This window comes from Aythya fuligula, chromosome 6, assembly GCF_009819795.1.
Source record: "Aythya fuligula isolate bAytFul2 chromosome 6, bAytFul2.pri, whole genome shotgun sequence".
NCBI lineage: Eukaryota > Metazoa > Chordata > Aves > Anseriformes > Anatidae > Aythya > Aythya fuligula.
Window position 1 is genome coordinate 17,422,044 of NC_045564.1, and position 143,126 is coordinate 17,565,169.

The 143,126-nt window shown below is 40.0% G+C and overlaps 5 protein-coding genes across 8 annotated transcripts in view; 3 read left to right on the forward strand and 2 right to left on the reverse strand.

Moving 5' to 3' along the window:
- Window positions 1–13,783: 13,783 nt before the first annotated feature.
- Window positions 13,784–44,160, forward strand: GPR155 (G protein-coupled receptor 155). 4 transcript variants are annotated; one of them, XM_032189817.1, is made up of 16 exons: window positions 13,784–13,882; window positions 20,878–21,384; window positions 25,367–25,766; window positions 27,037–27,202; window positions 28,371–28,526; window positions 29,574–29,657; window positions 30,938–31,058; window positions 32,260–32,344; window positions 32,426–32,516; window positions 33,642–33,891; window positions 34,531–34,632; window positions 36,422–36,555; window positions 37,789–37,884; window positions 38,880–38,944; window positions 39,842–39,979; window positions 42,123–44,160. In XM_032189817.1, the coding sequence occupies exons 2-16, from the start codon at window positions 20,925–20,927 to the stop codon at window positions 42,343–42,345; spliced, it is 2,571 nt and encodes an 856-aa protein (XP_032045708.1). In that variant the 5' UTR covers window positions 13,784–13,882; window positions 20,878–20,924; the 3' UTR covers window positions 42,346–44,160. The 4 variants fall into 4 exon arrangements, with proteins under 4 accessions (XP_032045708.1, XP_032045704.1, XP_032045707.1 ...); XM_032189813.1 differs by having other exon boundaries at window positions 13,823–13,886; XM_032189816.1 differs by having other exon boundaries at window positions 13,823–13,886; window positions 42,070–42,191.
- Window positions 44,161–45,697: 1,537 nt separating this feature from the next.
- SCRN3 (secernin 3) lies at window positions 45,698–54,492 on the reverse strand. The gene is made up of 7 exons (XM_032190338.1): window positions 54,325–54,492; window positions 54,039–54,220; window positions 53,149–53,348; window positions 52,265–52,477; window positions 49,566–49,728; window positions 48,991–49,171; window positions 45,698–47,556 (listed from the first exon to the last, which is right to left on the reverse strand). The coding sequence occupies exons 1-7, from the start codon at window positions 54,490–54,492 to the stop codon at window positions 47,398–47,400; spliced, it is 1,266 nt and encodes a 421-aa protein (XP_032046229.1). The 3' UTR covers window positions 45,698–47,397.
- Window positions 54,493–54,585: 93 nt separating this feature from the next.
- Window positions 54,586–76,319, forward strand: CIR1 (CBF1 (RBPJ) interacting corepressor 1). The gene is made up of 10 exons (XM_032190475.1): window positions 54,586–54,713; window positions 55,672–55,766; window positions 56,306–56,379; window positions 57,941–57,954; window positions 58,048–58,103; window positions 58,465–58,513; window positions 58,724–58,841; window positions 72,055–72,161; window positions 73,567–73,652; window positions 75,308–76,319. The coding sequence occupies exons 1-10, from the start codon at window positions 54,642–54,644 to the stop codon at window positions 76,035–76,037; spliced, it is 1,401 nt and encodes a 466-aa protein (XP_032046366.1). The 5' UTR covers window positions 54,586–54,641; the 3' UTR covers window positions 76,038–76,319.
- Window positions 76,320–82,286: 5,967 nt separating this feature from the next.
- On the reverse strand, window positions 82,287–84,134 carry SP9 (Sp9 transcription factor). The gene is made up of 2 exons (XM_032190015.1): window positions 84,114–84,134; window positions 82,287–83,633 (listed from the first exon to the last, which is right to left on the reverse strand). Exons 1-2 carry the CDS (start codon window positions 84,132–84,134, stop codon window positions 82,287–82,289), a joined length of 1,368 nt encoding a protein of 455 aa, XP_032045906.1.
- A 25,486-nt stretch (window positions 84,135–109,620) lies between these two features.
- The window catches only part of OLA1 (Obg like ATPase 1), a 94,937-nt gene continuing 61,431 nt past the window's right edge, over window positions 109,621–143,126 (forward strand). Inside the window, exons 1-4 of the mRNA XM_032189900.1 lie at window positions 109,621–109,704; window positions 109,907–110,007; window positions 111,584–111,727; window positions 118,721–118,848. Of these exons, the coding sequence (XP_032045791.1) occupies window positions 109,907–110,007; window positions 111,584–111,727; window positions 118,721–118,848 (373 nt within the window). The 5' untranslated portion in view covers window positions 109,621–109,704. The remainder of the gene's footprint in view (window positions 109,705–109,906; window positions 110,008–111,583; window positions 111,728–118,720; window positions 118,849–143,126) is intronic.

Below are 143,126 nucleotides of genomic sequence, written 5' to 3' on the forward strand. Positions count from 1 at the left end.
AGGGTGCAAGGTTCTTGTTTAGAAGCTAGCATTTCCCAACACTAAAAGGATTGTAAGAATTAATTTTTTCTGCAAGACTGAACTACTAGAGAAGTTCCTTAAATTGTCGCTGAAGGAGCTGGACAGCAGTGTGTCCTTGCAGCAGCGACTGTTTACATGGCACTTGTAAAAGCAGGTCTCTGTTGGAGCGGGGGGGGAAGGAATTAAACTGCTATTACATTTCACATACGTTGCAAGACAACATTTTTCTGTGCAGAAGTTTGCAAATAGGAAGGGTATTCCAAAGAGTGGAGTTGGATGATCAAACCAGGATTGTTTCAAACGTCAAATGTCAAGAGACTTAGAGAGGGGAGAGGGCCCCACACCTGCTCTGGGAAGGAGAGTGTTCAGAGAATAAAAAACAACTGGCTGAAGGTGGGGGTCCATATGGAAGCACAAATCAGGATACAAACTGTATGTAATAGCACACGGCACTATTGCCAATGCTGCTGTCTTGCAGTCGGGTGCAAACAACCTGTTGTGGCGGTACATTGACTGCATTTAGTATATATTGTATCAATTTTCATCTCTCAAGTCGTGTTCACCAGAAAATGAGGAGAATCTCTTGCCTAAGATACTCAGTAACACATTAAGTATAGCTAATTCATGGGAAGTTTCTTCGTGTCCACTAGAGAAAGTGGGGATTGTTTAGCTGGTGAGGTGAAACAGCCTGGGCTGTTTGGTTAAAATGTAAGCCTGAGGCGCTGACAGCCCGGTGAGCGTCCAAGGTACCCAGCAGAAGCAGGACACCCATGTATGTCCTTAGTGAGCGTGCAGCAGGTAGGTAGGCTAAAAGAAAAAAAAAGGAAACTGCATGTCTTGAACAAGGGAGTAGCAAAATAGCATGTTGCCGTTCTGAAGTACGGTCTGTGATAAATGCTCTTTAGCATCAGTCATACATGAAGAGGAAGGCACTCTAAATTTGGACCTCCAAAGCCACAAAAGACTATGAAAGAGAAACATAATTTCAAACACAGGCTGAGCAGAAAGTACTGTTTTTTATCAGATGCTTAAAGTTTGAGCTTTTTATAAAATATTAATCAAATTCTGTGAATATTTTTCTGCTTAACATTTATTTTGTATGTGATTTTTTTTTTCTCCATATTTTTCTGTCCTATGCCAAATAAATTTTACTTTTATTTAATTGCTGGTGCAGACTGTTACATTGAGAACAACCACGGCTGCTTCCTTGGCAGAAACGCACCTGGGCTCCATCAGGAGTGCGACAGCGATCCTGGAGGAGCTTGGGCCAGGTTCGCCTTCCTGCCTGCCCACTGGTGCTTAGCCCCACAGCAGAAGCCTGCAGAGAACTTTGGGCTACCATACAGTGAAGATTAGACACCTGCAGATAAGTCACAAGTGTAGTTCGGTGTAAAGAATAGTAGAAAAAAATATGGTCAGGGACACTGTGCTTGTAGGCAGCTATTGCTTCTGTTGTCATCTGGTGAGTGGAACCCATAGGGCTGGGGCTGGGCAAGGCGAGGCAGACACTTGCCATGGGGAGGTGGCATGGAAAATGCAGCACTCAGTTAACCACAGAGTTTTGTTCCTTTTATCTCCATTCACTAGGCAAGAGGATTACAGAAAATGTTATTTTCAAGTAATTCAAACCTTTATTTTGATTTTAGAGACCTGTTCTTGATGTTAAAACTTTTCAGGTGATTTGGACCAGATTCAACACAGGAAGACCCTTTGATAAAAGTCCAAAGAAGGCTCAAGTTCAGGGTGCACTTCCAGTGTCTCCTCCAAAACTAGGAAGGTCATTTAAAACCCTGATATAAAAAGCTCTGCATGGTAACTCACCTACCTTGCAAAAACTTCAGCAGCAGGTTTATTCTTACAGAAATAGAGGGTCCTTTGAGGACCACGGGGACTGCTTGTTGGCACTTCCATTTTACAGACTGCCTGGGACAGAGGGCCCCAAAAGGCCCCAGAAACCCCTAGCTCACACATAGTGTGGTGATTGGCACCTGGTCCTGATGCCTGGGCTATGTGAGTAGAAGAACCATGGAGGGTGGAGTCAGAGCACGGGAGCTGCAGGGGAGCTGGCTCAGCAGGCTCAGAGACCTTTGCTGCAGATCTTAGTGGCAGTAGCCTTGAACTCGGAGTAGCATTGAATTCAGAGCTATGAGTCTAATGATCAGATAATAGGAATACTTCTTTTAGACTTAATCAAAGGAAACATGCTTCTTCCTGGTTTTTGAAGCAGGTAAATGATTTGCTTGACTTTGGGAGGGAGGAACTGATCTGAGCATACTGTGACCTAGCCATAACCACAACATAATCTTTCCTCCATTTAACCCCAAAAGCATACTGTTGCAGAGAGAGAAAGAGAGAGAGAGAAAGAAAGAGAGAGAGAGAGAGAGAGAAAGAAAGGAAGGAAGAAAGGAAGAAAAGAAGAATGAATGAACACCGTAAAACTTATAACTGCTCTCTGGAGTTGCAGGAAGGGCCACGTGTTGCACGCAGCACACACAGAAATATCAAACTCCTTTGATCATGGTTCAACAGTTTCCAGTGACCTTCCTGCCATGTGTGCACAGGCTGCTCCCTTCTGCCCTCTTACCTAGTCTGACTCCAATTTACATTGAAAATAGTAAATTGGTCCTGGCCAACTATCAATTTAGGGGCTAAATATTGGTCCATATGTGCCCATACAACAATTAATGTATTGCTTAGAAAAGTAATAAGATGTGCAACAAGATGTGAGATCAATTCCAAGAAGTTTCATTTTCAGTTGGGCTCTAGAGTTCCTGTAAATGTTATTTTATATGTAATGAAGTTCTGTTTTACACTTTTAAAAGAGCTTATCCTTTTAACTTGCCAAAGGGGACTCTCTGTAATCCTCCTGAAAAGTTTCTACTTATTCTTCCAAGCTCTGAGGGGCTGGTGCATACACAGTCTTGCCAACTGTAAAAGCAAATAAGTTCTTTTAGAAACAAAATGTTTCTCCCTGTAGGCATTAAAGGCTATCTACAAACAGAGCTGTGCCTGTGCTTAACTCCCCCTTTTGAAGATGTTACAAGAAAAAACATACAAAGCAAATTTGGGCCTCAGCAATGTTTTCTGTGACTTGTTGCTCATTATGCCTTTGTGGTATCTGTGCTGCCTGTTCTGTGTTTCCACAAATACAGACTGCTAATCACAAACTTTGGTGAAGCATAAAAGTAAACAGAATGGCACTTTGTCTCCAGACTGTAGATTTTGCAGCAGTGTTGGGAGTAAAAAGCGATTCAAATAGTTTCTGTCACTAATGTGGGAGAGTAAGAGCATGTGAGCACAGAGATTGCTGCACTTACTAACCTACAGTTCTTAAAGACACCTTGGAGCAGAATGATTGTTTCACACCATAGGAGGATGGAGCTGTTTGTTGGTACTTAACTTCATTGCTTGTAACTTGGCTTTTCTGTAACCCCTGAAAGTATCCTCTTAAGAGTTCACTAATGCTGCCATAAGTCTCAGAAGATGCTTGTTTGATGTCTCCCTCCCATTGCCTGTCCAATGCCCAGGAAACCTTCTAACACAGCCTTCATTAGCCCAGTCATTTGCATCCCAGCAATGTAAGTGCACTCTTCCTCTGTATCAGACCCATGCTAGGCAGCCCTTTTATAACATCTCCAAATGAGCCAAAACCGCTTGTTGTCTGTATTACAGCTCCCCAAAGGCTGCAAGGTGGCAGCTTAATGGAAAACAAAATGCCTCTGTTGTGGTTATCCTTCAGTCCTTCAGTTCTGATGATCAAAACTCTCTGGGTAAGAACATGTAATGGATTCCTTCTGTAATGGATAATCCGTCTGAATTTAAAAAAAAAATAAAAATGCTTTAAGTTCATTCTGTTATTTCATAGATGACAAAAACAGGTATTTAAAAGTTTTTTTTTTTTTATGTCTAAGGCTATTCATGGCACCAGAGTTAGAGCACAATCATTTGAAATAGTTATGATACTGTCCTTCTTTTTTTTTTTCCTGCATTCACAGTCAGGCTTTTAACATATCTAAAAATTTCAACATTGACCCAGGTACAGAAATAATCTTAAGGAAAAGATGACTGTCATAAAAGTACTTTGATTAAAACATGGAGAATATATTGTGTAGCTGCTGCCAGTGCTGTCTGTGTCCAGTAGCACCAAAATGTCAGTGTAGATAGATAATAGTACTTCACAGAACGTAGGAGATAATTGCTACTTCAATCTTAAAACATACATATGGTTTAAGATACAGCTTCTGCAGAAGCTACATTAAAAATGTAAAACAAATCTATCATGAATGATGTTCAGTAGTCAAGCCTTCTACTCCATTACAAATTGTCACTTTTTAATTTTTATATGTTTTCCTCTCTGATTTTACCATTCTTTTTTTCTTTCTCAAATAAAAAATTTATTTTTTCCAGCTTGCTGGGTTTTAACCTACTTAAATCCCTTTCTCATTTGGAAAATTGAACTGTTTTTGTTTTTTTCTTTTTTTCTTTTTCTTTCTCTCTCTCTATTTATTTTTTTTTTTTTTTTTCAAGAGTACAGCAGATTAGAAAAGAAATCTCTGCCTACAAACCTCAAAGATAAGGGAAAGATAAGGGCAGACACAGGGCTGAGGAAGAAGGGGTGTTTGTTCCTATTCATCTTCGTCTCGCCAAAACAGGAACTGCAGATGCCTCCCTGCAGTCAGGGCAATGCTTTATCACTGAGGAGCACCTTGTTCAAAACCATCCCTTTGCAAAGGGGACTGCTTTGGCTACGTTTAGCATTTGCTTGTGTGTAAGAGTACTGTTTGCAAGAACATTGTCCAAGTGGCAACGTCCTGTGTTCACATGGATGGATGTTTAAGCAATAGTTTATCTCACATCCTGCCCCACTCAAAATAAGCACCTATCTATCCATACAGGCCTGTGAAAATGGGTTACTCCTCATTCCAGCAGAAAGCTTTATTAAAAGTAGAGACACCACCAACAGGCTGTGCAAACACTGCCACAGAGCCTGCAGAGAGAGCAAGGAGAAGGCTCAGGGGAAGGTCTGGGCTCAACCCACTGCAGCTGAGGTGGATATGTGGGTGCTGTCTCACCTGTCCTTTGTCAAGCCACGTTTTGTCAGAGGCTGCAGAGCCCCGTGTTTTCTGTGCTGCCTAATAGCCCTCCCTTGCTGTTGACTGCTGAAACCCTTGTGTTGACTTTCTTTCTTTCTCCCTATTAAAAATAGCAGCTTTCATTTCTCCTATTTTGCAAGTAGTTGGGGTTCCTTCTGAAAACTGGGAACCTTTGTTTGAAAACACACAGAGGTCCTGCTGGTGTCCTCTGAATATATAGCTTATTCTCCTCAGCTGGGCCTGCAGGGCTGCTGCTGAGCCATCATCCACGTACTTATCAAAGGTTGTTTTGTTGTGTTTATTCCAGATTGCTGTTGATTTTAAAAATAAAAATTGAGCTGTGTGCCTTAAGAGAATCCCCACACAGCCTCTTTGCCAGGACCTTCATTCCTCCTCCTTGTACACCTGCTGGGCCTTTGTGCAGCGGGGGTGAAAACCACAAACCTTTATTTCAAGCTGCAAACTTTTTTAATATAAGTCCAAGTACAAACATGCAATAAAGTGAGAAATCCTGTATGTTTGTTTTTAACTAAGCAGGTGGGAAAAGGTCTGATGTGTCTTGGCCTGTGTCTGTGTGCTGAGAATCCTCTGCCTCAGGCGCAGGAGCAGTGCTGCACCCTGGCACCTAGCTCAGCTCCACACCGTAAGCAACCACGGGCTCAATATGTTATGGAAGAGCATTCTATATGGTAAATTATTAGCAAGGATATGCTCTCCTATCATCACCAGGGAATCTTATTTTAAATGTTTATTTCTAGAGCTTTTGTGGTTTATAAATATATATTTTTAATGAGATTTTATTTTCCCTCTGTCTTTGCACAGAAAACTATTTATTTTATGAGAGCCCCTAGTTCCCAAAGCAAGAGATAACCAGGGGCCCAAGAGGCCCAGTCTGCCAAGCCCCATCCAAGCAAGCAGGTGAAATCACAGCACCATAGAAAGCCGTGACATTGCTCAAAGACCTCAGGCACATAAGGCCCCAGCCCCAACACGGGGCTGTGCACGCTGGCTCAGGTGCAGAAGCTCACTTCCAGAACACCCTTGTTATCTGTACTGACTGCTCAGCACCTTAAAGGTAAGGTCCGTGAGCTAGCCGATTTACCAACCGATCGCCTTTTCTTCCTCTTCCCTCTCGTTGTTGGCTTTAAATCTGCGCCTGCCTTGGAATTTGCTCGAGTTCATTTTTGCAGTCCCTGCTTCCAGCCCAGGACGGCAGCTGGCGTTTGCTGAGGAGGGCGCTAGGTGGCACTTTTGACTTCTTTGCTGAATTTTGCACGTTGCAGCCCGGGGAGCAGCTTTAATGGCAATGTCAAAACTCAAGAACTATGTCAGTGATTTTATTATTATTATTATTATTTTTTAACCTCTGTTCCACCGCTGGTATGAGAAGCAGCTCCCAATTCACAAGCTGTGGTCCTGTTATTTAACTGTCAGGAACCTTGATCGTGTGTGTTTGGTTATGGTCCCCCGCTTCAGGAGCACTACGCGCTTGTTTCTGTTGGGACAGCAGCTTGTTTACTCTAGACGTCTACGGCCTGATTCCCCCGTGCAGTTACACAATTCTTAAGCAAGGAAAATGCCAGTATTGGCATAAAAATGATGCAAGAGAATAACACGTATGACTCTACCCTGTTTCACTTCAACCCGAAAGCAGCATGCTATTAGAACTAAATACATCTTTAACTGCAGCTGGAGAAGGAGGTAAGAGTTACAACAAAATACCTTTTCTATTGAAAAAAATCAAATGGAAGTAGCAGCTAGTTGTAAGAAAGCCACTCTGACAATATTGCAGATTTAATACAAGAATTTACTCACACTATTGCAGTCTTAATGTAAAAGTTTACTCAAATATTTAAGAGGAGAAATAAATTCCTTTCTATGAAGAGCCAAAGAAATAGAAAATAATCAAATTGAGATCCCTGGATGTCTGTGAGATTGAAATATTGGCCATGAAGTTAAATGAAACGCCAAACTGCTGAACGCAATCAGGTAAAGGTATGAAGAAGAAACAATGTCAGAGAAGAATCTGTAAATTGCAGAGGGAGAAGTACCAAAAAATAAATATAAAAAAAAAAAAGTAGAATTCACTGAGGAGAGGGTATGCCAATTGTGGCCTGTAACAGAGGAACATGAAGGGTAGAATGCTATAGCAGAGATGAAATAAAGGAGAAATAAAAGAACAAACAATTGAATTTCTGCCAAAGAAGATAATACACTGCAATCAATATATATTTTTGGATAATGTTTAAACTGTGTTTGTACAGGTGATAAAGAGTGACTTGAAAAATGGTGGGGTATGGTGTGATCACAAATGGAAACTCAGTAAGTGGAAAAAGTTTTACAGGTATTTGAGTCATATGCTGAAAATATTTCCAAAGCTCCTACTTTGTGCTACCACTTTTGCCTTTTTTCTCCACTAATCAATTACTTACAGAATAGCAGGTGCAGCAGATCAGAAACAGTTTATTTACTCAGAGCAGCCTGCTTTAACATCATTTTCCTGAGCAAAGCAGCATTTGTTCCTGCTCTGGCAGGGGGTATTGGACTAGATGATCTTTTAAGGTCCCTTCTAATCCCTAATATTGGAATATTAGTAATAGTATTCTGTGATTTGCTTGTGTACAATACTCAAAAATACTTCAAGTTTTTGTGTTGTGTGTGTTTTTTTTTTTCTTCTTCTTTTTTTTCTTTCTTTTTTTCCTTTGGAGAAATTAGGCCAAATTTGCAAAGTCTTACAGTGACTGATCAGTAAGAATACTGAGAATGTGTAAGTAACAGATTGCATAGGTCAATTTGAATGAATGGGTATTCTCGGGTCAAAAAGAGACATAACTTTTATGTCTTGTTTTTAATAATGTTATCACCTACTGTTAGTCTTGTGGGTATGTGAAAATATTGTGGGTTTTGTTTTTTAATAAAAAAGTGTTTATGTACAGTAGATACACTTCTAACCACAATATGAGGCAGATGGATGAGATTTGAAAACTATTTTCTAGATAAAGCAATTAAAAACACTATCTTGAAATAGTGGATTTTTTTTCTTTGTATGTGATACTATTTTTTTTTCCAGTCTGCCTGGTTAGTTTGTTAACGAATCTGTGACTATTGTATTTGACTTCAGTAAACTCATCCTTTTAGTGAGTCAAGCCACAAGGTGATATGCTCCTATGAGCAATCAAATGTGTACGTGTAGGATGTCTCTGCAGCTTTGTTTTGTCCACTGAAAGCAATTTCAGAAAAGAATCTCTTCCTATTGAAATCATTAAGGACTATTCCAAGTTCCACTGAATTCAGGGCAACCTGACGAACTTTTTCTTTTCCTCATTTTATGCTAGCTAGGTAAATTTCACCATGCATGACATTTACTTTGCTAGGTCACAAGGTTAGTCCAGTTCTCCACACCTGAGCATACATAAAAATTGCTGAGGTTTTAGTTTGACATTCTGCAAGCTAACTGCTCCCTTCATATGTTGTCTTCTGACAGATACAATATTATGAAGGTGAAGATGCACCTGCAGGTATTTGAGTAATTTGGCAGTAACAGGTGCCAATGTCTCAGCTGCAGAGCCAAGGGGATGTGGGCATGGTGTAGTGAAGGTGAGCTTTGCAAGACCAACTCTTGTTGTTGTACAAAGGGTACTGTAGCAAAAATACCACAAATTCTCATAACCGGATAATACTGTAGATAAGCAGATGATATCTTTTTTCTTGAGTAGGCTATTTTTACAAAAGCGTTCTAAGCTAACCAAAGTGATCATAAATATCCAGCATACTGTCCTCACTTGTGTGATGACTACCTTCAGGCCTATGGGTAACAGCACTCAGCTTTCTCCTGGTCTCAGGGTGAGATGGCTCTCAGGGCTGCAGACTGGGTTTGCCAAAGTGTTGAAGCCTCAGAAGTCTGGAAAGTTCTTTTGCAGAGGGTTGTTAAGTACCTTCCCTCTGAAACCACCTTCAGTAAAGAAGAAATCCAGGGGTCTATTGTCTGTCTACAAATTTGTTTACTTATTTTTTTTTCACTCAGGTTTCCGTTGTTGCTTAACTACCTCTCCAAACACGTGTCCCGTGTAAGCTATAGTTTATTTTGCAGTAACCATGTGAGTCAGTGTAAGTGATCAGACACATCTAGATACAGATAAGCGCTCTGGGTTGTTTCTGAACATCCTACACACAACTGCAGGAGGACAGACACTAGAAAATAACAAACGCAGAGTCCTAAACTTGCACGTTGGCTGTAGGCATACTGCCAATTCTCACATAAAATTTGGCTTGCTCTCAATAACCAAGGAGCATTGAGTAAGTATTTTTCCTGTAATTGAATATAACGAGATTACTTAAGTGCTAGCCTCTCCACCCATTGTTATAATTGCCGGGTTAGTAAGATATTTAGATATTTCCTTGCTATTGAAAACTAGGTGCACTGTTTTTTGGAAATGACACTGAGGTTATACTTGTAGATTGCACCCCAATTCAACTGGTATTTGATTTGCCAGCATTCTTGCTGTCTGCTGATCATCTCTATTTGCATCTATTCTTGGAAAAGTCATTTTTCTGAGAGGTTGTTTAGAGAGATGCTTGTTCTACATTTTCAGTTGATACTGTTGCTTTGAAGCTTACCTGATGCTTCCTAGTGTAAGGTGGTGTTCTTACTTATCACCATCCCCTAGCAATTTGGTTTCAACTTCCATGCTAGACCTCTGACTCTTTCTAGAAGAAGAAGAAGGGGGGGGAGGGAAACTGTTAATTTTAGTGTTTTTGGAAATGAATTTGCAAAAGCTACTTGCTTACAGTAAATTCTTGTGGGCCTTTCTTCAAAATACCCCAGTGTTTCCTGCTTTGAAACAAGCACTTGGAATTTGCATAAAATACAAAGATGCATTTGTAGTCCCCTGAAAACCTGTCCAAATTGGCTCAGCTGTTTATCTTTGAAAATATGTTTGCTTGTGGTCACTGCTAGATCTTAAGAGCTAACTTATCTTAAGCCTGCTCTCATTGAGGGGGGTTAAGCCTCTTGCAGGTCCAGTGTGGGGCCAGAGGTGTTATTGTTTTAGGCGAATGCCTCTGATGAAGGTCAGAAGAAGGACTTGCATACTGGTTGCTCCCAGCTGCTTTTTGCTGTTTGGGCTGTTGCCCAAATGCTTCCATACATGTTGAATTACTTTAGCGGCACATAAATGGAAAACTGAACTTCTTAAGGGCATCTAAGTGTACACAAACATCCAACTTCTGTGAATACAGGACAAAAACAAAGGAGGAAAGCAGTTAATGATTATGTAATAGGTGGTATGGGAATGTTCAAGGGGATCAACTTAAGACTGAGAGTTGTCCCTCAAATCTTAAGTTGATTTAGTACATATTGGAAAGCCTGGCTTTGCAATGCCAGTAATGGGATTGTGCCCTGCAGTAGAACTGCTTGGAAATTCAGTTGCCAGTGGTGGAGGATAGCTGTGATGGACTACGTGAATCTATCATCTCTGTAGTTTGCAAATGAAACAATTGCCTTTTGATCATTTGCCAAACAATTGCCAAATGATCATTGCATTTTGAACAATTGCCAAATGATCATTGCTAGTCCCATTTTTTTAATTTGTTGTTGTTTTATTAAGGCAGGGGGACTTTCTGGTATTTCTATTGTTTGGGTTAAACTTTGGGGAAATGGTGTCCAGGACTGTCATCCTTAGTTTACAAATACCTTAATTGGAAAAGAAAAGACGTGCCATTATGAGCCCCAGGTGCTGGAACAGGAAGGGGCTCCACCCAAAACAAGGGCTTGAGGCTGGAGGAGGACATGTGGCTCAGAGAAAAGTCTAGAATTTTTTGGCTAGGTAGTCCACCGGTCCTGCAGTCCCATGTTTTAGTTATTAATGCTGCTGTTCTGGTGGTACAGTCTGCTTAATAACAATTTCCTGTTTCTTAACAACTGCATAGTCTGTTGCTAGGCTGTATGTAATCTGTTTCAAAAAAATAATAAAAAACTTCAGGAGGAAATGGGCTTATTAAGTCCTAATTATTTATTTCCTTGCATATCCTTTTCTCTTATTATTTCTCAGGCAGCAGTTATCATTCACACAACTTTCTTTAAATAATTAATCTGAATTCCAAATAGATTTTTTTTTTTCTTTTTTATTATCTTATCGTGTGCCCTGGGTACTACAGTACTTTCATGTATGTCCTTTCCTCAGTGTTCCCCAGAAGAAGATGCCAGACCCAGGTCAAGTGCTCTTTCCTGATCTGGAGTGCGTATGTGACCTCTGAGATAGACATATAGCCCTGCTTCCCCTAATTGCTCGTGCCCTGGAGAAGAATCAATTGCTGAGCCGTCAGTCTATTCAGCCAAACTCATGCTTTTGTAAAAATAATGTAGTGAAGGATGATAGCATTTAAATTTTTATTCAAACGCTGAATTGTTAGTGATCTTTTTAAGAGGAAGAAAGCAGTTCAATGGAACAGGAGGCATTATTTCTTCTCAAGACTCCTCAGTACAGTCTGGTATACGTGCCTTCCTGCTTCCCAGAGCTTGTCCCTCAAGGCATGCTGCTTCTATAGGGAAGAGTGCTAGGCAGAGAGCCAAAAAATCTGAAAGATCCCATTATGCTTTGTACTCCACAAAACTAATCCAAATCAATTTCAGAGTGATCTTTGTATTGTGTCAAGGAGAGAAAACTTAACATCAAATAAATTATGAAAGTGCCTACTTCATTTGTGTTTGCACCAGAAACTATCACCCTAAGGTTATGGAGCCGAAAATTACCCAAATGGTTTTACCACCTTGCAGTGATAAATGTGCATTTAGCTTTTGCACAGCCCCTGACCCAATCTTTCGGTCGGGCTGTGTTGGCCCAATGTAGGGGATGGGGTGGGAACAGGAATGAGAGGTAGAGGGGAGGCAGTTGCTGACTTGTGAGTCAACATTGCTGCTGAATGTCAGTCAGGGTTTGTATTAAGGGTCTACATTTGTAATGCAGCAACACAAAAACTAAACTCATCCAGCATCAGTGCATTTAAAATGAAAGGAGATGTACAATGGCAACAGTATAGTACTAAAATACTATAGCATATAGTACCTTATAGTACTGTAGTACCTTCTATATAGTACTCTATATAATGCTTTATAGTACTATAGTACCTTCTAGAAGTTTCCAACAGTTTTGTGATTTTTCTTATCCCTGTATGTTTGTTTACCTGTCTGCATTGTTTATGGGATTTTATTTAACCCTTTCTTAGCTTATGTCTTTTAAATACCATTGTTTTTGCTATTGATATTACTGCTCTTAATATACACTGATTTGTTTCTGGTAAGATTCCTGCAAGTATAGACCTTGTAGGATGAACCTATTATGGGTGAATTTATTGTATCCAACACAGTGCTTCATAAATTGTCAGTCATGTGCAAGTCTTCAGTACTTTTGGGTGGAGGTGGCTCTCCCTTCCCGTTTGTTTTGTCTTTTCTAGATGTTATGTGAAAGGGGAATCACAGAATCACACAGAATTTTCTAGGTTGGAAGAGACCTCAAGATCATCGAGTCCAACCTCTGACCTAACGCTAACGGAAGAATGGTTCTTTTTTTTTTTTTTTTTCTTAAAGTTCCTAGTTTGGTGCGGGGAAACTACCCAGTACACAAACTGAGGGCATCACATCTGATGGACAAGTTTAGTTTCTTCAGTAAAGACACCTATTGCTATCCATCTGCTATGTGTAACAAGCTGGTTTGGGTGGTTTGGGTCAAATAAACCATGGGAGAAAGTAGATAACCTAGGGAATGGTGTACTTGCCCTCTCTGTGGCAGCAGTATCTGGCTGAGTTCCTAGAAAAATGGGCAGCTCCAGCTGCTGTCTCCTCAACTGTGTTCAAAAGGAGAAGCCATGAGAAAGGCTGGATCCCTTTTTTCAGCAAGAAACTGCTTGACTATTACCAGCTTTTGGTTTTTACTGGGGAGATTAACTGTCTGACCAGCCTTCAGGAACTGATACCATGTGGAAAATTAGGTTGCTTTTGTTTCTAAGCACCGTAACTTTATACATAAAAGAGGTTAGTGTAGAAAACTCAGAAAACTGACACAAACTTCGGAGAGTCCTAAAGGGGAAATGAGTTGCAAATGGTTTCTATACTGATGTAGAGCATACCTATTTTTGTAACTTTTTGTTGTACTTTTTTATAATGTACTGAGAAACAAAAGAGAACCAAAGCGTTAAAACACCCCCAGAATAGTGGTTCTCTGCCAGCATGCGTGCGACATCCCTCCAGCCAGCCTGACGAGGCCGGGCACGAAGCAGGCCCAGCAGCTCGGGCATGGGGGCTGCTTGCCCCGCCGGCAGGAGGTGCGGAGCCGGCCCCGCTATCCGTCGGGACCAAGCCCAGGGCGGCAGCCGTGGCGCGGGCAGATAAAGTCTGTCAGCCCGGGCAGGGCCGGGGAGGCGAGGCGAGGCGCTGCCAGCCAGGGGGCGAAGAGGCCGAGGGCAGGCGGCGGCTGCCGGCAGCGGGGAGCGCGGTGCGCCCCGAGGAGCAGCCGCTGGCAGGACGCGCTGCGGGCACGCTGCGGCCGCCGCCATTTTGCGGCCACGCTCCCCCCGCGGTGCTCGGGCCGGGTGCCGGGGCGGGCCGGGGCGGGCTCCGGGGCCGGGCCAGACCCTCCCTTCCCTTCCCTCCCTCCCCTCCCTCCCCTCCTGGGCCTCGGCACCGGCGGCCTCGGCCTTGGGGAGGCGGTCACCTTGGCAGGGGAGAAATCCTCTATACGCGCGCTCGTGCGGAGGTGCCTGCCGAAAGCTAAGTAGGTAAGCGGTCCGCTCCTGCCCCCATCCTCTGGTATTTTTCTTTCCGTATTTTTTCTTTTCCCCCAAAGCCAGCTGTCACAGCAGGTAGCGCTGTTATTTTTTCACCCCGTGCGTGGAAAGCGCCGTGTGCTCGGGGCTGGGGCGGCTGCTTGTCGTGGCCCTTTCTCGGTGAGGCGAGGGATGCTTCAGCCCTGCGGGGCGGCTTTCAAGAGATGCTGACAACAAAATGTGATCTGTATGCCGAAAAATGCACTGCTGCTTGCACCAAAAACGCATGTGTCTGTTAATGAACCCTCAGATGAGCCCAACTGGGAATTAAGGAAGGTGCGCTTTCCGCTTGCTTTTCTTGCCTGGTGTTTTGCGCTGCTGGCAGCTGTGGCTTCACTGGGATCTCTCTGAGGTTCCTCGGGACCTCCTGCACCCACACGGCCACGTCCTGCAGCAGCGCTGGGTGCCCCTGTGGGGCAGGCCTTGGCACCTGGGGGTTTTGTGGGTGCTCACTTTCCCCTCCTGCGCTGCTCCGCTGCTGCCTCGTAACCGCAGCACGGGAAACGGGGAAGGGAAACGTGACCTGGGAAACAGCCGCTCAGAGATGTGCAAGGCCCGAAATCTCTTGTGGCGGTGTTTGGATTGCAAGCCCGTGGTGGCACGCTTCTCAGGTTAACTGCTGCTGCGGGGTTATTCCGTACCTGCCTTCTTGGCCCTGCAAAGAGAAAAGCAAATTTTGTGGTTAACTTGCAAGAACAAGAGCTGTAGTAATCACTTCTTCCCACTTAATTTTATCATTGTAACTATCTGCAGATGCTTCCTTTTTTTTTGACTTACAGTAAAAACTCATAAAAATATGTACATTGCGTTCTTCTCTGAGATGCTGGAGCTGCTGTGAAGGGTAACTTTTCCTGCCCCAGTCTAACTTTCAGCCTCTTGAATAAATTAGTGTCACACGTGAGGTGTTCCTGCATTGCATTAGGGTAGCAAATAAGGTCACAGCGTGGGATATAATTTATGAACAGTGTGCAGTCTTGCTAGTGTCACCAGAATTATTGTGAGAGTAATGATCAGCTGAAAGTTTCTCTGAGAGACCAGAGAGATGTACATAGAGGATTGAGGTATCTCCTACAATCTCTCATAGTTTAAAACAAAACAACATCAAAACCATCCGAACAAAGGAGGGGAAAAAAAACAAACAAACAAAAAAAAAAACCAACAACAACAAAACACAAAAGGGTTTTTCCTGCTGGGAAAGGAGGAGACAACTTCTCTAGTCTCATGCTGAGAAAAGAACCTGATGTTGCTCAACTCCCAGCTGCTGGAGAACTGACTTTCTGGTCTGGTGAATTTTAACACTTTACAAATATTGACAACCTACAGGAGACATAGGCAAATATCAGTGCTCTGGTTTATTTCAAGGGAATTGTAAACTGTGCTAGTTCCTTGCTCTCCAACTGTTGTCAGTCTTCATGCTAGGATTCCTCTCACGACGTCTGAACTCTTCTTCTTTACGGGTGCAACCTGACGGATGGGCTGCAAGCAGCTGTTCTTGACACAGTCAACAGCGGATGAGGCAGCATTGTTCTTAAAAGCTTTGTGTTTATTATTAGTTCCCAGCAATGTAGCTGTGACAGAGCTTTTAAGCATTCAAATCTTAATCTTAAATTCTTGATATATCCTATGTGGGCAAAGCCAAGCTCTTGCCTTTGGGGCTGTGTTATATCTGCTTATTTTAGCGTCCTTTGACTAGTTAATGTTATACATACTGTATGAACTGATGGCTTTCTGTGTAGAATATATAAGGCTTTGGTTTTGCATCAACTCAGCAATATTGATTTCATTAAAAACTGAACTGAAGACATTTTTGCTCACATGAGAAGCTAGTTTGAGTTCAGCCCTAGGTGTGATAAGGCTGTATGCTAAATGTGTGATTAGTCATTATGTAAGCTCACTACAGTTATGTAAATGCACGTATCCTGTGGAGCAAAAGGAACCGAGAGAAATAATTTACTGATAATCAGTAAATCAAAAGCCTGTGTTTCTGGAAAATACCCATGGCTCTGCAATAGACAGTCTTTGGTAAGCATGAATGTTCTGGGATGTGCGCATCTCTGGAGCTGAAGAGGTGATTCATGCTGAAAGCCCTCTGAGGAGTGGCAGTAACAGCTTTACCATGGCGCAGTTTCTGTCTTTGAAACTCATGTGGTTCACCAGAAATCATGCCTGCCTGACTTTACAGGGGCCCTTGGAACAAAGTTCAAGGTGAAGATAGCCTGAAGGAAGGCTGCAGAAGTGCTTGTGGTGTTCTACAAAAGATGGTTGTAGGATGTGTGGGTGTATATCCGTGTTAGTTTTGATCTTGTGAGGAAGATAGGGGATTTAGCACGTGCTGCTGACTGATACAATGAGAGTCAGCCTGCTGCGTATTCGTGTGAGTGAGTCCTGAATTATAACGTGGGACCAATTCTATATTTCGCACTGATTTTTAGAAGGAGAGATAATTTCAGTACAGAGGGAACAGAGGGTGTTTAACCAATTCTGGCGTGGTCTTGGCTTAAAAGCATTTGCCTTGGTAGACTTGTCTGCGAGCGCCTGGCCTGCGCAAGCAAAAAGCTTGCATAGCTCAAACGTCTTTTCAGGAGAGAAAGAGAGGAAGAAGTTCTGGCTGCAAAAGTCTTTCACTGTACATAACTGCATGTAGACTATGGCTTTTGTGAGTAAGAATTTGGGAAAATAAGTACAGCCAGGAGAATATACTTCTGGTACAGATTAAATGTTTCTTTTTTTTTCTTTTTTTTTTTTTTAAGCCTTGTTATTATATAAAAAGGTTATATACATATATAAAAAGTTTGTTATTGCTAAAAAAAATGCCTAAGCAGAGTAGGGAGCAGGTTGAACATGTTGTGTTGCAGAGTCTTATCTCCATGCAGTCCTGCAAGCTTTTATTTGTTGTAGGGCTGCACCAAAAAATGCTTTTTACCTTGCAGCTAATGTAGAATGTGGCTGGCTTTCAGGAATTCAGCATTGAAAATCTGTATTTGACAAAACAAAGCTTGATTCTTTTTTGGATGTTTTGCAAATCCCAACTGCTTCCTTAAATATTCCTAGTAGGAGAAAGGGTTTGTTGTCTGCTTTATTTCTTGCAAGTTTTGCCATTGTTCTATAGGAGATAATTCTCTGAGCTTCGGGTCTAAATAAATCTAGGTGAATGTATCTTTTATTTTTATATATGTATATTACTGTAATACAACATTTAAACAACATTGAAAGTAAGCCCTGCTTGGAATGAGAGTTATTTTCCTTGGAGGAAGAGGTAGCCAGGCTACTTGACAGATTCGGATGATGCAGCTGCTTGGTCCAGATGAATTACAACAGCATTGTGGTGTTTTTCATTAAAAGCTTTGGGCATAAACTCTCTGACTCATGACTTGTATTTATGCTACATGTGAATATGTGTATGCAGGTTGCCAGGGGGTGAAATAGGGCATACAAGATCTCACCTTTGCTCTGACTTGATTTATTTGCTTATTTACCTTGCTGTTACATGCTCTCTGCTCCTTGAGGACAGGATACAAGGAGGCTGGGGAGGCTCTTAAACCAGCCATTGATGTGCACAGATCTAACCACACTGCTGTACAAAGCCCTGCTTTGGGAACTGGGAATCTCAGCTTTGCCACTGATATGTTTGATTTATGATAAATCAGTCTGCCTTGGCCTTATTTTTTGTCTCTACAAAATGGGAGAAACTATCTGGACTTGCTTTCCAGAGTACTCTAGGCTTTAGTCATGTCAAAAATTAATATGTAGGGTTAGCGTTGATGTGCTGCGTTAGACCATTGACCACTGGGTCCATGAGAATCCCTTGCTACCTGGGAAGTGTACTTCATTAGCACATGATACTGGGAAACCGGGGAAGGTCAAAGTTGCAGGAAGCAAGGTGCAACATTGCAGTGTGATAAGATGACTTGTTTTCTGTACGCTTTTCTTGAAGGTAGGGAGCACCTTGCCAAACGCATGTGTGCAGGGGTGGAGAAGCTACAGTCCTGGTCAAATTTCTCTTCCTTGCCAAGCACGCAGTTCTTATAAGGGCTATTCCTTCTATGTCTGTTAGAAGGAAGAACAGGAATGGTAAGAAATCTGTGAACTGGCTGTCCGGAGTGTTAGGAGGTGATGTATAACCACTTTCCAGAGTAGGTGACAAGGTTCTCATCAATAGGGTGTGTCTTCCATTGATGCAAGCCCAGTTACGTTAGTGTGGAGGCTTGGAGTAAATTTGACAACTCCTTGCGTCCATCTAACTGCTCTGGACATAACAGCCTGGGAGATGAGAGGTAGTTTTGTGCTGTAGATGGGGCTCTGGACAACCTGATCTAGTGGGTGGTGTCCCTGCCCATGGCAGGGGGTTGGAACTGGGTGATCCTTGAGGTCGCTTCCAACCTGAGCCATTCTGTGACTCATTCTATGATCCCATGGTCTCATGCTCAAGTACTGACTTCTTGTGGTTGAGAAAATATGAAAGTTAGGTTTCTGTGCCAGTCATAGTTTGAAGGCGTTGCTGTAGCCTGATGTGCACAGACAGCATGCTAAAATGGAACTTGGAATTGGGTGTATGGAAGCATATAAGTGAATAATCTTGGTCTTATGACCAGCCCTGTTAATTTGAGATAATACATGGGCTGCAGTGTCCATGTTCCTGAAATTACCCCGAATCCTGTATGCTGATGAAGAAAGACTCTCAGGGAGTGTTCTTGCTCAGAGCAGTTAGTGCAAGAAATCTTCAGTAACGGTGTATGTTCAACCTGACAGAACTGTTGAAGAGAAGTGACCAGGTTTTATGTACAGAAGTACGTGAAGGATGTGATGCCAGTGGTCCCCAGCAGTACCGTGGGTGTAAAGTGTATAAGATGTGTAACTGACAAGGTTTTGGAAAGCTACCTTGAAAAATTAAAGTTGGCAAGCCAGCCTAAACCAAGTTTGGAATATTAATGTCTTTTAAGCTGGAAAAAAATTCTGGAAATAAGATTTTAAAACTCCTCGCTTGAACTACCACTAGGACGCAGTTGTAGCAGAAGGCAGCATGGAGTTGGACAGGCTCACTGCCTTCCGAAAGGACTGGCTCTGTTTTAGGCCTAGTCTGTGCTACATTTCAGACAGAAGGTGATACTGATTTCCCAGTACATCAGCTTCCAAACAAGCTCTGAGAGGACCCACCTCTCACAACATCCAGACGCTCAGCTGGCAAACGTAGCAGGTGCCGTGCTGTTGGAGCAGTAAATGCTGTTCCTTTATGGGTATCAAAACCAAAAGGGATTCTAATATTGGGTAGAAATGAGGAAACAGGCAGTTTTACTCAGTCTTTTGATGACCTGCTTTTAAACATCAGCATCTGCATGCAGAAAAAGCACAAAATGTATTGAAATACAATGTCATGTTCTTGGCTGATCAGTGGGAAAAGAGCTCTTGTTGTTCCACGATGGAGTGAGGGCATGCAGCTTAGAATGGGAAGGAACATGGAAACAAATTGTTGTTTGGGGGGCTTTGTTGTTGTGGCTTTGTTTGGATGTCTGTACAAGGATGTGTACAAAGGAAGAACTGCTACTGATGGACTAAAAATTTTCCCTGCGACAGCATTATATATCAATGTGAGTCCAGTAAGTCTGCATGTGCCCTGAAGCAGAGGGTTTTCTAACTGTTCTCCCTTACCTCTAACAAAATAGATAGCCCACAGTAACTGAGGGAGCATCCCTTTGGGAAGGTAGGAAAACTGTTTCAGGCTCATTGGACTCTAATTGACAGCAGGACATTCACAAAAGAAATCCTGGAGACAGGCTGAAACGGTAGTTTTAGCAAAAGAAGATGGATCTAGATTAGAGAGCAAGAGATCTGAGTCATCTGTTTATAACTGAATAAGGGCTTATGAAAGTACAGAGGCAGGGGGTGTAGGGAGACAAAAGAGGAACAAGGAAGGAGCCCTATCAGCACCCACAGAAATTTTGAGGGATCCTCCCATGTAGATGCCATAGGATCAAGTAGAGATGGGAGGAGAATTAGGAGGAGTTCTAATTACAAAAGATAAGGGAAGGGCAAGATCGAGAAGAAAGTGGTTATGATGTATGATGCTCACAAAGGATGAGGTTGGAACACCAATACTGAAAGGTTAAGAAGACTTTTGGCCTCTGAGGATTTTGGTAAGAGATGTTTCAGGGGCAGAACTTGGGTTAAACAGGGTGTAAAGGTGGAGGTAAAGGAGGGTTCCTGACCATGCTTGAAGCTGTGCATATGGAAGCAAAGATGAAATAGCAGTAGCTAAAGGGAGAGCAAGGGTAGGACTTCAATGTTGGAAGTTTAAAGTGTATTTTTATTGCAGAGGAAAAAGAACCAAGTAAGACATGGCATAGGAAGGACCTGAGATAAGATGTCATGGGGCAAACAAAGGGAGTTAGATAAGAAAATTAACAATTTGATAGTTGAAAGCAAAGAGAATGTGAGGACCATACCTGGGAATTGATAGTGAGTTGAGGAGGTAAGTAGGATTGTAAGTTGGTAATGAGTGTTTACAGAGTCTTATGCTTTCCCAATAGAGAGGTAACTAGGCTTCTAGTGGTAGTCCAGGAAAATAAAGAATATACTCTGAGAATTTAACAATTACTGTTTTCTGACTGGAAAGGGCTAAAGGGCAATAATTTATCCTCAATGATGTTTAGATCCTTTTTTTTTTTTTCCTTTTTGGATTCCCAAGCTACAATTACTATTTCAGTATTTAGCCTGTACCACTTGTCTTGTTGGGATGTGTGAACTTGAGAGAAGAATGTGTGAGTACAGAATGGTATTTCAGTTTTTCACTTTCTCAGATTTGTTTCTCAATATCTACTTATTACTCTTCTCACTATTTATACTTACAAGTGCATTAAAAATAAACTCTATCGTATCTGGCTTGCTGACAGAAAACGTTTACAAGCACAGTTTCAGAAGTTAATGAATATTTTTGTTTGTTTTGCAGATGAGATCACTGCATGCTCTTTTTTTTGGAAGAGGTGGTCAGAGGAAATGGATAGCTATTCAGACTTCAGTGCTGAGAACCTCTCATCTTCAGCTAATATGTCTATTGCTTTGCCTGGACAAGTTGGACTCAATACCACCAGTGGTCCTCCTTCTATGTCAATAAGCAGGCTTTTCCCAGCCCTGTTAGAATGTTTTGGAATAATTCTTTGTGGCTACATAGCTGGAAGAGCCAACATTATCACGTCAACTCAGGCCAAAGGACTGGGAAACTTTGTCTCACGTTTTGCACTCCCAGCACTACTGTTCAAAAACATGGTGGTACTTAACTTTTCTAATGTGAATTGGTCTTTCCTGTACAGTATCTTAGTTGCCAAAGCTGCTGTGTTTTTCTTAGTCTGCGTTTTAACCTTGTTGGTAGCCAGTCCTGAGAATCGATTTAGCAAAGCAGGTTTGTTCCCTATTTTTGCTACACAAAGCAATGACTTTGCACTGGGATATCCAATAGGTAAGTAGTTCCTTATGCTTTCCTCTTCAAAATTATTTTTCAGTGCTCTAGATGCCTTTGCTTTTCTTTTGCATTATTTGAAATTGACTGAAGTTATGAACTGCCTTAACAATTTCTTGTTACATTTCTTGAGGAAACTAATTTAAAAAATATCCTCAGACCACATGCTTTTCAGTAAGAGGGGAAAAGAAAAGCAAACTGTTGGATGTTATGAATGAAACAATTTTAAACAATCTATCTTCTGTTGTATAGGACTGTGATCTTTATCAATAAAAAAAATGGAGTCTGTATCTGTGGCCTCTGAAATAGTAATAGAGGGATTTTGTGCGAATTTGTCATTAACTCTTGGTCTACCTCAAAGAAAACATTTAGCCATAATGTTGATGCCTACTGGTTAAGGTGTGTGTAAGACACACTTTTAATATGCTTAGACTCTAGAAAAAACTTAGAACAAGCTAATTTTTGTGTTAATCTACGTAGCCAGTCATGTTCCATCCCTTAATCTTTGTTCTGTCACAACCAGTAAATGTGCCTTAGGATAGTCTTAGAAGAAGGAAGTCTTTTAAAAGGAAGATTATTGTGTGATTTGTGGTAATCTGCATTTGTGTTATCTCAAATTGGAATTTTATGTGGCTGTGATGCCTTTCTCAGTATGTGCAATTAACCACCCCTCCAGTGGAGTTAAACAAAAAAGGAAAAAACAAGAGAAGGCATTCAGAGTACAACTTGCATAGCTGTGTCGTCTTGTTCTTGTAAGCCTATATTTCTAATTCCAGACAATATCAGTTATTAAACTTGATTTTTATCCCAATCTGCAGACTATTATTTTCTTCCCATTGGGTATTTATTTATTTATTTATTTCCCTTTTTTATAGATTTCCTTAAGCATATGTTGATATGTTTTTTAGTTATATACTATGATATTTAACAAGGGATCTGGAGTTGTACTTTTTACTTTGGGAGGTTCTTTGTTCCAGCGCAGCTTTCAGTGCTGCCTCTCCCCAGGCTGACCTGTATGGCCAGTGCAGAAAGAACAGTGCAAGTATCAGAGTTTCAAAACACACCTTGAGTGGGTAGCATTTGGAGGGGATGGTTGGATTCAGCTGTATTTGTTTGCTGTTCCTTGAGGAGAAGGTACTTGTGCCTCTCAAATTCTATTGAGATCACTGTTACCGTCCAGATAAAGTTAAGAACAAAAAAAAAAAAATAAACAATAAAGTTTGTTCTAGCAAAGGAAAGAGCAAGATAATTGCTTACAGAATTGAAAATACAGTTACAAAAGAAAAGCCTAAGCATTCAACTCCAGATTACATGTAGCTACATGTTGCTCCATATTTTAGATAATTTGAGGAGCTGGCAGTTTTATTCACCCTATTCCAGGGCAGCATGCTCCAGAGAATCTTGGATCTTTATTCTCTTCAGATTTTCTGGATGTATATAAAATATAGACAAATGCAATTGCAAACTTTTTCTTCCCTAGATGAATATACCATTTCCCTCAGTTACGTCTCCTGAGACTTATTCCTCATGAGGGAAATCAGAAGTATATCACAAATACGGCTGTGAGAATTACCTCTTTGTTTCTTGGTGCTGGATTAAAATGCCAGTTAGGATTTCTTTTTCTTCTCTTTTAAGGTTCTCTGAATATATTTGCCTTGCATCTTTCTACTCAAAACATTCCTTCTATGTTGAATGACTTTCTTGTTGGATTACATTTTTCTCCAAATATCCACAACGTATAAGATATGATTCATGTTTCCTCTATACACAGTTTAGCCAAATTCACAACATCTAGTTTATAAAGGGCTTAATGGCATACCTAACACAACAGAAACTGTAGGCTTTGTTTCTTACAGCTGTTTATTTCCTTTCTTGCCCTTTCACTTCTCTTCTCCAACCCCCAAACTTTTACCAGTTTTTGATTCATGCTGTGTTGTGTGCAAGCTGTTCATGTTAGTGGCTTCTCTGGAATGTTTGCAGGGCTGGATAACACGGAGTGCCTTGCTTAGTTCTTTTTACTTGTGGTAATAGGTGGTGGTTTGAGCAAAACCTGATCTTCTAATGGAAATATATTTTCTAATGCTGCCTTTAAAAGGTTCAGTTGAAATTTGTAAACAAAAAAGTTAGTATTGACAATTCTTTATATTACAATATTTTAAAAGGCAGTTTATTTAAAAAATAATGTCTGGAGTTTTTCATCCAATGTGATACTTCTTTTCTGCAGTAACCAGTATGCTAATTTTTGCTGTTGAGCAAAGATTTGCACATATGAAAATAACTACCTGTATAGGGAAATTAAAATACAGGTTATATTTTCAAAGCTCACCGGCCTGTTTTTCTCTAATCACTGTTACAACAGTTCTATGTTGCAAGGTGATGCTGGTAAGGAGGTTTGCTAGCAAGGTAATTTACCAAGGTAAACTGAATTGCTATGATAGAAAGCTTTGCCTGGTTGGTTTGTATTACTGGGAGAGATGATGCAGCTCGGACAGAACAGCATCATATACTCTCAGGTGCTGTGTTGTTAAAACACAGATGTAGCAGAAGTGTGGTGTGGATGATGTCTTAGTTACAGTAACTTTAATGATGTTAATTGTAGTAAGCATAAGCAAGTAGTGGTTTATTTATATGTATTTTTGAGCAGCTGGGATGAGGAGAATTGTTTTAAAAGAAAGTCTTAAAATAGCATTATATAGCATTTTATTCCTATGATCAGCAAGCAGACACCTTGCTTTTTTTTTTCCTTTTTTTTTTTTTTTTTAAAAAAAGGCAATTTTTCATCTGAGAATTGTGGATTATTCTCACTGTCCTAGTGATTCATCATGAGTGATTTCCTATGTGACTTTTGTTGAGCTGCATTTCATTGAAATGGGTGTTCGACGTAAAGCAGCATAAAAGCATCACTCTCAGGTGTGATGTTTTAGGAAAATTTTGACTTGTATAAAAAATTACCATCATGTTTAAGGTGGTTTTATTTATCAGAATATGTTTAGTGTTTACAGTTTCACTAAATAAAAATGTTTATTAGAGGGGGAGAAGTCTATATCATTGTGCTGGGTGAGAAATGGAAGTCACTTTTCAAGATCTTCTTTATAAAGCTTTTTTTTTTCATCTGCACAAATTACTCTAGCTAATAGGTCAGAACCACAATAAACCATGAGATCACAGAATTGAAATGTATGTAGTCAAATTTTGAGTTTTTTCATAGCACAGAGAAGTATTAGTGTTTCGCTGAACACTAAACTTTCTTCAAGGTTTTCCAACCTTGTCAGTTCTGTAACTTCTTTCTGGCAGTGCTGTAAATTTATAGGTTAGCAAAAAAGAAGCAGAACTATTATTTTTTAAATCTACCTTATATTCACAACTCCTGCTTGTAATACTTCCAAGAATCACTTCTCCTTTATGCAGTTACTACTTGGTGAACCTTAAAAGTAGTAGCAGATATTTGCAAGAATCTTGTTCATAGAAAAGACTGATCTAAAAATGAACCTAAGCAACTAGATTTTGTATTTTGCATCATTGCTACAGATCAAAATTTGGTGGAGATGTTGAAATGTTCAAAAATATTGTGTCTTGCGAATGCATGTGTAGTGCTCCACAATTCTCATATGTTTCTAGGGAGAAAAAGCAATTCAGAAAAGAAAAAAAAATTAACGTTCAGCATTTGGAATTAATCAAAAGGTGCATGGAATTGTTTATGTTGTTTTCTTTCCTTTTTTTTTTTTTTTTCCTCCTATAAGTGTTGCATCATTAAGTAGTATTGGTTAAGTTAATGTTAGGACTTTAATGTGTTCATTACATGACTGTGGCCTAATGGTGATTGGAGGTAGTGTGTTACCTTGTATCAGTTGTGAATACTGATGCCTCTGAAGGATAACAAACGAATTTTCTCTAATTTTCAGGATCAAAAAACAATGTCAATATGAATGTATTTTTGTTCTGAAATGTTATCACTCATCACTTTTCATTTTCTGTCTTCTAGTTGAAGCTTTATATCAAACCACTTACCCAGAGTATCTCCAGTACATTTACCTAGTGGCTCCAATATCTCTTATGATGCTAAACCCTCTGGGGTTTATCCTCTGTGAAATCCAGAAGTGGAGGGATAATCGCACTGTGGCCCACAGCAAGTTCAAAATAGTGGGCCTAGCACTCCTTCGAGTTCTGCAGAACCCAATTGTATTCATGGTCTTCATAGGAATCATCTCAAACTTTATTCTTGGCCAGAAAATTCCCGAATACCTTGAAAATTTCCTTGACGGACTGGGCAGTTCATTTTCTGGCTCTGCACTGTTTTACCTTGGACTAACCATGGTGGGACAAACAAAAAAACTGACAAAGGGTATGTTTGTTGCACTGATCCTTCTCATCACAGCTAAACTGTAAGTTCAATTTATGTACTTTTATAATTTTGTTCTATAAAGTTTTTCTAGGTGTTTTAAACTCTGAATATACAGCCCATATGGCTTTTCTCTCAAAATCATTGTAGTGATAGCGTCTTTAACCTCCTGTATTTTGTGTGAGTGCTTCCCAAACTCTCTAAGAGTACACAACTTCTAATTTTCAAAAGAAACTTTGCAGACCACATGCCTGTTGTCAGGCTCTGCAGAGAAAATAATTTCAAGGGTGCTACAGCTTACTGGACTGCCCTCAGGCCATCTGTCATGAATTGGGTGTTTGAGGAATTACTTTCTTAAGTTAAAATTCACTAGCTTGAATAGTTAAAGAAGACTAAGTTTAAGCACTACTTGATTAGTTTTTGCATCTTCTTTGGATTAAACAAATCTCTAAATTAGTTGTTTTTTTTTGTTTGCTGTGTCTATAAATCTTTCAGACTGCTGTTTTGGAAGAGCTTAGAAGTTATCATTCTACACTGATAAACTGACTTTTGAACATAAAAAATTACAATTTTTATTTAGAACTTATGCTGTCATTATTTTCCCTTAACTATATCTCAGGTACTGGTGAGCCAAGTATTTGCTACAGAGCTACAATCAGCATAACCAAAATCTTATTTGGTAATTATGCTTAGAATAGAAAATTTGAAAACCTATTAGAGTATCAGTACAACTAACTAGCAAGCTTAAAGACCTAGTTTGTAAACCAACTCAATGATAAATTCTGTAAGAAGATGGGAAAAATGAGTGATTGTTCACCACCCTGCTTTACTGGTGGACTTATGGAAGCCTGTGCAAGACTTACAGAGCGAGTCAGTGTGACATCAGGGATATTGCTAAAGGCAATCAGAGGAGCATCAATGTTTGTGCGTTTGTTTTTTTAATTACTGGGCAAAGCTTTCAGCTTGCATCCTTGTTCCATGTCAGACAGTTTACATAAAGGTGGTCTGATATTCAAAGTTGCTTACTGGTTATAGCAGCTTTTACAGTTGAAAATAGTTTTGTTTGTATATTCTACCTTTTCAAATCTGAGGTTATACAAAGAATGTTTCTGCACAGTCAGAAAATGTGTTTGGATCTCAGACATCAGTGTCTTTTTAAACATTTTTGTGTATTTTTTTAATTTAATTTGTGATTCAAAATTTTGAAGCAGCCTGTAAATGTTGTGGTTCTATTCAGTCTTTTATGAATAGACTCTATTGCTCTGTCTTGAATTAATTCTATTCTGTTTTTTTTTCCCTCCCTCTCTTTTCAGACTTCTGATGCCATTTCTTTGTAGAGAAATGGTAGAACTCCTGGACAAGAGTGACAGCGTAGTCAACCACACCAGTTTATCAAACTATGCATTTCTTTATGGAGTTTTTCCAGCAGCACCTGGTGTCGCAATATTTGCAGCTCAATTTAATATGGAAGTGGGAATTGTATGTAGTCTTTTTCTTCCCAAACTTGTCATATGGGCTTATTTTTGTTGATGAAATACTTATAATAAACAGGCTAGCTGAAATTACTTTTCTGTAGACTCCCCAGATTTCAAGTTTGAACTGTATTGCAAATTTAATAGTTAACCAATGCACTCTTTCCTGGTGTCTCAAGTTTCTTGATGGCACAGAGTCTGAAATTTGTCCTCATACTTTTCCTATTTATGAAAACAGTAGGAAGAACTAGGATAACTTCAAAGATACAAGTTCTTTATATTTATTTTGTTTTATTTTTCAAATACCTTATCTTTGTTCTACTGTTTTTGTAGGAAAAACAGGAATGTTGTTACTGATTTCAGTGAGAACAGTGTTAGGTTCATGCTGAAAACTTGTGGAAGAGCTTGAAGAGCTTGTGCTTTAACTGATTCTCCTGTGTTGTCCTTCAGTTAAATCTTGTGGTAGAAATGCATTTTAAGTAGAAGGTATTAATTAACCTTTTCAATTTAAGATTTAAACATTAAGTTACCCAGCTCCCCCCAACACACACACTTCCAGCCTCCCATCCCCCCCCAAACTTGAAGACAATGGAAGTCCAGCATTACAAGATAGAATTTTGTGCCCAACAAACTCAGGATATTTGTTTAAAAGAAAAATCTGAAGCATGAGTAGAAACTTGTACGTCCATCACTGCAAATTCTAATAAGTGGAAAAACAATGCAAAACTAAGATAGAAATTATTTAAATTTAAATATATATTGATACTTCTCATTAATTCATACATATTAGTGTTTACATAACTACATGTTTGCATATTTATTTACAGTGTGAATCTTTACATCCAAAAGTATATTGTGTCATTGTGAATCCACCACTAGGTTGGAGACATTACTATCCTTGACACATATGAAAAAGCTCTGTAAGAATTCACAGTGGGGAATTTATGTATTCCTACTACTTCAAAAACTTGTCGAAAGTTTCTTTTTAACTGTATATATAAAATGGATACTTCCTGGTTTAAATTCTAATTAATTTGTCACAGAAGCAACTCAATGGTTTGTTTAAAGCTCTGCTTAAGTCAAAGGTACAATATTGCTAGTTGGTGTATTCATAAAAACAGGCTATTTAACTTGATCTGCTTAACTGTTCATGTTCTGTTTGATTCATTTTGCAGATTACCTCAGGCATGGTGATAAGCACATTTGTGTCTGCACCTATCATGTATGTTTCTGCATGGCTGTTGACCATTCCATCTATGGATCCCAACCCACTGGCGTCTGCACTCCAAAATGTTAGCTTTGACATCAGTATTGTCAGCCTTGTTTCTCTGGTAGGTGTTGGTAAAGTCAACTACAAAAACACTGTAATGTCAGGGTAGCTTTAGTACATAAGCAGCAAATCAAATCATGATCAGCTGAGACTGACATTTTGTCCTCAGAAGGATGAGGGAGGAGTTGAGTTTAAAAACACAATCTTCTTAATTTAGCAATGGGTCAGCTGGAAAGCTGCACAGTGTGGGAAAAAATGGGTAAATGAATTACAGCACTGCTGCAGGGCTTGAGAGTTTGGGATCTGGCCACCTGATATGTATGGTGTATGTGTGGACAAGCCATCGAGCTGCTCATCTTTAGTTCCTTTTTTAAATGATGGAGTGGAGTGGAAATAACAGTACTTGTTTACCTCATGGGGAATGATTACATCAAATCACAGTTTAATCACAATATTTAATTTAACCTTAACCAGTGCCTATTGGATCCAGAATTCCTAGCAGTTCTAGGCGTCCAGCCCTTTTAAAGGGTGTTGATATCTCAGAACCTCAATGTGCGTTGTATTTTGGCTTCACAAGTGTTATAGATATGTGCTTAGGTTTTCTTACCTTTTAAATAAAAGTTTCCATATTGGAGAGAGCTGAAAGTTCCTTAAGCTGGTATCTCACTGAAGCCGTCATACCAAAAACTGTGCCTCAAGGGAAGCAATATATTAGCAGTGCCTTTTGCCATCACAAGTCATGCTGGGAGATTCAGAAGGGACAGGGTGAAGAGACTCTTAAATTCCACATTGCTAGGCTGTTCTAAGGTCATTTATGTCCTGGGGAACAGCCAGGCTTCTTCACACTGCAGGCAAACCCTTGGTTCTTCCTGGAAATATTTCACAGTCTTGAGAGGCAACAATGCATTGCTTTTTCTGGCCCTATTTTCTGAGGCACAGGGATTGGCAGCAGATGGTATGGAGCTGACCGTGTTAGTCATGTTGCTGAGAAACTTGTCAAGAAAATTTGTTGTATGTTTAATTTCACTGTAGTTTGCCACAATGTTCATCTTGCATGTTTGTTTGTTTTGTGTTAGTCTTAAATTCAACTTTATCTTGTCTGTTCCAGATTTGGTCTCTCATTGTTGTTCTTCTGAGTAAGAAATACAAACAGCTTCCTCATATGATTACAACAAATCTACTGGTTGCTCAGGTCAGTAGTAGGAAGATTTTATTTTACATCTTGTTTTTAACATTTTTGCAAATTTGGTTTCTACCATGATATCTTTGTAAGGTGAGCAGAGGAATTTAATTCGTGATTTGTTTGAATAATGTCTGTGACTTAGAACACACCCTTGAAGAAAATGACAGAATGACCCTTTGTGCTGGTAGTACAGCTCTCAAAGAGCAGCATCTCAAACAGAGCTGTAAGCAATCAGAATGGCAAATGGCTTCTGCAATATATTTTTCGCTTTGTAAGTTACTGCCAAATAGCATTAAGTGCACTTCCAAGTCAGTTTATGCCAATTTGCAATGCCATGATCAGCAGCAGTGTGCATCTGACTCTGTGGTGATCTGATTCAATGAGTTAAATAGGAAACTAATCCAAATGCTGGTGTAGCTCCCTGAAGTGACTCACAGAGGGATAAGACAGGTGCCAGTGCTGACACAGGGAAGGGGTGTGGGAATACATGGCTGGTGGCTAGGGAATGGCAAAGTCTAATAGCTCTGACTTGGCTTAATTATATTTGTTATTTAAGCTGAGAGAGAACTATAGAATACATGTTCTTTTTTTCCTTGAAGCCAACTGTACAACTATTAAATTCAGTGAGTGTAATACATAAGTGCAGTAGATACTGTCTGGTGTTCTGTAGTTTAAAAAAAAAAAAAAGTAAACAGGTTAGATTGTAGTCACGTTTGGGAAAGAAAGTAGTGCATGAGAGTTGCAGATGCTTCTTGTCTATAACAGCATGAAGTTAGCTTTAATTTAAAAATAGCTTGAACCTTTGTATTACTATTTGCATGTTATTTTTTTGGTCTATTTTTTGAGATTCCTTCAGTACTAACTCTCATATGATGATGAAAACTTGTATAATTCTTGGCTGAACAAACATCTGTTGTTCTCAGCTTCATTTCTGAATAATTTAAGATAAATGATTTGTACTTAGATAAGATGCAAAGCTTTTGTTATTAAAAGATTGATATTTTTTTCCTAACTTATCTTATTCCCAGCTTATTGAGCTATATAATTGCTGTCAAAAATAAATAAGAGAGAAAGGAGGGGGTTTACCCCAGACATTGACATAACTGTAATATTGAGCTTACTGCTGCACTAGTTTAATGCTATGAAACAATCTAATTCATAAAATGACACTGCAGTTGATCTGGGGGTGGAGTCTGGAAGCTTATTGTAGTTATACTACACTGTGTTCAATTTTATTCTGTCATCCTGCTTTTGAAATCCAAATGATGGAGTCTTCCCTTTCTTTTCAGTTTATTGCTTGCATTGGAATGGTGATATGGAATTTCATTGTTAAAGAGAAAGACGTCACATTGCAGATCCTAGTATTTATATTTCTCTACAGCTCACTTTATAGCACCTACCTGTGGACAGGTATGATTTTTCTAGGCAGCACTAGGTAATGTAATAAAAGATTCATGTACTGAAATAATTTGATTATATTCTTCAGAGTAATTATTCCTTTCACTTGTGTGTAATTCTACAAATTACTTGTAAGCTGTGCCAGGTTGAAGCTCTAGCAATGCAGGCAGCAGTCTTGCTGGCTTGAGGTGGGAAAGGGGAGAGGGTGACACAAAAAACACATCCCAGGTCTCAAGGCAGAAGCAATTACAAATAGAGTGAATGGTGATGGGTTGCCCTTCAACTGGTCAAAAGCTTACTGTCATTTTTTATTTAATGCAGAGTTTAAGATTTTAAATTATTCATCATTAAGGAGATTGTAAAACCTTATGCTTTAAAAAAAAAAAAAAAAAAAAAAGGACTTCAACATTTCTTTCCTCTGTCAATTGCAATTCCTAAAAACAATGTGTGTTCTGCAGGTGTAGATAATAAATGAAGGGATTATTTGAAGTAGGCAGAGTAGAAAGATGCATCAAGGAACTTGGAGAACCATACAGGTGTGATTAAAACAGACTTCAGATGTTTAAGAGACTTTGTACCATTCACGAGTCCATAAGTTTAAAGGTTTAATCCCTGTGGTGTTTTTATGGAGTAAGTTCTGTTTACGTTTAGCTGAGATAGGTAGCTAATGATTAGTATAGCCTAACATAAATACTAGCTTTACTTCAACAAGGAGAATATTGCTGAGCTTCTGAGTTGTAAATAGAATAGACAGTCCCAGAAGATATTCCCATATATAGGTATTTAGGTGAAAACATAGGAAACGTTTTGGTGAAATTTATCAGTGACTTTATAAAGGACTAATCTGCTTTAACCTTAATAAATTAGTTAAGCATTGTATTATAAGTAAGTATTGTGTCTTAAGTATTCTTATGGCACCTTTTAAATACCTGCAAAAAAAAAAAAAATGCTTTCTAAGCATTTATATGTGGAAACAATAAAAAGTGTGGCAGAATTTCTTCAAGTTTTGTTGCTCATGGCTTTTTTTAAAGACGGTAGGTATTTCTATTTTACTTCCTCAAAATGCAACTAGAAAAAATACAATTTTGGAATATTTGAAGTTCTGAGAGGAACGTTTTGGTTACTGAACAGGTCACATCTTAGAGTGTCTAGTTTCTGTAATTTTCAGTTCCCTTTTTAAGAATAAACAAGGTGTTTCTTTTGTTCTTTGTAGGTTTTCTATCTTTCTCTTTGTTTCTGTTGAGGAAGAGAGAAACAGTAAAGATTCCCATTGGGTTTATTATCATAGCTGGATGGGGGTAAGTTAGTACAGATGTTTCCCTGTAGGATTAGTGGGAGCATGCTATATACATTACTTTGTTTGCATTTTGCTCTTTCAGAATCCCAACACTTCTGGTGGGAATCTTGTTAATAGTTGGTGAACATAACAGCACTAGCATTGACTCTGCCTTTTTCTATGGAAAACAGCAGGTATGAATATGTTCTGTCCTAATCTCTCCTGATTTCTGACACATCCAATACATTACTGAGAAATTGCATTCTCTGCTTGCTTCTTATATAAGTATCTTTCAGTCGAAGTGCAGGGTGCCATAACAATATCACTATAGAACGCTTACAGATCAGTATAAAAATGTATTTCTGTAATGAAACAGTAGAACAACTTGTTTGAGCAATGACCTTCAAGTTTAGGCAGCTATGACTAAGAAAAAGGGAGTAATCTTCCAAAAGAAAAGGCATAGGAATGACAGTTAATGAATTGCAAAGTCCTTTTCCTGGTGACTAATTTGTAGTCTAGCTTCATAATTATCTAAAATTGTCACCATCCAATAGTTAATTAATGTTTTTTAGCCTGTAGTAAATTGGATCTGTATTACACGTGTAGCAGCGACTGCTTGCACTATGCAAGACTTCTCTGCACAATCAGGAGATGAAAATTCTTGAGCCTAAACTACTGTTTTTACCAATTAATAGTTCACCTTCACCAGATGATGTGAAGTGCATTAGGGTAGATAGTTGTCTTGTTTTCCCTCTGCCTTCCTTACGGATAGGGAGGCTATGAGTTGCTCAAGATTATTCATGTGGTGTTTTCACAAGTAGCAAAGTAGCTTCACAGTGGACTCTGGGTACTGGTGGCAGATGATTAGAAGGAAAAGTTAATTAATGGGATAGTCCCCACTGGAGAAAGCATGGAAATTAGAGTTGTGCTGGAGGGTGACAAGAGTACATTCCTCTTTGGAATTAAAAGGTACCCAAACAGAACTTAAAATGAAACACTAATGACCCTGAGGAGAAAGAAGATAATGATGAGAGGACATGTTTGGATTGCATGAGAAATAGGAGTCCCCATTAAAAACAAGAGAGGAGGAAAAAAAGAAAGGGGGGGGAGCAGGAGGAGCAGCTGGGTTATTCATGAGAGGAAAATTAGTTTCATGTACTGAATATTCCTTTAATGCTAGAAGATGTAAGAGCAGTAAATATAGAAAACTGTCCCTTTTCAGATGCCTTTCTTAATATATTTAGGAAGCTGTAGAGTTATATTTGCAACTATTTTCCTTTATTTTGTATGTAGGTGTATTTTCATTTCTCTCTTAACAGATAATTACCACAGCAGTGATTCTGTTCATCAGTATATTGATGTCAGGCATCTCACTTATGTGCATGAACAGAAATAGACAAGAGTCAAACTATGAGGTACTGAACCCATACTCACCTCGTAGCCAAGCAGAGGAGGTTGAGGCGGAAGGGAATGCAGGGAATCGAGTTTCAGCCACTGTGCCTCAACCTTCTGCAGGGTCTTCTGCTCAACCTTCTGTGGCATCTTCTGCACAGCCATCTCCAGAAAGAGGTACAGAAACAAGATCTGTAATAAATGAATAAATGGCTTGGCATACAAAGATAAATAAATAAAGTACTGTTCCAAATTTAATTCTGACCTGGGAAGGATTGTTGTTAACTTCAGATTAGGGTGGAAGAAGATCTAGATATAGCTTTCCAAGGACTCTGGTTTATATTTCTGAGAAAGGTTTGATTATTATCAGTGTAGAGGTGGGGGAAGTGGACAGGAGGGAAAAAAAAAAAGGTGTTTTTTTTTTTTTGTTGTTGTTGTTTTTTTTGTAAGTAATGGTGTCTTGATAAGCATGTGATAAATGCAGTCCAGTGGCTGTCTTAGGACATTAGGCCTTTAAACTGTCTCTTTGAAAATAAATTATATGCCTACAGCATTGCTACTCCTTGTTCATGTTTAGCTTTCTTAGTCACTTCCCTTATGTTTCCCTTCTAGCTAAAATACTTGTGTTGCTTCCATGGTGGTAGTACTGTGCTAAATATTTCTATAGATTTGTAGTGTAACACACATACCCTCTTAGCAAATTGGAAGAATTGCCCACTTTCCCCTTTCAGGTTATTTGTGAGCTGCATAGTGTATACATTGTTATACTTGGAAAAATAATACGGTGGTGAAAGAAACTATCCTGTTACTTCATAGGTTGCTGTTCTTGTCAGACAACAAATGGGGAATTACCCTGTGCTAACGAGAGTAAAGCAGTGCCAAATGCTGTAGAAAGCAAGGTTCCTTCCATTGAAACAGGTAAACTAGTAGTGTATCCTTGTTTTACTATTACAAACTGGAACAGGTTGCCCAGAGAAGTTGTGAATGCCCCAGGAATGGGGCTTTGAGCAACCTGGTCTAGTGAGAGGTGTCCCAGCCCGTGGCAGGGGGGTTGGAAATAGATGACCTTTAAGGTCCCTTCCAATCCAAACCCTTCTGTGATCTTCCACAACATTTGCGTGTATTGCACTCATAGTGAAACTATCTGTTCTCTCAACTGTTGTTAAGAACTGCAGTTCTCTCATCTCTACCTAGTTAACTTATATTTCATATTAAATTCAAGTGTTAGTATGTTTGTTGTGATGTTTGTTCTATTCTGTTTGATATTCATTGGGAATCTTTCGTTGTTCAAGATGAACAGTTTTGAATTTGTTTGGTTGGTTTTTGTTTTTTTTTGGGGGGGTGATAGTTTAGTTTTTGGTGTGTTGTTGTTTTTAAACTTCTGTGCTACTTCAGTCCTACTTTGCCTCAATTTTAGCAGTTTTTTATTTAAGCGTGCTTTCTACATACTCATATTCACATCTCATTCCTCCCCAGAAACGTCCATTAAATTATTTATTATAATCATGCTCGGGTTTTCAAGAAGAAACCTGAGATTTAGAGAAGCAAATACTACAGACTAGATCAAATGTCCATGCTGCTGCATTATCCATGTCTAGGGGAGAGATGTGGAGAAAATTGATGAAGGGGGCCTTAGGAATCACTGAAATAGAAAAGTGGATCAAAGTTGTATGTTCAGCACCTGCTGGAAAATTGCATGCTCAGCCTGTTCTCATCATACATCACTTTCAACAATGAAAGTTGTCTGCAGGGCAACCTTTCCTTTTTTTTTTCCATCCTTAACAAGAGAGTTCTTATCCATATGTGTGTTTTTTCTTTTTCTTTTTTTTTTTTTTTTTTTTTTGCATGCTGCATAACCTTCAAAAAATCTAAATATTTCATGCTGAAACATAGTTGGCTTTATCTCCTTTCATAATATGTAGCTTTCTACATATTGCCAGCTATTATTCTGTGATGTAATTCAGACAAGCACCATAAGAATGTCTTCCAGTGATATGGAAAGCAAGTATAATTTTCTTATCCTGAAGGGTAAGAAATCATATCTTATAATTGATTGGGATTTTCTTCTGCCTACTGAATGAGCACTTCAAAACTGTAAATCACTAAAAGCAAATTGTAATGGATACACTTGTGTAACTTGCTGCAATAATTACTAATCCTTCTGCTATCCCATTGAATGAACTATGGCAGGTATCTGGCCCAAATTTTTAGTTATGTCCTTGCCAGGAGGTTTTTCACTGCCATCTAGAGGATGCTGCTCAGAATTCCTGAGAACTCTGTAGCTATGTCAAGATACAGGGACACTGAGATACAGAGTAAAAATATCACAGCTGATGGTATACCTAAAATATTTATTCCATAAATTAATTCTAGGTTTCAAAACTGTTCTGAGAAATTGTTTTTTTTTTGTTATCTCTAGCAGTAATTTCTGAATATTAACCATAGTTTATATTTGCATTAAAGCTTAGAAGGAAGAGATCTGTTGCAAAAAGTTTCTTCATTTTAGGAACACATGTAAACTGTTCCATTTGGGAATAGATGTCTGAACTGGTTGTTGTCAAGACTAATATTAACTTTGTGTGCAGGACTTCAATACAGATACTTACAACACAATTTAACGTAGTAAGTTACATAAGTACATCTTCTACTGGATTTAGAGATACTTTATAAGTTAGAAGCCTAATGAAAATTATGGTTTGTTTTTCAGCTGATCAGTGTGTGAGTCATTGCAGTGCTCGAACCTGTGTACTGGCTCAGGAAGAACAGCTTCTACAGACTGGAGACAAACAGTTGGCCAGACATGTGCTGCTGTGTTTACTTCTTGTTGTTGGCTTGTTTGCTGTAAATACTTTTTATCTCCCTGTTGTTTGAAGTAGAATGTTTTTTAGGAAAGCCGTGTAGACAGTCCTGTAGAAAATCTTCCTTTTTTTTGTGGTTATATATATTTAATAAGGAGGCTTTATTTCAGTGTCTTGTTTTAAGGAATATATGATAAGATTAATTTTTCCATGCCACACAATAAATTAAAGGCAAGTTGAAGCTAATGGTATTAGTAAGCAGGCCTCACTGGAGAACCCTAAAGGTACAAAGGAAAAAAAATGGAATCATATTATTAGGTAATTAATTCTTCACCACTACCCCTCTTTGTATTTTGCTTAAGAGCTAGTCTTTTTTCCTAGATATTAATTAAAACTATAAAACAAATTCTGAAGGAGAATGTACAAAAATTTTTCCATTTGATTTTGCTAGAATTTGGAAAATGTACTTCTTTGAGATGTTTTTAGTAACGAAGATAATGTAAGACATTATTTGAAATGGAAGAGTGCTGTTCTGATTTGGGGATAAGGTAACTGAGTTGGTAATGCCTATTAAATGGGGGGGAAAAAAAGGTTTTGATACAGGAAGTTTGAGAGAGAAATACTCTATTGCAATATATTTTACATCTTCTATGTAAAAGAGGTGTCCCAAATTCCCAAATTTTAGCCTCTATTTTAGTTGTATCTGAATGAATACTTACATACTATGAAGTAATACTAATTCATTAACCTTTACACCCAAAGGGGTTAACTTTGGTGTTTTTTTGTTGTTGTTTTTTCCTTTTATCAGGCATCTAAAATAGCTGAAGTGGTATGTGCTTCAGCTTAACGCAATGTTAACTATGTAGAAAATATTTAGAAAGTACTGGACTCGGCTAAACAGGCCTAAAGATAAATATTGCAAATCTGTCTGGGCTAATATTGTCTGTATTGGCTTGCGTACTTAAGTATGCTTAAACCAAGTTCCTTATGTAAACGTGTGAAGAGGCAGGACCTCTACACTGGTATGTTTTCCATTATTTTCTTTAAAAACATACAAACTCTTTTTTTTTTTTTTATCTATTAAGCCTAACTAAAATGATGTTCTAAGGTGTTTATTCCCTCTTACTTTTTATCTGAATTATTTGTTGAATAAAGGTAGTGAATGTTGTGTAAGAATCTTATTACCATGTGAAGACTTAGAAAGTACTTCTTAATTTATTTATTTTTAACAAGCTTGGTGGTTTTATTGTTTGATCGTTTTTTGTTCTCTTAACAGAATCTTTCCAGTTGTTTATGGTGGCTGTTCAACCAAGAGCCTGGAAGGCTATATGTTGAATTGCAGTTCTTTTGTGCTGTGTTTAATTTTGGTCAGGTAGTTATCAATGTTAATTCTGAAAGTTACTTTGATAGGCATTGCAATTCATTCTATTACAAGCACTGTAAGATGAAGTCCTCAAATAATGCTGAAGCCAGCAGTTCTTTATGTTATTTAACCTTCTTTTTTTCAGACCTTTTCCATTTCCTTTGATAGCTTTCTTATCATAATGAAATTGTTTCATGTGCGTGCACACTTTCAAAGGTACAAATGGCAACACAGTGCCAAATGCCCATGGAGACTGAGGAGGATTTCAGCCTTATTTGTTCCAGAAGGTTTCACCAGCTTCTATAGAATTGCACCAGTAAAACTGAATACATGCAAGATAGCTATATGGATACTTTACCTATAAGGCTTTAAGTCATTATCTCTTCGGTTTCATTAACTAATGCCTGTCCATTAGATGTATAAATGTGCCAGCTGAACATAGTCTATTTCACGTGCAAACTGACACAAGTTAGCATTGTTACCTATGAAGGTGAAAGCAAGGCAATATTAATACACTTACCAGAGTGTTGTTTGATAGATCAGTGAACAGGTGTGCCTCTGAGAAGCAAGTGCAGTATTAAGTAATGATATACTAGCTTTTATACAAAAGCAGTATAGAAAAATGAATTAATGGGAGAGCATTCTAGCATTTAAATTGTCATCAGTTAAATCATTTCTTTGCTGATGTCAAGGAAAGTCAGATTTAAATAACTGGCTATGTAAGGCTACTGACATTTTGTTTATCAGATGGCATGTCACAGCATTAGGTTTACTGAACTGTTTCTTTGTCAGACTGTTATATAGTAATCCATCTTTTTAAGGACCAAATGAAAAATCAAAGCAGAAACAAAATGAATTTTAAATAGCGTCTATGGAAGAGAGATACCTTTCACTTGTGTTTTGGCAATGAGTTTTTAACATTTTCTTTCAGTTATTCAGAAACCAAACATTTTTGCTTAATCTTCTTCCCTTTTTTTTTTTTTTTTTCTTCATTTTTCCTCTAGGGCTTCATTTCCTTTGGTATTTTTGGCTTAGATAAGCATTTAATCATTCTACCATTCAAGCGAAGGTAAGTAGAAAATTTACATTTATGCCCGTAAACTTAATTATTAACACTAATCATTTTAAAGGGGCAGTGAGTGTTTAGTGCCATAGCATTTGATTTCCTATTTGTTTTATTTTTCAAATTTCTTTTCATTCCTGTTGTGGAGAGTTAATTGCAGTTCACCATACGTAAGATTTTACTGCTGCCCTTATGACACTCGCACAGACAAAAATCTCACAGTCTCCCTGTAGACAAAATCCTCGTCTAATGATGGTGAAGCAGGTGTTTGGGTCACTGAGGTGATGGATCTTCAGAAATAATTTCAACTGATAAATAACTTCAATGTGAATATTGAACCAGATTCTATCATCACTGTTTTAAAGTCCTGTTAGCTCATACTGATTCTTTGTGTGAATGGAGACTTTCATTGGTACCTCACTGTAGAGGAGTACAAAGCAATGTTTATTTTACAGCTGTCTGGCTGCAGTGTGAATCCAGCAGCTATAGCTGGCTCCCAACTACTCTCTGTCTGTCCTTCTACCAGCATAAAACCTCCCAGTGTTCAAAAGGCATATGAGCATATGCTCCAAGGGAGCATATATAGCAGGTGGAGGGCCTGGAACACAAGTCCTATGAGGAGCAGCTGAGGGAACTGAGGTTGTTTAGTCTGGAGAAGAGGAGGCTCAGGGGAGACCTTATTGCTCTCTACAACTACCTGAAAGGGAGTTGTGGCAAGCTGGAGATCGGTCTCTTCTCACAGGTAACTAGCAATAGGACTAGAGGGAACGGCCTCCAGTTGTGCCAGGAGGGGGGTTTAGGTTGGAAATTAGAAGACCTTTCATCTTTGCAGTTTCCTTAAAAGTGCCTTCGTTTGATGTTTGTTTTTTCGGTCCTTCCCCCCCCTCCCACTCCCCCCTGCAGACTTGAATTTCTCTTGGGAGGCAGAGAAGCAGCAGAGCATACAGATCCCACTCTACCCGAGGAAATCAGGATGACCTGTCAACAGTTTGTTCGTTATCATAGAGATCACTGTGTCAAAACCATTGTCAAAGGCAGAAGGTAAGGTTTTCAACCTGCACATATAGCTGTTATGAAAGGTCATATCTCACCTTCTGGAAATAATGAAATGCAGTATAGCCGTTCTGTGGGTGATGTCTGTTTTGGAATATTTATGGAAACCTTGAGGTGAGGATTAAGATCTTAGCAGTAACGTTTAGAAAAACATTTCCAGTCTAAAGCTGAAAAATAGAGGTACAAATTACCATATTATCCCATTTAGGTTTTATAGTATCATAAGTTTTGTAACATAGCATGAAGACTTGGCCCTGGTTCTTCCATTTACTAGGAGCTTAGGAGACAAAATCTTTCTGACGATTCCTGTAATAGCGTGTATGTCCATGAATTTTCGTCAAACTTGAGATGCTTCATTTGTTTTGTTTTGTGATTAAGAAGGTGTTGGTATTTATGTTAGAGAGAGTTTACTAATAGATATATTGCAGGAGGCAAAACCATTGTAATAAAGGCCACTCACTATGTGAGATTATAACGTTTTTAGAACACCTGTATCTTTTGAATTCATACAGTTTGTTTTGTTCATGTGTCTCATGAGGCCTGAACTTCAATTTGTGAGATTGCCAAAGCTTGCAGACACAAATTATAATACCTGAATTGAAGACTATGTATTCAGGTATGTGCAGGTAGATGAGAAGTGCCAACAGAAAAAGCAGGAACAAGAGAGAGATTCTGTCTGCCTTTGTATATTTACTGTATAAAATAGAAATAGGAAGAATTGTTTGAACAAGACACTTTCGCTTTTCTTGGTATGAGAACTTTCTAGTAGGACTAGTTTTGGAGGGGAAGTTCTTTAAATGGTTAGATAAACTCAGACCACATTCCAGAACTATTTTTTGACAGCATTGGCTACTTTGGATCATTATTTCATTCAGTCTCCCCAGAAATCAGTAATGTTCCATAAGAAATAAATTCAGGGAACCTTGCTGATTTAGGAAAAAATGAACTATGGCAGTTCAAAGACTTGTCAAACAAAAAAGCATCAGAAAATGTTTTAGAATAGGACAGGTATTATAGCTGTTTCCTGTGTTTCTGCTGTTATTGTTTCTTGGGCTTTAGGCTGTTCATTTGGTTGTTTTCAGTGCTTTGTTTGTTTGTTTAATTATATATCATCTGAGAATACATCAAAATCTGACATTCATTGCTTTGTTATTATAATATTATGTTTGTGCAGAACTAGCTTCATGTCTTATTTCTCTTTGTGGTTTAAAACAAAGTATTTATCATACTCATCTAACTTGATTCTATCCTCTTCAATTTAAATATGCTGTAACTGAGACCTTGCGATCATGGACTTTTATTTTTGTTTTTATTTCTCTGCTAAGATATTAACACATGCTCTATGTTTCTGCTGCTTTTATCTTAGGAAAACAAACAAACACACAAACATTTTTTCTCTATTTTTTTATCTTGTATATTTATTAATCATCTTCAAAAACCCTGTGCTTGGCTTCCATAGAGCAGATTTTAGATAAGCAGAAACATTCATTGCTGCAGGTAAATTTCTGAATGGTATTTTTACTGCAGCTAGCTAGATGTTAATGGAATTGCTTCATAAATACATAACAGAAAGTTAGTTTAGTCCTCTTGTAAATGTTTCATTTATTCTTAGTACTGCCTGTTGTAATAAATATTTAACCAGATATGCAAGTTAAATGGTTTTTGTTTACAATATATGTAAGTAGTTAATGTCTGCTTAAAGCTGTAGAGAAATTTTAAAATGGCATTAAATTGCAGATTGAGGTCCTGCTGCTGCAGGCACTCAGCACTCAAATCATATTTTGTTGCAGAAATGGTCATGCTAATGAGTACATGGGAAGTAAGTATCCAATAAATAAACTCACATTGTGTGTGTTTGTAGGAAAGCTGCTGCTTATGTTCATTGAAGTTTATTTGCACAGACCTAAAATAACAGTACGTAAATCTTACTTCTCATTGAATTGTCTGTAGGAAAAGGTAGTGAACGTTGGCATGTCCCTAAAATGCAAAACTTGCAAATTCTCTGCTAACATGCTCTTAACTATCATGATGTCTTTCCTTGTTTCCTGCTATTTTTCCTTGCCTTTTCCATCGTGCAGTGGTGATACCAGATTTACAGAACATGTGGGTGAATCATTCCTTTGACATACAGGTGTGGTGCAAAGATCTCCACTGGCATCTTCTTTGGCTGTGACCTGGTGAACTGGCTCATCCAAGTTGGCCTTGCCTCTGACCGTGGTGAAGCTGTGATGTATGGAGACAGACTGATGAAAGGAGGCGTCATCCAGCACATTACGAATGAATTTGAATTTCGGGATGAATATTTGTATTACCGCTTTATTCCTAAGAGATCAACTACAGTCGAGAGCCAGTGACCTGAGCATGTAGACAGAGGGCGGGCAGGTGGGGTACACGTGACCATCTCCTCTGCATTTGCCACCGCACCTGGAAGTGTCCCTTTCTCAGGGCTCCTAGGGAGTTGTGTCACGCTCTCTTGTAGAGTTACGAAATGTGGTTCTACCTGTGTCTATTCTGAAGAAAATAGTAGCAAGTGATATTCTCAGTGAGTGTTCAAACCAGAATGCAGCTAGAACAGAACAAGGTACTCCGGATTTAGAGCATTTTCTCTATTTTCAGCAAAACAAACAGTGAAATTATGTGTGTCACTGATGTTTTTATACCTGCACTGTAACAGCAGCTTTAGTGACTGGTGCCACAACTGGGGGAAAAACAAACATATTCCTCTCATTGTGTTTTTTATGTTGCCATTTGTTTTCAGTATTTCAGTGTGATTTAAGGTCAGGCTTCCCACTGGCTTCACAGAAATAGGATTTTTTCTCTGTTATACCCCAGTTTTTACTATTGTGCACTCTTGTCTAACACCAGAATTTTTTTTCTGGCTGTTTTTTACCTTGGATGAAGCACTTTGTTTCTCCCTTAAAGATAAAGTCCTCCACTCATGATAGCAGGATTATTGTGAAGATGATTACGGTGTAAGAGGATTAACGCTGAGGAAATAAGAGTGGGGGGAAAAAAGGTTTTGTACAAAAATACCATGAAAACTTTATATATAAAAAGAAATAATAACCACCACTTTCCATACTAGGAAGCAATATAATGGATTTTATATATATAAACAATTGGTTTTGAAGTTCTGCCTTTTGGCAGTACTAACAGCTTTGTCAAGATTTGCGTTTTACCTTCTGAAATAAGCCTTTCCATTTTAATTCAGAAGTGCAAGCCTCAAAGAAAGAAGTTAGGGAAGCCCTGGATACCTGTGCAAGTTATAACCAAAAATTGTATCAAAATATAAAAACTTCTAAATGACATGCAATGACTTCTATTTCATAAACAGATGTAACAACTTCAAAGCTGGGCTTTAGAAAAACTAAATACTTTAAAATGTTGTTATTGGGTATGTAACGAAGTTTCCTAGCAAGTCTCAGTATCCCTCTGTGACATTAAGTAGTTACTTCAGTGTCATTCAGCGTTCTGTGCACTGAAAGCACCATCTGAGAATCTCTACATCTGCCAGCATACTTTTGAAAAGGTTAAAAACAAACCATAGTATCTGGCAGCCACTACACTGCCCTTCTAAATTGTAAGAATGGTATTTGTTTGTCTTTGTAAAATATTACCTAACGAAGGGAAAGAACACAGGTATTTGGGGGGAAAAAATTGCTTACCTGGAACAGTCAAGCATTTGAACAACTCTTCTCACCTTCTTTTATTTTTAAAAAAAAATATATATTTTTTTTTAATACATAGATTTTATTACAACTACTTATGCGTTTACTTTGTATTAAGAATTAAAACTGATTTTAGTAGCATAAACTGCTGTTCAGGAAACAGTCATTTTATGGTAGCTATAACTCCATGCAAGACTTATATTGGAAAAATAATTCTTTTTACTGTCAGTCTTATTGCACATCTGCGGTCTGCACTGAAACATAACTATGTATGTATACTACACAAGCTGACATTTTAATGTTTTCCAACAACAGAATTGGTATTTGTATCAGGCTGCGGCCACAAAGAAAATGATAGCTTATTTCCATTACAGTTGCTGAAGACAGCTACATAAGGTATTTTGGAATAATTAAATATACGTGGCTTAAGAGTAGAAGCTATGAGTATATCTGGCTTCTAAATACTGTAACTTATCAATAAATCTATTATTTGATTTCAGAGTTCTGAGTTTTGGTGTGATACAAGAAGTGGGAGGGTTACATGTGTGTGTCAAGTTTTATAAGAAATATGTCTGAGAAGTTTGTTAAAGTGGCTCGTGGATTTCAAATTTTGCTGTATCTTAAATCCATTCTTGATCCTTTATAAGTATGTAGATTTGTTAATGGATGCCCACCAGTTTTCTTCTAACAGCCTGCCTGCTACTTATACCAGCAAGGAGCTAATTCAGATCTTTAGGATTTTTTTTGTATTATCCTCTCCTTACCAAATACGTACTTTTGAAGATCCTTCAATTTTTGAAAAAGTTGCTCTTAGTTCAGTTTTATGCTCCAAAAGAGAGTCATTGTTCTCTCACTCATCTCTGTCATTTTCATCATTTAAGTCCTTGCCCTGGCCTCCCTTATTATAATGGCTCTGACATTCCCTGCATTTGATCACAACATACCTGTCTTAAGTAAGAAACGGTTCAAAAGAAGAGAAGAGACTTTGAATAACATTAGAAAGTTACCTAACTCGTATTTGACAAGTATTTGCTTCCACCAAGGAGTACCAGTAAGCTGTAAAAAATAGTTGATAATCCAGTGTATGTCAATACTTTATTTATTGTTGTGTGAATTTTTGGTGGTTAGAAGTAGCTTTGCTTTGAAGATGTGGCCAGTGGTGCAATAAGTTCTTTTATTTTGAAGGTTGATTAGTTTGGGATAAATACTGCTTAATCTGAAAGCTCTAATTCTGTGAAAACATTCACTGAACAAGAGAGTAAGTCCGGGGGGATCTCCAGTGAAAGACAGCATTAATTTTTTTAGCATTCATTTCAAAATACTTACGATAATGGATGGGGTAGATATTAAACACTTAGAATTTTTTTGGTAGCAGTTTTCTTTTTTTTCTTAAATAATGATCCTTCATAAAGCTAGATGAAATACATGCAAAGATTGCCCTCTAGAGGACATTCTGATTGTTGATACTTTTTTTTTAAATTTATGGGTGCAGGATGGAGGGTCATTTATTCCTTCTGGTTTCATCCTTGTTTTGCGTTTTGCACTGCATGCATTCTAGGAGGATGAAATCCCAGGAAGAAAGGTACCAAAATATACCGTAGTCTGTCAGCCATGGCTTGATCTATCTGAAAACACATTGTTTTTACTGAGTGTCCTGTAGACAAATAAAGGAAGGACAACACCAAAACCAGAGGAATAGCTGGACTGTGTCTACCTATATTAGAACTTGACCACTATGCTTAACCTGATAGACTGGTTAATTGACACCCTGTAATTAGATGGCCAAAAAGTTCGCTTAAAAGCCTGTACCACAACTTTCACTACTTCCATTCTTCTATAACTTTACTCTAGTTGCAGTATCACATAAAATTCTCTGTCTCACTCTGCTACACTGCCTGTAAACTTGAATTGTACCTTGATTTCCAGCACTGTTATACCTGGCATTTATTGCTTCTCTGAATTTATCAAGGAGTTAGCATGGAAGAGCTGATGATACAAAACAGCACACGATGATGCAAAGAACTGTCAGATACAGACATCCAAAGAAAACAGGTAAATACAGCAAACTTTTATTAAATATACCATCCAGTTCATGAACATCCTTTTATTATTCTAATAAATTTTGTTGGCAACACAAGCACAAAAGGTTCACAATCAACTTGTGCTTACTTTCATAGATCTTACTTGCTGCTGCCACTTGGTACATATATGATCCCTAGAACTAGGAAGTTCAAGAACTTTTGCCGACCCTTTAGATTTTTGGTGTGGATCTAAATACTTTCATTGTTAGATCAAGTACAAATTTTATCAAACTCTTCATCTTACACGTTTAGCAGCATTCAACAAACTTCATTTTAAGTGTATTTCTTTTATTTGCCTAATTGTTTTTTTCCAGTGGGAATACAGAATGGCTTGCAAAATGAGAAAACTGTATGTGTAGCCCCATCTTTTGCATCTGAGAAGAGATGACTCTAGCATCTTGACAAAATATAAAGCATTCATCAAATAATGGTCTTTCTGTGGTCTGGGAGGTTGTTGTATATTGTCACGTATTACCACTGCAGCCTCAATGCTCCACTTCATGTTACATGTTCTCACCTGAAGGTTTGCAGAACTGTTTTTTTGTTTGTTTGTTTGTTTTGTTTGTTTGTTCCTTGTCAAGTCAGAACCTTACTTCTCTGTTTGCTCTGCTTGCCCCTTGCCATGGATAATAAAGTACTGACAGCTTGATCACTACTTTTAAGCAAGACTGGCATGGAATTGCTCCTGGCAGGGCAAAAAGCTTATTTAAATCAACTCCTTAAGTCTACCAATTTTGGTAAAACAAGGTATGGTTAAAATGGCTTATATGAAGTAGAAAAACTTTGAAGAGTTTTTTTTTTTTTTTTTTTAAGTGCTCTACTGAGTGCAAGTATATACTCATGGACCCTGACTTCTTCCATTTTAGTTGCCTGATTTAAACAAAAAAAAAAAATCAAGAAACATTTAAAAACTCCCTCACAGTGTTATAAAGTGTACTGAAGAATTAATTTACAATGATCATGTTGTATTCAAATAAATAATTGTGTGGTAACTTGCTAGACACTAACATTGTTGAATCCTGTATAATCAGATTTCACAACAAATTATGGTAAAGCTGTAATTGATTTGGGTTTAGCCTAAGACCTTAAGCTCTTAGCCTTATTTCACATTAAAGGAGTAGAAAATTCATATATGAAACATACCTTAGAAAGCCTTTATCAAACATCTGAATATCAATCTCACTTGACTTGTATATCACGTTCATTTTAATTTAGTAAAAAGCAATATTTTTCTACATTTTAGAAAAGCCTCTAGCCTGGCTGTTTTAATTCAAGCAGTAGGAAATTCTGCTACAACAATTATCTTAACTATAAAAGCTACATGTGTGTAGCTACTTTGGTGTTCTTCATCCACAGATTGGGTTGTTCAGCAACTTAAGTCAAACTACTTGAATTCTAATTGCATCTCAGGTTGTTGGTGAAGCAATCTCTGCTGTCAGTTTTTTCCCACTTAGAGAGGTACTGCCAGCTCTGAAGACACTTTTCAGCCTTGCTTCCTACAACTAAAAGCTATTTGGCCTAAACAGAGATCTGCAGCTTTAAAACTGTCCATACTAAGTAACTGGTATATTGAAAATAAGAGGTAATCTATATAGCCACTCCATTAGAAGAGTTAACCATAACAACAAATTATAATCCATTCATTCAAATAGTAGTTTTAACTACTATATATTTTGAGTTCTTCTTCTACACACTGTGAAAAAAGGTTGAGCACTTGGTTAGTGTCAAGACATCCGTTTTGCAGGATTGATTCCATTTCACTTATCTTACTTTTCTCCAGCATCTGTATCTTTTGCAGCATCTCTTTTCCTTTGTCCTGCAAAAAGAAATGTCTGTATTTCACCACAAGCCATACAACATATGTAGTGTTCACCCTAACAAAATGCTGTTGTACTGTCCTTATCTAACTCTAATTGTTTCTAGGGTACAAGTTGGTGTTTGTAGAAGTTAGCATCATGGTAGATTTTCTTAGATCAGTGCTTCTTTTCTCATTATCTAGCACTCACTCTGTCTCCCTACATACTTTGATGGAATGCAAAAAAAAAAAAAAAAAAAAGTGGGGGGGGAGGGCAGGAGAGCTGTTCCAGGTGTTTATGTTTAGAACATGTTAGCTGTGTAAACAGGAGACACTACTGTTACAGGTAAGTACCTCCCTGTTTTACCTTTGGGCCCAGCTATCTTTGTGATCTCTCCTTTCCTGGTGTCACACAGAAGTTCCTCAATGTGAACTGCTTAACGCTGTGTTGTTTTGGCTGCTTCACAGTAACTTACGTATTTCAGATTTCTATACTGCTACCTCCATACTGCCATTTAGGTCAGCAAAATTGGGGTCTACAAACTGTAACTATTGTCATAGAGCTACATACAAGTCAGGTGCTTTAAACATGTTTCCAAATTCTATCTGGTTTTAGTATTTGGTACTATCTGGTGCTGTCAGGATCTTGAGAAGATGTACTAGTGAATGTAGTGTCAAGGTCATTAGCGAGATGCTAATTTGGGAAAGAGAGGAAGAAACTAGCACTGGGGCAAGAAGAGAGAATAAGGGGGGGGTAAAAAGCAGCAGAAGATTGTGTCAATACATGACTAGAAGAACTGGCTTTACAACAGGAGCTGAAGTTGGTGTGGGTAAGGACAAATCAACTATTCAAATAAAAAAAGCTATTTCCATTGTTTATCGTGGTGGGGGGAAGAATGTCTCATTACCCTCTAACCCCAGAACTGACATACCGTAGTATCTAATACACTCACTAGGATTAGTTGGAATTTGGTGCCAAGATGTCATTATATTAAGTCAACCTGGGGCACTTACAGAAACCGAGTAAAATGCAAAATTCAGGTTTTGCTCCTAAGCTTGTCTGGTATATGGTGTACCTGAGGGGGTCTACCCTCTACCCCCAACACAGAATGGAAAAGGGCAGGATCTCCTTACTGACCCATATTTGCCTGCAGCTGCTCAACCACTCCTTGTTAGCTAACTAGTTTGTGCATTTGTGGCCTGCTTCTTTCTGTGCAATATAAGCGTTACAAATAGCTGTACACCCAGGCCTAACCCCAGACAACTAAGTGCTAGTTTCAGTTTTTTGTGTTAGAAGCATATGCCTGCCAGATGCCAAGATGATTGGCTTCTGGTGCACTACAATGTTCTTTACTATCCATCAAAGGGCATTAAGTGGTATCGCATTAACAAAATGTGAGCAAGGAGCTTATACAAACCACGTGCTTGCATTGAAATCTAATTTAATCAACATACCTTCATGGCTTCCATAGCTACAGCAGCACTTTCATGTTTTTTATAGAGCTCATGTCTTCGATCTGGCTTACTCTGAAAACGTGGTTGCTTCTTAACTGGATCATCATGACCAAATGTAGGGGAGGTGGTTTTCAATAACTGAGTAACATCGGGCACAAAAATGAAAGGCTTGAATACAGACCTAGAAAGAGAAAATAAAACAGAGATCCTTCACTGATACAATTTTGATAAAATTAAGTCAGCAGATTGCTGTATTTTTCCCCATACTTCTACTTGCTTCTCTCAAGGAAGAATTTTTTAAAAAACAAACAAACAAAAAAAAACACTTCTAAAAAAAAAATCCTTTAAAAAAAATCCTAATGCGTTTTTAAGTCAGTGTCATAGCAGTGTTCCAGTAAGTAAGTAAGTTGGTAGATGACACCAAAATGTTCATGAGCATTACTTTTGCCCTACTTTTTGATTTCTTTCAAAAACAAACCAAATCAAAAAGGAATGTAGTTAGATAAACTGCAATACTTTTCATTTAGATACTTGTACTTGCAGCTTTTTATCATAATGGCTTGTTACTACATCACCTTGCAGGGTCTGGAGTTCCTGTAAAGAAGTGAATACAAGGCAGATTAGGCTCCTGAGGCAGTACAGACACCATACTTCCAGTTGTCATAAAACCGCCTTCCATATTAATGCCACTCTCTTTGTCACGAAGAATTTCCATCATCGTTTCAGAAGTGATAGAACCTATTTCAGATACAAAATAATTATTTACACAAAACTCTATTTATACTATCAACTAAATGGCATGTTTTCTACAACTGGCTGCTTTTACCTTCAGTAGGCAATGCTAATTTTAATTTGTATTGGCAAATAAAAAAAAATCCCAACAGTATGCTTTAATATGTAATATACTTTAAAATACTACTGTTTTCCCACAAGAATTTATTTCAGAGGGTAGGTGATAATGAGCTATAACATTTATGATCAGGGAGAGGAGGGTGATGTTTCCCAGAAGGGTAAGATACACATGGCTAGCAAATGGTCATTCACACAGTAACTTTTCAAATGAAAATTAGTAGCTTGGATTAAGGGCTGAACTTTCTAAGTATTATGTGGGAGTTGACAAGACAAATAATCATATTAGTTATTGGTATTTGTACACAGTTGATACCACCAAGCTGCTTTGAAAATATAAAAAATGATAACTGTGCATGGATTTTGCATGTTATTTTGAAAATGAAACACCAAGCCTGTGGTTATTTTTTTTTTGGTTTGGTTTTAACATCTGACCTTTCAAAGCCCTTAGGCTACATATTGACAGTTGAAACGATGCACTGGAGTAACTTAAACCCAGAGTCAACAGAAACTAAAATAGTACATCCATTTGCAAAGAAGACTTAATCAATTACCTATGTGAGGTATAGTGTCTTTATGACAGTAACTCTTTCTTCTCAGTGAGGTGAAACAGAACCCCTTCCACTCTGCATCTGGCCTTCAAATGCTGTTGCTGTTTGTGTACTGTACACCAGAGCTTAAAGGCTGGTGTAGTATAGTATCACTACACAATCCAGTATTCTAACAGGCAGTACTTGCAGTAGTTTTCTTTTCAGATTTGGTGTACCAGTTGAACATATATGTAGAGCGGAAAAAGACTAGGTAATTCACTATTTTTTCCTTCTGCTTGAAGGTACTGTTAAATTTTTTTTGTTGTTGCCTCGGTGAAGTTCTAGCTGCGTATTTTTTTTTTAACTGCCTAGCCGTCTGTTCTTACAATATACTACTGCTAAGTCAGATGTTCCTTTTTTTTAATACACAGTCTGAATTGCCTGTAGACAGGCATGCTAGGAAATGCACCATTTCAGCAAACAAACACACGTAACTATTCCCACAGTTGCCTGGGCCAGTCAGAATTCAAAAAATCAGCACGCTAGATAAACTGAAGAAATTAAGCAGCAGCAGTCAGTTTGTGAGCTGCAAGTTGGCAACTTGTCCAGCAGAAAGGATGGTATTACATATTTTCTACTAGTGTTTTTTTTTTTTTACATTACTTTATATTCCTGAAATACATTCCTTATATTTTGAAATATAACTGTTTATCTAAAAATGGTGTTCCTGTGGTAGACAGCCTGGAAAAAAACTTTAATGCCACTAAGTGAAAAAGCTGGGAAGGGTAGATTAAGAAACTAGCGATTTTACTGCTGCTCTAAACTAAATAGCTTTTAGTTAAGGCACCTATTTTAAAATAAATCTCAACAAGACTGACACCATATGAGGTTGATAACCTGAACACCTAGTGTGATTGTTAAAATGGTTCAGGTAAATTCCTGAAAATGGGGATTTAGAATGAAAACCCTGATAGAATCTCAGCGTTATCATCATACAGGTAAATACAGGTATTATGAAAATGCTTTCAGTATTCAGAACCTGCAATTCCCAAAATGAATGCAGGATTTACATGATCACTATAGCAGGACAGTAAAAGGTAATTCATTCTGATACATGAACTAAATGCTAAACTTGGCCTGGCAGAGCTTAGCCAAATTAAAAAACAAAACAAAACAAAAATGGGTGAAATGTTATTTTGGTTCAGATTAATTATTTCAAATGAACAAGTGAATACGGATGCATCAAAAAGCTTCCAGATGGATGTATTTGGAAGTAATAGCTTCTCTCTATACAGGTCTGAAAAATAAGTTAGCAATTAGGAGAACCTGCTTACTATACAGAAAATTCTTTTATTCTGCTCTCAGTGTTTCATTAGAGTGCATAAGGTTGCTGTAGCAGTTATTGGTGAAACCACAAAGATTTTAAAAACAATCTAAAAAATAAATGCAAGATGTGTGTGAAAACACTGTGCCGACATCTTAGGACTGTATGAATAGGACCAGATTAAAGTTGTTCACAGGGCTGTTTGTGGCTGCCACCCAATAGGAGTCTCTACCTGTAATTACGGGTATAATAATAATACATAGCCTATCAAAATGTTTCAGAGCAGGGCTTATGGACTGCTTAGCTGTATGGTCATAATGTGACCTCTCAGCATTGTCACTGTAGTTGTGTCTGATAATGGACCCTTGGCTTAATTTTTCCTCATCACCAAATTGGCAAAATGGATAGAAGACTCCAAAGTTCAGAGTTTCTCCTTTAAGGAAAAAGTTGTTCTAAGAAATTCTGGTTCACCAAATCATCTGCATCAGATGTTTAATCATTTATGATTTAAATTAATGTAGCTCACTAAACACTTTGCATCTCTTTAAAAAAAAAAAATCAAAAATGATACCTTTGTGTTTGTTCAGAAGTTTGTAGCCTTCACAATAGCGGCCCCTGGATGTAGTCATTCTGGCAGTATTTACGTAAGAATATGTGGCAGCAAAATCAAATTCCTTTTCCCCATCCCACCAGCCCTTGCTTTTGGCATATTTCTGCAGCTCTGGATGTTGTCTGTCAATCTTAGTCGTGATAGAGAGCTGGTTGGAAATATTCCGTACACCTCCTGCTGGGAAGGTGAAGAAAGAGTTATTTTAATTCTTCAAATGCTTTTTCCAAGCACTTTGTTTACATTTAGCTTAACAGCTTACTGAATCAAATGATGCATTGAAGAGTTTCCTACGAGATCTGTGCAATAATGTAGTTTATTTTTTGCACTCTCTCCCTGGCTGCATGCATCTTGATTGAAATTCCGCTGCTACCTCAGTTCTGAGTCATTTACTTCTACCACCACCATCATATTTCAGGTTCTGTCCTGATTATTCCTGTCTTTGCATTCTACCTCTTACACCTCCAAAGACATAGCTTGTCCCTTTAAGTCCACTGGAAGAATTGACTGCTTCAGGACCCAGTGCACTGAATCTGTCAGTATCACCCTGTCACCAAATGAAATTGTAAAATGAAATTGTAATTGATTACCATCATCTTTAAGACCATACATCTCATCCTGACCTTGTTGTCCTCTGTTTTCCAACTGCAGAAGTGGTCATCTCTGAACAGGGTGTGTCTCGGCTTCTCTGTCAACCTGCTACCCTAAGATGTAACTCTTGTTGCTCACAGGCACATGTATGTATCTGGAGGTTAGTTTCATGCCTTAAAGAAATGGTAACTGAAAACTGGAGATTTGCCAATTGTCACTGCATTCAAAATACTTGAAACAAAGAGCGTCATCTATACCTTCTACTTTTTCTGCTGCCCAGTATTTTCCTGATGTCTCCAGCACCCAGGCTTCCTTTCTGTCAGCTATCAGAAAACTGTTATGGTACGTAAAAGCCATGTGGCTCTCCATACAGTTTCCTCCCTGTCCATATTTTTCTAGCAAATCAACTATGACAGTAAGAGCCTTTTCAGCTGTGTCCGCTCTCTCGAGTCCAAGCCTAAAACAAAAGGAAGACGTTATCTTTGGAACCATAAACTTTAAACATTATCTATTCAGCATGGATATTCAAATTGAATTGGAATTCAATTAACAATCAAAAGGAAATGCAGAAAGGTAGGCAGAGGGCTCTTAGGAAGTGCCTCTGAATCTGAAGTGGGTATTGGTCTGGGGGGAAACAGTACAAAGAAGAGCTGACTGCCTGCTGCAGGTTAATGAGAGTTACAGTGGCACCCAGTGACACAGACAAAAGAAATTATCATTGTTTACATGGAGATGTATGGCTAAGAGTGAAACTTAGTAGTATGTGTGTGAAAGATGGGGGAAACAGGAAATGAGAACAGACCCTAGGACAGCCCCTGTACATTTAACCAGCCCAAACACTAATTCCTGCGGTTCAGCTGTGCTTTTAAGAGTCTTGGCTCAGTTTAGCATATGCTTTGCAGAGAAGAAAGAAGTGTGATAGTTTCCTTGACAGATTCTGTTCTGGTGTGCGACACCTCTCAAGGCCTCCCAGCTCCAGGCAGAGCCCCCTGCTGTGCCAAGACATGCTTATCTGAACCAGGGCTGGAACAGCAGAATAGACGGATGTGTGTCCTGAAAGTGCAGGCAGGTATTACAGAACTAAGCAGGCGTGCTCTAAAGCTAAATTCCAGGCGGGGTACCATTGACCAGCCCAGCCCGCGCAGACCTCACGAGATCCATGCCCAGGAGAGCTTCATCATCGCAGACTTCGTCTCGGCCCCACACGGCCTCGTTGCCGATGCACACCCCGTGCTCGTTAGCGCCCATTTCTGCTCCCCACAGCCACGAGGGCCGGCTCAGGACGACGGCGTAGGTGTGCGGAACCTGCTCGATCTCGATGTAGGTGCACTGCAACGAGCCGGAGCGCGGGACGAGTCACGGTGCGGGCAGCCCGAGGGAGCCGCTCGGGCCGCGGGTGCGCAGCGGGGGAGGGAGGCAGGGAGGCCGCTCACCTGCAGCGCGGCGCCGGGCGGGTGCTGTGCGGCGGGGCAGTGCAGCACCTCCTGCACCTCGTCCCGCGGCCGGTCCGAGTTCTTGCCGAACACCACCCGGCCCCCGGCCGCGGCGGGCGGCAGCGCCACGAACGTGTCGCAGGAGCGGGGAGGCGGCCGGGCGGCCATGGCGCTGCCTCTGCGGCCGGGGCGGAGCGGAGCGCGGCGGGGGGGGAGGAGGAGGAGGAGGAGAAGGAAGAGGAAGGCCCGCCCGCCCCGGAAGGCCCGCAGCCGGCCCGGTGCGGACAGCCCGCGGCTCCCCTCTCGCAGCCGCAGCCATGGGGAAGTCGTTCGCCAACTTCATGTGCAAGAAGGATTTCCACCCCGCCTCCAAGTCCAACATCAAGAAGGTGAGGGGTGAGGGGTGCCGGGGGGGGCTGAGCTGGTGCCCCGGCGGCGAGGCCCGGCCGTGCCCCGAGCGCTTCGCTCCGTGGTGTCCGGGGCTTTCCGGAGCCGTGCAGGGGCTCGGGGGGGCGGCCGCAGGCAGCGGGGCAGGGAGCTGGGGGCCGGCGGGGTCGGGGCTGCCCCCGCGGCTCGGAGGAGCAGGGAGGGGTCGGGCAGCTACACTCGAGCTCACGCCCCCAGGAGATCCGCAGCGTGAAAGACCGCTGCCGGCTGAAATCAGGCGTTAACTGGACATTCAGAAGCGATTCGCGTTGATTTTGGTGTTCTCGCTTTCTAATGAACGTCTCCCGTGGCATAAACTGACCTGTCATGGCAACGCCGTCCTCAGTGTTATCTTTTCAAGCTGATGATTTTGGTTTGGAAAAGCAAGTGTTAATAAACAGGGGGAGGAAAAGGCAAGAAAAAAAGCTTAAAAATAGTTGCAGTTTGAGACTTCCTCACAGGCTTGTGTAACTCTCTTTCCCTGGCTCCGCTTCCTGAACACGCATCTCCGTTGATAAATAAACACCATACACCAACAAGGGAGCCCCCCTCCTGGCACCGTGTGCTCTCCTTTTCCCAGTATTTCCCTGCTGTCTGACCTGGCTGCTGAGATTTCATCCCCAAAAGAAAAAATGTCACCATTCCCAGAGCTCCTGAGAGAAGCTGGGGTCCGATCAGGGTCTGCCCTGAGCCTTGGGTGTCAGGGTGTCAGTATGGGAAAGCCCAGGGCATTTTCTGAGCTTACTTTCCATTTGTGTTCCTAAACTTTTCCACGTTTTATTTCTGAAATGTTGTTGAAGTTTCAGCTTATCTTTTATACAAAGTCAATTTACAGTAGACTAAACAAGTGATGTAGTTGTACATGGATCTTTACAGTAAGTTCTTGTTTGTTTAAAGTAGAAACTGACTTGTTTTTACTAGGTATGGATGGCAGAACAGAAAATATCATATGATAAAAAGAAACAAGAAGAATTAATGCAACAGTATCTTAAAGAACAGGAATCCTATGATAACAGGTGAGAATTGGCATACCGTCACATGCTTCTTCCTTCCACCTCCTCTTTTCATGACAGCGAAGGTCATCTGAGTGTAAGTTATTTCACAGACTGTCCGCCACTGACCGTAAGTGAGGTCAGTGACTTGTGTGTTATTATCTGTTTAAGCAGAAGTCACAAGAACTTCTTTCAAAAGGTTTATGTGGGTCCTCATTTTCCTTTTAACATCTGCTACATTGAACAGAACAGCAAGTAACCTTGTACAGTGACATACTCTGATCACACAGGAATCTGTTTTCCATAATTTTGTGAACACAGAATTGTGTTTCAGTTGTGTTTGAAATGCGTGATCTTTGGTACGCAGTGGAGCATACAGAAGTGTTGACTGGTCTCTCAGTTCTTTTGATATTCAACATTTGGTGCTCAGATTAACAAATGACAAATTTCAAGTTGCTATCACAATTTCCTGCTGCACATTTCTTTCTTTTTTTTTCTTCAATAATTAATACGAATGTGAATGTTTTGTGTGTAACACTACAAACTCTGTCTTTTTCATTTAGATTGCTTATGGGTGATGAGCGTGTGAAGAATGGTCTTAATTTCATGTATGAGGCCCCACCTGGAGCAAAGAAAGGTACTCTGGTTTCCTGACTGTGAGCAAACAGTGTTGCAAAGCTAAAATCACTCCAAAGAAACAAGCATAGTGTCTTATATTTTAAAATAACATTTTCAAAGCGAGTTAATGCTAGAAGGTATAGTTTTTAGTTCTTCCTGTGGGAATATGTGGAGATGCATACTATTTAATAATTTTGTTGTAATAATAGTTTGATTCCTCCTAAACTGAGAAATTGTTTTTAAGCAGCAGTTCAATGTGAAGAGAAGAAAAAGATAAAATAACTTTTATGGCAACAGCAGAAATTCAGTCCTTGACTAAAGGTGTTTCTCTAACCAATTACAAAGTCATTGCATGAGGGGCAGGAACTAGACCTTACCAACACAGTAACTCAGACTACACAAACCTGTGTTTGGCCTGCTCTCCTTTTTAGAAACAGAAAGGTCACTTTTGCTTAAAAGATCTGCTCAAAATTCAGCCTGATCCATGTCAGGCATGGGAGATATCAAGAAGTTAATTAGCTGAAGTGTTATAAAGAAATAAATACTGAATGATCCAACTCTGGTGGGTCTGTGACTATGTTTAGTAGATTCATAAATATGAGTTACTGATTACTGTCCCCACTGAGCTGAATTTCTGAATTTTTATTTTTGAATATATATATATAATTCTATCTGCAATAATATAGCCAAAATATTTCATCATATTTGCCTGAAATATTTATTTTCATCATATTTAATATTTTCATCATATTTACTGAAATATGACCTTTTAATTTTTTAAAAGTTTTAAATATGACACTTTTAACATGAAGCTGTACTGGTAAGTATGGGCCCATGGGACTGACACAGTGATTGACACAGTAGTTTTTGTTAAGTAGCTTTTAGGGTATTTTTGAGATCCTTTTAACCAAAGAATTGAGTTTAATATAAATTGAACCTGTTTTGCAGTAAGCCCATGCCTGCTAGGAATCATGTTAAACTTTGTCAGAGGAAAACCTTTCATAAATTGCAATTTCAGTTTCATGAATTGGCTAGTGAAAAAACGTATTTTAACAGAGTACTGTACTGTAGGAGGCACTAATTTATTTTGATAAATTTAGGTTAGGTTTCTCTACTAAGCTTCATCTATTAAATTCCAATTGAGTTGACTATAAAGTTAATGATAACCTACCAGGGCAACTCCTTGTATAACTGGTATGACAGACGAAGTGACTGTGAAACAAATCCTTCTCTCTCTGAAAAGCAAAGAAAACTTCACATTGTAGAGTCCAACTCCAGGACGTTTCTGCTGCCTGATGGTATAATGTTGCTTTGGCAAACTTCTAAAGTTTTTTGTGCTTCTATATCAAAGCAATATAATTCTAAGAAGATTTGGTTTCAAAGGATTTGTAACTGCACGTACTAGAAGCTGATTATTTATTAGTGTGCTCTATTTACTTTATGTTACTTTCTGAGTATTTGTGCTATTGTATTAGTATAAACCGTAAAATACTTTGTTTCCAGATTAGGTGACAGCTGCATTTTAAATGTATAATTAATGTATCATCTCTTTTCTTTTCATGATTTCTGAAAACTTGAAGAGGAAGCTAAAGAGGTATTTCATTACACCATTTCTTTTGCTTTCTACCTATTTACTTTATTATTTTTTTTTTTTTAAATCAAACTTTCTGTGTTTTCTGTTTTATAGCAAGAAGGAGAGACTGAATACAAATTTGAATGGCAAAAAGTCGCCCCTCGAGAAAAGTAAGATATCTCAATTTTGTCCAAAGAAATATATATTTTTTCCTATTTACCTTCCATAACTTCTTATTTTTCTTACTTCTTACTCTTTTTAAGCAGGTTGTATGTGTAACCCTTCCATTTCCTCACAGTTAATTAGTAAAACCTCTAAACCTGGAACCATTTCCTTGATCAGCTTAGTTTTTGTTTGAATTTTATGTCCGTGTTTGAAAATACATTAAAGCCAACATTTACCAGAAGCATATCTCTGAAATAGGTACACTTAACAATAAGAGGTCTCAAAGTAGTTTTGTATGTGATGATTTAAAAAAAAAAAAAAAAAAAAGTGAATTTAATATGTTTGTTTTTTGTGTTTGTGTAACAGATATGCTAAGGATGATATGAATATCAGAGATCAACCATTTGGTATCCAGGCAAGTTACATAAATTTCACTCTGTGGATGTCTTGGGTATATTTCAAATATTATCTAACCGCAGAACATTCACATGGACTCTCTTAATTTTATCATCTGTTTATCAGTGAGTTTAAAAGCTTTTTTTACGCCTAATAACATGTACATTTCTTTAAGTGTTAGGTTGAATTGTTAGGTAAATTATGGTTTGTTTGTTTGTTTTCCTTTTAGGTGCGGAATGTGAGATGTATTAAATGCCACAAGTGGGGTCATGTAAACACTGATCGAGAATGTCCTTTATTTGGCCTTTCTGGAATTAACGCGAGTTCAGTCTCCAGCGATGGTTCAGGTAGGCAGTGAATGCCTTTCAAAGGGTCTGGTTAGAAATTTTGGGGAAAATCATCAGGTGTATTTTGGAAGGTTTAAGTTTATCTTATTTGAAAGGGTTAATAAAATGGGGAAAATGCTTCTTTATTTCAACTGTGCTATCCCCAATTTCAAATTACTTCAAAAGCTAGGGATCTAATTGTTTAATTAGTAACACATTTTAAAAAGAATCTGTAAACACTGTTGCCTTTAATTCTATCTGTGGCAAAAATTCAGAAGCTGCCATTAAATTGTTTATATAAGATTGACAATATCTGTCACAAAACAAACAAACAGAAAAAAACCAACAACCCCATATTGTCAAAGACTGTCCCAGTTCAGAAATTCAGATTTGGACAAACTGCTTGGAAATCTGTAATGTGGCAGGATGTCTTTGCTAATCATCTGGGGAGAAAGGAGAGTTTTTTTTTTTTTTTTTTTTTTTTTTTTTTTTTTTTAAATATATGTAGTTGTTTTTAATATGGACAAAACCATCTTTACAAATGCCTGGTTTCTTCTCAGCTGTCTTATTGTTGCTTCAGGAACTACTTTTTTTTGTTTCTCTTTATGAGTTTTCTGTTAGTATTAGATTAAATTTAAAGAAGTGGATGGATATAAACATTCAAATTGAATGTTGTTTGCCTACAGTAGTTTGTTATAAGTTGACTCAAGTTTGTAACACTTCCGATATTCTTAAAGTTGTGGTTTGTTAGGAAACACCTGGTAACATAGGTGAGTCTTCAGACTTGTTTTGCATTTTAAGATCACGTGCCATGTGTATTCAGTTTTGTAGGGATACCATTACAGTTGCACACTTGATAACATCTATTTTTCTTCCATTTTTTCTCAGGTTATCTATTTTATGTAGTAGCTCTTAGTTTTATTACATGTTTAGCCTACCAACAATATTGCCGTTCAGAATTAGACCACCTAGATATGTCATTTCTCTGAGATGAAACGTAGAAGACTTAAGTTAAAGGAAATAGTGTCTCTTACACTCCTCTGCTTTTAGGCATTGTCTGATGATTATACCATTGTATTAGCAATCCTGTAGTTGACATTCACAGCCTTTATATTCAATAGGTTATAACATTAAATCATTTTCTTACCTTGTTCTTATCTTAGAAGAAACTGTGCTTGGAGCATTTGGTGGTGGCGGAATTACATGGTGCAGCTGTAGGTGTCAGATATGCTTTTGTGCTGCAGAACTTTTTCTTTCAGTTCAAATTATGTGGGCAATTTTTAGGATCGCTTGGCTGGGAAATTTGAAAACATTTGTGCATACTTGCACAAACTTGGGAATGGACTCATCATTTGTAACAGTGTAAAATGGACACTTTGCAGTGTCAATGTAAGGCTAACTACTTGCTTCAAACCTAACCAAACTAATTATCTAGATGCGGGCAAAGTTTGACTGCGTGGGTGTTTCCTACTGAGAGAGATTGTCTCTAGTTAGCTTCCCAAACAGCCATACGTAAGCCTAAGAGAGGTTGCACATGATGAATTTTGTATGAAGGAAAGAGCTGTAAAATTATTTATATGTTCTCAGACTGTGCAAATGACCTAACATTTTCGACGCTGGAACTTATACGACAGTGTGCTATGCTGAGCACAGACTTCTTAACAGGCTGAGAGGAAAGATTTCAGCAAGTAGGGGCGGGTGACAGATCAGGATTTGTATATATATAATTTGTTAGACACTGTTCTTGGATTTAAACAATCAGCTGTGATGATACTACTACTTTCTCTTCCTTTCTTTCAGGCAAACTATATGTAAAACCACTAGTAGTAACGTTAAACAATTACAAACTTTTGATTTAATAGCAGATAAAAGGCTTATAGGAAGTAGTAATATCATTAATTAGATCAGCAGTAAAAAGGTTGTCTGCTTTTTCTGACCTCAGGCATGCAATCCTTTCATCAGCTTTTCTAAATCTTAATCTGATTTAAAAACAAGCTAAATTATGCACCTTTAGGGACTTCTTTAGTTTGCATGAGTGTAAACGAAGCACACAGTTTAGTGAGAATACAAGTTACTGAATTCACTGATTCTATTAAGACTCGTAACTTATGCACAGGACAGATTAAGTTTGTCTCATATAAATAGTATTTTCTGAACCCTGAAACCAGTCCTGTGTTGTCTGGAATGGGAGTAAGTGTCTTTGCTGTGCTGTGGATCTTCAGTCAGCTCTGTAAAGTTAACCTAAACTGAAAGTCAGTCAGTCTGTCAGGGCAGTGTTTATTTATTTCATAACAAGACACTGTACTACTAAAAAAAAAAAAACAAAAAAAAACATTCTGACATGTTCTGATCAATGCCCCCCTCCCCAGATATTCTTGGCTTTGACTATTTCTCTTTATTGCTCTTTGTATCCTTTCATTACATCTACCCAATGCTTTTTTATTAGCCCTAATGCTGAATCAGTCTGCACCTCTAAGAACTTTCTTCTGTTCTTCTGTAAAACACACTTCTTCAAGCTCTGCTTTTATGTCTCTAGACTAAATTTCTAATTTTTTTTTCTGATTATTTTACAGTACTTCGAAAATATCTGTTGCCACACCATTCTTTTTTGATTGGCTAGAACTGTAGAAAATACTGCTGTGTAAGGAACAGGCTTGTTGGTTGTTTTTTAAAGGTGTATCTTTGGAATTTTTAGATAGGGTCCTTGAAAAGAGTTCTGTTGCTCTGAAGTTATTTACTTAGTAGCTCTTATTCTGATCTGTAGTCTTGTCATCCTAAAAAAAAGATGATCTAATGATTCTTTTTTCATTTAACTGATTTTTTTTTTTTTTTCTAGGCAATGCTTGGTAGTCACACTACCTAACTTTAGGTTAGGTTTCTTAAAACTTTGAAAATCCTTCTCCCTTGTTAGAACATACCATGCATCAGCACAGTGTTGGAAGGTGCTAGTCCACGTACCACAAATCATCCTGGCTGGTAGCAAATTCCAAAGTAGTCAGTGCTTGAAATCCCTTGACCTTGTGGTAGTACAGTTGATACTAGATGCCCATTGACATTGCTGATTTCTTGAGAAGTATCTTGTGAGAAATGGTGTGGGTTCCCTGTGGAAGGCTTCTAAGAGATATGTTCTTCTGAACCTTGCTGTTCTGCTTTAGAGAAGCACACCTAATGCAGAGGAAGGTAGATAACTTTGTCTTGTTCGCTGCTCTCTTCCCGCATTTACCCAAATGTGAGTAGTTTTATACTAATTGGATTCATGTCTGAATTGCATCATGCAATAACTTTGAAGTCTTTAAAAATCTCCTTTGTAGAATGGTCACTGCTCTCAGGAACATTACTGAACAGCTAATTAATCTGGAAAGGAAACAGTGGTAGGCCACAGTATTGCTAACAAATCTTGATGCATTTACAAAGGATTGGCACTCACCTAATAGGAGGGAAACTTTCATCTTTTTCCTTGGTTAAAAGCAAAAGCTCTTCCCAGAAAATGATGTGAAAATTGCTTTATTAGGAAAACTAAATTACTGAGTTAAAAACTGCAAAAGCAGCAGTCATTCCCCATCCTTCTTTTCTTCCCCCCAAAAACCCGACATTCAAAGATCTTCTTTGAATGGCATCTTCAATTTAATAAAAGCACAGGGGGTAATTTGTATCTTTAAATGCCCAAATCAGTAAGTTTCGGTAGGACTTGGACTCGTTATTTGAATGAAAAGTTAAGTAATGCAGAAGCTGTTTTACCAAATGAGTATTTCATGTTAAAGGGAAAGAAATAGCATGTGAGCAGAACAGTGAATTAGAGGTTTGTATGGTGAGCTGCCAAAAAGCACAGTTCCTGCATTTCAGCATTTTTGCCTTTTTTGTTTGTTGACAGAAGTTTTCCAGAGTAGTCTGCCATTAGAAGGTGCTTCAAAAAATTTTCTACTTTGTTCTTCTACTACTAATACGAGAACTGTACACATGACTTCTAATAGCCAGCATTGTTTCCTTTGACATCTCTACAGGCAAAGAAGATATTGAAGAGCAATTAACACAAGCGCAGTATGTGTTTTGTTCTACTGTTCTCCTCCTCCAGGAAGAGAGCGAAGTAAAATATCTTATCTGGGCTCAGGCTTTTTTTTCAGCCTCAAGGGAAATGGTTGAGTTAAAAATGAATGAAAATGAAACTTCTGTGTCAAATTGAATTGCATTACCTAAAGCTCTTGCTCTTTTTCCTCATGAGGAAAGAGTTATTCATCTCCTATTTATAATTTTTCAAGCATCATAAATAACCACCATTTTTTCTTTCCCATAAATTCTACAAACTGCAATTCTCTTGTTTCAGCAGAAAGATACTTGTCATCGAATTTATCTTATGTGACGACTGCATTGCGATCTTCCTCTTGTCACATAAACCACAGCAGCAATCGCCAATCAGTTTTAGTGTTGAGTAACTTGCATGCAAAGAGCAGTTGACTTTGGTTTGCTCAGGTGGCACTGCTGCAGGTTAATGCATGCTTGGCACACAACTCTGTTTTACGAGGAAAAAAGGCCACTATCTTTTGGGATCTGAAATACACTGCAGCGCTCCAACAAACAGAAAAATAATTACCACCAGTACCTTAACTTAGGCTTGGTGGCTTGGTTATTTTGCTTCTGGGACTGCTTTACTAATCTAGCTCGTAATTCATACTGGAAAAAAAAATAATAATCTTACCATTAAAAAAGCGCCTTTTGAATAATATCTCACCAGTGAATAGAGATTATTTTTGCAATAAGGCAATTTCAGTGGATGTGGTTATCATGGGATAATCACACCCCTGGGGTACAGCCTTGTCTGTAATCTCCCAGGAGTGTAATTATTTCATGATAACTGCACCCCCTGGTGTTGCATTATTTCCATTATGAAATTCTTAGTTTTAGATATAAAGTAACTTACTTTGATCACTGGAAACTGCAAAGTAGTGTTAGAATGCTCCAGCTGTGAGGCTTACAGAGACCAACTTATAAGATTTACTTCTCCTTTGCAAAGTTAAATTAGGCAATCAAAATGCTGCTTTGGGCTAAACTGATTTACAGTTTGTTGTTGGTTTTTTTTTTTTTTTTACTGATAGAATCGTAGCTTTCAAAGTTCAGACGATGAAAATACCTGTTGTGGTGCTGACTTTGTGCAACTGCATGTATATGCATGTGTAAAATATGTAATGTGTACCAGGAGAAAAACACGTCAGTAGCCTCTGAAAGTTTGACTGTACATTTTTAAAAATTATTAATCAGCAACATCTGTTTTGTTGTGCTTTTCAATAATTTTTGTGTGTGAGGCCTGAAAAACCTTTGACTTTATTAGAACAGGGACTCATAGGTTTTATGTGCAAAAAGTTTTTGAAGTAATGTTGTTAATTCACTTCAACATTGCCTGTAACTGCCCTGGCTGGGTGAACTAAATACTCTTTTTTTTTTTTTTTTTTTTTTTTTTCGTGCAAGCAATCTATCTTCTTCTTCCATTTTGAAGGAGGCAGATGGAAGAAATTGCTAAAAAAAATAAAAATAAAAATATGAAAGCTTAAACACTTACAACTTAAATTATATCTGTTTTGAACAACAAGAACAACAAAAAACTGCTAGGAAACAATTTATTACTTTCTTATGAAAAAAGGCATTACTACATTATGAAATGTAGTCTCAGATGGGGAGGTAGTTTTATGAATGCTCTAGTTAGTGAGATACTAACATTAAAAAAAAATAAAAAATGTTGGCCTAGGAAACCTAATCCTGGAAAGTTCTGGGCATCCTTCTCTAGTATGAAATCCTTCAAATATTTTGCAATCAACTGGCTCTGTACATAATTCTTCCAGTGAAATTACAGTGAAAGCAAGTACTGTAAAATGATTTAAATGTTAAGGATAATTCAGACAAATAATAATAAAAATGTGACTGGATATCCAGAGCCTGATGTTCTACCAAGATTTTTTTGAAGAAAAAACAAAACCAAAACAAAACAAACAAAAAAGCCACCTCAGTTAATGCCAATAATTTTTTTTTTTTGAGTATACCTGAACTAATTGGGGTTGTGTCTGTCACTTGATGATCTGAAGCTTTTTGGGGTGTAAAATTCCTTTCTACAGTAAATGTTGAAATTATCAACCATATTGAGCCAGGAAAAATGAAATCTAAGCATATATTATTATGTCTGTAATCTCACTCCATTTTTTTCAGTGACAAGTATGGTACCATTTTGTTTTTCAACAGATAAAAATTTACATTGTATTGGGAACGCAGGACTGGATTGAAGTGTTCTCTTGAATCTGTATTAACAAAGAGAAAGTACTTGAATATGCTAACTGTGACCATTTGTATTAATGGTCATCTGTAGAAACGCATAGTGTATGAAACTTTCCTTTATGATCTGCAGCTGAGACCTTTGATTGTGAACAGTAGGAGCCCTAACAAAATCTCCACATAGTTCAAGAACTGACACATTTTAGAATAATCCTCCATTTATGCTTCAGAAGAAGCCTCTGTATTTGGTGTGAATGCATAAAATACAGATTTCTATTAGAAGCCTTTTGCTTGGCATTTGAGTGATAAATATGGATTGCTATAGCAGCTTGATAAGTTAAATGGTTTTTACTTCTTAAAAAAGTAAAAAGGAAATTCAAGATTCTCTGAAATAGCCTATGACAAAAGCATGGCAAAGTGTTAAATTCAGCTAAACTGCAGCTACTTCGAAGAAAAGCTAATTAAAAGCCAGAGTTTTTGCATTCATTGGTCTCTCTCAATGCCAACTGGAGCAGTTGCTTTGAAGTGTAAATATGGTCTGAATGCAGTCATCTCTGAAATGGATGGAAAAATTATCAGTAAAAATTTTCAGTTATGAATTAGTGGAGGCAGCATAAATTTGCTGGGTTCTTCAAGACAAGGATCATGGTCACATAATTATGATGATAACTCCTTGTCATTTAGATAAATAAGAAACGTCTATTCTTATCTCTGTCATAACCACCATAAAAATTCACACAAGATGCAGTGTGATTATGCTCAGTGCATTTTATGTCATCTGCAAAATAACATATCAAACTGCGCGGAGAGCACAAAAGCTGTATGGATATGTTATTGACAAGCCTGTCCATGCGAATTCGAAAATTAGTTTCTGTTTTGAAGAAAACCTAAAAAGCCTCGTATCCAAATGTTAGGCATTTGCTTCCACACAGAGAAGGTAACATTCTGAATTCAGAATATATTAATCCTCCTTGCGATGGTGTGCTAAGCTAAAACCCACTAGCAGCATGGTTTTCCAACACCTAGTTAACGTGAAAGAGCTGTTTGCAGTTCAGTTGTGTCATGTGTGAGCTTAGGATGTGCAGTTCATCTTTAATGGATAATTCAATAAAATCCTGTTTGTTTTGTTTAAGGATCACTAATGAGGGGGTTTTAAAGTCTGAGTGGTAGTTGCCAATTTGATCGATCAATTCAACAGCAGAGCATGACTTTAATATTGTTGTCACATAGAAAATCAAATTTCAATTTGGAAGAGTTATGGCATCATACTGTCCAAGATGCATGTAAGAAAGAATGATGACAACATGCTTAGGCCTACTTTGTTAACAAAAATTACGTGGCTATAAAGGATAAGTCTATAAAGGATACAAGAGTATCTTGTCCTTGATTCATAGGTGACTTTTTAAACATTGATAGAGGGGCGTATACTGAGTGCAAAGTATACTGCTGAATGGCTAGCATATCAGCCAGTGTGCTTTTTCACATTTATGTTCATATGAGCTGCCTCTCCATTAGGAAATCATGAGATGTCGAATGGTATGATGTGATATTTTGAAAATGATCACATCTGTAAACTAGAAGATATCCCACACCAGAATGCGTTCTTGGCATAGGAAAGCTCTACAAAACTCCAAATGTATTCTGCATATTCCGGTTTGATGAGACACAAAATGAGCATTAGTTAAAATGAAGGTTTAAAAGTTGTAATTAAAATGGCACCATGAAAAATCTACTCCTTTTTTTCTGTATTTTTAATTGAATAGTCTACTTCAATTTGTAACAATACATAACAGCAACCACTATGTAAGCGCAACTGGTTGCTATAATTTCCTTTGCTGCAGGTGGGCATATTGGTTACAATATTAGTGCTTCTTATCTCTTTGTTTTCCATATGTATTCCATGATAAAAACCTAGTTAGAAAATTAATTGATTGCAAAGACTACTTCAGTTTGTTATCTGTACTGGTGACGGCAGTGAAAGCTTTTATCAATAAATCGAGGAGATACTGTCGAGTATGCATCATGAGTAGATAGATGTAAAAGCGCTATTTTTAGTGATACTGGCAATCACAATATTATTGTCTGTCCTTCCTGCCACTGAAACTGTTGTAGAAAAAGTGGTATTTAATCACAGTTGTTATGAAAAGAGGCTTTAACATACTGTTCTCTAATGTTGGGTAATTTGAAAAATGTGCTTTAGACATTTTAATGGAGGTCTGCTGGATGGTGTGTTACAGCTAGCATTGTTCTCCCAAGAGGAGTCCTTTGCCCATGCTCATTAGAGGAAATACTTTGGCAACAACAAAGTGTTACACACACAGCTTCATGAGAAGTACAGACAGAACTGAAAATGAGTTTCAGCTATAGGTTTTTCTCATTTCTGGGCTGAGAGTGGGGGTAATGATGTGGGGCAGGAGAGCTTGCTGTAAGCTAGGCATTTAGTAATTGAAATCCAGAATTATATTGCCCCCTGGTTGTTTAATAGAAGCAGAATTGATTCTGTTAAATTGATCTCAGTTAAGTGCGATAAGAAATTGGAGTGTTCTTTGTTATAAAAGCAAATTGACAAAATGTTGTAGAAATCTTGGTATGATATCCTTCTGCAATTCAGTATAATTGATGCTCACATACGCTTCAGAAAAATTCTATTTACAGCTCTTCTATTTATTTAATTGTATGAATATTGTAGGGATGCACCAACAGCTGTCAAGCTAAGGTTGCACTCAGGTTGTACTTGATGAAGACTAAAAACCCTCTTTTCACTCTTCATTGAGTGGTTTGAGCTTCCAGATTTAATGCCCCACCTCTGAGTCAACTGAACTATCTCAATGTTTTCCTTAAATGCTATCTTAAAAAGAAGAAAGAATTAATGCATTAAGAACTTCTCTGAGAAGTAAGAAGCAGGAATAAACTGTAGCCTGTTTGCTTGAAAACATTATTCCTTGAGAATTGTAAAGACCATGAAAAAATATTTTTAAAATGCTTTTGTGAGTCTTTATTTATGGAGCCTGTGCAAGTCCTTAATATAATTTTAAGTACCTGTAGCTGCAGAAAACTTAACAACATGTCTTAACGCACAAAAATAAGTATGATATCAGCATACAATTAATTTCAATATGTGGCAAAAAGCTTTTCTGAGACTGGATTTTACAAAAGATAAATGTTTCAGTTTTAAACAAGTGTCATCTGGAAAAGTTTTAGTTTTTTTTTTTCCTATCAAAATGTAAATTCCAGAAAATAAGCTTGACACATAGTCATATTCAAAAATAGCAAGGTACTGTATTTGACTTGTTTCAGAAAGAATAAGAAACAGATGATGAAACATTATAGCTTTGAACTTATTTTTAGTTAGCTGATGGATGAATGCTGAAAGACTAGTTGTTAGAAGTCCTAGCAATCAGCTATTTTTACAGGATTCCTGTATCTAAATTGCTGTCAACTCATGACACAATGTCATCTCCAGACCTTTTCACCTGCATGAGATGATTCAGCGAGCTTCTTCACAGACCATCTCACAAGTCTATAAGGAAACACGTATATGAGGGCGTCAGTTTGCACAGTACACAGTGTTTTTCTACCTTCATGTATAAATGATTCCTTGGAATCATATTCCTTGCTGTTCAAGGAATACCTAGCTAGCATCAGTTCCCAATATCTTAGCCAAGAGCCCCTCAACTTAAACTTACTATCTGTTCTTACCATGTTAAACCATACAGGGTTGGGTTTTTTTTGGTTTTTTTTTTTTTTTATATTTTATTTATTTAATGAGAACTTAACTGAAGGAAGATGCATAGCTATAGTTGACTTCAGATTTTGTCTGAAGATCTTGCAGGGTGATGTTGTAAGTGTAGTCATAAATCAATGATAAACCGAAAGGATTTACCTCTTTGGCTTACCAAGTAAACAGTTTGATCACAGTGGACACCGTCATGTCTCTAACAAGCACGACTCCACAGCCAGTCACACCAATGAAAGGAAGATGCCCTCTACCTGAAAGCACACTGGTGGCTCCACAGTTTTAGCTTTAGCTCCTAATAAGCCAAGGACACTTCTGAGAATAATTTTTTTCAGACATGCTATGTGAGGTTCAGTGTTTGGTTTTGTTTTTTACTGTTTTTGTCTTCCTTGTTTGTATTAGCCAGGAGAAATATCCTACTTAATTTTATAGTGTGGAAAGGAGTGTGGTTGTTTGCTCACACATTGTCACCCACAGCTTTTAAGACTACTACAAAGCAAACTGGCCTGCTTGGGTTGTGCCTGGCCCCAGTCTGCGCATGAAGGGTTGTAAAATAGGACTTTGTTTTTTATTGTACTTTCATTTATGGGGTGGACTTATTTTCTGTTGTTTTCTGAACCCTTTGGTTATAGAAAAACTAATGTATGTAAAAAAGCTTTGTGGAGGCATTTCCTTACAAGCCAGGATGAATTTAAATTACTGTTCCCTCGCCACAATTAAAGGGAGACCAAAACAGAAATAACTTGATTCAGAAACCACTTTAGTCACAGGGTTCTGTGGGTATGTTTAATGTAGCTTGTATACGTGCAGAAAAGAGGAGTAACAGTGATTCGTTAGCTGTCCTTGTTATCGTAGTACCATCTTGCAACTAAAATGTAGCAGATGGAGCCATGAATGTGTTTCCCTGATGGCATTAATAAGCACAGAAGCAGAACTCATAAATTTATTTTTAGCCTAGTTTGCTTTCCTTTTAAGCATACCTAGTATGTGTGTTTGTTTTTTAAACCTAGTGCTGATTTCACCTCTTAAAAAGCAAATGGAAACTAACTCAGAGCTTTGTGTGTGGTTGTGTGGTGGATCCGGGCTTGAGCAGGCCTCTCACAGGCCTGCTCCCATCTGCTGGTCTGTGCTTTAAAGCACAACTGCTGTCAGTTGGACAGAAAAGCACAAACATCAGTAATATCGTGCATTGAGATTAGCTTTTTATGTAAAAGAGGAAATGACTTTACTTATCTCTTTCCAGTGCTGTTGTGAGTAAAGAATGCCTGATCAGTTAGCGCTGTGCTCTTGTAGGCAGGTATGCCTTCGTGCCTGTCTGTTCGTGCACGTCTGTTCGCTAGTCTTTGTGCATGACTGTAACAGTAGGGGCTCCCTCTTAGTCTTCTTGCAGATTTCCTGTATAAATTTGGACAAGTTGTGTTTCTCTGTTTACCTAATCACACTGATGGGAATTGTTAGTTATACAGTACAGTTCAAAGTGTGTACAGTGCCCCAAGACACCAAGGGGGAAATACCTGCAGAGTTAATTACCTTTCTTTGTTAGGCAGTGGCTCTTCCCATGTTTGAATAAAGGGGAGAATACAGGCTTTGATCAGGTCAAAAGTTCTGATTTCTTTGCTATGGTGAAATCTTTCTTTGAGAATTTGCACTTGTCTCCATTCAACTTCCTCATACAGGGCTTGGTTTTGATTCTGTACTTGGCACACACGCATGTGTGTTAACAAGCATGTATAGGTACACCAGGGAGCTGGAACTTTTGTTTCTTCTCTTTGATTAGTCTTTTAAATTTGAAATAAGCAAAACTGTAGATGCAAGAACACATATATGTTCATTAACATCAGTGAGCTTATAATTACACTGTAACACATATAAAGAAAAAACTCTTTTGTTAAAAATGTATGTGCAGGGGAAAAAAAAGCCCCTACTTAATAGATCATATAAACTCAAGGAGAGACTAAAAGGTATCTCATTAAAAAATTCCTTTGCCTGGTAAAATAAGAAACTTGTAAAGAAACACGGGGGCTCCTTAAACTATTTCCAAAGTTTTATCTTCTTCAGTCTTGTTTTACATAAAGGCCTGTTTGTTTCTGTGAACAAAGTGTTATACAGGAAAACTAAGAAAAAGATGAAGCTGACTTGTTTTGAGAAGGTACTATTTCATATTTTCCATAATAAAAAATTCCAATCACTTTTCATACTTTTCCACATTAAAAATTCATGAGTTTTGTTCTTCTCCACAACTAAGAAACTCTTAAAACCGCAAAGCGGGATCAATATTTTCCATAAGACTAAGTTAATCTTATCATTTGCAATTAGTTCTCTGAAGTATTGGTAATCGTCTATTTGATGCTCAGTTTTACATTGCTTCTAATTGTACCTACTAGATTTATCTTATGCAGTATTGCTAATTCATTGACAGGAAGGCTAGTGAATGAACTGGTATGGAAATTTACTAATGTGACCAACCAGAGAGGGTATGTTTGGGGTGAACAGAAAGCAACTGATCAGAGAATTACTTCAGGTTTTGCTGATTGCAGTATTCGTTTAAAGCAAAAGATTGAGTTATGGGATGTGTAAGTGACACAGTCAAGCTTGAACAATCCAAGCAAAGCTGATGTGCCTAATCCTAAACATCTACTCTAATGCAACATACTGCATATTTTGAAGCTGAAACTCATGAGAAGACTTACAGTAACGCCCAGAGACCTGTTTAAGGGTCACTAAACTAAGTAAGGACGTAGATTAACTTTTTTGTGTATTTATTTCCCATATATATACCAAGTTTCTAATGATAGTTAGTTGCTACATTTAAGTCAATTCAAAAATATGTCATTTTGAAAAATGCCTTATTGGTGGCATATTATCAGTGTACTTTCCCATTGTCTTAGGGGAGAGGAGACACTTAAAAGTCTTACTGTATCGTTTAGTTTCTTTAGTTTTCCTGTGTTTTTTGTACTGTAGTAGAAATACACTACTAGACTTACCTAAATATATTGTTTTCAACATGACAAAGTTACATAAGAGAATCCCCTTGTACTTAAAGAAAAATGCAATTATTTTCTATTCTGAATCTCCAGACTGCTGTTTTAGAAAATCATATCTGATTATTTGCTCAGCAGAAGATTATTGACTTGATTTAGCTGTGATTTTACTTAACAAAGCTTCAACTGAATTCCTACTGTGGAGTCCAAAAAAGGTAGAGAGATATAAATGATACATTCAAACTGTGATTTTTGTGAACAGGGCCATCAATGCACCCCTCGGAGCTAATAGCGGAGATGAGAAACAGTGGGTTTGCACTGAAACAAAATGTACTGGGGAGAAACTTGACCGCAAATGATCCATCACAGGTAATGATCTTTTTACCAGTAAGCTGAAAATGTCTATAAATCTAAATGTGATTGCTTGTGAATTGCTACTTAATGTTTTCCAATATGCATATCCATAGGAAAGCTGAATAGCTGTACCAGTAGAAAATCTCCAGAAACTTACTGTGTTCTCCAGCTCTGTTTTAGTCAGAATGGTGAATCATGTTACTTTTTTAAAAACTATATGTAATAAATTAAGTACCTCATTTGGATGACAAGAAATTTAATTTTTCATGAAAGAATGGTTACGGGTTTTGCCACTTAATATTGTTACACCTGTTATTTCTGAGAATGCAAAAATTTAGTTGTCTTTATTTAGACTGCACAAGGTACACTTCTAGTTGAGGTGCTTTGATAAAAATGTAAAGTGTAAAATATATATATATATATATATATATATATATTTATTGTGCAAGCCACAACGAAATAACCTTTGTTCATGTGGCAGGATAATCAAGCCAGCAAGTGACCAAGTTTGAAATAGAGAGGGGACAACAGCCCTCAGCTGTCCTTTAAATGCTGGAATAAATCAACAATTCAGTGTGTACCCGTGCATTTAAAAAAGCTATGCACCCCAGAATACATGTAACAGATGGGCACTGTTAAATGGATCACTGAGATACCAGTCTGTTTGCTTTATGTTAGGTGTGATGGTTGTTTTTTTGTGTGTATGTGGAAGAGCTTTTTAATCTTTATTTCTTCTTTCCCCTCCTAAGTGTGGCTAAAATTAAAAACATCATAGTGGAGAACTGTAGTGTTCCAGATGCACATAATTTGAAGAATTCAGGGTCTTAAAAGTAGCTATGCTTTGATTGTGATACTGTAGGCAGATTGTATGATTACAGTATTTTGCGTTGCTAGGACACTTTATGAACATTTAAAGACTAATAACGCAACAGGTAAGGTAGATGTGCTAATGCCCATTTTCCTAATGACTAAACTGAGATAGAAGAGTAATTTGCCTAAATTACTCTGGGTTTGAGCAGGACTAGCATCTTACCTGTTCACCCAAGCATGGTAACAATGAGGTGACTTATCCTAGAGAATCATATGGGCTCCAAAATTGGTTCATTTTTATTAACTATTTCAGAAATGTTTCTTTCTCTAGCAGTGATTTTTCATATGTTACTAATAACTTCTGATGTTTATCCCCCACATTATAGCACCTACTCAGTTTTGAGATAGGATGTGGGTGGGTGGTTTGTGTTTTTTTTCCTTATAGCAAGTATGTCGGTCTTCCAAAGAGTTTTCAGCTGACTTGGTAATGCAAGTATATTTGTGCTTGTGCAAAAATAAGGTACATGCAGATGCATCACTTTTAATACAGAAGTCTGAATGAAGAGGTTATTTTTATGCAAAAAATTAATGTCCTACAATATTTTCCTAGGAATTTGTTGCAAGTGAAGGAGATGATGATCCAGAAGTTGAATTTTTAAAATCATTGTCAACCAAACAAAAACAGAAACTTCTAAGGTAAGTGTTGGTACCTAGGGGAAGGGATCAGTATTGGCAGTAGTTCTGATTCCATCATTGTCTTGTGCAGCATTGTCCTTGTAACTCTTCTATGCCATTGGTACAGCAGAACATCCACTTAGCTTAACATACACTTGACCACAAATAGCACTGTGCAACGTATTTTTTTTAATCCAGCTGTTCTGTTTTAATACATCCATTCTAACCTAGTTGTGCTGCATTTGCATTGTGCCTCATTTCTAACTGGGATACTGAAATAATAATTGGTTCATTGAAAATGCTGACAATTGGTATTTAAAAATATTATTTTGCATTCTGTTGCTTACAGTATCTTCTTCTGGTATTAAAAATTGTATGTGCTGGTTTACTGGCTTACAATTTGGCCAAGTTTGTTATCATCATCTTCTTCTGTGCAGCTAAAGTCAACTTGATGGTTGGCCTAGCTGAGCACTGCTCTAGGATCAGGGTTTTGTAGTTTGCTGCTTTAGCTAAGCCAGCAGAGGGAGCTCCCCGTATTTCTCTAGTTCTAATAAAAAGTTAATGAGGTTTTCATTCTTTGCTTCTACCCTACTGACTTTGTACGTCAGGCAACTCACAGTTTTTTCCTCTGTTAATTTGCAACATTATCTTGAAATAACCTGAGCGTTTCTAAGATGAAAAGTATGAACTACTGCCAGGTAGATCTCATACAGGTATCACTAGTTAAAACAGCAGTCAGCCTTTTGGGTTAAAAACACATGTTGTATACATGGGGAGCAGAAGGGGAGATAGGTGTATGGTTAAGCCGTACATGGGTAGGGTAGGTACATATGATATTTGCATATATAATAAAACATTCTTTGAAAATATCGTGCATATTATGTTTATTTTAAGTAAGGAACTTGTATGTAGTCTGAGTAACTTAAAGCAGTATTTGTGAACTTCTGCTGCCCCAACACAATTAATTATAGAACTTTATATTTTCAAAGTTGAACTTCATTAAGTATGTGGGTCTTTTAGATGTTAGGAGTCTGAAAGGATTTTTTTTTCAGTGCGCTGAAACTAGTTTCACTGTTCAGTCACTGAGTTTCTGAGGATAAACACAGAAGGCAATGAGTTGAAAATAGAAAGCTAGGTAAAAGTAGTTGAATGGCAGTGAATGCATGTGAGTGATAGAGTATTGTAATTGTGGCTAGAAATTTAAAATTTCTAGTTGTGACAGAAGAGGTTATTGAAAACAGCAGTATTATTTGCCTGGAGACCTCTGAGACATAGGTAGGCTTTAAAGTCTCAATTTCCATCTTTTTGCTAATGCTAATTGCTTTTTTTTTTTTTCAATTTCAAAATCTGCTATGAAGATGCACAAATAAAAGAGCAGATTGACAATAAAAAAGCACTACGGAATACATGTATTCCTAGTGATAAGGCTAAAACTTATCTCTTTGTAAATTAAGGAAATGCAAAATTATATTGTAATTATGGTTAGCTCAAGGTTAGAAGCTTAAAATAATTTTAAATACTTGGCTGAAAGAGGATTGAAATCAACATGCTTTTATGGAAAATAGTGTATTTACTGTGTAGGACATCTGAAGTAGTCAACTTTAAAAGACAATGACTGTAATTTAGAGTGTCTTAACAAGTCTGATTGCACTACTCTTTTATTTTGAAAATAAAAGGAAATTGGATCGTCTGGAGAAGAAAAAGAAAAAGAAGGACAGAAAGAAGAAAAAGCAGCAAAAGAAAAAAAGCAAGAGTAAACACAAGAAACATAAGATGAGCTCCTCTTCCTCATGCTCCAGCGAGTCTTCAGGAAGCAGCAGCGATAGTGAGACTGACAGCAGAGATAAAGCAGCACAAAAGAAGATGTATTCTAAGAAAAGAAAAAAAGACAAGTTTTCAGAGGCTAGCAGCAGTGATTCAGAAGGAAAGGCAAGGACTAGGAAGGAAAAACTTTATGAAGATCTCTCCAGTAGTCACGGTAACAAGGACAAAGACAGGGAGAAGTATAGACTTTTAAAGCAAGATAGTTCCGCGGAGAACAACAAACAGAGCTCCTGTGAGGGGGAAGGAAAGCCCAAAAGCAGATACCACAGCACCAACAAGAGAGAGACTGAAAGAAAAGAGAGGGATAGGAGAAGCCAAAGTGTGGATGAGAGGCGAGGGAGAAGCCCATGCACAAGTCACAGCAGTTACAGTAGGCAAAGGCAAAGAAGAAGTCCAAGTGAAAGCCCAGCTGAAGAGCGGCACAGGAAAAATGAAACCAGAAGCCCCAGCACAGATGTGCACAGACAGGAGAAAAAATACAGAGAGAGCAACGGGGACAACTGCAGTAAACTGGAATATAGAGAAAGGAGCAGACGCAGTAGAAGCAGAAGCCGAGAGAGGAAAAAAAAACAGATAGTGTAGGGGACAGGTGCAAACAAAAATGTCTCCTTTTTGATGAATACCTTTAACAAGGGCTCAATTACATATTGCTGTTCATTTTCCAACCTCCGTAACTAGCATTTCCTAAATAAAGCCAACAGCATCATTTATCTAATGTTATAATATTTGTAAATTAGGACAAATATTATGGTATTTTTCTTACTGTATAAATATACTTGTTGGCAAATATCTCTTGTATACATGCGGTAATTCAAAGACCTGATTTTAGTGTTTTAAAATATTTCAGAGCAGTATGTGATATTCTTTGTTTTGTCAAGGATAATTTTTGTTTTTAGATGCAACTGTGAAGGGAAGCAGAGAGTAATTTGAGAAGAGTCCTGGGATATGTTAAATGATAACAAACACTTGAGATAGGACTGGATAAAATCGCTGCTTCCAATATCAAGACATCATATTGTAGAGTTGGTTGTGTTGTTTTTTTCATACTGAAGCATTTTTCCTAAAGTTCCCCGTAAGAGATCAATTTCATGAGTTAAAACAACAGAGAAACAGAGTTCACATAAGTGTGTAGCCAACATTTTTTTGACCTCCTGCCGTGTACAGCTTGGTCAGGGCTATCTAAACATCTTGAACCCCTGTTGGTATGTGTCAGTACAATGTCAAGTTATTGTTCGATAAGCTCTCAAGACATGAAAAGAATATTTACTGCCGCAACTGCTCCAGGTATTTCATTGTTTGTGGTAGAAAGTCGATGTAAATATTCATCTTCCTGGTTTTGTGAAACGAACTTATTTTTCTTGACCATTCTTGGTCATTTTCTGCACACACTATAAAGATGAACTTCATAATAAAACTCCTTATTCTTTAAAAACTGTAAGAATTGCCTTCTTCTCCAGAATTTGTTCTGAATCAGTACAAATTCATAAGGCTGTGTATTTATTGTGAAGGGAATTCTTTGCCAGTTCAGGGTGACAGATGGAAATATGTTAGTAGGCAGGTGAAAAGGTGTCGCTGTACTTAGTAATCTGACGAGCAGGTTTCTTCCCCTCCACTGACAGGACAAATGGGACTTTTATTACCAGTCCACTTCTACTTCTTAAAACTGTCATGCAGAAGTTTTTCAATATCACATGGAGTATAATATATGGTGGAAGTGACCTGGCTTATCTTTTAAGCACATGTGAATGAGTTTGAAAGGGTGAACCATTAAGCGATGTCACCTTCTTTTAAATGCTTTTGCATTAGGTTGCTCCAGGCGTTCTTGATGAAGTAGCTGGGAGTTAAAGGGCGTGCACAATTCAGTAGAGTCAGGCCATATATTAATGTGTATGTGAAAGCTCTGGTTTAGAAGGAACAGGAGGAGGTGGCTAAAATGCCCATACAAACAATCTAAACAAAATCTCTTGTGAAGAACATATTATCCCTCTGGGAAGGAGGATAGGCAGGCTAATGTGATAGGGGAAAAGGCATATTCTCATGAAACGTTTTCCTGTTAAATGCAGCATGAAAAACACAAAGAATAATAACTAAGTAACGGAATGTGCTTCTTCTCCAAAGAAAGACCTCTTCCTTACAGGTCGGTCTGGGTGTCGCTGTGTGGCACCGGCACAGGAATCTGCCCACTGCTGCCAATAGCAATGCAACCAACTTCCCCCCGGAGAAGGAAGGGCAGCTCGACACCGAGGCTTTTAGGCATTGTGGCGGGCCCTGCGCTGTATTTGTCTGCATGTAGCTGAGGTGTACGCTGCGTACAGCTGGCCTTTCTGCCCAGGAACACGGCAAATAGCAGGGGTTTGCTGCGATGGTGGCCGTTGCGGGTGGCAGTTAAAGCAGGACGGTGCCGTTTGGGAGGCTCCCATCTCACAGACCATCACCTGAGGGCTTCGCAGGGAGCCCTTCCCTCAGCCCACTTTCCTCCCCGTTCCCGCTGCGAGGGGCAACGGCCGGCGCCTGACGAGGCGGCCGTCGTGCAGCTGGGCCTGCCCCGGCCTGCAGGTGGGCCTGGGGCCCGGGGCCCGGCGCGGGGGCGAGGCCGGGGGTGGTCCCCGGGGCCCTGTGCGCAGGCTCCGGGCCGCGGCGCTCCCGGCGAGACCCCTCACGGCGGGGCTCGGCTGGGGCAGCCCGCCCGGGCCCGCAGCGCGGCTGCCGGCCGCAGCGCTCCCCAGCCCTGTAGGAGGTGCTGTCGCTTCGCGGATGACGGTAAGAACGCCTCGTGCTGTTTTATTATTATTAGTCTTTATTTAAAAAAGAATTAAAACGCGGATACGGGTTAACGCGTGGCCGGTGTACGTGTGTGTGGGGGGGACCGCGGCACCGTGAGGCGGCTCCGTCAGCCCGGCGGGGGCCGGGAGAAGTTGTGAGGCGAGGGCGGGCGGGCGGCTGCCCGGCCCCGGGGCGGCCCTGAGGGAGGGAGGGAGGGCGGCGGGGCAGGGCCGGGCAGGGCAGGGCGAGGCTCCGGCTCCGGCTCCCGCTCCCGTCCCGCTCCCCCCGGGGGTCTCCTGCCGGGGGCGGCCGGCGGAGGGGGGCTCGGAGCCGAGGCGTGGAGGCTGGGTGCGGGGAGAGGCGGCGAGCAGGTGACTTCCCGATCGAGTCCCCCTCTCGGATCGTTACAATAAATATCCCTGAAGGAAGCTCTCTATTTATGTTGTCATTGATTAATTCCCGCTACCTCATTTGATTCCGATTTAGAACGATTTGATTCTAATTTAATTAGCGTGTAATTTGGATGTACATAATTACTGTAATTACCACGTTCAGGTGAGGCAGAGCTTTTAAGGCTGAAAGGCGAATCTCAAATTCGCCGCCGCCAGCCTACCTCCGCACCTCGCCGGCGGACGAGGGCTCCGCGCCCCGGCAGCCAGGTAGCAATTAGCCCGTCTGGCGAGCGGGGCGGCGGGCGAGCTGCGAGCTGAAACAGCCCGGGACGAACCTGAGGAGGAGGAGGAGGCGGCGGCGCGGCTTCGCCCGGTGCCCGCCGGCGGGGGACCCGCCGGCGGGCACCGGGCGAAACCGCGCCGCCGAGCCCCTTCCCCGCCGCCAGCCCCCGCTGCAAGCGGCTCGGGGCTGTAGGTGTCGCCAAAGAGCCGCCGAGCTCCGGAGAGCCAACCTAGAGCCACCCCCCCCACCTTCCTCCTTCCCTTGACATAAAAGCCTTAAGGATGTTATTCCTTGAGGAAATTTGGAGCTAAATTGTTCTCACTTAAAATAAACACTCAGCGCGCCAATTACGCCCGGAGGGGCGGGATTCCGCCTAGGCTCCCTCCGTCGCCCGTGCGGGGACGGTGCCGGGGGATCGCGGCGCACGGGGGCTGGATGCGAGCGCACCGCGGCTCCCGCACGCAAAGTTTGTATCGGCGGCGAGGGGCCGGCCGGGCACGGGACAGGGCGTTTGCGCAACAAACGAGTGTTTTCCCGTTAGGACAAAAATATTCAGGGTGTCGTTTAAGTGTAAAGCCAGCTGTCGAAGCCGTAATTCACCGCGGGGGGACAGGGGACAGGTTTCCAATGTCTCTCGACAGGGGCCGAGTGGGTGATACTAGCTAAACCTTGTCTCCTGGCGCTGTCCCCCACCACCCTTATTTTTTCCCCGTTGCTCGGTGGCTGCCGTCGTTGCCTTTTGTTGTGGGTTTTGCGTTTCCTTGCGTTTTCGTAACAAAAAGCCCAACAAAGATGTCGAGGGGCGGTAGGCTCCGCCCGGCTCGGCCCGGGGGCTGCCTCCCTCCCGTTAGGGACCCCGGGACCCCCGGGGGCAGCGCCTCTCGCCGGGGCTTTCTTTCCTCTCCGGGGGTGCCCCTCGGCCGCGGCCGGCGAGGGGGAAACGGGGTTTGGGGCTGGGTTTTCGCGCCGGCCGTCCTTTGTGCAAAAAGTTCCCCAGACCATGTAATTATCGCCAACACGTCCGAAAGAATGGTGTCATTTATTCTTAAAAAGGTGACATGCTGCCTATTTTCCCGGTTAAACGAACCGGCTCCGCGGCCCGGAGCTGCTCCCTTCCCCGTTTGTGGGGAGCCCGCGGGTGATGGACGTTTTCTGACCCGAGGGGGCAAAGGCACTGCCACGAGGTCCTTGATCACTGAGCTGCGAATCGTAACCCCGGCCGGGCAGAAAGCGGACCCGCACGGTTCCCTTTGATGTGCTTTATCCCGCCCCGCACACAAAGCCGCCTCCCGCCCCGCACCCGGCGCATTCCTGGGGAGCCCCGACAGCGGCGGCCCGCGGGGAGCCCCGCGCCCCTTCGGCCGGGATGGGAAGGGATGAGAAGGGAAGGGAAGGGAGGGCTCCTGGCCCGCTCGCCCCGTTCCCCCGGGCAGCCCCGGAGCAGTGGGTACTCGGTGTTCGGTGCGATGCTGCGTCCCGGCCGGCCGCCGAGCCCGTTTCCCCGTGCTATTCGCATCCCCTGTTTTGTGGCGGATTAAAATATTTGTATTCCTCCAATCTGTGCCGGGCAGGCTAAATTAACTTTTTTTTTCTTCCTCCCCCTCCTCCTTTTCTTTTTTTTTTTTTTTTCTTTTTTAATAACACAATTATCTCATTTAACAATTTGCCTTTAAAAAAATACTGTGGCTGTTAGGTTGGTGGTCAGGAGACAAAGGGAGTGAAAATAATTTTCATTTCAATAATTGCCTTCTGGTCAATTTAACTGTGCCTTATTTTGAAAGAGCCTGTCTAAATGAGATTCCTGTCCCAAATGTGTTCCCAGGCCTTAGCCCAGCCTTTAATTATTCCTGAGTTTTTTTTCTTCAGAATAAGACGCTGCACTGAGTAATCACAAAGAAGTCAGAGAGCATCCTTGAACCTTTTCAATAGCAGAGCCACTGATATTCAAATAACATGCAAGGACCATTTGACTGCATGGGGACATAAGCATTTCCAATTCACTATTTGCATAGATCAACTGTCTTTGAAAAGGAAAGGAGCAGTTGTCTTCCATAACATTAAAAAGCCTAGTTATCAAATCAAGTGCTTAGTTTGGGGCTTTTAAAACGTTTACATTTTATCTCAGGTTGCCCTTTACCGTTTGACATGCAAATTTGGTGCAGTTAATTTGGACAATTAAAAGGATCTTCAAGGGAGCTTTGTCACCGAGAATATTCGGAGTTTTCCCCGTGGACCAGCTGAGATAAAGTTGGCCAGAACAAATGATGTCTAGGAGATTAATTAGATATTTGATAAGACATGAATCCCTAATAAGGGAATACAAGGCACAGGGGGCTGCTGTGTGCTCTAAGTCAAAATTAATAACATTTAACAAGATTTTCATTTAGGCATGAAATGTCTTTTCCGGAGTATTGACTCTAGCGATTTATTCCCCCGAGATCCCCTCCCAGCCCGGACAGCCTTGTGGCGCTGGAGGCTTTGAAAATTAAATAAATAGTTCCTCGGCGCTGCGAGCCTTCCTCCCCGGCTCGGGGCCGCGCAGCGCGCCGGCGGGGCTCGGCTTCGTTTCGTTGGGGAAGGAGCAAAATAAAGGCGAGGGGGCTCGGGAAGAGCGAGCGGGGCGCTTTGACTGGCCTCGCCCGGGGGCTGCCCCCTTCCTTTCCGTCCCTTCCCCGGCCCTTAGCGCCTGCCGGGGGCAGCGGCAGGGCTCCGGCCGCAGCCCCGACCGTGCCAGGAATAAGGACAAAACCGCGAGCGTATTGTTCAGAGTCCTTTAATAATACCAAAATGAAAATATGTCGAGATTTTGTTTTTGTTTCTTTTTTTTTTTCCATACAGATAAACGCATTTAATTTCTTTAAGTGACCTTAACTTACGTGTGTTTGAGTGAAATGTTAACTCAACATTTTAAATATCTTTTACATATATACTGACTTCCACAAAGTGCATCAGAAATTTAAAATTAAAAAAAAATAACGAAACCCCCAAAAGCTCCCTGAATTTCAGGAATTCACCGATAAGAAAAGGAAATCCCCGACCCCCCTATCAGATCAACATTTACAAGAAAAATAAGCAAACACAATCTGGTTGGGGTATTTTTTTTTTTGTGTTTTTTCTTTTTTTTTTTTTTTTCTCTTTGAACCCTATTTATACAGCTGTTTATGTGATACAGAGGAACCGTCTCGGGCTGCCCGTTCAGTTTCTCACCTCCAGCCTCTCTCGGGATGCTTTTCCTTTGGACGGGAAAAGGAAACGGGGAAAGAAAAGCAAAAAAAAATATATAAAAAAGAAAAAAAAGAAAGAAAACCAGAAGGGCGGAAAACCGAAAGAAACCAAGACCCCAAGGCGAAGGAGCGAGGGGGAGAAGCGTCCCTGGGGGCGGCGGGCGCTGCCCTAGGAGTCGCCGGGCGGCTCCTTGGCGGGGGCGCGGGCGGCGCCCACCCCGTCGTGCAGGATGAGGTCGGGGGACTCGGAGCGCGGCGTCTCCAGGTTGCTGGCGTCCGTGTCGCTGTCGCTGCCCTTTTTGCCGCCGCCGCCCCCGTTGTGCGTTTTGATGTGTTTGCTCAGGTGGTCGCTGCGCATGAAGCGCTTGTTGCAGACGGGGCAGGCGAAGCGCTTCTCGCCCGTGTGAGTCCGCAGGTGCCGCTGCAGCTCGTCGGAGCGGGTGAAGCGCTTGCCGCAGAAGAGCCAGTTGCAGACGAAGGGCCGCTCGCCCGTGTGCCAGCGCAGGTGCGCCTTCAGGTGCGACGTCTTGCCGTACACCTTGCCGCAGCCCGGGATGTGGCAGCTGTGCAGCCCCTTGCGCCGCAGGCTGGCCCCCGCCGGCCCCAGCCGCTCGGCCTCCTGGCAGTTGGGGCAGTCGCAGGTGGCCCGGCCCGAGTAGCGCCGGGCGGAGCGGGCCGAGCCCCCCCCGGCGGCGGCGGCGGCGGCGCCCGTGATCATGGCGCTGGCCGCCGCCACCGCCGCGCTGGAGTCCGTGTAGGAGGGCAGCACGGGCTTGAAGCCCTCCTGGGCGAGCAGGTGCTGGCCGGTGGAGAGCAGGTGCGAGGCGGCCGTGGAGCCCAGGCCGGTGGAGCTGAAGGCGGAGTGGGTGAGCGAGCTGAAGTCGGGGTTGTAGGTGCCCAGCTGGGAGTGCAGCGAGGCCTGGGGGGCGCCCGAGTGCAGCGAGCCCTGGAGCCCCCCCGCCGGGTTTTGCACCTCCAGCCAGGAGCCCGGGTTGGCGTGCACGTCCCACCACGAGGAGGCCGCCCCGTTGGCCACCTCGCCCGCCGACAGCGTGGAGTGGAAGCCGGACTTGTACCAGGACTCGTAGGGGTGCGCCATGCCCACCCGCGGGTACAGGCTCTCGGCCGCCGAGCTGTGCACCTTGGAGATGAAGGCCGACTGCCCGCCGGGCTCCTGCGGCGACACGCCGGCCGCCGCCGCCGCCGAGTTGGAGAAGAGGCCGCCGTAGTCGCTGCTGAAGGCCGAGGAGGTGGGCGAGGTGGAGGCCAGGCAGAAGGCGCTGTTGGCCGTGCCCGTGCCGCTGGCCAGTCCGCCGGAGCCCCTGCTCGTGGCCACCGTGAAGCCCGAGAGGCTGGAGCCCAGGTTGCAGCTGGACGTGGAGCGTTTCCAGGGGTGGAAGCCCCCCTTGGCGAAGGCGCTGGACTCGGGCAGCGTGGTCAGCGGGCTGGTGTTGCCGATCTTGTTGCAGGTGGCGGCCAGCATGGCCAGCGGGGTGGTCCCAAACCTCGGCTCTTCCTAGGACAGACACAAAGCCGGAGCGCTCCGTCAGCCTGGCCGGGCGGCCGCGGGGACCCGACGAGCTCCGCGCCGGGAGCGAGGCTCCGGCCCTGCCCGCAGCCCCGGGGCCGCCTCACGTCGGGGGGCGGCCGCCCGCGGGGAGCGCGGCCGGGGCCGGGGCCCGGCGGCGCCGAGGAGCGCAGCGGGGCGGCCGGGGGCTCGCGGAGCGGCGCCGGGAGCCGAGCCGGGCACGAGCAGCGGCCGGGCGGAGCGCTCCGCGGCTTGGTCGGGGAAAAACAAAAGAACGGCAGCAGAAGGGAGAGGGACGCGCCGCCCGGCGCAGCCCCGCTTCGCCCCGGCCGGGGGAGCGAGCCGAGCCCCCGGGACCGCCCCCGCCCGCAGCCCCGCGCGCCGACAGCGGCAGCTTCTTGGTCGTCTCCCCCATTCGTTTTATTTCCCCCCCCCACGCAGGGCAGCGGTGTCGCGCCGCCGACTTACCCCGAGTATAGACGTAGCCATAGCACGGCCCTGGGCTCCCGGGGCTGGGGCTGGCCGGGACGCGAGGGGACGGGACGGGGACGGCGGTGCGGCCGCGCTGCCCCGGCGGCGCCACGGACACTCCGGCGCGGCGGGGCCAAACTCTGCCTAAGTGCGGGGCGCGCCCGCTTTGAAGTACCGCTGCCTGCCGCGCTCGCCCAATGAGGGCGCGGGCGGAGCGGGCCGGAGCGGCCCCGCAGCCAATCAGGCGCGCGGAGGTGCTCGGCGCCGGGGCGCGGGGCGCGTGCCAGCCGAGCGCGCGCGGGCAGAGGACTCCCGCGCCGGGCTGCGGGGAGCGCTCCGCAATTAGCGGCCGGCGCCGGGCGGCGGCACGAGCCGGGGCGCGGCGGGGGGCGGCGGGCGGTGCCCCCCCGGCCCGCAGCCCCCGCCCGGGGCAGCGCCCGCCGCTGCTCCGCGCCGTCACCTTCGCTCGTCCCCCGCTGCCCCTCTCCGGCAGAGGCAGCGCTGCGCGGGGGCGGCGGGGGGTGCGCAGCCCCCGGGCAGGGGCCGGGCGGCGCTGCCCCAACAGGTGCCCGGCCCCGGTCCCGGTCCCGGCCCGGCGGGCGGCCCCCGGAGCCGGAGGCGTCCGTCCCTGCGCGGCGGGGCTCGGAGCCGCGGCCCCCGGCGAGGGAAAGGGAAAGGGAAGGGAAGGAGAGGCGGCGGCCGGGCGGGGAGCCCCGCTGAAGCCTTGGGGGGGTCAAGTGGCTCCTGGCGGGGCTTTGCGCGCTCCAGACCCCGAGTTTTTAAACAAAGATCGATGTGTTATGCTCAAGTGTCGAGCCGCCTGTTAAAACATTTGGGGGGATAATGACAACGTAACAAAGGCCTGGTTCGGAGTGAATCATCACCCTTTTAAAAGTTAAAGCAATTTTCAGGAGAATAGCTTTCAGCAAACGCTTTACATTATTCAAAACGGCCAAATAATGCTCTATTATAGCGCCTGAATGCTGCCAGTCAGCCCATAAGTGCAATTTGTGCAAAGGCTCGGTGCCTTATCTCCACTTCTTTATAAAGAGGTGAATATAAAACAATTTCTTCCAAACCCAGACAGAGAGCACGAAAATTGCTTCCCTTTCTGCAATCAGGGCAATTTAACTGGAGTGCAATTAGCACTATTAAATGTCGATTCTGCATAAACAAATCTGACTAAGAAGCGAAAGTGGGGTGAGAACCTCACATAAACTGAAACTGATTTTTTAAAATTATGTATCCGGGTCCTTCACAATTGATCCGTGACGTTTTCATCTCGGCATATATTTACATCATAAATACATTATGTTTAAATCAACAGAAATCTTTAAAAAAAAAAACTCAATGTGAATCCTAGTAAAGAAGAATAGCCTAATTAAACGCAACAGTTCGCTTCCTTTGAACAATATTGTTTCCCATCTTCCCTTCACGCGTGTCTTTTGATCTGTGCAAGTGCTAAAGTTGGTGCCTTTCGGAGGTAAAGCCGGGAAACAATTCGTTCATTAGAGCTGATTGGGAGGCTCCCGGCTTCTTGTGCGAGAGCGTCAGATGAAACGGCTCTTCTCCTCAAACCGAGCTCCGGGAAAGGGCTGCCAAATATTCCCCAAATAAATCGATTTACCAGCAGTTCAACGCGAGGGTGCCGCACAATTTCCCGCGAGTCCTAGGAGGGGCACGGAGTTTTACACGGGGATGTTACGGGTGGGGAAGGGGCGAAGCCTTCCAAGTTCAAGAGCAGCAGCATGATTTTCTGCCAAGCAGAAGGGACGTGTGCAGGAAACAGACAAAATGCTCATCGCTTGGGCAAATAATTGCGTCCTGCTTTTTTTTTCTCCTTTTTTTTTTTTTTTTTTTTTTTTTCCCTGCCACCAGGACTGCCATGCGAACCTCTCCCTCCCTCCCTCCCTCTCTCTCCCTCAATTATACTTTTCATTTACGTGATCTAGAAACCACCATTGATTATCAGAGCAACGCAGAGGGGGACCTGGTGATAAATTAATAACTTCAGTTAAGAAAAGGCTTCCCCACTATTCTGCCAAAGAGGAGGTATTAAAAGGGGGACGAATAGATAGAGATGGTGCTGAAATACAGCCCTCGGTGCCTGTTGAGCCCACTGAATTCTTTCTGCTGTAGACTTTCTTCATTTGCGGGGAAAGATGAAGCGCGGCTTTTGATTAGAAGGGAATCTTTTTATGGTTAATAAAAAGGGAATGAGCCCCGGGATCAAATAGATCATGGAAATTAAATGGAAATTATGGCACTCTCCAACAATTTCTGCCCGAGCCTGCCGCCGATCCCGGCCGCGCAAAGCTCTGGCTCCTGCTCCTGCCCTGCAGCCGGAGCCGGCGGGGGCAGGAGACGGGGTTCGGCCCGGCCCCGGTGCCGGGGGTCCCGGGGGTCCCCGGGGCCGCCCCGCAGTGCCCGGGGGCTGCCGGAGCGGCGCTGCCCGGCGCTGCCTCCCTCGGGACCGCACCTCGGAGCCCTCCCGCTCCGCTCAGCGCCGCCGCCGCGTTACCGGCTAGAGGCGAGGACGGTGGCAGGGGAAGGAAGGTGACTGCCGGCTGCGCGATGATTTTAATTACCGCAATTACTGCGAGATTATTCAGCGGCGGCACGGAGCCGTGCGCTGCCTCGCCGGGGAAGCCCGAGGAGCGCCGTACGGGGGCCGCTTTCCCTCCCGCTTCTTCCCCTGCTCGGCGGCGCGGCGAGCCCCGGCTGCGGCACGGCTCGGCTCGGCTCGGCTTGGCCGGGCTCCCTGGCAGCCTGTTGCGGGGCCCGGAGCCCAGCCCGGCGGGGCCCGGCCCGGCTCCGTTCGCCCCCGGTGTTTGGGGCGAGCTGGCCGCCTCTCGGCAGGGGTGCGGGCACGAACGGAGCGGCCGAGGTGACCGGCGTTACAAAGTTAGCCCCGGCCCGCCGTGGCCGCCAAACGCGGCCGGCGGGTCCCCCGATGGCAGCGGGTCCCCCCGTCCCTTCCCCTGCCCCAGGCTCGGGACCAGGACACGCGGAGCCGCTCCCGTGCTCCCGACGCGTCGGTAATTGCTGGCGCTCCAGCCTAAGGTGAATTTCAGCCCGGATCATGAACCATTTCACGTCCAAATGCAAGCTTGCAGTACTTTCCTAGTGCCAATTAGGAGTCTATTACAAGCCATTAGATTGATCAATGTACCTTAAACAATGTGAATGATTTATATGGCAAAGAAAAAAAAACTGCTCGCATCCATTGTACTGTTCCGGCGGCCAACCTGGCCCTGCGTGTCCATTCATCACAGCTGTGAACAACAAAAGCGATTTATTTTGAAAACTTGCATGTGAAGAGACAGGCTCAGCTCCTCCGTCCTGAGACCATGCCGGTCCCTGATGGCAGGGGCTGTGGGCACGGGGGTGCTGCTGCTTTCCAGAGGGATTAATTCACCCCCTACCTGAAGGGGGGAAGGAAACAAAGGGATCCTGGCTGCTGCCGAAACAAGCCCCTGGCCTGCTGGGCACGTTTGAGGCAAGGAAGAAAGCAGCAGTTACCCATTTGTGTAACGAAGCAGTGGGGTGGCTTCCCAGCCTTATATTGAGCAGGGGGGTGTAGAGCCACCAGCTCTTGAGGTGCTGGAGCTGCTAGGTAAGAAGGGAAGGAGTAGGGTATGGCCTCCTGTGCCTAGCAGCTCCAACCCGAGGTGGTGGCATGTTAGGCACTTGCTAGGTCAGAGCAGTTCGCCGGTAGGCCTTGGCCTGCTTGCTTGGTCAGAGGGGCAGGAAATGGCTGGCACCTGGGAAATGCCTTCATTTCCTGGGTCAGAGGCACTGGGACTGTGTTTTGCCACAGATTCAGTGGAGGGCCTCTGTTTCTCCCTTTCCCCTTACCTTCTCGCTAACCTTACTTGCCCTGCTCCTTAGCACTGTAAAATTGCTGTCCTTTCTACAAGCTGAGTGAGCCAGCAGCTTGGTGCTAGCCAGCTCTGAATCTGAACTCCTGAGGGGGACACGCAGTGCCAGCTAAGCAGGCTGCTCTTTAAAGCAGTGCTCAGATGGGACTGGTGGCACTGTTTGTTAGGAAAAGAAATACACTTCTACTCTTTCTTCAGCTGGAAATCTGCTCTGAGAGAGCGTTACTAATTTAAGATCCCAGGTATCGTTGGTGTTTCAGCAGCAATCTGGTCGTCTGTTTGCTATGTTCTGGCCTCCAGAAATTGCTACAGCACTTGTTAAAAGTCACCATTTTATCATGTCATTTTCTGCAAGGAGGTAAGCACAGGGTGCATCGATACCGGGACAAAGAAAAGAAACAAGGGAAGGGTGTCAAATCCTGTCAAGGGATATGACCTTTTTGTCGCAAAGCGTGTGTACAACCACTTCAGAGTCTGATTTTCCTAGTTGTTCATATGGCACCGAGACTATTCACTTACTAATCTAGTCATCAGCTGCTTCTTTTCTTGATAAAAAGGGATTAGGAAAACGCAGCATCTGCCGTGTAAACTGAAGGATGGATGCAATTGGAATACAAGCCCTCCTCCCGCTTCCCTATAGGAGATGCCGTGATGCGAGAGGGAGTGTTTCTGTTGAGCTTGTCACACAGAACCCAGTCCTTCCCATTCTGCTAGAGCCTGCACCATCAAGAGCTTAACACATGCAGCTCACGGTGTGTCCTGCTTACCTTACGGTTGTTCTTTCTTACAGAGAAGATGTGAAAGAAGAATAAAAGATGTGGAGGCGCTTTCAAAGGTTTTGCAGAGTGCGTCCCTTAACCATTGTGCTTTTAGGTCTTTTTCCTTCTCCAGAACGCTGTGTTTGTCACTTTACCCAGGAGAAGCACTGTGCCAGCCTTCTTGGGACAGGCTCTGGCCTTCCCCTCCTTCAAGTATTCCTACAGATGCTGTCTATTCAAAGTGCTTTCTGCAAGCCCTACCGTATGCATTTATACTCTCTTGTGAAAAAGCAGCCTATGTTTCCTATCATGCTGCTTCAGGCACTTACATTCCATCTGGGTTGCATTGCCCTTTAATTATCAGTCGTCTTATTGTGATCAAGTGAACTTTTACTAATCTCCACATTTATTGTTAAGGTAAATAGATTCTGCTTTTAATCAATACAGAGGGCCACACCAATGCAGTTCGACGTAACTTAAGTCAACTGTAAAGAGTTCAATGTGTGTATAATTACAGAGGACGTCGGCTATTCACTCCAGCCTAATTCAGTGTCTCTTCAGAGGCAGACCTCTTCGCTTCCCCATCCCGCTCTCACCTCACATGCTGCCCCCACCCCAAGGAGGTAAGAGAGGAGCAGCAGGGGCCGGCGAGCCACAGCCCTGCTGAACCTCAGGCTGCTCGGCAGATTGGAGCTGCCGGGTGAGCACAAGCCTCCGGGTACAATGCGGCACTTCCTTCCAACAAAAAAGATTGATTGCATCTTGGCCTTGGTATTAAATGTGCTATTATCAGAAGAAGCTGAAATAATGCATACAGTTGCTGTAAAAGAAAGCAGGTTTCCTTTGCGAACATACCTATTATTTCAATAGTACTTGAGAACTGTTTCAATAGTGGCCAGGTTGTTGCTTACTGAAATACATTTGAATTGAATACGTATATATCAAGGTTTTTTTCTTAATTTTAGTTTGAGTTATTCCTGAAGTTCTCATTAAATTTACCATTTGTAAAGGACAGATTAAATGAAAATGGCTTTCAGAAAAATAGAGCTGGAAATTATTTTGGCCTTTCTGACCTGGAAGAGGTGATAATTTGCAGCAGCACTACATATTGGACATGTCTGACATTTTAGGTATTCCCTCACAGTTTCAGACCTTTGTACGGATGAACTCCGTCTGGGACAACCCAGCAGTCAACTTTTTGTTACCTTAATGTAAATGAGAGGACTGCAGCTGTCTTAAGCAATCTAGGCAGACAACACCGATGGAAATGAAACTCGGGTAAGGGCAATGATAAGAAAAGAATGTCTATTATCCACAATAATGCTCCTAACATTTTCTAAACAGCTATTACCTGTGTCTGTCCATAATTGTCCTTGCTACAGTAACGGTGCAATCTTTCTTTCAGAACACTTACAGAAATCTTTCTCCACTGACTTTTCCAAATGTAAACAACCTATACAGCGTTTTCTAATGTAAAACAAATGTGGTAAGTAGGTCCCACATTAAAGAATCACTTTGACTGGAATGTCTGAAATGCTCCAGGGATTTTGGGGTGGGTTTGAAAATGCTGCCATTTGCATTCAGTTTCCAAACCCAGTCCCATAGATACCTACGAGTGTCAGTAGGACTTACATAGCACATTATTTCTGAGTTTGAATGGTTGCAGAGAACAGATAGAAATTAAGTTATGAGTTTTTTCTATCTAACTTCCATATTTCTCAGGGCTGTTATTGCACACTAACATGACTATTTTTCAGTGTTGGCACTAACAAACAGTTGCCTAGTTAGAAAATGATGCGACTCCAAAATTCTCTGTTACAGCAAAACAACTAGAAGCTAATGTCTGTATCATATGCCCCCCAAGTTCCTATTTCTGTTAGGTAAAACATGTTAGTTAATCTCATTTAAATGAGACTCAGTTTAAAAATAGACTGAGCACCTCAGAGTGATTGAAAGCAGTGTAACAAAATGTAGGTTCTCCCCTCTGTATTAAGAAATGTGATGTTCGCCATACCTATGCAATACTTACGCTGTGTAACTCTATTATGCCATTTAGAGGAAATTTAGCAAAGCTCCGAAGTGTGCTCAGTCTGAGACAGCAGTGCGTGGTGTTTGTCCTTTTTTTTTTGTTTGTTTGTTTGTTGGAGACATGACGAATCAAAATATAGGTCTGAGAGGAAGAGGCAGCAGCGTCCTCAAGCTCTTTTGGAGTATCCCCACACATACACTGGTAGGTAACACCACATAGCCAGGTGGTGTAGTCCCTACCCAGCTCGTTACTCACTGGCCTCAAGAGAAACCCTACCTGGGTACCTCAGAGTAAGGTGAAGGTGAGTACATGGAGAAACTTGGGCTCATTCAGAGAAACTTTTTTAAAAAATTATAAGGTAGGTGATCCAGCTGCGGGCCTTGGACAGGCAGGGTGTTGCATTCTGCTTGAAATCCTCAGTGTGCGGGACCCCTGCTCTCCCCGCAGCTGGGGAGGTGCAGGTGCACACGTGGAACAGAAGTGATACTGCTCTGTTCTGGCGGTTGATGTGGTACTTGCAGAGAGGCTGGTGGGATCCTGTAACCAGGGAGTCCCAGAATACCTCTGTGCCAAAAGTGCAGACTGGAAATACTACAAAATGTGCTTTTATTGGTATGTGAGTGAGGCACTCAGCCCATATAACACTGGGTGTTCTTCCAGTCAGATGTAAAAATCTGCCGTACCTCAAGTTTTGCAGCTCTAGGACAGAAATTCTGTGGACACAGACTATCTGCAGATGCTCTCTTACCTGTGCACGCACACTTGTGGCCAAGAAAGGAAGAGGAAGGGAATCTCTGTAAAATCAGCTGCTTAAGAGGAAAACCAAATAGTCAAAGTACCAGCTTGGTAGTTTGATATTCGATTGCCTTTTGTTACAGTATTTTTCAAATAGCTGTTGCCATAACAACATAACATATTCTTCCTTTTTTTTTTTTCCTGTTTGAAAAAAATATTCTTGCCAGAATTCTTCCATAATAGCTTCCATTAACCGCAGTGGCTTCTCTTGGTGAGGCCAGTGCTGATGTCTCCTGCTGTCACAAGTCACTCACAAATCTAGCAGATGTTTTGTTTGATAAGGCCAATTTGAGCTTTATAAAACATGTTGTGCGGTTGTTTTCTCCCCCCACCCCCCCAACTCCGAAGAGCAAATATCAGTAAGGATGGGATTCAGAGCTGATCATTAGCCATGAAACAAGATGTTTGATACCTGTTGTTAGGATTTTGCCATACATGAAAATCTGGATCAGACCAAACTTTAAATAACCTACTTTAAAATACAGACAGTGTACCAAATACTAAGAATTAGATTTTGACCTATTAGGAACATATATATACCTACTGGGGAAAGGGAAAAAAAAAAAAAAAAAGAGGAATAAAAGGGGTAAGAGATACAATATTTTGCTAAATTCTTAAAGTAAATATTGTAGATAAGAGAGGTTTAACATAATCAAACAAAAGTTACTGTAAAACAGTCAGAAAAAGCAAAAGAAAAGGAATCCCCTTCAAACACTGATGCTGCCCTGAAAGTGCTGGCAGTTCTGTTTTGGATTCAAACAGTTTGCATGACTAAGAAATAATCACTTTTCCAGGCCATCTGCACAGTTGACAGTGGCAAACATGTTCAGATTAATATATTTAATAATTTGTCTGCTAATACAGTCTTCTTTCTAGAAACAACTTAATACCATCTTCAAACAAATTCAAAACAATTCAATACTGGTAAAAATAAAAACAATTTAATACCATCTTCTTTCTAGAAACAATTTTATTTAAGAATTTAATTTATAGAAACAATTTAATCAGATCATCAAATGTAGCTGCCCCTCTGGAGAGTAGGTGTTGTACTTTCTTTTTCCTTGGAAAGGGAAACTGAGGTGCCAGCTATTCAAATGTTGCATGATTGCACAGATTGCCCACTTTTTCTCTCACTATACTTCTTTCATATTCAAAGTATATAACCTTGGACACACTGTTTTTCCAAGTCAAAATATGCATCCTTATTTACTTTCTAAATTGCATGTACTGCCTTTTCGTCATTATTAAATATTCAGTAGATCTAGGGACAAAACTATTTCTTTTTGCAAGGGTTATTTTGTAATTAGCTACAACCATGTTGTAAGTTATTTTGGTTTTTAAGTAGTTATCACTGAATAAGAAAAGGTCCAATGAATTACATTGTTGCTTGTGTCTTCTGTTTCATTTGTGAAGTCTGCAAACAGCAATGCTTAAAACAGCATCACAAATCACATGATTTGTGGCTCTGTATTGAAAATTCAGAAGGGATCACAATTTCTTCCTGTGTAGCTGATATTTTTTTTCTGATGTGTAGCTGAATGATCTCCCCCTCTCCCCCCAATTTTGCAGTATTTAAAAGCATACCCACATTGATGTGTTTCTACTTTTCAGAATACAGCAGGTCCAGCACCAGTATGTCTGCTCGAGTGTCTCTCTTTGGTTTAGCAACAGAGCTGTGACGGGGCTGATTTAACTCTCCTCGATCAGCCATCACTTTTGGTAAAAAGGTGGAAGTGGTGCTACAGACTCCTGCAGCCTGATTGATAACGTGAAGGATGTTCATCCACACTGCTGCCCGCTAGATTTTATTTGCTGCAGCTAGGTTGTTCAGTCTGAGATCGTTTCGTACTGGTAACAAATCTGCAGGTTTGAAGTCGAGTGACAGGTACCACGTGCGCCTTTGTTACGCTCCACGTTGTTTGCATGTCTGTGTGAGAAATGTGAATGAGATGCATTTCATGTACCGACAGCCACTATCTCTTGCTTTCACACCACTGTGCCGTAAGTGGGGTTGAGAAGAGAGGCTTTTAAACAAAAAGAGCTTTCATACCGTGGTCCCTGTGTGACAAAGTCACTGTAGGTTGCCCTAGGACTCGGAACTACTGAGGGAACTTTTGAAACGGCCCGCTATTTGAAACTTCTGAGCAGGGTCTGCAATCTTGCTTAATAATTACATCAAAAGTGACAATTTAATTCACTGTATGGTTACCCACAACTATTTCTGAAATTAATAATAGACATGCTTTGTAGCTTACGCATGCCAAAAGTTATAAGACAAGCCTCATCCTGGAACCTGACTATTTTACATGACTTTCCTAAATAGTCCAACAATTTAGAGCTATTACGTAACATTTTGTTCTTGCTAACTTTTAAAACAAAAATGTTTCCTTGCATTCGCTGGGTTGTCTGTAGTGAAGTGACCTCTACGAAAGGGTTACTCTTTGAAGTGCTCTCTGAAGAGAGCTTCAAGGCAGCTGAGTGTCTCAGATCGGGATTTTCTAGGTTTTGATGCAAGAAATTTGTTTAACAAACAGCTCCAAAATATTTAGATTCTGATTAATAACACCCAGTGGTGTGGTATTTAAATAATATAAAGTATGAAATCTAACATGTGGCCGAAGAGTGTGTGCTCCACATGGCTAGGAGAGCGGGAATGGGAGCATGCCAGTATCTGAGCAGGAGGGACAGTTACACAAAGCCAACTGAACCGTTCTGTAGGGTTATGTGGCTGTTGTCTCTGCTTGCACCAGACCTTTTCTGTTGACGTTTTGTCTGGACAGGATGCACCTTCAGCAGTGCAAGGACCGCTGGTTGATGTCACTTTGTTCTTCAGAAGTCCACTTGTGTAAGAGTGTGCAGAGCCCTGCCTGTGGGTAACATGGGGTACTCAGAATGCAGCAGTTTGGGGGGATTAGCCGAAATTCCTAGTGCAGCGCTGTATGCGTAACGCTACCCAGGCTCAGGGAAACTAGCTGTGAATAACCCTCTCACACTGCTCACCCTGAAGCCGGTGACAGGGCCTTAGAACAGACTGTAGCAAAATTCCTACCCAGTTCTACAGTCTTCTTAAATGTTGAAACATTAGTGATAAAAGCTGCTTTGCTTGGCTGGAAGAATGCTTGGTCTGTCTGAAGGCAGTAAAATAGTAGTGTGTTAGGGTCTGTCTGACAAAAGGGCTTGGACTGACACTGAGATACTGAACTGGCCTCTGCTGAAGGGTTCATTTGAAAATCCCACCTCACTTGTACCATGTTTACTATTAGATTAGGATCACATCTAATCTCAAAGTAATTATATATTAGCTGTATATATTAGCTCTAGGATGAGATCTGATGTTTGCATACAAGTATTTATTTTATTAAATGAAAAGGCAGAAGGACCTAGAAAGCTCTGGCATCGTGTATCTGTACCTCATTTGCATACATACGTTTTAACTGCCAAAACAGAAAAGCTTGTGATTTTAATTTCCATTTCGGGACAAGCCAAAGGGGAAAAAAAAAACCACACTGATATTTTTAAATCAGCTTTTCTATGATGGAAACAAAATGAAAATCAATTAGCTCCTTACTATGAATACATTAACACTGTGAATATGCACGTTGTCATTTAGCATGCCAAAGTAATGCTGTAATTGTCCAGACGTAACACTGTCAGAAGATGAGGTATACCTGTAATTCTTATTGATTTTCAACCTTTTTTTTATTTATAAGGGTTGGAAGTAGTATGTAGCCACAGAGATACACACAACTGAAGAGACTCATAACCTGCCTTTGTGAGCAGTTTCACGTGTGATCAATCCGTTTTAAGAAAATCCTCCTAGATGCAGTTCTGTATTGGTGATGGGAAATACAAGAAAAGGTGTAGTGGGTAAAATCTGAATATGCTTTCAGCTGTGCATTACTATCTAAAATGGACATTGATGCTAAAGCTCATTCATCAAGCCATACTAATTATATCTAGCCCACATTTGCAAATTGTTTATTTGTAAGCATTCCTGGACTGGTATTACTGATTTGTAAGGATTATTTCACAGTTGTTCGTAACAAAATTAAAAATAGTCTCTGTTTAGTCTCTTTCAGAAGAGTTGAAGCTATATGATGTGGAAACAAAAGGTGTGTAATAAGTAGAAGGCCTTATAAGCAAATGTCTTGATACTCAAGGAAATTGTTATTTCATGACTGGATTCTAACTTCAGACCCAATTACAGAATTTCCTTTTTAGAGTTCATTCACCCCATCGCAGAGATAATGTAATGAAGATTTTTATAGAACATTTTTATTAGGAGAAATGTGGCAAATCTTTGTGATTCAGGGTTTCAAGACTTTAGATTATCATCTTTAATTTCAGCTAAACAAAAGAGAGTCTCAAGCTTCTTAATTGCAAACACATTGCAAAAAATAGTATTTAGGGCTTTTGAAATCAGGAGATTTTATTTCAGGTGTTCTTCTGGGGTGAATTCCCAGTCTGTAGATGCAGATACCTACTACAGTTTACAGTCTGTACCAGTTCTACGTTTCAAAATTAAATAGTCTGGTACTTCTTCAGTCAATAACACTGCAAGGTACATACTGGAAAATGGGAGAAAAGCCTTTAAAAACCTTAAGTTATCAAGTATTTTGAAAATGCTTGATTCCTGCAGACTCCATGAATTACAGGAATATGAAACTTAAATACTGAAGTTGCACAGAGGTCTCTTTTTCTGGTGGACCCTTTGTCAGGTGCAGGAAGGCTAATCAAAGCCAGAGGTGGCCTTGTTGTAATTTATGTGCTCCAAACAGACCAACTCAGATGTGCTCCAATGCAGAGATGTAGGAGCATTATTTTTTCATTTGACTGACTGTTGACCAAACTGGCAAAGCTTCACAGCCAAACCCTTCTTACAGTGTGTCATTCACAGAGCTGGATCCAGGCAAATTCAGGTTTAGTGATTTGTACCCATGTCACCTTGGACATGTTTGTGAGCAATTAAAAAAACAGGTCATGTTTCATACTCTGGAGATACTGCTGTTTGTGATTACCCCCAAATTTAAATATTTTGCCTGCGTCAGACTGCTTCAGTCAGCTTACAGGGTTAATAGAGCGCCCTGCTGAGCAGCTTATAGGAGAGCTCACACTTTCAGGAAAACTCTGTCCAGTAGCAGGGAATTGCTACAAATCTCCTGGTGTGAGGTACACCCTCGCTTTACATCTTATGAGAGTGGCTTCAGTATCCAGCAGCTTCTGTGTCCCACTTTGAGTTGCACCCAGACATCTTTATAAACATATTCAAGGCTGAGAGTTTTAAAGAGGAATTAGCAGCAGCCCTTGGATGTTCAGAAATCCAAAAGTAAATCACTGTTTTACCTTTCTTCCATCCTTCAAAATGCTGCGTGTTCTTACTACTTTCAAGTCAAACTCATGACTCAAGAATTTTTGAGTTCTGTTGTGACTGAACGTTGAGCACATACGTAACTATCGGACCTTGAACAGAAACAATAAGTACAACTACTTTTTAAACTATTCATACCCATTCTCAGTGTATAGTATCTAATATGATGTTATGTTTTAGACAACATTGATATGAAAATGACATCTGAAGTAAGAAAAAAAACAGGAATTATTTACTTTGTCAATTTGTCTCTGTATTGTAATGATTGCATTTGCTCATTGCATACTCTTACACATGAGATCTCCAAGACAGTGTTTTTGATTCATTGCCTGTTGTGGTCTTCGAATTATTTCTAAGAAAATCTGGTAAAGATGGCTAAGAAACTATGTTCAGTCACCAAACATCACCTGTAATTGTGCAATTAATGGTTTTAACTCATTTTGCAGCTTCCTGAAACACTAGAGAAGCTTTCCAGATTTTCTTATTTAAGCCCTGAAGGCACTAAGAGTCCTCAAGCTCTGGCTGTTTCCCAAAAGCCCTTGCTTGGGTGTTTCTTAAACAGCTTGATGTTCTCAGCTGGTAGAAGAAAGTTAAGCAAGTCCTGAATTTAACAAGGCTAGGTAAGAGGGCCCACTGTTTTTAATTACCTTCATTCCTCTTCTGGTCTTGAGAGCTGAATGTTGCATTCTGACTGCTCTGTCATTTATCTTCCAGGTATGGGCTGTGGGGTTGACTGGAATTTGCACATCTATACAAGCACTTCATGTGTTTCTTAACAAGTGCTTTACCCACTTAAAGGTATTTATTGTGGTCATTATTTCGCCTCATTAAATATATTTTTGTGGTTAACAAAACTGGTGCTCTGGTAGTGGATTAACTTTTCTTCAGCTTGATGGTGTGGAGGTCATCCAGCCCTTGTGTTATCACACCAGTGAGATTAATGCTGGCACTAGTGACCATCATCTCTTACTTGGCTGAATGCTGGTTTTTAGGCATTTTGTGCTTGACAATATACATCTAAGGGAAGTGTGAATCTTCAGCTCAGAGAATCATGAGGCAGCGTTCAGTCTCTGACACCAGTGATACACCAAGTGCTGAACAACAACAACAAAAACCACCACAGAAATGACAGAAGAAAAACTGGAGAAAACTGAAGATCACTTCTGGCTTAAATCGAGAGGAATTCTTCTGCCCCACAGACAGATGAGTCTGCAGATGCTGCTGTTGTTAGTTTCTTGAATATTTGACTTGTGAGACTGAAAGTGAGATGATAAGAGGTCCTCCTGTGTTTCTCCACACACTATCAGCTTAAAAATACGCAGAAGATATAGACAGAATATCATCACTGGTTTCCTACAGGTGAATGCTGAGAAATGGTAAGTATGTTAAGATTTGCATTGGGGTGGATTTTCAGTGACTGGACATCTCGATTGTTGGATGCCTTTATAAAGTAGCCTATATTTCTGCTGGAATTACACGGAAGACATTAGTCACGTGAAAAGTGTTTCAGATACTGTTGTGAAACAGTATCTCTTACAGATAACTGTTGTAAAAAGTTAACTTGATTCAAAAATTCTCCTGTGAAATCATCTGTATTTCTAGCTTTATCTAGTGAAAAAAGCAAACAAATGTGTGAGCTCCTGTTTTTTGTTCTAAACTATGGTGGCAGGTGAGGCAAAATTCTTAGACACTTACTTTCTTCATTTTTAACAACTTTTTTTATACTGCAAGCCTTTTTATTTTCTGCATGTTTTATTTATCATTTTGATTTGAAAACAAAATCTGGCTGTGCTTGGCTCTTTGCATAACAAAACAGTACTTCATTGTGCAGTTTCATGCCTGAGTCTGCTCAGAAAACAACTTAGCTTTTTGGCTGGAATATGCTTTGAGTGATACAAATAGTGGTCAAATACTAGTTTTATCAGTTCTTCTCTGAAACCAAGAGGGATTAGGACTGGAACTTGCACTTGAGAAGGGACTTCAAAATTCATCCTAGCTAGAAAGAAAAGACAGTACCTTTACCTGGAAGATTAAAAAAAAAAAAAAAAAAACTAATATTGTTCTCAACCACCTACTTATGAGAAATGTCAATTTGTATCCAATTTTCCTAAATTGGGTATTGAAGCAGGGGTATCACTAAAATTGTCCCCATTTCTTTTAAGTCTTCTCTCACTTTGTGCTGCAAAACAGTCCCTATCATTCATTAGAAGGGTTGGACAAGCCCTACAAGCAATTGCCTAGATTTCTTTTCAGAGGTTTGCAAATGCGTCAGATGCGTCTGTCAGCGTACAACAATTAGCCAAAGGTAATGACACCTTCATCTTTCCTGAAAGCACAGCTATTTGAAACTGGCCATCTATCTACACGTCCAACCCATGAAACACCATGGAGGGAAAGTAGGAGTGGGATGGTTGCGTGGCAGATAGATACCATAAATGAGGGCTCTTCCTAAGGCTTTTAGCTGAAGAAGCAGTGCCTCAGAATCAGTGAACCCACTGTAAGGGAAAGTAGTCAGAAGAAATTGTTAGTACTAACATTATTAAACAATCACTGGTCCTTTGGAATGTAAGCTGAGTGGGATGTGCAACATGTTCTCAGCTGTATGTTTTGAGCTAAATCAAGGCAAGGAGTATAAATTACCACGAGCTGCATGGGTTGGGGCTTGCTGTCCAGCTCCTGCCTGCCCAGGGCTCGCTGCCTGTGCCCAGGGCAGCCCTGATGCGAGTAGAGTTCCCTGAGGAAGCACTGTAAGAAATCCCACCAGAGAGCTGCATTTAAACTTCAGTGTGACACTGTAGGTGGGCCTGCACCCAGTTGTGGGGCCTGTTGACATGCATGCTTTACTGGGCCACAGATTTTCTGTGTCAGACTTCTTGGACTTTTGTCAGACTCGGTCAGGCTTCATGGACATTTCTGGCAGTTACTGGACTTTTGGCTGATCCTGGTGAGCATCACCAAACGTTCTTTACTCTTTGTGCAAGGCATTCCAGATCTTTGTTAGAGTCCTTTGAGCTTTACTTTCATCAGCCAAACTGAAACACTAGTGGCTATCGTTTAAGAGATGATGTAAAAAAAGGTAATGCTAATGTCACTGACATTCTTGGTTATCATTTTGTAATGAACTTTTTCCCCCTTTACTATAACTAGAAGACATTGTAGACTAGGTTACCATACCACTAATATCAAAAAAGGTGAGAAATGGGTCATGTTTTGATCCCTATTTTTAACCCCATTTACATTATGGTTTATTAAACATTTCCATTGTTCAAACTGGTGAACTGACATTATTCATTGAGATTTTAACTCTATGTATTTTCACGATTTTGGTTTCCATTATGTACTTGACATAGTTCAAATGTAACTAATTAGTAGTGAAGTACAACTTTTCATTTATCACTTTCATTTTTGCAGAAACACTTTTTTTAAGCATTTATTGTTACTTGTTTATTATGATACAGTGCTTCAGGTTAGAATCTTATCTAATTTTTAATGAGGATTCTAAATCTATTAATGTGTGTAAAAGGTCCAGAAAGAGTATTGTTATTTTTATAAAACAGTGGTATTACTGTAAACATCACTAAGTGATTATGTTTTCACCATTTTATTCAAAGACGTTCAGTGCTAATACTTACTCCTCAACTTCAATATAATTTTGGAACCACTATCCTAAGAAGTAGATAATCTTAGAAAGACGTCAAATTATTAATGCAGAGTGGCATAGTCATCAACAGACTACAAAATACACTTTAAAAATCATGCTTTTACAAACATGGCACAGACTCTGCTGTAGCACTGTATGCTTTAAAAGCTGCAGATACATTTTAGAAAACACTGATGAAGCCATTACTGCTCCATCCATTTGTTCATAGTATATATCATTATTCAAGAAATTTAAGAACTGTAATGATGGAAAATCACACAGAAAGAAAAGAAAAGGAACATGGACTTTGTCAGAAACAAGGGCTACATTTTTATTCAAGAGGCCCATAATGACGGAAAATCACAGTGAAAGGCAGAGACGAAACAGGGATCCCATAAAGGACTGACACACCACAGTGGCACAAGTAGTAGAACAGTCATAGCAAGTGGATAAAAATAAAGAAAACAAAATTAACTAGAGAAGAGCTGGACTCAGGGATGAAGCACAAAACAGAAACAAATCACAGCAAATGCTGAAGATTAATTTCAAAGAAGCTACTGAGAATGAATGGAGAGACAAGGTGCATCAATATTAATGAAGCTGAAATAGAGCTCCAAACGACCACGAGTGCAAAATGGCACAGAAAACATTTTCTTTTTAAATAGGTTGGAGATTGGTTCACAAGACCTTCATAAAAATGAAGAGAATTCACAAAAGACATTACAGGAAATGTGGTAAACAATTGTAACACAAATCTTAAAGATGAACTTTAGGAAGATTTAATTACCACTGCATACATCTGTGGTTTTAATTCATAGTTTATAGGCAAGATGTTCAGAAAAGTAACAGAAGTGTGTTTTCTGACATCTAATGAGCTATAAATGTCTTAACAGGATCTTATGCAACTCCAAGTATTGGCCTTTGATTTTTTCAAGCAGTCTAAGAGAGTTAAGCACCTAAAATCCTTAGTGATATATTCTTCTTTGAGTCTTTATAATGTACAAGGAAACGTTATCGCCCACCTTGAAATGAAGAAAGAACAAATATATGTTACGTATAGGTTGGCAGTTAGAACTGTGCAGGCAGGAAATAAACCTTTCTTCCAAAATTACTTTAAGGCAGACGTGACTATAGGCTATGGAGCTCTCAGGGATTCTTGGATGCTTGACATTAAAAATTTGTGCCCCGCCAGCTGACAACTGTATTCACTTCCAGTCAGACAGCCTGTAGTTACAAACAAGGGGTCACATTTTAAGAACCCGATTTCTGAAGAAGACCAACACAAATGTGTAATTTCTCAGATGATGTTGTCAGGAGTCCTGTAAATTGAAACTGGCATGTCAAGCGTTGCAAGATCTTCCTTAGCCAGAAAGCAGAGCAAGCGAGTACTTCTGATAAAGATTGCTCTTCCCTAAGAAAATTCAGTATGTGAGGCTGAATTTCAGTGTCATAGAGATACAATCAATTGATCTGTTTTACTTGTATAACAAATTAAACTACTGGAGGTTTTGCATCTGCCACGAGAGCAGCCGCACACTTTTCCTTCTTGTCATAACGGGTTAGTGATGTTATTTTGGTGCGTTCCCACAGCTTACCAGCAGCAGCCTTTTCCACTTCAAGGGTCTTACTGCCCCGGCTGTAAATATGCTCACCTTTTTTACATTGTAGTAAAGAGGTGATGATCTGAGTAAAGCTATTGGGAGTAATCAAACTGCTTTGTAAGGCAAAATTTTACTTTAAAGGGGAGACTGGGATATAAAATATTGGCATAAATCTGTATGAAAACATAGAATAGATTTGGCAGAAGAGCAGCTATTGGTGGAAGGCCACACTCTTATTTTTCTTTGGGGACATGGGGGAGGCATTGCATAGTGTCAGGCCCTAGTTAAACTCAAACTGAAAATCTCTCTGCAGAATTTATTTGGGCGCTGAAATCCCTATCAATGAAACCTGTATACAAGAAGACAAGCTTAAGTCAAACTTTGGTTGTATCCACAAAAATATTAGAATTGTGATACTTCTCTGGTCATATTTTATTTTACTTTTAATGCTGTGATGGTAAACTTTACCACTTAGGAAATAACTTCATAGTATTTTGTAAGAGAATTTCATTGCCTTAACAAGAGCTGCCCTACGGAAGTGTTGTTGGGCTGTGGGTCAGCAAGGCCTTCTGATGTGCCGTGCTCTGGCTTGCTGTGTGTATCCTCCACCCCAGCGACTTGCAAGGCAGGATGGTGATCACCTTCAATTATTGACGTGAATGTTATTCACATTTTGGGAGAACAGCGCATGAGGTAAAATGGAAAGGTGTCTGCTAAATGGTGTTCCTGTTCAGCTGCATTGTCATGTTGATGGCTGTTGCCGGATGATGGTGCTTGTGCGGCACTTCTGGCTGTTAGTGACCTGTGGAGATGGAGGCTGGTACATCTTGAAAACTGCTGTAACTCTTGATTTGTGCTGGGACATAGCGTATATAGTGCATATATATAAGTTGTTTCCTTCAGACCTTCAAGGCAAACATAAATAGGTCATTTTGAAGGACTGTACTCATGCTTTATGCAGTTCTTCAAATGTGGGGAAAACCTGGATGTTCATGTTCAATTCATGACTTATGGTTTCACTTTATACTTACTCTTACTGTATTTTAGTGTATTTCTTCTTTTGATCCATAGCAAAAAGAAAGTGACAAAATGGAAACGGTATCTCTCTGTCAACAGGGCAGTTATGAAAGCAATTAATTATATAGACCAGCAGCAAGCAGAAAGAGGAAACCACTGTATTCTAGATAATAATTATTTTTCCAACTTTTGTGAAAGTACTAGAGTTTGAAGAAACATGAAATCTAAGGTGTTATCAGAGCTCTTCTAAAACATGTATACAAGGTAGGTCAGAAAGATGAAACCCAGAGCCAAGGAAAGAAAAGCACCTGAAGGTACAGTGTTCTTCCAGCTTTGAAGAAGACTGGCTCTTAGGAGCAACTTTGTCAATTAACTATGGGGAAAACATTGGATGAGTTGCTAAGCTTTTTCAAGTGGAGAATCATGAAATAAATTGCAAAATAGCTAAGAGATCCTCTTCTGAACACTTGAATGAGGCATAGTTGTATTGTGACTTTTTCTTATGAATAACACTATGATGAAATTAAAGAAAATTTATAGATATTTATATGGTCCAAGGCTAAAATTGCTTTTTCTTACTGAATTTTTATAGTGTAGTAGCTGAATTTTACTGTAAAGGAATAACTGGATTCTTATAATGACCACAAGAATACAATAGCAGCTGTTTGCAGTTAGCATTTATGTGGAAATTGGAGCATTCTAGCAAACGAATCTCCATTGTATTTGCAAAGGTCATGATAACCCTAACATAGAACTGTCATCCCACTTTCCCTAGGGGTGCAGTGCTACCACAGTATTTCTGGATTGGACTCAGATATGCACCCACTTGGTCAACCTAACAATGTTCCTTCATGAGGCAAAGCTTCTAGATGACTGCTGTTGTAAACTCTTGAAATTTTACGTGTCATTATACGCAATGTCTTCCTGAAGAAGTAGATAATGTCCTTGGTATCTTTACATATGTATAGGTGTGACTCACTTTGGTGCTCTAATGAGCGAGTCCTGGGGACCATTCTGCAGCCCCTCAGTATCCAGCCCCTGTTGCTCTCCATCGTTACGGGAGCACGTGCTGCCTGTGCAGTGGTACAGCTGCTGTGGTTTTCCTCAGAAGCCTGGCTGACCTGCCTAAGGTTGCACCTTTTGACAGATGTTAAGGAATTCTTTGGTATTTTGTGAGTAATATCTCTTAATTCACGTCCATGAGTAACTCTTTTTCCCCTACTTTTCTCTGCTTTTAGTAGTAGTAATTGTAGAATTGTTTTTATTTTAAATCGGTACTTGCTTTTATACTGTCATTTAGCTAGGCTACTGGAAAGTTCAAAGCAAACTTGTCATTTTTGAACTAAAATTTCATTAATCCCCCAGCAATTTCTCCTACTTCAGTATCTTTCTGTCATCTCTGTCTGCGATTGAATCTTTTTCACTATTCTCACTGTGGAAACTTTAGTAGATGTTATACCTGTTAGTGACATCATCTATGTTAGAGTTATGACATTCAGCTGAAATTTCTGTGATCTAGGAAAAAAATATTAATAGATGCCAGATCAGACTCTTCCTCATTATGTGCTCCTGAGCAAGTCTTACCCTTGTACTGGTCTTTAGGTAAGGAGAGTAAGTACAACAACAACAAAAAAAGAAGATTGAAAATGAGTAAATATAAATGTGAAGTATGGTATGAATTTCAGAATGTAAGGAATGGCACAAGCCTAGATTCTCTATGGAAGTAGATGAATCCACAGTTAAGAAAGTAAAGCCAAAGCCTATTGAATCCTGTCAAAAGTAGTGTTTAAAAATGTTGTGTTAAAGTACAGTTCAGCTGGGTGATGAGTGCCCTTAAACTCCCCAGAAGTCACTGAACAGCATTTAGTTTAGACTGTGCCCTTGAGCAGCATTTCTTTTTAGCACAGAGTGTATTTATTCCTCATAGCCATCCCGTTCCCTCCCAGGGGCAAGGACCCAGGCAATCCAGGATTGGTGGTGTGCAAAAGCAACTTTGTTCTTCTAACCCCCTGGGTTGCGCTGAACATTGCCCGGTCACAGCAAGGATCAGGGGCTCTGTGTTTATTCTTTCAGTTCTACAAAACCACTTATTTCTGTAGTTAACGGTGGCTTTGCAGTAAATATATGTTCTGGGAAGCAAAAAGCAAAGAGTATGTTGGTGGCACAAACCACGAGGTGTTTGTTTTATTACTCTCCCTTAAACATTGTTTTTAATCAGGCAGAGACCCTCTGGGACTGTTTGACTTCTGCACGTGTGCTAGCTGTACAATAAGCTGTATTTTTGCAGGCATCCATGTTGTAGAGTTAAGATGACATTGAGATGACTGCTCTCTAGATGTTTTTTCCCATCAAACTTACACAACACATTTTAAGTAACAGGATTGTTATAATTTAAGCTATGCATGCCAGTTTAAAACAAGGCTTTCATCACTATGACAGATTTGGATAGAAACATTCAACCAAGTAAGGCAAAGCATGACTCTAAATGCAACCTGAAAACAAAGGTAGGTAGGGTGAAATGTTACACTGCCAAGAGATGATTTCTAGCTGATGGAATCAAATGCTTTAAGTCCTTTACTGTAGGTAATGAAACAGCAATGACTTAAAATAAAATAGATATAGAAATAGATTGAAGGATGGCATTATTACAGTATGGTGTGTGATGAAGTACAAAGGGCATCAATTAAAAAAATTGTATGCAAACTTGCAAATTCTTGCACGCACAGCACTGATTTAGGCATGCTGAACTAGAAACAGCAGCAGAAGTGGTCAAGATCTTAACAACTCTTTCTCTTCCAGACTTGAGCTGTTTTCCCAGATAGCTAAAATCAGAGTTACCCACACTTTAGACTCTATAATGTATATTTATGTATATACATAGATACAAAGATATATATATATATATATATATGTCCTTTATTTCAAATAGCAAACTGCTGATACCTATATTGTGCTTATGAACTGGTGAAGAAAAGAATTTAACTGGGTGCTAGATAATTAGCAATTTTCTTGTCATAGACAAATACTCAGCTTAATTATTTTAAGAAGATAGTTTAAAAAAATATTTTGAGAGATATCATGCCTACACTAAAAAGATGGACAACAACATCGATTGACAAAATGTTAAGAGGTTAAGAAAATGTATTTGATGGAAATGGTCCCCAAAAGTAGCCTTTCACAATGTTTGTGGCCTTATTAATGGAGATAGGTGAGTTCATGCCTTATTCTGCAGTGAAGTAGCCTTGTGTGACCCTACTTTCAGGACATACAGAGTAGGATGGGTAGAAGTGGGCTGTCTTGACCTTTTAGAAGGCTGGAAGACCGAGATGTGTTGATTCCATTCCTGAAAAAGACACAAATTTTGCTTACTGGAGGTTTTTTATTTACGGATGCAAAGGCTGCAGAGCTGCTCAGCAGTTATTCATACACATTTTTGGCTAATTTCAGTATGTCTGAATGTTTCTTGTAGTAATCCATTTGCTTCATTCAAGAGCTAAGTAACTAAATGTTAACTTGAATTAGTTGTTGTTGTTATTTTTTTCTTTTTCCTATTGGTAGTGTTAGATTAAAGTAATAGAAAGACTTGCATAAGCATGCTACCACCAAAGACTGACTATTAATGATTACCACTACACTAAGAGGAAAAATCTCTGCATGGATACCATAGTCTTTTTCTCCACCATACTGCAGCAAAATCTTTGGTCACTGAAAAGGAAAATAAGTAGTAACTGCTGTTTTTTTGATATGTAATTCAGAATTAGGCTTTGGAAAACAGTGTCCTTTCTTAGCAAAATAAATAAATAAAAAATCAAGATTATATTCCTTTTATTGTAACTGAGATGATATATAATCTGATGATACTCTCACCTTGACTCCTTCACTCTGGTGGTTTTCCAGTTCTGAGAATTTAATCTTACAAATCTAAAATAGGACATGCTATAAGAACAGTTTTTACTGACATCTCTCCTTCAATTTTCTTAGCAGGCAAACACTTGATGGTGTCTGTCTGTAATGGTTCAGAGGAACAGTCTGAGTTGAAGAAAGTGTCTTTAATTTTTTTTTCAAGAGTCTTGGTCAGACTTCTGTAACATTCTACAACTAATTTTTTGTATATTCTAAATGTTTTGTCTTGTCTTCTTGACATCTAATATATTCCCAGATACAATCTCTCAAGGATTAGTTTGTTATTTATTAAATTGCTGTGCGAGTTGATATAAACAAATCCGGATGTGTTTACAATGGGCATATGCCTCTTGAGCATATGCTGCCTTTACTAATCTAAATAAGCACGAACAAAGACCTGGTAGTATGCCTCACTGCCACTGCTCCTTGAATCCGAAAGGAAAGCTGATGCTCAGTGCATATTCCTGGTATTCTATGTTTCTGGTGCTGCCTGCCCCAGTGCAGGATTGTTGGGTCAGGAAACAGAAGACCAGGAGATCTGAACCTGCATCTCTGCTTGCAGTGAACAGGGTTACTCTTTGTGCCTGATGCTTCCCTTCCCTTCACGTTGTTATTTGCAGAAGGGTTGCAGGGTCTTGGTCATGGTTCCTATACAATCAATAATCACTTCAGAGTGCTCTTAGAGATCACGTTCAATAAAAAAGCCTGTATAGGAGGACATCCTTAAATTATAGCATGACGTATTTTGACAAGACCTATTTAGGTTGAGAGAATTGTTGTTTTCTTGCTGATTTATTTATTTTTGGCTAATTGTTTTAACAGATCTTAGAGGAAGTTAGATGAAAAATGAATTATTCTTCAATTAAAATATTTTAAAGACCCCCCCCCTAGAGCAAATTATACCCTCAACTAAGTATTTGTACTCTTCAAAGTATCAGAATGTGATGTTAGCATAGATTTATGACATGATAAAAAAAAAAGTTCTAGACACATAATGCAAGTCTAATCATTATGGACTCTTTTTTTTTTTTGTTGAAAATGATATTATAAAAGTAATTTGATTGGGGAACTGATGATCTTAATGACTTACAGCTAGTTAGCAATCTTCATCCTATCTATAGATTAAAATTATCTCTTTGTTTCTTTGAAACAGCAAATGGAAACATTCTATGTTCTAATAACTGTCAGTGTAGCCCTAAATGTCCTTGCTATGTTACCTAGCACCCTGTAGAAATACCGACTTCTGAAACCAGCCACTTCTTCCCCCAGCTGATCTGAGAGTCAAGTCCAGTCTTGCGTCTGAATACTGGCTGAACAGGCTCTGCGCGCCTGCACTCTCCTTTATAGGACAGCAAAGCTGGTTTTGTAGAGGCATTGCTGAAGCAGCAAAAATACAGGTTATATTAATAATGGTCATCCATTACACTAAAATCCTATTTACAGGTTAAGTGGAACCCTGCATGGAGATAAATTCTTCTAGTACAGCTGTAACTTCTTGCAGGTCCCTGTTACCTCCTGCCTAGCCCAGGCTGTTCAGGCACATTCTGCCAGCCAGAACCAGCTCTGCTGGGACATGGAGACTGGACACTGCGCACCTGCAGCTGGGTGCAGAGCTCTGTTCTCGCCTCCAATGCTGGCTCACTGATTCCTCAGGCTGGTGTTGCACCTCAGACAGCCCCCCTTTTACTTAGTTATTTGTCACCATCCCCTTTCTTTGAGTCTTTGCTGATTTTGGGATGTGTGTTTTCTCCTCCTGGTAGGGATGCCCCAGGTGGCTGGTGCTGCAGGTGTTGGGAGCCCCATGGTCACCAGCCCTAAATGCTGGGATCTGTGTGTCTTGTGGCACACAGCTGTTTCCTCCAGGTGGGTAGGGCTCATCTATGAATGTTCTTTTTTAAACTGGTATATGTACTTTTGCTGGTTTTACTTATAGCACGAGTTGCTGTTATATATACATTGTAATTTATTAAGTAAACACAATTGCATTTGATTGTAATGTATTCAGGTTGTGGTATTTTCTTCCCCAATGATAATCTTCGCTGCCATCAGCATTAGGCGTTATGTTAGACTATGGATTACTGTCCGTGAATGGCTTTGGAAAGGTCACTGGATGTGGTGCAGGGGTTCTGTGAAGTCCAAAAGCTTCAGGAACGTCTTTTTAAGTTGGACAGCCTGAAGTATCAACTTGCAGGCGATCCCACTGCTATCCTCGGAGGTGGAAGTCTCCCGTCCCGCACGCTGCGGTGCCCCCAGCCCGCCTGGATGGCTGCTGGCAGAAGCACGGCGGAGCCGGGACGCGCAGGGCTCTCTCCGTGCTTCCCCGTGCCCGTTCCTGCTCCCTGCCTGCTGGGCCTGCCACGGGCGGCCCCGGGCGCTCGTTGTGGTTCCGGGGCAGCGCGGAGCTCCCGGGCCGCTCCCGGAGCCCCGCCGAGGCCGCCCCGCCCCGCCCCGCTCCGCCGACCTTTCCCCTGGCGGCGGGCACGGCCGATGGGCGGCGCGGCCCCGCCTGTTCCGCCGGCGGCAGCTGCTGGGCCGGCGTGTCCCGGCCGCGTGTCAGGCCGCTCCGCTCCGCTCCCCGCCGGTGCCGTGCCGCGAGGTGAGCCCGGCCGCGTGGGGGCAGCCCCCGCCCCGCCCCGCCCCGCCGCCCGTGCCCCCGGGAGCAGGCCGCGCACCGGGCCGGGGCTCCGCGGGCGGCCTCCGGGGGGCTCCCCGCCCCTAGGCGGCTCCGCGGGGCCTTCGCGGCGCTCTGCTGTGCTCTGCTCTGCTCTGATCTGCTGTGCTCTGCTCTGCCTCCCCAGATGCCGCCGAAGAAGGCAGGCGACGGGGTGAAGGCGCACCCCATCATCGGCCGGTTCGGGACGTCCCTCAAGATCGGCATCGTCGGGCTGCCCAACGTCGGGTGGGTGGCGGCCGCCTCGTGGGCATGGAGCGGGGCGGGCACGGGCAGGCGGGGCCCTCCTGCGTTATCTGGGGAGGGTGAGGGGCGCGGGGGGGGCCTCACGGGGCAGGGCTCCTGGGGAGCTGGTAAAGACGAGTGTCACGGACGGGGCGGGTGGGGGACAGCAGCTGGAGTCCCCTGGCGTGCTCCTCGGCTGGAGTGCGTCGGGCCTGGCGGAGGAGCCTGTCTTGAGGTGCTTCTGGAGGAGGGTGAGTCCCCTGGAGAGCGCTTGTGGTGGTGATCTGCGTGTCGTGCTCACTAGCAGAACCTCCAGGTGTTCACACACTTACAACCCTTGTGCAATACGATAGCAAAATAAAAGGGAGAAGTAAGGGCAAAGTGGCTGTAAAATGGTACAAAAATAGTATATTTACTATCTCTTTAATGAGATGAAAAAGCACCTTAACCATCACTATCGTATCTTCCATTCTGGTTAACGTTATGAAGTTTTTTGAAAGCTTTCCCTACTTCTTTCTTTTCTGAAAATAAGAAAGAAAACTTTGAACTTGTCTCAAAGCCATAATGAAATGACAAGAAGTCAGTATTTATATCTATTTACTTTTTCAGGGCCTAAGAGAGTTGCACACCAGAAAGGAAATAATTAGTGATAGCAATGGCTAACACATAAATGGAGAAAATAGCATTTGCAGTTATAAAACAACTTTCAAGGACAACTGTGACTGACTTCTGAGCATTTTGGCTGTGTACAGGGACAGCTATCAGACTTCTTTCACCCAGTGGCAGAGAAAGTCTGTAAAACTGAAATTAAAGAAAGAAACCAAACACCTAACAGAGTGTTTGAGGTGGAAGATTCAGGACTTGATTAAGAACTTTCTCTTAGCAATAACTCAGGAGTGGCTATTTTTGGTTTAATAAATGCCAACTAACAAAATAATCTACTGTCCGGTTTAAATGAAATGTGGTTTTTTTTCCCCTAGCAGTTTTACTGACAGTAATTAACACACAAAAAATCTTTGGTGAGTTAAACTGTATATTCATATGCACAAAAAAATCACTTGAAATCAATTAACTGATGTGACTTGCTTTCTTTGCTACCTTTTCTGTGTTTGGTTGTTGACTTTTATTGCTTAGATACTGAAGTTGTGTTAATGCGTAAATAAATCTGAAGAAATAGTATAGTTGTGGAAAAGGCTGATAGGTCTCAGCAAAGCACATTCACTTGAAATACGTTTCAGGCTTCCTGATTGTTTTCTCATTTTATGTTCAAGGAAAATAAGTAGTGGCCAGCAGAGCTGTGTTTTGCTTTTGACCTAGAATTTCTCTGCTGACATGTGCGATACAGTCACTTAGGGGAATTCTTTAGGGCACAGAAGAGAGGTAAACATGGAGTTTTGATGTGACACTCCGTATGTGCATTTGAAAGCATCTTGTACTAGAAACAGTGCAATGGTCACTTGAAGCAGAGGCATAGTTCAGTACTGCATGTGGTTTGGGATAATGTGCTTCTATCCAGCCCTTGTAAATTATTCTAATTCAAATTTGTTTAAAAAAGTCTTTTTTTTTTTTTTTTAAACAGGAAATCCACGTTTTTCAATGTATTAACAAAGAGTCAAGCGGCAGCAGAAAACTTCCCGTTCTGTACTATTGATCCAAATGAGAGTCGAGTACCCGTGCCAGATGACAGATTTGACTTCCTGTGTCAGTACCACAAACCTCCGAGGTAACTCAAGTTCTTCGTATTTTTCTTTGTTTAAACAGATGAAATGGTGTTACTGAAACCAAAGTTTGCATAGAAGTTTAATGCAATTACAATGACTTTGTTTTTACTGGTGTCTCTCTTAGTATATGAAATGGTATGTATACAAACAGCTGGACTTTGTTTTCCATATGACTCTTGTGCTATGAGTGAGAAGTCTGGGTACTGCTAGTCACTGCTCAGCTTTGTTTCACCTTTGAAGGTAGAGACTCCCAGGTGACTTGGATCTTTTGCAGAGATTTGGAAAATCAACAGTAACAATAGTGGACATACCTAATCTGTGTCATGAGACTGTTCATTTTAAAGTTTTCATCCTGTCTTTTACGTTGTTCAGAATACAATATATGCCATGGTTATTTAGCTACCTTGCAGCTTAACCTGTGCCATCAGTCTTTTAACAGTAATGTTTATGGACAGCCTTTTTCCCGAACTCTCTCTCCTTTTTTTGGGGCTCTGCTATTTGTTGCCTGATACATTCAATTATATTTAGTGCTCTCTCTCTTTCAAATCTTTCCCTGCTCTATAAGTGTATTGATTTTGTCACATCTTTGTTTTTTGGTAGTGACTGTTTTCATAGCCTGCTCTATGTGCTCAGTGTGAGAAATGGATTTGTGATTGAAAAGAAAAATTTAAGGTACTTTCAGAACCCAGAAACTAAAATAGATACTCGTAACTTATTAATTTCAGTTTTCAACTACATGCAGGTGTATCTTGAATAAAGTGAATGTACGTAAATCATAGGGTCAAATTATCATGCATGTCCGTGCTTTTGTTTAACATCTGGGCCTTGAGTTTTCGAGCCAGGTATCTCCCAGCTCAAAAAAGATCACTGACCAAGAATCCATTTGTCACCTTAATTTTCAGGTCCAAACAAGTCGCTTCTATCTGTAATTCCTACGTACTTCATAAATACTGAGAAATACACTAATACAGAGTTATTTGTTTAGGTGAATTGTTATAATGTTACATAATTTTTCCTTCCCAAGTGAGCATTAAACAGACTTGTTACTATGTAGACTATACAATAAAGCTGTGCTGAACTTGAGACAAAAACTTTGGTCTGTTGATTGTGCAGAAGTAACAATGTGGCTTATACAATTCATAGTTTTATGTTTGTTTGTTTTTAAGTCTAAATTGTAATAATATCACTGCTTGGCTGCATAAACACTCTGTTTCTTCTCATTTAACTATGACTGGCTACTTCTAAATCAGTAGTTGAAGTGACAAAGAGAACGAGCTCTTCCTCCTCACCTTCTTTGGCCATCTCTCTTTAGAAGGAATGCATGGCGTCCCACTCAGAAGCTGTCTGGAGAGAGAACACACAAAACCCCTTTCCTTTAATATTACTGGACATTTTACTGGACATTGTTATTGGATTACTTAAATGGATATGGGGATTAGTGAGTAGCTCCTCTGAATTCTGTTATTATGCTTTTCTCTCTTTAATATTTCACTGTAACAAGCAAAAAAAAAAAAGGCAGTAATTCAGTAGCACAGTAGACTGAGGTAATGCTCCTTGGACTGTTTGTGTTTATCTGGTTGGAACTAACTCAAGGAAAGGTGGCTGTGGTCATGAAGATACACAATTTAATTTACATTTAAATTGTAATTTAAATTCCTTAATTTCTCTTGAATAGTCTTGATTTCTTTCTTCATCTTTATGTAAGATGTACAGTGTTAATTTTCTACGTGTTTAGATTAGTAAAAGTAATCAATCTGTGCATGCAGAAATGTCATATAGACATTAAGTACTCGTTAAGCCAGCCTCATTTGCCCTAATGCCTGAAGATTTTGTCTCGTACAGTTTAAAGCACTGATGTTTTTATTTCCTATATGCTACACTTAGTCATGACAGAACTGCAGTCATTATTTGGGGTTGGAGGGAAGAGGGCTTTGTTGTAAGTAACGTATAACAGGCCAAAGCGATTTTGTCTGGATGCTTGGAGTCCAGCACTCCTGAGAGCCTCTTTGCTTAGCACGAGTAGCAGCCGTGCAGAGCGGCAGCAGCCAAAAACCTCTCCTGCCTGCTTGTGCTGGGCTCCCGCAGGTGTGGTGAGCATGACTGGGCCAAGCTGGCAGGCATTGTCACCTGGATGCTGGGAGGACATTGCTTCTGCCAGGGAGGGGTGGGCCCTGCTGCAAGAATAGCACTGGTCTGGGTTGTGGCTGCTCTGCCACCAGAGGAGGAGCGGGGCTCTCCAGGTACCGTTTGTTGCTTGAGGATCCATTCCCATTGCCACAAGATTAAAGCATCCGCTGGAGTGGGGCTGGTGTGCAGTTACCTGCTAGCCCCCACTGACAGCTGGCTGGTGTTACTTACTGGAAATGTAAATGTTTGCAAATAAAATGAATTGTAGGCAACAATTTAGAGGCAATGACATAAAGGTAAAGTTGTGCGTATTAGATCAAGGTGTACTGACTGAACCATGCTCAGTGAAAACTCACGGTTTTTATGTCGTGTTAACATCTAGCTTTTCCAGAGAGGAAAGGTGAGGTTTTGTTTTGTTCTCCTACCTCCATTCCCCCAATATGGGTACTTTCAGGCAAGGCTTGACTGACTAATGATTGAATTAGTTTCAGTTTAGCAATTGGAAAAAGATGATCTTTGTTGGAAGATAATCCGTTTAAGAACAAAAGCAGAAATATGTATTCTTTTTCCTGAATCTTAACCAGGTAGGAAACAACGGTATCCACTAATTTTAAAATAGAAAAGGTGTTCATCTTGCCAGGTAGCTCCTGCCTTGAAAATTGGGAATTGAAATCCAGAAACAATTGATCTGTTAACTGCAGGTAATATTTTAACAGAAAAGGATTTTAAAGTCTAGGCGTCTGCTTCCTGCTCTGCTTAAAATCAAATCAGATTATAAGCAGGAATGAGTAAAATATAAGTAATTTGTTTGGTCCATCCTTTCTCAAGTTAGCGGTATTCATTCAATTCCTGGTGTGTTTGCAGCTGTAAGTAGATGCATTGTGTGGCACAGTTGTATTCACAAAACAGCATTTATTGCAACTACAAACATTTCTGTTTAATTTAGGCTGTTTTAAATCTCTCCTGGATGTCTTTTTCAACTTAAATTTTAAAGCAATCCTTGTTATCTCACAGGGGAATAATATGTGAAGTACAACTAGCCCTCTTTAGCTCTAGCATTATCCTTCAGGATCTCTCTTTTTTTTTTTTTTTTTTTTTTTTTTTTCAGCAAATTGCCTATAAAAAAAAACCCTATTATGTTGTAGATTGTTAAAATTCATGCATTCAGATCTACAGTGCTTGAGTGGTGGTGACTGAACTAAATCTGAGCAGTAACTTCCATTGTTGTCTGGGTCATAAAAGTCTGGTGTAATATTAAATAAAAGTTCTCTTGACTGTATTGCAGGGTAAGGTATTTGGATACTTGATCAAGTTTTGGAGTAAAAATACTTTAATCATTTGGTGGAAATTGCTTGTTAGATCAGCAGTGGGACTCTTTGACATCATATGGGGCCTCCTCCAGGTTAAAAAATAGCATTAATGTAAATGAAAACTTCACCTATAATTCCAAAGTGAAGCATGAATAACTTAGCTGGCTGTAACCCTGGTATGTCAGCATCTATAAGAGAATCCCAGTTTTACAGAAAACTTCTGGCCTGAAGCGGCAAGCACACCATGCTGTTAGCATGCTTCTTCTCTGGGTATCGCTCAGTTTGATAACTCTTCAGTGAGATCTGGCTGCTGTAAGTTAACTTGCATGTAAAAAACTTGCCAGCAGTGAATGAAAAATCTTAAGTGGTGGGAGTTTGTGCCACCTTTTCTGCCTGGTGGGAGAGGCAAAATTTGATTAGATGTATTTTGGTGGTGTAATTACTTACTGAGTAGCATACGAGTATGTGTCTCAATCTGCACTGAATCTTCTACTTTTTTTTTATAATTTACAAAGGTGAAATTTAATTAGCAGATTTTTTCATTTCTGGTTCCTGTACTGTTAGGTTCAAGTTAGTACCACGGAGAAGATGTTTTTCATGAAATAGTTCTTGTGTAGAAATGACCAGAGTTCATCTGCAGTACCCGGTTTTTCAAAAGATGGTTTCTTTAATTACCTTGTGAGATGTTTTTACCCTGTGAGAACTTCTTGCAAGGTCGACTGCAGTAGCAGTGTTAGTACAATCTCCTGGAAGACGCAGGGACTGTACTGCTCCGTTGTGTTTGGAAATAAGCCGAAAATAATAGTGAGGACAGAGGACTCTGGATTTCTGAGAAGTTCTCACAATGTAGATGGTCATCTGCATTGCTACTTCTTGTAATTTGTGAAGTGTTAACAGATGACTCCTGCTTAAGCTATAGGAATGCTCAGGAAGGAAGTAGAATTTCTCTTTTCTAACAGATTTCAAATGAAAGCTTTTAAAGGAAGAAGAGCCCATACTGGAACCAGGAGTTAGTAACATTTCTTTTTACCAAAGGGAAAAGAATCTGACCTTTTTTTGCTGTGTGGGATCTTGGACCTGGTAGAGCCTGAGTTGAGAGAAGTGTCTTGAACCATTCAGGGAATGAACGCAAAGTAAGCGTTACAAGAATCATCACCCAGGCTTGTTGGAAAACTGCTGCATTATGAAATTGGCTGAAGCTTTTGGTTGTCTTTTCAGGGTATCCTGGTGGGTGTGAGATTTCAGTAAACTGCAGTAAATGCTGCAAAGAAATTATTAGGGCATTGTCATTGGAGAAGAATAAAAACACAGGGAGAGAAGCAGCATTTTGGATAGGTATGTTTTAATCTGAAGCCAAAGCTTTAGGTGCATGTTGCCTGCAACATTTTGCAACTAAACACTTAGTTGTACTAAACAATTACTTGGTTGGGCCACCAAGAATGGTGATTGTTTTACTTTGCTTGGGTTGTTAGCTTTTTGATACCCGAGACGAAGATGAGAAAACATCTTGGAAACCCAGCTACTTCGTCTTCAAAGGTCTCTCGCTTGTATTAGCCAACTGTGAAATAAATATGCTGGAGTTTTGCATCCATTGTCTGGCAAATGAGGCCGATTCTGGTGACAGTAGCCGATCTGCATATGAAGGTGTCTGTCCTGCTCTAATGTGCCATCTCTAGCGAAAGTGTGAATTCTTCTGATGGCTTGGCCAGGAAGCTAATCCTGCCGGAATGATTAGAGGCGAGCATCGAAAGAGAACATTTCTAACACTGCCTTTGTTTTTCTTATAGTAAGATTTGAAATTACAGTGGAAAAATGCTTTAAAAAAGTATCATTTTTCTGCCTTGCTGCTGACTTAACTTTTTGTCAAAAAGCAACGAATTCTAACAATTCTCTCAGGGAAGTTGCTGCTGTTTCTTGTGAAGGTTTTATTAGCTCTGCACCTCTGTCAGGTGGGAGGAATCAGTAGCTTAATGCATTTATGGAGTTATTGGTTTTTACCTTCAGAATGTGTGTTATTCTTGATAGTTCCTTAATGATGACTGATTAGCTACTTCCATTTGAATTTGTGTACTAGTAATTAAAAAAAAAATCGATAGAATTTTCTAAGAAAACCATAGCGGGACAAAAATGTGAAGCTTTCAAAGTTTGTTTACTTCCGAAGGTATTTATAAGAACTATAAGCAACTCATTCTATGTTGTAAACATTTTCTTGCATATTTTCTAATCTCACCCTTTTGAATGTTGTGTTGTATTATGGCTTGTCTCTAATCGCGTCACAAAGGTATTGATGACATGGAATGCATTGTTAAGTTCCCAATTTATTACAGCTGATGGGTATAGTAGTGCTTTGAACTTTACCTTGGTGAAGAAAAAGATTTTGTCCAGATCCTGTACTGTAATGTTTGTTTATTTGGAGGAGGGGAAAAAACAAAACAACAGCAAAACAAAAGCAAGAACAAAAAAAAACCACACATGCACACAAAAAAGAAACACACAAGCACCCCACATTTTTCTTGTGAAGTGTAAGAGGAATATTGAAAACAAAAATGGGATAGACTTCATAGCTTTAGTCACACCCTTTTCATCAACATTACTAGCGCATTTAGTCATGGGCATTAGATTTGGGCATTTTTCATTATACTTGAATGTTAGTAGGACAGTGAAGTGTTGTATTTATCTGAGCATCATGCTAGTGAAATATAGTTGGTGATAATTTACGGTGTTTGGAAATTAAGTACTGTTCCTTTTGTTTATGTATTTTGAAGCCTTCAAGTTGGAAGTCTTGATGCCTGTGGTGTGCTGTTTCTAGTCTTTCGCAAGTGAGGAATTTGCACCATTTTAGCATGGTTTTCTCTCTGCAGTTGTAAATGATGGCATGGTCATTTATGTAGACTGTGCTTTTAGTTGACACATTATCAGAGTTTTAATTGTTGTTTTCCCAAGATGGATTTTGAGAAGTAATTTTGGTTTGAATGTACTTGGTGTAAAATGTCACAGCTGTGTCCATTCAACTCTCAGCTTCATCTAAATTTGTTTTCTGCCTTCTTTCAAATTGTTTGTGTAACCCTGACCACCACTACTACTAGTTAAAACTACTGGTTTTAATCAACACTTCAAAAAATGCCCTTGTCTTCTGACGAAGTTGCTTAACTTACTGAACTAAACAGTAACCTTAGAGGTGAAAACAGCAGAGCGTGATAACCACGTATGAGTTTTATCCCTTTGGTACTATGAAAACTGCTCATTTCAGCATTTCAGGCCTGGTTGGTTATTTGTATAGATGTCATTATGATTCCACATTGTCAAAAAAAAAAAAAAAAAAAAAAGTGTTTTCATTTTCCATGAACTATGACAAATTAAAGAATGGTTGTTGTTTTACTCAAGGGAGGAGGGAATCTTGTCTTTTATACATGGCAAGTTAAATGGAGAAGAAAGATACTGTCATGTGCATCTTTTTCTGGAAAAGGGGAATGCATTTTCGTATTCTTAACTTATTTCTGTGCCAAATGTTTTTGCTGATATGCCTCAACAATGAAACTTTCAACTTTTATCTTTCAGCAAAATTCCAGCCTTTCTGAATGTAGTGGATATTGCTGGCCTTGTGAAAGGAGCCCATACTGGCCAAGGCTTAGGAAATGCCTTTTTGTCTCATATTAATGCCTGCGATGGGATCTTTCATCTGATGCGTATGTAAACTCCATTTATATGTTCTACCTGTAGCTTACAGGACAGCACTGTTGTACTTCAAGAACCGTAGAACCAAATATCCATTAAAAAATCACTTCTACCATTCAGCTTAGTCATAAAATTTGGCGATTGCTATCTTACAGTAATGATTTAGATGGTGAGAACCCGTGTTCCCTTGAAGTTGAGATTTGAAGCATATTTATGCAGAGCAGTGAGCTGACATGCCTTTATAGTTAATTACAGGGCTGATGAACAGGTAAGTTGGGTACAATTTGTTGTGCATCAGGAATACCTAGACACAAATTTGGTACGGAATAGTGGTACTCTGGTTTTCAATCAAGTGGAACAAACTTTGGAGGCAAGTGTATTGTGTTCTTAGGCTTTTACTGCTGAAAAATAGGATGTGCTCTGGGGAACCTAGGCCTTTCTCCAAAGTGTTTGCCTGGAAACCATCTTTAAGTAAGTGGGGGGGAGGGTGGTGCAGAATGCATTATCTCACCTTTGAGAACTTGGCCATATGTATATCTAGTACTACTGTTTTCTCCCTAAGTCATATGACATATACTTTGAGTAGAATAGAAAGCCATGGGATAACGATTGCAGCTAAGTAATGACCAGTATTTGAAGTGTTCTGAAAAGGTGAGGACAAATCTTCACTGGGATAAAGTGAAGTAATCTGTTGAATTTCTGCATCACTTCAGGAACTAGATCCATATGTGAAGGTGGTACTAATACATCGATATATTGTAAATGCTCGTGTTAGGACTACCTAACAACCATTGCTACAATTTCCCTAGAAGAAAGGGGAGATCAGTCTCTCCAAATCCATTGCTGTCCTGGGTTTGTAATTATGGTTTTGTCTGGTGCCAGTTAAGAACAAGTGATAACCTGTTTAGACTTGTTCTGTTTCAGTATTTATATCATAGATGCTTGTTATGGAACAAATTGATCCAGTGGAGAAGATGCTTTTTAATGTATATATTGAATAATATTACGTGTTTGTCTCTGACAGCTATTATAAGGGTTAATGCCCTTTGTGCTTTTCTTTGGGGGATTGAAAAAGCAATTGGACCATTCAGATACTTTGTATTCTTCGTATTAAAATCTGTCTCTTAATCTAGTCTTGCATTTACTTGATAAACGTTTCAGTTTCTTTTTGGGATTCTGAAATATAATGGTTGTGAAATGGTTATTGCTCTTTTTCTTCAGTCTTTTGGATCAAAAAAGATACTAGAATCACTTTTTAAATAGCACTTTTTTCATTTTCTTTTTTTTAAATATTAGCTTTCCTCTTATACTGCTCTTGCTAGACACATTTTAGTTAAAATGCCAGCTAGTCGTGAATTGTTGTAAAATTGTATTAATTGCCCATAAACATGAAGATCTTTCCAAAGATCTTTTCCATGCACTTCAAGGTCTGTGTGCCTGAATGTATTGAAGAAAGGTTGGTTAGGCAAACGGCGTTGTGTGTCACCCTGACACTGAGAAGTGTGGCAGACCACGCTCAAGCTGGAGTGCTGCTAGTGTCAGGCTGAGCATGTTGTTATCTACATGAGTTTGGGTTTTAGGCTTACTGGCTGTTATTCGCGTATTCATTACATTTCTCTGAAAAACTAGGAAAGGTAGGTAGTGGTGACTTTGCAGATCTGAAACAAACATAACTTTCATTGTGTGGAATGTGTTAATCCTGACAAGAAAAACTGGATTTCCCATGGTTATAAACAGCTTTTTATCCAGATCTGGGTAGAGTCATTTTGTCTTGGTATTGATGGGCTCCAGTCAAGAGGATTGTCCTTTGCACTGAGTTTGTTTCTTTTAATTTAGGTTTATAGTAGGAAAAGATGCTGATTACATCCTGCTGTGTGGGCTCTCTGTGGACTCCTGGACTGGCTACGGATGTACCAAAGTAGTGCGGTATGAGGTAGCAGGGTGTTGATCTTTTCCTCCTCTTCTGTGATTTGCAGAACTCAGATGCCAGTGGGAATCTTCTGAAAACTTCATGTTCGCTTATTGTCCTAGGAACTTGACTTCAAGAGATGGAGTGAGTGTTACTAACTCCAGCTGCTACCAAAGTAAATGTGTGCTAGACTGGCTTGGGAAACAACAGTTTTGTGTTTGGTTGGTTGTTTTTTGTTTCAGAAAAAAGGCTTTAAAACTAATGCTGTCTACCAGATCACATTATTTGAGTCTCTATGTTATTTTCCCAACAATGAAGATGCTTGGCCATTTATTTTATTTTATTTTTTAAATGTCAGTGTCTGATTCCATAATATAACTTATGGAACACCTTTATTGCTGCCCTGAAGCACATTATTTTACCGGGTAAAAACAGTTCTTGGACTATAATCAGAGGTAGCACAGTCAGATGATCCCAAGAATTTACAGGGATGTGTGCCTGGCTGTTCTTCTAGGCTTGGTTCAGTTGGAGTTTTTGCAAAAAGCTCACTCAGGTTGTGTTAATTAAGGTAATGACAGGTGACGAATTGGGTAGCTAGGAATGGAGAGCGGTTTGAGTGTAATGAGCTTCTGGAATCTCACTGAAGGTACTTTATAGTCCTAGGCTAATGGTTTTGATCCCGTTTTTCTTTATTCACTAAGAATATGTTGAATTTTTGCTTTCTTAAGGACAAAAGGGTCTGTTTGTGGTTTTTAGCTCCCACAACAGGATTCAGTGATGTTTATTCTGTGCTAAGGGAAGGTTTTTGAAGAAGATCATTGCCTATCACTTAGTCCACCGCAGGGCACGTAGGTGAGCTGCAGCTCTAGTGTTCTTAGAATAATTGTGATTAAGTTTCTGTTGAAACTGTGGAAGTTGTGTGTGACATTTACCTACGCTGTTTCTTGCATAAGATAAAGCTAAACAGAAGATTTATGTCTGCTTAATGTGGTACTTTATTTCATTTTGAAAAAGGAAAGTAACTCCACCTTGAAGTGGTTATGGATTTTCAGGCTTCTGATTTCCATATCCTAGATACACTGTTACTTTCACTGGGAGGCATGGTGTTTATGAATTCAAGGAAAATGTTTTTATGTGTAAACTACTCTTCAAATATATATACTGAAGGAGCAGCAATGTGTGAGAACAACATATGGTAGGGTAATAGGATAAGTAAAGCCAGGTAATGTGTTAGAGAGTACTGCTGTATTTTTGTGTGATTAGTAACAATATGGAGTGGGTTCTCGTAGCTCAGCAAACAAGTTTTCCCATACAGAGTAGAACTGTATGTTTTTCTTTCCTTAAAAACTTACTACAGTTTTTTTTTTTTCTAATAAAGTGCACAAACTAAAAATGAATACTTTGAGGTAACCAATTTGATATCAACCTTTGTTTGTTTATTTCAGAGGCTATCCCAGTTTTTTTTGAGGGAAATAGGGTTATATTTTATTTTTGGATGAATCAAAGTATGAAAACTTCTGTTCAAGCAGATGTATTCACTTATTATTAGTTGAGTGAACATGGGCTTTAATTCTAAATTTCTTTTTTTTTTTCTGTCCTGGATAATGGCATTTACAACATTAGCACCATGATAACACACACTTTAGACTAGTTAAAACCTTGTTCATCCTCTGAGCTTCATTGTTTTGAAATATTTCTCTCTCAGTTCTGTTTTCCACGTTTCAGGTGGATTTATGGTTTAACTGAGGCAGAAGCATTTTCATGGTGGCATAAGACAGGCTGTTTGAAGGTTGTAATAGTGTTTCTTCCCCAGTTGTATGCCTTCAACTACTTTCAACTTTTATGGCAGATCAGTCACAGGTACTTGTAGAAAATTACTTTCTTTGTAAGGCGGATTAAAAATAGTGACCCTGTCACAAGTGCAAATGTAGGAAACACTCTTAGATAACATTTTAGCAAGGAAATGGAAGTTGTCAATATTTAGTCCCTGCTACGGCTCCATCAAGTTTTGAGTGTTCTGGGTGCTAAGCAGCCAGAGCTTTTGGTGGTTTTGAGCTGCTTCTCCCACTGATACCCCCGGGTCCTAGTTTTCCAGGAAATGTGTTCCACATCCTTCTCTTATTTTTATTTGCTTTAATGAAATCCAGTCTTTCTCTTCAAAGGTACAGAAATTGGAAAGAAATCCATCTGTAAAAATACTTCTCTATGAAATGCTCTGTTCTAATAAATAAAAATGTGGCATTCAATGCCCAGTGCTCTGAGCAGGGTGGGCAGCCCCTGCTTTTATGGAGGGGATGAGGAGCTGCAGCTTGCCCATACCCAACGATCCGTCTGTCCCTTTGGGGCTAGGATGGAGCGGGGAGGGAACAACAGGCCTTCCCCACAACTTTCCCCACAACTTACTCAGAGTAATAACTCCACTGTTTTGCTTTTCTTGTAAAAATAGAAATGGTGATTAAAAAAAAGTATTTAGTTAAAATGGTCATTCTTGTGTCCTTTGAGCTCATTTTTTGACCTTCTGTTTAATTATAATAAAAGAAAAGCATTTTCTGTATAAAGGTGCTAATCTTTCTGTAGCTTTATATACTTGAGGCATGAGGCATTTTTTTCTGTCTTTTTTGAAGAAATCTTACCTACTGCTCGTGGAAGTAGCTGCTATGGAGAGGAGGCATATGATGATATCTCTTAGCCACACTCCATTGCTCCAGCGTTTCAGTGAGCAGAGTATGAGTTGCATTTCAGCTCCTCTGCACGTACATTCAGTGCACTGGGAATCATAGCGGCTTTGTGTTTGCAGCTGTAGCTTGGCTGTGTCGCTTCTGTTAAGCGAGGCTGCTTTCTTATCTTTATGATGTGTCAGAATTCACCTTGAAGTAATTAAACACTATTGTCTTACAGATTTTTTTAATACATTTTGCTTCAGTTTTTCTTAGGATTTTTTCTTTCTGTTAGTAAAACTATTTGATACCCGTTAAAAGTTAAGGTTCCTTGCTTATGTGTACAAACATTTGACTGCTAAGCTATCAGAGTTTGAAACTAACTTCCTGCACACATTAAACTAGTTAGTGTTATACAATCAAGATGTATTCCTGTATGATATTGAGTAGATAACAGTTCTTACTGAATTCTTCTTTGTTATTTGTTAGAGTAAGTAAAGTTGAATAAAATACTTGGAGTAGTTCAGTTTAATTAAACTTTGAATTAACTTTCAGTGATTCTGGTATATTAAAGCAAAAAAAATACGAAAGCTTTCAAATTAAAGTTGCAGACACTGCCATGTGAAACATTTTATTGCATTAACTAAAGCTTGTTTTCATGTTTTCATAAAATCTTGTGGGGGCTCTTGATTTTCAGTAAGGCACTGCATAGGAGATTTTTCAAACGCATATTTGTGAAAATAGCATTCCTCTGCCCACTTTTAGCAAAATCCTTGCTGAAACTGAAGTATTTTTTCTTAGCAAGACCATATCTGCATCATGTTTCAATTTTAGAATATCAGATTGGAAAAAAATAACAGGTAATTCATCTTAGGTAATTTGCTGTCTTTCTTTTAATTTTTACTTCTGAGCATTCAGTCCACCACCTTGAAAGGGGAGGGAGAGTACCAGATGTTTCAGGGGATGCATACAAATTTGCTTATCACTAGTTTGTCTTCATATGAAAATATAATGTTTATGTTGCAGGAGAATAGAGTTTTTCAGAGGATGGTTAGCTTTATTTTACTCCAGACTTTTTGTTATAGATGATATGAGCAGAAGCAGCAGAGTGATAGATTTCTTCCCTACTTACAGCAGCTTTTACCTGCAAGCAGAAACTGAGCACATGTGTAACAGCTGCTATCTAAATTTTGTAACCCTGTTGATGCTGTATTTGGTCTGCTGTGGAAAACTGCTGAAACTAATCAGGATTTTCACTTAGGCAAATAAAATTGATACTGGAAGGTCAATAACCTGTTAAGCTAAAGATGGATAGCAGAGGATAAAAATGTCTTAAAGCATTGCAGAGGAATTTTGCAAGATGTCTGTCGTCATTCTTACTTGAGCGTAACATTAGTCTCTCTCTAAGACCTAGGAAGTCACACTGTAAAATCACCCTCATCACCTGTTTTATTACTGTTGTTTGTTTTCTTTTGGTGTGCAAGTATGAACAAAACTTACTATTTGTACCTCAGATCTGCTTGCAGCATGCTCTACTGCTTTGTTTTCCATGGAAGAGTGAGCCTGCTTTCCTAGGCACATGGGTGAGGACTGGAAAAGGTGCTGGAAAACTGTCAACACTCCAGTGAGTTAGCCTTTGTCTTTGCTAATCAGTAAATTAATTATGTCACTGCCGAGTGGAAGCAATAGGCAAGCTTTAAGCTCTCAGGCCAGGTAACTATGTTTTAAAGCAGAGGTAAACTCAAGTGAGAGTTTGAATAGGCTTTATTCTTGAGTTTTGGCACAGTAATTGCTGTTCTTTGAGAGCTGAATAAGCCTCTGGAATACATGGGTATAGGGAACAAAAAACTTATGCACTGCTGAGTGGTGTCCTTTTTAACCCCGATAATGAAATAAATGTCTCCTGAAGAATTTTTTTCTTCAGAAAATGGGAACTGTGAATGTTGGAATGTTTTTGTTACTAAGCAAAAATCCAAAGTTTGTTTTACATTTTGATAGTAGTGTACCTAGGAGGTTTCTTTTCAGTCTCAGTCTCTGCAATATTAGTTAATTACTTATGCTCATTGAGAAGGAAATTTATTGTGCTTAAGTTCTTCTCTAGCCTTTATTACAGTTTAGTGCTGGAATTGTGAGTCTGATGGTTACTGAAGTTACAAAGGATTTTGGAGCCCACTTTGCCATTCATCTAATATATTGTTCCTCTCTACGTCCAATTTCTACTTCTCATCAGAACAGAAGGAAACATTAAAAATTCTTATCTACAGGCTACCACCCTTGTTGGAGTAACACCATCTAATGCCATTCTATTTATAGATGGAACTTGTTAAATTTCCTCAGCAGGGACTTAAAGCTATGACCTTGTAGGCCAGAAACAGGAGAGCTACCTACTGAGCTACAAGGGCAATCTCTCAATTCTGAAGAATACATAAAAAAAAAAAAAAATAAATTCTAATATACTGCACTGTGAGTCATAAAGTACTTGACCAGTAACACTCCCCCCGCCTCTCCTGAGAATAAAGACCAGGCAGGTTGTCTTTACTGAGTCATTGCTATTATTTGACCTACAACTACTTTTGTTATAGTTCTGTGTGTCATATGACAGTGCATAATTGATATTTAGGCAATACAGGTGGGATTTCAATTTCCTTTGCAACATTTTAAGGAAATTATCAAGCTGTGACAGTGTTTTGAATGTATTCAGGTGATTGTTTTTCAAATGTTTGCCTCCTTGAGTGGACATGTTTATTGATGCTGTAGTGGACCTTGGCTTTAAGACAGTGATACTTTAGTATTTTGTAAGTTATTTCTTCTTCTCTTTGCCGTGGGGTTTCTGGAAAGCTTGAAGGTAGAAATCCTGCAGTATTTTTTTCTTACTACTATAATATGAAATGTGAAAACCTGTGTTCCTTCAGTTGGAGGAATGTCACCTCAGAAAAGTTAAAATAAAGAATTCCATGTTAGAATTTGGGAATAGAAAAAGACAAGCAGATGGAAGTTGGATCAGCATTACTTTATTAGCTGCAGCAATTGTATCAGAATGGTGAGTGATCTGTAGACTGAGAATATTATAACTTTACATTCAGAAAGTTGCTTTCTCAAAAGAAACAGCAGCTTTTTTTTATTTTTTTAAGTGAAGTTTTCATTAGAACTTTGCAATAGGCTTGTGGAAGCACTTCCCTGTTTCCTAATTTATACAATAGACTTCCCAGACAGAAAGGATGGTTGTGCTCCCTAACCCAGCAGAGGGCATAGACCTGTGCTTGCTTGTGAACCAGCAGAAGCAGTTAGCTGTCAGTGCTCATGGGCTGTTCATCGCTATTCCTTGTCACTGTGGCGGGGGACTGTGTGTGTCGATATCAAATGAATTGGTTTAATTGTTGCTAAGGCTGATGTGAAATGAAGTGGCTTCATAGTAAAACAGACAAGGAGCGCTCACAAAAGTGATCGTGCTGTGTCATCTGGGGGAGTGGTGGCCTCCAGGTGGGGAGAACTGATGCATTGGCTCCTGCTAGATCTGCAAGCACTGTAGTTTTTGTGCCTTGAGGCAGGAGACCAATTCACTCCAAAATCTTTTATAGTCTTCTCCTCAGATAGGTACTAAAATCTAAGATTTTGAAGTAAAAAAAAAAAAAGTCTGGAATGGCAGTAATCTAGCTGAAGAAGGGAAAATGATATTTGAAGTGCTTGTGAAGTAGAGCATCAGTGAGCACACTTTTGTACTGGACATTTTATTTAAAAGTACTTTGCCATGTCATGGATTTGTGTTCAGTTCATATTCCTAAAACTAATACGTGCACATCATTGGACACGTGTTCATTGTATTTACATTTAAATAAGCTTTATGCTTACAAATTGTTCTGAATACAGTTTATGCTTTGCTAGCTGGTCTTGTCCTCAAAAATTCATTAATTAAATTCTTTCAATTGTCTGGACTTCTTGTATTGATATACCCAGCATGTGGTGTATCATCTGTAATGCTACTGCACACGTTCTGTTACAGGCAGCTGTTCTTGTGTCCATAACTTTTTAGACTTCTCTGGCTTGTTCACCTTGATTTTATTTTTCCTTGATATTATATCTTTTACATAGTTGAAGTCAAGGCAGTTGCCTGGTATAGATATGTGGTGCTGCTGTGAACTGAGCAGTGGAGAAAATCCTCTAAATGAAGCCCAGGAGAAGCCGGCTCTGGTCTTATAGTTCTGGCTATGAGTTACTTATCCTAAAGAAACTAAAACAGGACTACTGGCTTAGTTGGGATATTTAATTGCAAGTCTTAATTAAAATATAATTCCTTTTTTTGTGTGTGTCAAGCAAATTTGTCTGAGATCCTGTGTGGGGTCAACTGAGTGCTTCTTTTTTCTTTGCCCATGGTCCCACAGGTGCTTGAAAGGCACTGACAGCAGTAACTGCACGTTAGAAAGCCAAAGAGTGTATATATCCTTACCAAAAGAACTACTTTAGGAGTCACAGCCAAACAAAATTTCTATGCAGTTACCAATTCTTATGCAACCTTTTTTCAGTCTGAGACTGTTTAATAAGCCGACAGAAAAACCTCTGCTTCAGTTTTCTTTCAGAATTGCTATTTATTGGAGCAGTCCTGGTTTCACAATGAACAAATTGCCAATTCCAGAAAAACAGGTATCTTCCCTGCCCCAATTCATACTTTGTGCCCAACTTACACAACTTGCAAAGTCTTTTGGCAGCTTTAGCACTTCCATACTCCAACACCTTTTCTCATCTATATGCTGTCACTTTCTTGTGTGCTGCTGAAGCTGATTGTAGAACTGTGCAGTAAAATGGCTTTGGGAGCCAATTTGGTTTTAAAAATAACCATATTCTTGCTGGGTTATTTTAAAAATAGATCATTTTTCTAATCACATTTAAAGTGTAATCCAGAAAATAGTCGTGCTGTTCTAGCTGAGGGAGCATTAAACTGATACAGTGAGTTAAAAAAAAAAAAAAAAAAAAAGTCTGTAAAGAGGCAGCCATAGGAAATACCTAATGCAAATTGCACGCTTTTGGTCTTCTTTCTTTTCTTGAAGTCTGCAAGGCCTAGAGACATTTTCTTTCAACACTGTGCATATTGTCTACTGAAGTCCACAGAAAAATTACCTTTTAATGACTATACTGTGTTCTGGAGATGTTAGTGAGATACAAGGTTTGACTGCAGATGTGCCTTTATGCTGTTGTTGTAATGACGAGGTACTGATGTGGAAATGTGCTGCCTTTCTTCTGGTGAGCCTTCTACAAAGGTACTTGGTATTTTCCAGTATCCTTTCCAAAACTTCTCTTCCATCCATTAGCGAAGGGTGAAGTTTTACTTTTTCGCTTGGGTGCAGAAGTGATTTTTCTTTTTTGTTAATCAGTTCTCTCTGGTATCTCAGCAGAAATTCTGATGGTCTGATTTTTTTTTTTTTTTTTTTCTCTCTGGAAGCTGTCAGTCTTGCAATTTGGGTTTCTCATGACTACTTCATAGTGTATTTCAGAATATAGTTTTTGTCCTGTAATCCTACATGGAAGAACACTCGCCACGTGACGAGACGATCGGCTCTGGGGCAGACGCGTTCTGCAGCGAAGCGGGGGATCGGACAGGCAGGGCTAATTTTTCCGGCACCGAGCCCACTCGAGGGAGCCGCCAGGACCTCGTGAGGGAGGTGAACGAGGCGAGAACGAGGCGTAGGCGGAGCCAGCAGCGCCCCCTCCCCGGCCGTTCAAAAGCCGCCCCTAGGGAGCGCGAGTGAGCAGGAGCGCAGTGACCAGGACTGGCGGGTAGGGCAGGGCGCGGCAGTTAGGGTGTGGCGCAGCCGTTAGGGCGTGGCACGGCAGGGCGGGGCGCAGCAGTTAGGGCGTGGCACGGCAGTTAGGGTGAGCAGAGAGGGCAGAGCGTTCCCCCCCGCCCATACGAACACCTCCTCTAACGGCGGTCTAGCGCTAGCTCAGCTGCAATGGTGTACACCAGGCACAGCGCTCTCCAGGAAGTCTGTGCGCACCCAGACCGACTGCCCGCTCAAAACTGCGGCAGTTCAGGTGTCCGGGTGCAGGGAGTGCCTGAGCCTGTTGCTACCACCCGCGGGGGGCAGAGAGACTGTGTGCGTGAGGTGCGAGCAGGTGGATGACCTGGTCCGCCTGGTGGCAGAACTCAAGGAGGAGGGAGCTGGGCTTGTTCAGCCTGGAGAAAAGGAGGCTCAGGGGCGACCTTATCGCTCTCTATAGGTACCTCAAGGGAGGCTGTAGCGAGGTGGGGGTTGGCCTGTTCTCCCATGTGCCTGGTGACAGGACGAGGGGGAACGGGCTAAAGTTGTGCCAGGGGTGTTTTAGGTTGGATCTTAGGAAGAACTTCTTTACTGAGAGGGTTGTGAGGCGTTGGAATGGGCTGTCCAGGGAAGTGGTGGAGTCACCATCCCTGGAGGTCTTTAAAAGACATTTAGATGTTGAACTTAGCGATATGGTTTAGTGGAGGACTTGTTAGTCAGAGGTTGGACTTGATGATCTTGAGGTCTCTTCCAACCTAGACAATTGTGTGAACAAAACAGCATTGGGCTTGATTTTAGTGTGGATGTTGACATCAGCAGTAGTTGCTAGAGCTGCTTTGAAAGCTATTGTTTTAATATTGATGCCAAGGGGAATCTGTAGCTTCAAATACCACCCTGAAGTCTCATTGCTTGGACACAATTAAAAAAAATGCATAAATTAATAACGCTTAAATTAATAATGCCTAACTGAACATCTGTTTTTGTTCAGAACCTCAGAAATGCTACTTCTAGTTGTTACGTTAGCTTTTTCAGTTGAAGTGGGGCTTCACTTGATGTCAGATACAACAGTGTTCTTCAGAACCTCAGTGTTTATCTTTAGATGTAGAGCTTATTTTCTGAGAATTCAATATTAGACAATTACTTTGTTCTCTGTTAAAAGGTAGTTTAAAAGACTTTCTTTATAAAATCAAGTGCCACCTCCTTCTTTCTTTCTCTCTGCCTTCCTTTCCTTCTCCTTTCTTGTTTCCCCCCACATCCCAAAAAAGACTCAAAGCACTCTCAGGCAGGTCTTCTTCCAATAACAATAATGACAGGTAAGCTCCTGTACCTCAAGCTAAATTTACTAATTAAACTTTTAAAATATGTTTGAGCATAGGTTTGGATTTCAGTACTTACTGAGATAGCTGTTACTGAGATAACAGTTCCTTGAGGCTTATTGAATATTTTTATGCACCAAGCTTTGGTAATTTGATGCAAAAATTGATGTCTGCAAACTAAATAGTAGCAGGAGTGGGAAGTCAAGTGTGTGAAAGAGTTGCAAAAGGGGGGAACGTATAACTACAAGACTGTATACTACCAGGGAGGGATTGTTTGCTTTCAGAGGAAATATGGAAAGAAGCAGAGGGAATCTGAAAGATAGGCAGTCAGTCTCTGGGCTGAGCTGCTCTGCGCTGCTCTGAAGTGTCACAGAATAGAAAGATTGATCTAGCAAACATCACCATAGAAATTGCATACATATATTTTTGTGATGTACAGAACAGAAATATTGATGTGTCATATTTTTTAATTGTTGGGGACGGTGTGGTGAAATTGCCATGCAGAGAAAAATGTCTAATATCCTGGTATGTGAATTTAATCTATCCAAAAGACCAGACACTAAAATGTTTTAATCAAAAGCAGACAGTTATTTCATATTTAATTACAAGGCAGAATATAAAGATTGTTTCGGTATGCTTACTGTGTTTCTGCCTTCTTTCTTCTCAATTTATCTTTCAAAATTTTCTAGAATAAGTGAACCAGTCAATACCACTCCAAGATCCTTTTTTCTTTTTTTTTTTTTTTTTTTAAACAAACAAACAAACAAAAACCACAAAACATTTTAATCTGAATTAGCTGTGTGTCTTCTTCCTTTGAAATCCTTTGGAATTAAATGCAGGTGAGAAGTATTATTCTGCATTCTGCTGTGTAGACCTTTCAAGTATTTTTTTTATAATTGTGTGCATGCTTAAAGAAAAATAAATTGTTCATTGGCCTATGCAATATTTAAGAAAAACAAACAAACAAACAGTATGTTTCTGTAATGCTGCTCTTGGCCCAAAACTGCATCAAGCAAAGGTTGAAACCCATCACTCTGTCAGTTGGTTTAGAGACCTGAAAGCAAAAATTTCCTCTTGACTATGTTGCAATATTTAGCTGTTGTTTGAGATGGGTATAGAAACAGCAGCAAAAAATATGAAATGTCTTGTCTTAAATTGATGTAATTTATATGCAACAAAGTGCTGTTTAAATATTGAGTACTTTGTGCAATTACACAACATATGCAGAATTCCCAAGTCACTGGGGTCCAGAACCTTACCCCACTTTATGGTTTTATTAAAATAATGAATATTTTTTCCCGAGACATAGTTCGTCTTTGTAGTTAGTATGTTGAGCTTTTCTTTGTAGAGATTGTTTAGTCATTATGATAACACACGTTATAAAAATTTTGCTAAAGAAGAGTTAAAAACCTCTCTGTGTTTTCTTTTTATAAGCCACCTGTTGCCTTAGATGCATAAGTACATAAATTCGAACAAAGTGCTCATCACTTGTCAGCCATCAGTGGCAGCATAAAAATTACTTGTGGTGCTTGCTTTGCAAGAAGTTCTTTTGTGTTTGTGACATCAGCTTTGTTTTATACAATTAAAGTATTACACGCTAGAATAATCTAAATTGCAACCACTAAATGGTGATGTAGTTCTTTTTTCATAGAGCTGAATTTGTTTACTGATTGTATACAGCTATTGACTACTGTTTAACATGACATGTCCCTTTCGCCTTGAACAGTCTTTGGAAAAGGTGTTTTTTTGTGTCCTGTTCTTGTCGCCCACCCCCTCCATTTCCCCTCCCTTCTCCATTGTGGAAGGCTTTTCTCATCCTTTTTTTTTTTTTTTTTTTTTTTTTTTTTTTTTTTTTTTTTTTTAAACAAGTAGATATAAATATACATAGACCTCAGTATTTTTTTTTTCCAAATAACAAAGTAATGGCATATGATGATACTGCAACATAGAGAAGCCTTGCAGTAAAGTGATCTGGACTGCAGGAGATGTTTTGTTCCATATGAACACATCTTGGCATGAATAGAATAGTTGTAGTTCGCATGCTTCAAAATAAATCCCAAAAGCAAACCCTAGTTTTGAAGATACTAGTTGTTCTGATTCTGATCCTACCATACTAATGCCAGTAGACATACCTACAGAATGACCATTGCTGTCAGAACACCACAGATTAGGTCTTTCAGTTATTGCTCTGGTTTTCTTTAATTTACGTGCCTTTGCACTTCACAGGGAGAAGAAAGAATCTGCGCGTGACTAGGTTATGATTTCCTTGTATTACGTTATCTTCCTTGTGTTAAAACAGATATTCAGTGCTATAGAAATTCATGGAAAATGATACTGTTTCCTCCCCAAACTCTGTAGTCTTGACTAAAGGATGATTATTTTAAATTTTGGTTTTAAATTTTTAATTATATTTTAATTGCATTTTTAAGGTTAAACTGCTTAAAATTAGTGTTTCTGACAACTGCTTTTAGTGGTCGTCCCTCCTCCTAGAGCCAGAAAAATGGAGACAGGGTGTGCAAATAGTAACTGGAAGCTCAATTTTCCCGTTCTTTCACACGGTGCTATCTACTAACTTACCCTTCTGAACAGTACCAGACTGCAAGCTAAGGAGCACCCGATGGAGTAGGCTCCATCCTTTTTCTCAAACCTCCCACCCTGTGTGGTGATGTTGAAGTACAATAAATCTAACTCAGTTAAGGTGTTCTGGCCACTCCATGTGGCTCTGCTGGGGTAAGGAGTCAGAAGAGTCTATTCGTACTAGTTACAACTGGGAAAAAGTTACTGAAGCCTGATACAGAATTTCTTAAAACCAGATGGCACAATTTGGGCAGGTTTCTTGTTTTACTAGTTCAGGCTTTTACTAGAGGAAGGGGAAAGTATATGCAATGGTATTTCAAGATAATCCTTCAATCCACAAATAAAAGTAGCTTACAGTTGAGTAATAATGACAAGACTGTTCCTGCAATAACCCCGTCGAAGATGAAAAGTTGTAAACGTAAGCTACAGCCTTGCTGAACAGTCTTAAAAATGCAGCTGTACTCAAATAGGTTTTCTTTTCCATGCAGTAGCTTTGATATGGATATGATAATATTTTAATGTTTGCATTTCACTGTTATGGTTAAAGTGATAAATCTTTAACAATCATTTTACTTAGATTAGATTAAATATATTATTCCAACATCATTCTAAGCTTCTAGCTAGTAAAGCACTGATTCGTGTTCTTGTCCTTTCATGTGTGTTCCTCTTGTTGCTGTTCTTGGAATGTGTGTATAAACAAGTAGGAAGAGAGAACAAAAGTGACTTTTTAAAGTACTTTTGTATCCTTTCCAAGGGCGTGATTCTTTTATTTTGTCATACTGTGATTGTAATTTAAATTCTATGAATTGCAGTCAAGTTCTGCTCACTGTTAATAAGGGTGGCTTGGTCGGAACCAAAGCTAATCAGTATTATATTTATAAAAAATAATCTCCCCTTTTGCAGTATTTATTAAATTTGCCAAATGACATTAATATCTGTGCCATATAAAAGGAGTAATTTATTGTACAAGTTAATTGATCATTTACAAAGCTACATATTTTTTTCTTGTGTATAGAGAATGTTTCTGGTAGCTGATTTGTCCTGTGCTGAAACAAAGTAACACCGGTATGTTCATTTAAACTGTTTTTCCTCTCTATGTTTTCACTGTGAGTGGTTTTGGGCATTAATGGAATCCAGTTGCGTTGAGTAAATAATGGGAGAGATTTGTTACATGTATGCATTCTCTTTTATACAGAAGCTTTTAAAATATCACCATTAGCCCTGCTTTTTCCAGTTGCTGGGGCTGGAAGGGACAGTGTGAGCACGTCAGCAGGGTGAAGTGAAGGTGCCCTGCAGCTGAATCAGCTAGGCAGTTGTCAGGCAGCTAGCTCACTAAAGCACAACAGGGTTTCGCTTATAACACAAGAAAAGAACCTTTGTAATTATCTAATAATTTAGTTTTAATGAAACCCTCTACTATTTTTTTTTAGGGAAAAAAAGGTTTTGGATATTACTGAGTTTTCCTTTTCCTCCCTTGTGTTCGTTGTGATGTTGCCATGCTAAGATATTACTCCTAAGTCCAGGAGTGCAGTGTGCGTCGTCAGGCTCTGGCCATGCCTGCTGCCCCACTGGGACAGCAGTGCAGTGCAGAGGCTCTGCCTCCTGGGGTGATGCGCCGGGCACTTGCCTGCATGGAGCCACCCCAGCAGGCAGGCAGCTTCTTTCTGCAGGGGATCCCCAGGCCAGCGTGCTGGCACAGAGTCCAAGCGCCTGCTGGGGTCTGGTGGTGCTGCGCTGGAAAGCAGTGAGAGGCTTGCTCACAGCTGGCACCCCGCTCGCGTGGGGAATTGCTGCTTCTTTGCATCCCCTCATCCACTTCTCGTAAGCAGTGATACCTTTAAAATGCCACCTCTGTCAGCTGAGAAACCTTAAAGCATGCTTTTTTCTCGTCTCTTGCTGTTTGTGGATTTTTTTGGAAGTTCCTCTGCAGTTGGCAATATTACACATTTTTGTTGCACTTTTTTGCCTTTTTTTTTTTTTTTTTGCCTTCCTATGTAATAGCAGGGTGCCACTGGTTAATAGGATTGTAACATCACTGGTGTTATTTACTAGAGTGTTGCTAGTTTATTGTGTGTAGAGCAGGGAAAATGTGAAAGACAATAACTTGTTTGCAGACTCGGCTTGAGAGGTGTAAACTTCTTTGCTAGGAAGGTATCGTTGGGACCACTACAACTATGGGAAATTGAAATGTTAAAGTTGGTGGAATTTGATACCTGAAGTCCCAGTTTAACACAGAAAAACTTCTAATCTCACTCAGAAAATGTGTGAGGTTATTTTTTTTTTTCTGTTTTCAACTTTGCTTTATGGAACAAATAGCTGTTCTTTGTTTTAGAATGAGCATAATTATGTGGAAGTGCATTATTTTTGCATTACACAAGCACTGAATAGAAATATTTCCACATAACTAGAATGAAATATTCAGCATATTTAAAAGAAAGGGCCTTTTAGAAGCCTTTGGTAAGGGAAAAAAATACTTGTATGATGCAGTTTGAATGCATAAATCAGTCTCATATGTACAGTATGCCACCAAATTTAATACGTTGATGGAGTGAGCAGACAAATAAGCTGGGCATGTGCATGTCAGCGCAGGGGAGGAATGCAGATGGAGAGCGAGGCAGTGTTTCCCTGGAATGTAAAAGGCACTTAAGGCCTCTCTTAGGAGGGGATATTGTAATATTACCAGCAAAGTTGTGGTGAAAATTGAAAACCAGTAACTGAAAGCACATTGTGAAGAAACAGATGATTTTAATGACTCCGAGAACATTTTTAAGGTTAGTAATCAGCAAACCACAAAGAAAATTATCTTGTGATCAGAGTTCTGATTTTTCACCAAGATCGAGAGCCTAGTCAAAGGTAATCCATCTTCTGTTCACTTAACCTGTTTTTTCTTAGCTATACTGCCTATCCATTTCTTTAAAGAAAATGATTTTATATGTGTCTGTATTATTAAATAAATGATGGAATAGAAGCTTAACAGCCTTGTAGAAGTTCCTGTCTTCTCAGGGAGCAACATCTCGTAAAACTTAAGAAAATGATTTCATGGAAACAAATTGTTTGAAAAAACAGCATTGAGTAAAAACTGGTTTGATAATAAAATGTGGCCTCTTTTCATACAATTGCAGCAGCTATGCTTTCTTCATTTTTTAATATTTTGTTTTTAGTGGAAAAGTTTCCTGTTGATTTGTGGTGTGTTTCTAACCTTCTTGACATTTCTGTATTAGAGTTTCATAAGCTCTACGCATCAGGGTTTTCCTGCCAAACAAAAAGGAAAGAATCTTAGATGGGTAACATTTTCTTCCTGTATTATGCTGTGTTATGTGATTTTTTTTTTGATGATTTTTTAAATTTCTGATCAAATTTAGGTTAGAATATTTCATTATGTGAAAAGATATGTGTAGTATTCTTTGTGAGGTTTGTTACCAAAAAAAAAAAAAAAAAGGAGCAGTAAACTACACCTTCATAACAAAGTTAAACCATTTTGAAATCATAAGGTTACAGAAATACAGGACACAACTTTTAAAAGATCTACTTTTCTGTCAGATTCTCCTCTTGCATCTAGCAGGTGATGTGAAGTCTGCTAGGACAGGACAGTCCGTCTGGCCTGTGGCTTGCTCCTTTCAGCACTCTTTCCTGTGGCCAAAGGGCACTCAGGCTACAAGTGAAATGAAACTTCACGGGGTGGTAAAAGTGCTTGTTGACCCGGTGTGCTGGGGCTGTCTGTAGTAGTAGTGTCAGAGGCATCTGAAAATCCTTAATGTTGTATATGCCTTGCTCGTATCCTTTGACATCTTTTTTTTTTTTTTTTTTTTTTTTTTTGCCAGACTGTTTTAATCTGATATGGAAAAAGTATTCTGCTTCGGCATTTTCTGTTTGGTGTCTACTAGTTTTAGAAACCCTAAAATAATTCCATATATTGCCTACACCCAAGGTAAATGCTACATGATAGCATCAGCTTTTGAGGGAAAAAAAAATTACTAGGAAACTTGCTACAATAATTGGATGAAGATTTTTGTATAGATATGTGTGCTGATAAACAAGAACTTCCTTCAGGTACTTCAAAATTCAAAAATAATAAAAAAGGACTTCTGGAAGTGTAATGGTCAATATGGTCCTTCTGGAGGATTTCTTTGAAAGCCAGAATGTTTTGAGATGAGGAGAATTTTTCATTCTGTCTGAAAATGATTTTGGGGTTTATTTTATCAGGAGAATAAGACCAGATTCAAACTAGACTTTGAATGAAAGATGTTGCATGCTGGAACTAGCAACTAAAATAATAATTTTTTTAGTCTTTTTCTGACAGAGTGTGAGTTTAGGAGTTTATGTTGCAGCCTATTTGGGAAAAAAAGTTATGGTAGAGGTGATTAAAAAGGCAGCAGTCAAGAACACACTGGTATTGGTTATTTCTCCTTCTGAAACGTTTGGGTTTCAGATACTTCTTTTTTAATCAGAAAGGTAGTATTTTAAGATATGTGCTTCCTTTTGCAAAAAGGCTGTTTCTGTTGGCCTGCTTGATTTTTTTTTTTTTTTCTTTACTGCACAATGCACGTGTGATGTTCACATGTGGAGGAGCTGTGGATATTTACCCTGAGAATTTGAGCATACCTTTATGTACGCGCTTCTGGATTTCAGAACATCCCTAGAAAGGTAGACATACTATTGCTAGCTTATAGCGACAGGGAAACTAAGGCAGTGCTGCTGAGATGGGCGTTGTGCCATCCGTTAGGTGGCAACCCTGTGGTTTTACTTGTAGACTGTCCTGCTCCTGCACGTGAGCCCCAAAATACTTGGGGTGCTGCACCAAACTTTACAGAATGCCTGATATTGTTTATTACTAACCACCGACTAATTTACAGGTGCAGTACTTGTGTATACCCATTTAATAATCACAAAACTGTGGTGAAAATTAATACACCTTTATATGTGCTGTAAATCAAAAGCTTAAGTTAAGTAGATAAGTAATGGGAGAAGTGTATATGGAAACTGGTGGTGACTAGTAAAAATCAGAAGATTTTCATCTGAAAGTCTTGCTCTGTGTTGAGACTACTGCTAGGGCTGCATGTGTGGGGCACAATTTTGCCTGGCAAGCATTTTTTTTGTTAATACAGACAAATATGAAATATAAAATATGAGGTAACAAATAGAAGTCGGGTTTAAAAACAGCACAGAAAGGGAAATGCCACTGTTTTAAAATGGGGATATAACTGGAAAACAAAAGAATTGCCTAACAAAGAATGCAGCTGAGCTGCTGTTGCACACCGGTGTGTTGAGGAGAACATGGCAGGCGCCTCAGCGGCCATCTCCAAACTGGGGGCCTGGGTGCCACTGCTACAGCTAGGCTGGTGCCCTGCTTCCTGTCCCCGCCGGGTGCTGTGGTGGTGGCAGTGTGCTTCTTATGGCCGGGAAAACGGGAAGCTCTTACTGTACCTCTGCATAAATACATAAGAGGTTGGGTGTGCTTGCAAATGCTCAGAAGTGCAACAATTTGCCTTGATGATGCTTGCTCTACATGAACCATGTGGTGAAAGGGCAGTCCCCAAACCACTCACCTAGCCATGTACAACGTACACTCGTGTTTTTAATTCATAACGTATCATCACTTCAAATCGCAAAGTTAAAGTTTTTAATGTATTAAACTAGGTTTGTAGCAAATTGTTTCTTATGTTACTGTACTTTATAACATCTTTGTCTTTTTCTATCATTAAGAAAAGTGTTTCTGTAATGTTAATTAGCTAGTAACTGCTGTTTTCAGTGTGCTTTAATTACCGTATGTTGCTTGATTATATGTTATGAAATAAACTTAAGGTTATTCTAGATTGTTAAACGGTGAGCTAATATGGAACTACTGTGCTTAAGATGAGGTTTTTAAGATATGGTGCTGGGGATATTAGGAGGCAGAATAGCTAGAAAACCAGACTCATTCCCGAGTATTTGAAGACAATTTTAAGAATTGCCTCTTAGATTTTAAAACTACTACTTACAAGAAATACCTGGTAAAATACCATGAAAATATTTTGAATCGCAACTGTACATAATCATAAAGAAGATTGTAAAGATGTAACTGTTGGATGATTTGAGAGTGCGTTACTAATAGGCATCCTTTCCTGACAGTCTAATACAAGATACTTATTTGCTCTCACTTAAAAAATTTTTAAAAACGCTCCTGTTCAAATTACATTTAGTAACAGTTACATTCAAGTAGATAAATTACACGTCTATACTACAGACTGTGTATCTGAGTACTAATATCTGAGTGATGGCTGTAGTTTTTAATTAGCAAATGTTTAAACAACTTAATCTTCACGGGCAGTTTTATATTCAATTTATGATAGAACAGTTAAGGTTACATTTAAAGTTTGTTGTATGGTCAACACTTGTTCAAAAAAAAGGTAAGTTTTATAGAGGAGTTAAAAGTTCTGATCATGTAAACTTGACTTGCTTAGATGTTAAAATTAAGAAGTTTCAATAATTTATTTCTGAGCAGAATTCTTTAGTATTATAAAATGTATCCTATAACTGCTTTGTCTCCTCTGCAAAATTATTTAAAGTAATTTTTTTATTAGCAATTGACGTAACTGATCTAGCACTGGAAACCACTAAGAATTTTAATATTGTTCATGTATAATTGCCTTAATCTCTGGTCTTTGCAGGAGATGGTGCTTTATAAATACTCAAGAGATTTTTCCATGGTGTTTCTTTCTCAGATTGCTAGAATAAAATCAGTATTTGTTTCAGTCGATTGTACGTAGAAATAAACAGTTTACATTTTTAGCTGATGCATAACTTTTTCATTTTCCTTACCATATCTTAAATTCTAGACTCATCCCATTAAATCTTGTGGTTATGTTAACATAATTCCCCTCAGATCTTCGAGAAGTTCAACGTAGACAGTTGTATAGTTTTGATCATGAGCTAACTTTGAAAATAGCGCAAAATGTATGAAGACAAATCCTGTACTATTCCAGTTTTTGTCCAAAGACTTTCATTGTTTCTTTTGCAGAAATATTTTCAAAACCACTTCACCAGAAATACTAGCTCTCAATAAGCCATCAGTCAATAAATGATTTTGATTTTTTTTTTTTTTCAGTTTCTCTCTTAAAGAGTTTTTCTCTGAAGCAGAACAACAGTATGGCCTAGTAATGTCAGTACTGACAAGGGTAAGGTCAGCTGGGGATTTAGTTGGTTGTTTTCTCCCTGTAGCCTAATAAAATGTGGCATTTTAAGTGTTGTAGAGAGGGTCTGAATTGTGGCTGTTGTCTCAATCAAGTAACTGCTTAGGAATGCTGAAGACGCCCTTTTTTTCATTCTAAGAAAACAAAATAATTATGTGTTCTTGCCTCTACAAATGTTGTAAAATTGAATGTATCTGTTAATTTCCCTTATTTTGCCATTTATAGTGGATGCCGGGGCTTTGTTACAGGTGGGTCCTTTTCAGTTTGATGTCTGTTACCACAGGTGGTGTTTTAAGTCTCATTGTCAAGTCATGAATTAATGATTTTTTTTAAACATTATCATTATTTATTAAACTTACTGGCTGTTATTTTAAATAATATTGGTGGCATTTTTGTATGGTAAGTTGTGTATTTTTGGGATTCTTCAGTCACCAGATAGCTTGTTTATATATTTAGTGATTATTTTTCAGTACTGCAATTCTGATGCTTTGTACTTTGTTGACAATTTAGTTACAAGAATTAAGTATTTCTAGAGTTAACTTCATGGAGTTGTTTTGGGGTTTGGGGAAGAGAGTCATTTTGGGTGGAGGGAATTCTTTTTACGAACTGCTGTTATTAAAATAATAGTATATAATTCAGATTTTAAAACATTTGAATTTACTTTGAAAGATTTTCAGGTATAAAACTGTTGTGCCCCTGACAGCACTTCTGATTATTTCAGTGGCTGACTCAAACATTTAAGAGAATGAGAATGTTTCTTTACACAGAGGGAATTGGGCTAGGAATTGGGAACAGAGAGGCAGGGGAAAAAAAAAAAAAAAACATCTGGAAACCCCCTTCTGATGATGATTATCATGAAATTGAGCTTTGCTTCAAGATTGTATCTGATGCTATGCTTTCATAATTTAATTGGTATTTATTTTCTTGGACTTAACTGATGGGAATTTATTAGAAGATACCTACAACAAATTGGATGTATCAATAAGTAACTTATTTACAGAATTATTGTACTCAATTGTGAGACATTTAATTGCAGTTTGCCTCCGTCATTTTTCTTGACAGCTGTTGAAAATAATGTGGTAAGATTGGATTTATAGCGACTTTTAGGAAGCAGATATTTGTTCAAAAGCAGTCGGGGAGTGCAAAGATCCATGCCAATATTCAGAATTCATATTTCCCTTGAATGGAAGGTTGTGATAAAATGGTACATGGTGTGTTTTCATTGCCTGTTGAAAGACTTTCATGCAGTTAAAATAAGCATTTTGATGGTGGTTGAATTAAGAGTTTTTGTCAGTCTCTTCTCATCATGGATGATTAGACTAAAACGTCTGCTTGTCTTGACTTGAGATCACCACAGCTTCAGATAACATGCTTTGTGATTGAAGGTCGAAATATTTTGAATTCTAATAGGCTGCCAGATGAATTGCTTGAAATAGACTGTAAAATTTCAAGGCTTCCTTTTCCATCTGCTGTGAAAAGAACCATTGGGAATGGTTGAGCTTGATGATCATAGAATTACGGGATGGTGATTCTAAAACCCTCAAAGGGAAGTTGCTATGGAGATCTAGTTCCAAACTGTGAAATGATTCACCTCTGAAAGGCTTCAGGGTCTGAGAAGCTGAACACATCATTGTTCAGGTGGTCATTGGTTAGGAAATTGCTGGTGCCTGTGTAATCAGCACTCCTGTGGTAGTTAACGATCTAAAAAGGTTTGTTCTGAATGATGTGGGACAACAGCAATGTGCATAAGATGGCTTCTCTCAATCATAGTTTGCTCAGCCTGGTGCTTGTAAAAATACAGTGAGCTAAATGGCAGAGAAATGAACTGCTTCATTGAGGAAGTCTTTTAAAAACAAAATTTTTTCCTGTGATGGATTTGACATCTAAAGTAAAAGGAGAAGAACCGTTTCAGCTTAAAAAGCTGTGGTTAGATGTTGCAAAAGTATCACATTTATATATTTATTTTGCAAGGAGCAGAATGGTGGGGCTGTGTATCCGTGCTTGTTTGCAGGTTAAAGGAGCGGTGCTATTGGAAATGGAAGATTTCTACTGAGTTGTACCTCGGGAATGTAACGAAGTAGCCTCAGTATGTTGATATTTCTCCCACCTCCAAAGTCCCCTTTTAGAGGCCTAGAAGATACTCTGCTTTGACAGTTATGGGGGAAAAAAATGCCACCCCGTATGTCCAGGATCAAAGTTAATCAAAGCGTATGCTTTCTCTCATTGTTTCTAACTTGCATCTTTTCAGGATAAAAAGGGAATAAACAGAAACTATTTGCACACGTGCATAGAGAGATGTGTTTTGTCAACTATTGCTAAAATCTGCCAGCTGATTCTTAAATTACTTGGGAACTTAAAAGTGCACAAATATTTAATATGCTTTTTCAAGGAAGGCAGAAGGCATTTGCTCAGTGTACAAGTAGTTACTGACTACAGCTGTAAGTACCTCATGCAGCATAAAATGTTTGACCATATAAGATTCAGATGGAGTTTCTCTTACTGTTTTATTTGTTGTATATCTATTCAGTATCATCCCTTGTCATAGGTTCTCTTAATGGGATTTTGTAAAGGCGATGCCACCGGCTACTAGGTGGTGCCAGATAGTTACAGAACAACTGAAATGTTCCATGAAGTAGTTGTCATTGAAGTGAAAGATTACTAGAAAGAAAAGCAAATCCCTGAGCGTTCAGGTTTTCTTCACTGAAATAATGTACAAAAGAGTGAGTTCTTCACTTCCTGTGGAATAAGTGGTCAGCCAATCTTTACAAATATGTGTAGTTTTGTGTTGGATTGCTGTTTTGTGCTTTATATAGAAAGACTAACATCTGAAGTAAAACAGTAGTGTTGGGCTTTATCTGGTTGTTACGTTAAGATTTGAATATTGATCAGGAAATATTGCAAACCATCT

Excerpts from the sequence above, each read along its gene's own strand:
- GPR155 (XM_032189817.1), top strand. The coding sequence starts at position 20,925 with ATGGATAGCTATTCAGACTTCAGTGCTGAGAACCTCTCATCTTCAGCT. Across the intron at positions 21,385-25,366 it reads TGCACTGGGATATCCAATAG|TTGAAGCTTTATATCAAACC; the intron begins GTAAGTAGTTCC and ends TCTGTCTTCTAG. Across the intron at positions 31,059-32,259 it reads TAGCACCTACCTGTGGACAG|GTTTTCTATCTTTCTCTTTG; the intron begins GTATGATTTTTC and ends TGTTCTTTGTAG.
- CIR1 (XM_032190475.1), top strand. The coding sequence starts at position 54,642 with ATGGGGAAGTCGTTCGCCAACTTCATGTGCAAGAAGGATTTCCACCCC. Across the intron at positions 58,514-58,723 it reads ATCAACCATTTGGTATCCAG|GTGCGGAATGTGAGATGTAT; the intron begins GCAAGTTACATA and ends TTTTCCTTTTAG. Across the intron at positions 72,162-73,566 it reads CCGCAAATGATCCATCACAG|GAATTTGTTGCAAGTGAAGG; the intron begins GTAATGATCTTT and ends ATATTTTCCTAG.
- SCRN3 (XM_032190338.1), bottom strand. The coding sequence starts at position 54,492 with ATGGCCGCCCGGCCGCCTCCCCGCTCCTGCGACACGTTCGTGGCGCTG. Across the intron at positions 54,221-54,324 it reads CGCCCGGCGCCGCGCTGCAG|TGCACCTACATCGAGATCGA; the intron begins GTGAGCGGCCTC and ends GGCTCGTTGCAG. Across the intron at positions 49,172-49,565 it reads GGAACTCCAGACCCTGCAAG|GTCTGTATTCAAGCCTTTCA; the intron begins GTGATGTAGTAA and ends TTCTCTTTCTAG.
- SP9 (XM_032190015.1), bottom strand. The coding sequence starts at position 84,134 with ATGGCTACGTCTATACTCGGG. Across the intron at positions 83,634-84,113 it reads TGGCTACGTCTATACTCGGG|GAAGAGCCGAGGTTTGGGAC; the intron begins GTAAGTCGGCGG and ends TGTCTGTCCTAG.